Source organism: Mastigoproctus giganteus, chromosome 11, assembly GCF_048544385.1.
Source record: "Mastigoproctus giganteus isolate SK-2022 chromosome 11, ASM4854438v1, whole genome shotgun sequence".
NCBI classification, from domain to species: domain Eukaryota; kingdom Metazoa; phylum Arthropoda; class Arachnida; order Uropygi; family Thelyphonidae; genus Mastigoproctus; species Mastigoproctus giganteus.
The window spans coordinates 12,089,743-12,233,921 of record NC_143585.1 but is presented as its reverse complement, the minus strand read 5'-3'; the positions used below and the strand labels follow the sequence as shown (position 1 = coordinate 12,233,921).

At 39.5% G+C, this 144,179-nt stretch overlaps 1 protein-coding gene across 1 annotated transcript; it reads left to right on the top strand.

Moving 5' to 3' along the window:
- Positions 1-83,090: 83,090 nt before the first annotated feature.
- On the top strand, positions 83,091-121,423 carry LOC150077719 (flavin-containing monooxygenase 5-like). The gene is made up of 2 exons (XM_090385450.1): positions 83,091-83,761; positions 120,149-121,423. The coding sequence occupies exons 1-2, from the start codon at positions 83,135-83,137 to the stop codon at positions 121,127-121,129; spliced, it is 1,608 nt and encodes a 535-aa protein (XP_090241576.1). The 5' UTR covers positions 83,091-83,134; the 3' UTR covers positions 121,130-121,423.
- Positions 121,424-144,179: the final 22,756 nt, after the last annotated feature.

The window sequence follows — 144,179 nt, the reverse complement described above, 5'->3', positions numbered from 1 at the left end:
ATTGTTTAAGATTGCAGAGTATCTGGGTATCACATTATCAGTTCCATCGGCTAGTAAATTAATATTAAAATCTCCTACTAGTATGGTCTTATCTGTTTGTATGTCGTCCCATTGCAAAATAATGTTTTCTAATTCTATTGGGAAGCTGTTTATTGAATCTGATGGTGGCCTGTAAAAAGCACAAATCATGAATGTGTTTTCTGGGTCTTCTCCTAATAATTTGACACAGCAGTTTTCACAAGACTGAGTTAAGTGGTAAACCTGTATTGCCCTAAAGCATGTTCTATAGTATATTATTATTCCTCCACCCCTTCTCAATTCTCTCAATATATAGACCTTATCATAACCTTGTATGTTATAACTGGAAATTTCCTCACTTTTTATGTTAACCCCCGTTAAAACTATACAAGAGATAAATTCTTTCATTGGATTTATATATTGCAAGAAGTTAAACCAATTTTTTCTTAGTGACCTGATATTTAGAGCTACCATAAAGAATTGTTTTTTATCAATTATAAGAGCTTGAATATTTTGATTATTTATAAAATGTAAAGGTGAATTGTAAATCTGTGATTCCTCAAAAAGCATACCTGATGTCTTAATATTACTTTAAATCTAGATTTCTGGAAATTTCAATTATTCACAATAAAAGAGTCTATTTTATAAACTGCAAATCCTTTGAACTCTGAATTCTAATGGCTCTTGAAGATTCATTCTTCTTCACATAAATTTTGCCATGTTTTAGCCATAAAAATTTGTAACTGTGAGTTCTTGTTAGTTGTTTTGTTTCCCAAAACAATTGCTTGAGGTGGGCTGTTAAGTGGTCATTTATGTAGATTGGGCTATTGCTATTGTTCTGATATATGTCCTTTGCTGTTAGTCGGATCTCCTTTGCCTTTCTCATCCATTTTTCCTTTGCCACATGGTTTGAAAACTTCACAATTAGTGTTGGCTTGTCTTTTGTTTTCTTACTGTTTGGTATGTAATAGTGTTCTATTTCTTTGTTGTTCTGTAGTTTCAATGCAAGTCCTAGCTGCTGTATAACAAGCTCTAGATCTTGGCCTGTTAATCCAGTTAATCCTACAATTTCTACGTTATTCGCTAACAACTGCTGCTCTATCGAGTCTATCCTTATGTTAAACAAGTTGGAATTTTCCTCGTTTTGCTTGAATGAGGCTTCCAGCTCTGCAATTCTTTTGCCGATTGCTGTGTTGGAGTCCTGTAGTTTCCTTATGCATTTTTGTATTCTGTCAAAGGAATCTGAGACAAATGAGATCGATTTCTTTATATCTTCTACTTCTGTCTTCAGGTCTTCCATTTGCTTCTTTATTGGTACTATGTCTTTTAGTAAATCCAGCAAATGGAATTTAATGGATAGCTTTCTCAGCACGTCTTCCATATTAAGGGTGTTCGCCTGCTTTTGTGTAGCTTCTAAGTCTTCGTTCACTTCTTTTGGTGAATGCAGCAAGTCGTGAAATTCTTCTGCCGAGTAGGAAATTTCACTTCTTTCTTCCCTCTCTTCTTTCCTGCACAATATACACCTCGCACAATATTAATAATAATAATAATAATAATATATGTATTTCAATCATTTAATGAATGTTTTCATTATTAAAAGTAGGAAAAAATTCTGTTATATTTTCATTACTTCATATACTTGCTACTAGATGGTAGCACAATAGAATGTATTTTGCATTCGTAAATTTGTGAAGTTAATATTATAAACTTTTAAAAATTGAAGAAATTTATACAAAACGCTAATTTTATTGATTAATTGGAATTTATAAATCTTTGTTATCTGATAACTTTTATTTATTTATTTATATATTAAATTTATATATTAAAGGTACACATAATAAAGGTATGCAGCTTTAAATTATATTTTTGTTACTATTTAATTCCATTATTGGACACCAGATGGTAGCATTTTCTTTCAATTTATTGCCTGATAAATATTTCACTTCAAGATATTTCTTGAACAAATAATGTGCTTTTTTTTAAATATGTACATTTATTATTATTATATATTTTTTCCTCTTTTGAAAGTCAGTTTCGCTGTCTTGGTTGCGTGCAGCAATCCGAGCAACCATTGCCTTGGAATAACTAAATAAGTCAAAAGTTATTTTCACGTAATAAAATAATTTAAATAAATTTAATAATTTACTAATTAATTTCCTTATTAATAAATTTTCAGTCTTTACATTAATCTGGTTTAAATAATTGGGTTATGGGAATAATTCGCCTCCTTTCTTTACAAAAGATAATTCAAGTAATAATTATTACATACAGCGAATTGGAACAACCAAATTCAAATAGGCGCCATATAAAGTATCTTATATAGCGCCTATAATTTCTATAATTACGCCTAATAGGGCCTATAATTCCTACAATAAGCAGAAAGTCTGTGTCATAGCCGCAATCCAAATGATGGAGGGTATATGTGATGAAATGATGTGTACTTGCAAGTAATGGCATCGTGTAAATAATCATTTGCATTCCAATGTTCGATTTTTCCCATCTTCAGTCTGTCTGCATGTATATATATAACACGTACACTATCAGTGAATGAATATTGATAACATTTGATATAGAACACTGCCATTAAAATAAAATATCATGTATCCCGGATGTTTCTAAGCTACACTTACAAAATTATCGGGGTAGTTGTACCAAAACAAATAAAAAAGTTAATACGAATTCTGCACGCTTAAAGTGTTATGGCTGTTTAAATTTTAAAAGAAACCAATGGAGTTTTAACGGCAAAAATAATAAACATAATAAAAATATATATAATAAAAGAATAAGCGTACGTATCTGGTATTAATAAGCATTTTAGTACATATGTATCTGTTTATTTTTTATTATTTCTGCTACTTTTACCATTTAAAACCCCATATTAATTTTTTTTTTTTTTTAATCAAACAGCCACATCTCCGTAACCGTTTATAATTGGATGCTTATTTACAAGAACTTTTTTTTTCTTGGTAGACAGAAGTACCTCTGTAATTTTTTGTTCCGAACAATAAACTTTTGTAAATTCAGTATATATGTTCATTTTGGCAGGATGCTATGGTCTGATGGGACATCATAACTTTTATCCGAAACCGGAAAACGTTCAGATACATAGTGGTGTTTGCTTACAGCTTGCTATGACTACAACTTGTGTTGATAATGAGATTTATGTAAACGATTTCAGAATGATGTTCGTAATATGAATGGAAACAAAATAGCACACAAATCATCTCTTGAACAGCTGTCAAATTGCATATGATTTAAAGCTCTGTTTATTCCCTTGTGGTTAGCACAGTGGCTAACATCACTGCTCATGCAAAACGCTTGGAAGAAGGATCTAAATTGGATTTCCGCCTCAATGGAAGGTTTCTAACCTCTCAGAAGAGACCAAACGAACGAATGAAGTATACGTGCAATTTACGGGTATGATATGCTGACACGTTGTGACCTTGCGTGCCTTAGAGTTTATTCTAAATAACCGGTCTCAGTTTGTTTGGGGAAGAGGCGCAGATGTTAATGGGGGAGGCTGAGTTTTCTGTCACGCTTCTGAGATTTACTCTTACAGAGATCCTGGAGATTTTCTTTTTAAGCTTAGAAGTGAAAAAATAATATGTTATTTCGGAACTACAGTTACATAACACAGTTGCATAACAACTTTTTTGTTATATAATGTTTTCCACCCCAACCTGCCAATGAAAAACGTTTGAAAGCTGATCGAGGTGGGATCTGCTGCCGAGTAAGGGAACTGAAATGAGTAGATGGCAGCACTTGAAAGGTATATTCGGATTTCTCTTTTATTAGAACGGTAAAGGATGCTCCACCTGTGTGCATAATTAGGTGTTTCCCCCTGTGACATCATCTTTATTCGTTCTCTCGAACTATTCTGGGATACCATTTTGGCACTCAGAGAAACTGAAATGCTCTCTTCAACCCTTTCTTTATTTATATAACGGATACTTACGTAGTCAGGGATGCGTTGTCTTTCTTCTACTGCTAACGCTGCATTTTTACACGGTCTACATTAGGGATGCCAATTTAGAGAACTGTCGGCATAAGCGCTTCTTACAATGGACAACTGTTAGGTTTCTCAGGCAATCTATTTAATTCTTCTTCTCCCCCCCCCCCCCATTTCCATTAGAAACAAAATTGTTGCTGGGCTGACGGGAATCAAAATAAGTAAAAGCAAACAAATTCTAAGGAAAGTCATTGAATAGAGATGGGAAAATTCCAGTGGTGTGCATAACTCTAAATTATCATATGGTAAGGCAAAGCTATGCTTAGACTTAATTTATGTTTTCAGATTAAACAAATCATATATGAATAGTATCGTTCCTTAATATTTCTGGTCTGTTGCCACCCGAAGAATTAAAAGGCAAAAGTCCTTTTTTTGGAAAAAAAAAAAAACTTTCCTTCTAACGACTTGCAATACACAGCTGGGCATGCGCGCCAGTGAGTGCCGGCACGGTTGTGTTATGCCTTCTGATTATTGGTCTCCCTTTCACACAGTTGGTTTAGAAAGAGGTTCCCAATTTTTTATTAGCATTGGCATTAGTAGTGCACCCTTTTTTTGGCAAGGGCCAATACGGATAAAATGTTGAGGGTCGCAGGCTGGAAGAACAGTTCCTTACTTAATTGGGCAATTTTTAAAATACAATATATATATATATATATATATATATATATATATAGTATACATGGAGCAATATGGCCTTAGTCACTGTGCTCCTAAAACCTTACTACAACAACAAGTCATACAACTGATAGCTGGCTACAACGCCGCTATCAGTTGTATGACTTTTGTGACACTAGTCACATGATCATGCTAAATGAGTTAGCCAGAAAACACCTGCGAAGATAAAAGGAAACAAACAGGTTACTAAAAATAAGATTTATGTACAAGGCTTGAATTTTAATTTAGTTTGGTGTTTAACAACATCTTTCAGTAGAATGTTCACTCATTGGGCACGTTTTTGCCGATGACAGCAGATTTTGAAGAATCCTTCTGCAATTAGAGTGAACGGATAATCAAACATACAGGTGTGCTGATGTAAGTTGTCAGATGGTATGATCATAAGTTCCTTGGTATGCGTTAAACACTGTACCTTTCATAATTGTGGCCATGCCACAATAAAATAAATGTTCATAAATAATTAATAAGGAAACTTTTGGCTGTGAGACAAAAAAAAAGAAACACTATTATTAAGGTCACCCAAGACTGAACTTGTAAGCTGATGTGTATTATGTTCATAAATTGCGTATGTTCTATGGTCGATTTGCCCTTTTTACTGGACAAAAACACCCCGTTTCTCTGGGGGGGGGGGACCCTTGCTATCCAGCCCAAAGCCGACTAACTCAGCCATGGAATGCAAAAATGCACAAAAAGTTCCTCGCGTCGTTAACGGGATTCGAACCCTGCCTTTTCCCACTCGGAGTAGAAAGGACTGGCTTTGAGGAAAAATAGATAATTCCGGAATGTTATGGTGCGTCTATCATTGATATTGTAAGACACAAAGTCTTACAAATTAAATTAAATGTCTATATAATTAATGATAGAATGCTAGATAGAGTGATATTGTAAACCTTACAAGAAAACACTTAAAAGTCACAAATATTGTTTAAGATAGTGGGTCTCACGCTAATGGAATTTAATTAAGTGGAGTCTATAGTTAATGTAAAAGCAAATATACCGTGGAAATAAACATTAGAAAGAGTTTTGAATCAGTGCCCACACCTGAAACAGCAAGCGAAGATAGCAAGACGGAACAGTGGGGGGGGGTCAACTGATAGAATGCAAGGGACGGATTGCTCCAGAGATGACAATAGGGTACCAGCGGGGGGCGTTCTTGTTTACTGCAAACAGAGCGGCGTGGCGAGACGAATCAAGTAAATGGACGCAGGTGCTTTCTGGATGATACTGAGCTCCGAAATTTCGATCACCTTCCAGAATATTCGAGAGTTCTCTAGAAACGGAAGTCCTCTCTACACCGGAAGGGGCTCGACCATCGTGTCATGGGTCATAGGCAAATGAGAATGGAGACGATGATGGTCAGATAGAAATGATTGGTCGAGGAAAGGAGGGGCGTTACGAAATTTTGGGAAATAAAGGGGGAAGAGCGCACGCAAACAAGAGTGATAAAGTTTTTTTCGGGAATGCTAAAGTTTTTTGGAGGGCGAGAAAGGTGTTTTTGGAGAGATAGGCTCAGGAAACAGTCCCCAGAAGCGATCCACCAGTAGAACCAGTTATGGTGAGTTGACTAAGTTCTGATAGCTTTAATAAAGTGTAGATAAGTTACAGAAAGGGGAACTTTCTCGAGATGGAACATAGAAGTCCGAGAGCGTCCACCGAGAGATATATTTGAAAGGAGGACAGCGAGATAATGCTTACGGAAGAACACCATACCGTCCTGTAGAAATAAAGTGATGGGAAGCGACTCCTACTGAATGATCCGGCACAGCAAGGAAGGATATGGTACCAGGAATGATCGGCAAAGCGAATAGTGTCCCTGGCAGAAGTAAGCAGTCCGGAATCGGAGAAGAGCGTTTCCAAACCAATGGTGGACCCGATGCAGAGCGGAAAGTCACAGGCCAAACATTGTATTAGCGGTAGGATTCAAATCCCCAGAAGTAAGTGATTAAACAACGTATATACCCCTACGTAATTGCAAAGGACTGCAGGGAAGATTATATAAATATTAAGTGAGATTTAGGGAAACATACAGTTAACTCAGTGCATGTTGTATAGATAAGCAAAGAAATATTGTAGAATTAGTTTAACGAAGGATTGATTATAGTTATGGTTTATTTGCTAATTAATTAATGGAAGGAAGTTAATAATTTTGGACGGGTTAACCTATAAAGCAGGTACAGTGGTATGTTACTTATATAATATTACTGAAGTAGAGAAATTAGTCGCTAAATGCTGAAGTTTACCTGAGAGGATGAAGAAATAAATAATCCAATGTATATTTCATTAACATGTGATTTTAATGTGTTAGGGTGAGAATAGAATAGAATAGTTTGTAAAGTGGACATTAAATTCTAGAAGAAGAATTGTATCAACCATGAAGAAGAATGTAGGATTGTGCTAGATATGTAGGGAAAAAAAAATAAATAAAAAATGTCAATTGTAATTAAGAAAGAGTTAAGTTAAACTGATTGTACGAGATGTTAGTGGGCCAAGAGTAAGAAGAAGATGATGGATGGGAGAGCCTAATGACCAGGAACGTAATCCATGCCATGTACCTATATATGAAGTGAATAATGTGTAATGATTTGTTTTATCCTTTTATTTGTAAGTATATATAATAAACTAATTGTATTTCACTTAATGCAAATAGTGTTTGGCCATTTCTGAACGCACAGCAAAATCCAAAGGAGGAGTGAACTAATATAGGAACTCCCTCAGAACCGGAATTCTTCTGTGAGATAACAAGTCAGATGCAAAGTGGGGACTTTTAAGAATATAAATAATAATAAATACTATAGTAATAATATAAAAAATAATAATAATAAATATATATAAAAAGCCACCCCCACAATATGAATAATTTCAGCAGGATAATTACGTGGGGTTGATGTGTTTAGCCACCGAAAGATCAAGTATTCAATGCTAAGAAAATGAGTTGAGCGTAGATGCAGAAGGCCAAACTACAGGCGATTAGAAGGTAGCTGGAGGGAGATATATCTCAGGACATGAAGTTAGGAGGCTTGAATGATAAATACCATTAAGTTCTTGCTTTGCTTTCCAGAAGTCTGAAAGAAATTTTTTTCTCGGTGTTTGCGAAGTGATGCGAACTGAGTACGTTAGGAAAAACTCAAATTGTACATTAGAAATAAAAGTTCAAAAATACACCAAGTTCATTATATTTCATTTAAAAAAATTGATTATTGTTCAGAGTAATGTTTTTAACCATTCCTTCAGTCAGTAGTCTTTTCTGACAGTATAGGGTGTTGCCACTTGTTATTCGTTTAGGAGCATTTACTATTTAGACTATACAGGGTGTCTCAAAAATACACGGCATAACTTCCGGAATGAGTTCCTCGTATGTAGACAATAAAAATATTTTATATCAACATAGTTCCGGAAATGCTTGGTTTCCGAGTTTTGAAGGTCTGTCTATGACACTTAACTGCTCACGTCACCTTATAGTAATTGTTCAAAATGTCCACCTTCTGCCTTAATACAAGCCTCACATCGACGTCTCATGGACTCGTGAAGACGATGCCAAATTCCTAGCATGTTTCGTATTGTCTCACAACCTGCCACAATTCGATTGCGGAGAGTTTCCACATCAGCTGCCGGAGTCGAATACACCAATGACTTTAAATGGCCCCACAAGAAGAAATCTAGCGGGTTTAAATCATGGCATGCACAACATCCAAAATCTCCTCCTCTACTTCAGGAGTCGTAGATCTTGGTCGTCCTCTGTTGGCAGCACGAGGTGTAAAGGTCCCATGTTCACAAAGGCGGCGATGGATACCTTCAAACGTTTTCCTGTCTGGACATCTGGACATATAGGAGAAAAATACTCAGTGGGGTGGCCAAGGCTACTACTATTATAATCTGAGTCGTGAGCAATGTGTTCTTAACCCAAACCAACTATGTATATATTTATGCACTTCAATGTATATCATTATGGTATGTATTTTGAAATGAATGGTTGTACACTCACTTAGTGTTCTATATATGTAATGCATATAGTAGTATATATATAAATCAAGTCATTTTCCTGTACTGTACTTTATTTCACCTATTTATTTATTAAATGTATTTTTGTCTTTTTGGGCAATAATGTCTCTCTAGTACACTTTGTTAATCCCTGACCACTGTGCTGTGTCGAGCTGTTGCAACTACTATTGTGTAAATTATCATTCTATGCGTTGCAATAAAGATTCTTCTTATTATTATTTACAACTCAGGCGAAGGTTGCACTTTTTTTTTTCTCTTAGAAATTCGTTTTTTTTTTTTTTTTTTTTTTTTGTGCACAAAAATTGCAAACCGACCGAAGAATGAATGAATTACAGATAGCACATACTGACACATATCGCCCATTAATTTTAACATCATATATCTTGTGTCTCATAATTGATCTTTACATTCTGATAATTTGATGCGACCTCATTCGTGTCAATTCTGAAGAAAATATAATCATTATATTATGAAATACTTATATCAACTTCGAAAATATCAACAAAGTATTGGAAGTAAGCCAGAGTAGAACTTTCCCCTACATAAATAAAATAATTGTTTTTTGATCATAATTTGTCAAGACTGGTAAATTAGGTTTTCGGAAGTTATCATTTGAAAATTTAGAAATCAGCTTCCTGTTTAGGGATTTCAGCTATTAAATCAGTTTTTAACTCAGTCTTGTCCTATTATTTAATAAGCTATTAAAACATTAGGCAGTTATGTCATAACTACCTGTATGTCTTTTAAGGTATAGAAATGGGTGGGATCCTTCCAGTATCTTGTTTTCGTAAGCTGGAACTACCACACAGCATCAATTCGGAGGTTGGTGAAAATACGGAGCTTGTTTGTGGTGGAAAAGTCTGTCTAGACAATTATATAAATTATCTATATACAGGGAACCAGCTGACCCAAATTCCTGCACTGTTTCCTTATGTTCCACAGCAAAATACGATGGCTGTGATTTTGAGGGCACGTTCTTCAGGCGATAAGCTGATTGCTGGTTCTGTACAGACATAATCTGCATTTGACTTTAAAATTAATTTAAAACTTTCATCCAGCGGGACTCCAGTAATTAGTCTCTTTTATTACTCCCTTTTCATGTGCTTAAATATTGAATTAAACAACAGGTTCCTCTTATGCAGTATATGAAATTTAATTACTACGGTTCTACCGAAAATTAATTTAACAGAAGACTCGAACTATCAATGTTGTGAAGACCTAAGTAGTTGCACAATTTTCTTTGGACTTCCCCCATATAATAATGACGTCACGAAAATACCTTCTGGTTGAAAGGTGATTCATGTGTTATTAGCATTTCCTGAAAATACGTTCAGCCTTCAGGTACTTCTAATTGCAGCCTACATAGTAACTGAAAAAATATTCGCGCAAAGCTCCTTATGTATTTTCCGACTAGCGGAAAATTGTTAACAGCAACGGGTGGTCGGCCGTCACCATAACCATTAGATTATGTAGTGCTTTTAATTGCACGGCACTATTCAGTTTTCTTGAGGAACCCCTTCCAGCAGAGACGGACCTGTTCCGTATGTTTACTTCCGTGGCGATTTATAAATGTTATTCTGATAATTTGATGTGACCTCATTCGTGTCAATTCTGAAGAAAATATAATCATTATATTATGAAATACTTAGATTCGGTCATCTCCTTTGGTCAACACACGCCAGAAAATGTTCGCCGATGACCTAAATTCATCCTCTTTTTGATTCAATGGGCAGCTGTAAGTTTGCTTAGGCATTTTGGATTGAGCTTACAAAAATATAACGTCCATCAACATATTTAATGTTATTGTTCTAGCTTTCTCGTATGTGTCCAGAGGGTTTCAGTTCTTATTTGGACGTTATGTCGCAGAAAACGGTGGTTTAAAGAAAATTGGGTCCCTCCCGCACAAATTTGTATTCCTCAAAAACTGTCATTGTGAAGCATTGCCTTTGCGATTGACAGGAGGCTGCCTGAAACCCACAAATATCGCGGAGATGAAGAGAAACTTTGAGAATGAATGCAGAATCTGAAATTCTCTCTTAAGAATTTGACGATTCAAAGTGTATCCGTTTTAAGAGATAAGTTCGTTCTTAAAATATGCATACTTGTATCGCTGTTAATGTCACTTAATTTGAATAATAAACGAATTAATATTAAATTGTATCTTTTCCTGATTGCATTATTTTAATTTTAATGGGCTTTGAAAACATCCTGTATGTTGTATATACGGTGGTGCTCAAAAAATTGAATGAATTGAATGCAGAGGGACATTCTGCGCATGAAATGGCTAAAAGGATTGACGGTAATCAGTCAACAGTGGCACTTTTATTACGAAAATTATCAGAAACTGATAGTCTAAACAGAAAGAAAGGAGGCGGACGTCCAAGAATATTTTCTGCAATGCGGGACAGATTTCTGGTCCATCTGTGTGTCCTAAACAGAAGATTCTCATCGACAGATGTCAAAACAACATAGGAGGAGGATACAGCAGTAAAAGGAAAGTACTTGCTGACGAGGCCACTAGAGACGGTCGTGTTCCAAGCCGCTAAGTGGATTTTTCTTATTTATTGATTTGAAATTATTGTTTTTCTAAAACTTTTGATTTACATTTAGTAGTATAACATTATTTTGTGATTTTCTGATTAACTTGGTGTATTTATTCTTTACTCGGCCTTGTAATTGCATAAAAGTATCGGTAAAGGTTTCCACGTGTTTCAACTCCGTTACCGTTCGTAATTTTCCCGCCATTGTGATACGATAGTTGTATGCCGTGCTAGATAGCGTTAGTTGAACTTCGTTAGCAGTTGAATTGTACGTTTAAATAAATACATATAACGACTTAGATTACAAACGTAATATAATTAATTATATTTAACATAATTAATAACATAACATAATTAATTAATAAATTAATAGAATCATGACTCAGACCAGAGCAGCAAAGCAAAAGGCTCAAGCTAATGGAAGCGCTGTGGCTCAGAGCAGAACTGAGGGGTGCAGTTGTCCTCTGACTCACAGCCTTATAAAATGCACTATTTGCTTGATGTTTGCAGAGCAATCGGGTACGGGACATGATACTGCCAAGGGGGATGTCTTTGTGTGTGCGCGATGCAAGGAGTGTATCGATATCAGGCAACAACTCGGCGTTCTTATGGGCCTATATGAGAGCTTGAAGGACAGGGTGGATGCCCTCGAAAAACTAAATTGAGGGGCCCATCAAGCTCTCAGCTGCCCACATCAACGCCAGAGCTTGCACTTGGGCATCGCGTGACACAGAGACAGCCCCCAAGGTAGAATGCGCTGGTCCAGAAGGAACTAGTAGTTGTTGGTCACTCTATTGTCAGGGAAACGGGGAATATGCTTTGTAAAAAAGATAGGTGGAACAGGACCAGGGTATGTCTGCCAGGGGCAAAGGTTGATGACGTTGTAGAGCGAATATCATCTTTTAAGGGCACAAAAGGTGATATAGTTGTACACGTTGGCACTAATAATATTAAGAGTAGGAGACCGGCAGAATTACTTAACAAGTACAGGTCACTGTTGAACAAAAGCGGAGAATTAGGGTTGAATTTGAAAGTGTCTGCAATTCTGCCCAGACACGATAGGAGGGAGTATATGATGAGAGCCTTGTCGATCAATTCGGCCCTGGAAAGATTGTGCAAGGCTCAAGGGGTAGAATTTTTTTCAGCCTGGACTGTACTTGTTAACAGGAGAGATTGCTTCTACAGGGATGGGATACACTTAAATAGAAAGGGTGCAAGAATATTTGCTGATGCAATCGAGGCAGTGTTAGGTGGGTCGGAAAACTGCTAGCTTGGGGGGAGACAAAGACCAATAGATTGACAGTAGCCACTGGCAGAGGTGAAAGAGATTCTTGCACTACTTCTATTAGAATGAGCAGAAGCCTGAAAAACAAGATGCATGGTATTCAGAGACTGCTGGGAGCCATTGCGGTACAAGTAAACACATGGGTTGTGTTAGGGTAGCTAAGAATAGAAACAGGTGCAGGTATACTTGCGTGTACACCAATGCTAGGAGTTTAGTAAATAAATTTAATGAATTTGAGGTATTGCTTAAAACATCAAAGGCAGATATTGTTGGGATATCAGAGACGTGGTGTCACACAGATATAAGGGATGCAGAACTGCAATTTGGGGAGTACAACGTCTACAGAAAGGATAGACAGGATAGGAAGGGGGGGGAGGGGTTATGCTATTAGTTAGGAAACACATAAAAACCAAGGAAGTGAAGCCAGTCGACATCGCAGGACAGTGCAGTGTTGAGTCAGTTTGGTGTGACATAAGCATTGGGAGATCAAAATTGAGAGTAGGAGTGTGCTATAGGCCTAATGACTCTGATGAGTATAATAAGGAACTGTACAGGGAAATAGAGTGGGCCAGTAAATCAGAGAGTCCTATAATGGGAGATTTTAATTTCCCAGATATTGACTGGAATTTGGGGGCTGGTTACTCAAACACTATCAGGGCTTTTGTGGATTTATTGGATGATTGTTTTCTACATCAGCATGTTCGGGAGGCAACTAGAGGGAGTAATACTCTTGATTTGATTATCAGCAGTGATTCTTCATGCATTAAGAATCTGCAGATAAATGAACCACTAGGTGGCAGTGATCACAGTGTGCTGAAGTGGGATTTACTCAAAGAGGTAACTACCATTAGGGGTAAAGGGAAGGGTTATTGCTTCCGTAAAGGCGACTACGATGGACTGAGACAGTATTTAAATTCTATACAGTAGGACCAACTGATGATGTTACCAACAGCAAATTCAAAATGGGAAGCATTCAAAGAACTTATCTTGGAAGCTACTATGCTTTACATACCAACTAAGAAATATTGTTCAAGGTTTAGGCCAAAATGGATGTCAGATGAACTAATGAGGCATATGGCAGAGAAGAAAAATGCATGGGATACTTACAAATTAACACATGACACAGAAGCCTATGATAGATACAAGTTGATATGCAACCAAGTTACAAAGGAGGTTAGGCAGGCGAAGGCAGATTATGAGAAATCCTTGGCAAGGGATTCAAAGAAAAACAGCAAAGAGTTCTTTACTTATGTAAACTCTAGAAGGAAGGGGATGAATCAGATTGGTCCATTTGATATTGATGGGTCAACTGTTGATGATCCTGCTCAGGTAGCTAACAAACTAAATGAATATTTTGCATCGACATTCACACATGAGGAGTTATTCAGCAAGGGGAATGCCAGAGGTGTATTCAACTCTAGCAGTAAGCTACAGAATCTTGAAATAACTGGGAGTAAAGTGGAGGAGAAACTGTTGAAGATAAACACAAGAAAGGCACCCGGGGTGGATGGGATCTATCCAGTTATATTAAAGGAGGCAGCAAAGGAAGTAAGCAAACCCTTAGCCATAATTATGAGAGCTTCCTTGGACTCAGGGGAGGTACCCATAGACTGGAAATGTGCAAATGTGACCCCAATTCACAAAGGAGGATCAAAGGCTGACACAAGTAATTATAGACCTGTGAGCTTAACTTATGTTCCAGGAAAATTAATGGAGGCACTGGTTAAAGAAGCACTGCAGGATCATTTAGACAAGACTTCAGTTATAGCTCAGACACAGCATGGTTTTGTTAAGGGGAAGTCTTGCCTGACCAACTTGATTGGATACTATGATGCAGTCACAAAAGAACTGGATGCAGGGAATAACTTTGATATTATATACTTGGATCTTAAAAAGGCTTTTGATACTGTTGCACATGGAAGACTGCTACACAAATTGGAGCAGTGTGACATTGGAGGCAAATTGCTGCTATGGATAAAGGGGTGGTTGAGGGGGAGAAGACAGAGAGTGGTAATCAATGGACACTGCTCATCGTGGACTAATGTTATTAGTGGAGTCCCTCAGGGCTCAATGTTGGGTCCATTATTGTTTTCTGTATTTATAAATGATATTGATGATGGTATATCAAGCTTAATGTCCAAGTTTGCAGATGATACAAAGGTTGGCAGGGTTGTCAAGGACACTACTGACACTATGCTGCTGCAACAGGATCTGGAAAGGTTGAGCAGATGGGCTGAGAGGTGGTACTACATATGGGAAACAGCAACCCCAGAGCAACGTATCAACTCTGTGGTACTACACTGACAGTGGTAGAGAATGAAAGGGACTTGTGGGTGATTGTGCAAGCAGATATGAAGTTCTCTGAGCAGTGCAGACGGGCTGCAAGAGTAGCTCATGGAGTATTGTCAATGATATACAGGAATTTTTCCAGCAGGGATAAGGAGGTGATTATTCCATTGTATAAGGCAATGGTCAGGCCACACCTAGAGTACTGTATACAGGTCTGGAGGCCTCATTTCAAGAAGGATGTAGAGCTGCTGGAACGAGTACAGAGAAGGACAACAAGATTAGTGATTGGAACAAAGGGGTGCTCTTACGAAGAAAGGCTTAAGTTTTGCAAATTACAGTGTCTGGAGACTAGGCACCAGCGAGGTGATCTGATAGAGGTGTATAAAGCCTTGAATGGTTTAAGCATGCTCAATGCTGATGGGATTCTTCCTCTAGCTCAGAAAAATCACCTGAGAGGGCATAAATTCAAATTGAGGAAAGACAGATGTAGGATAGACGTGCGGAAATTTTCCTTTAGCCAGCGGGTGGTTGGTTGGTGGAACAGACTGCCATCCCTTGTGGTGGAGGTTGATAGCCTAAATAAGTTTAAGGCTCAGCTGGACAGGTATTTTGAACGAACAGAGGGGTGAAGTGGAAGTGGGTTTTTTTTTTTTTTTCTTTTTTTTTTTGGCTGATGCTGCATAAGCTTGCTTTCTTGCATCAAATGCCTCTACTAATGCTAATGCTAATGCTAATACTTCTACAGTACACAGACGCCTTTTCTCATCGGGGTTAGTAGCCAGCAGACTGTTAGAAGCAGAAGCGAAGAAAATTTTCATCCTGAAGCTAGCTTCGTCAAAACAAGGAGTGGAGGTGGAGCCCCATATTATTGAAAAAAAAAGTTTTTGTTTTCTTTTTAATGAAAATCAAAAATTTTTTTTCAATAATTAACAAATTATTAGGCAACTGATATTTCTAGCATTCGACGTTATAAATGATTTATTGGAAAAATATCCAACATCTTCAGTAACAAGAACATTAAGCTCATTTTTTCCCCATAATCTCTTCCGTATTGGAGCGAAAACGTAAGATTACTTCTTGTTGAATTGACGGAACATTCAAAGAAACTTAAGGAAGTAATAGAGCACTAGAACATTTACTATGAATAACCTAATTATTGAATTTTAGTCCAATAATTAATCTTATATTAACTAATAGCGCAAGGTAATAAATAATAACACTAGTTTACAAATTTAAGTTTGTTCACTGGGGTTTGAATTTCAATAGGTCCTACTGCCGAAATATGTTGCTGTGATTTCAAATATGTCTTAGATTTTTTTCTATCACATCCAGATACATCACAATTTAAGAAATAAACAAGTTTTTTTTTATTATGAAAGTATATACTTTTTTGTATTTGGTAATGACAAATTGATACGATTACATTTTCATATATCAAAAAATACATAAATACTTAAGTATTAATCAGTATTAATCAAAATTCTGAAACTTTCATTAATCAAACCTCCGTCTCTTTGGCTTGTTTGAAAAGAACGTTTAATATTTTTTTTTCTTTTATGTACAGTGCCAGGTTTCTCTCTTTTTAAACACCAGCAGTAGTCGGCCATCATGCTTCTGTTCCACCTTCCCTGGCACCTCTGCTCCATTTCCTTTATGGCCTGATGGAATCTCTCCTCTTGTTCTTCGCTCATTTGTGCAAGATTTTCGGGAAAAAATCAAGATGGGCATGCAAAAAGTGAATTTTGATGCTCATATTGCAACCTAAATTGCGAAGCTTTTTCGAGCATATTTTGAACAAGTTTCTCATAATCCTGTGATTTATGATTTCCTAGAAAGTTTTCCATTACACTTTTAAAAGCAATCCAGGCTTCCCTTTCAACGTCAGTCATAGTAGGTAGTTTCAAACTGACCGTCTAAAACCAATTTTCTAATTTGGGGACCAATGAAGATACCCTCTTTAAGTTTTGCGTCAGGTAAATCGGGAAATTTACTGCAAAGGTACTTAAAGAAGTTGCCATCCTTATTCAATGCTTTAACAAATTAATTCATTATGCCTAACTTTATATTTTTATTTTTATTTTATTAATAGCAAGATACACAACAGGTAACCATTAACAGTGTATCTGAGATCAGATCAATAAACATAATAACAATAATATGAAATCCAACAGGACGATAAACATTGATATAGATTCAAACAATAAAAGCATATGTACAAAAGAGGATTGCATTAAGTTAAGTTACCGGTAAAACAAGTAATAATTAATCCGTTAGAGAATAGAAAAATAATATAACAAATAATAAGCTACAATAATTAGATGTGAGCTAGTCACTTTGCAGTTTAAGAGAAGAGGCAACCTTGTGGATGGAGTTCATCAGTGATTGGGAGTTGTCAAAGAAGTCAATGAGAGAGTCATTTGCTGATTTGCTGATTCTGTTCAGTGGACTGAACTTCATAAAGTCCGTGTTGGAAGTCAAGGCGAAACGGTGTAAGGTTCCTGACTTGTCTACAGGGAGCATTGAAGTTTATTTTACTCAGGATATCAGATGCTTCATAAATTCCAGTGATTACTTTGGCTAGAAGGGCGATGTCAGCAGTAATTCTTCTAGTGCACAGAGGCCTCAGATGAAAGTAATCACACAGCGATTCATAATACACTGAGTGATAGAATAGAGGATTGCGGTACGTAAGGTAACGGACAAAATTTTTTTGGACTGCTTCAATTTTGTTAGTTAAAGTCTTTGTGTGAGGATTCCAGATGGGTGAACTGAATTCAAGGATTGGCAGAACAATAGTTTTATAAAGGATAACTGCATATCTGTAGTTTTTGAACTTGTATGTGTTCCGTTTGATGAATCCCAGTGTTTTGAATGCTTTGCTGGTGATTTTAAGGACGTGGGCATCGAATTTAGCACTGCTGGAAAAGAGAGTCCCCAAGTCGTTAACTTGGGGACTCTCTTTTCCTTTCGATGATCACAGAGTTAAAAGTGTACTCTGTATTCATTAGTTGTGGAGATCTGCAAGATGAGAAAGAGATTACTTTGAATTTCGAGGGGTTAGCAGACAAGCCATTCAGAGATAGCCACAGAGAGAATTTATTGAGAGCACATTGAAGCTGTTGAGAATCGGTAATCTCCTTCACTGCTGAGTAGATCTTAAGATTATCTGCATAGAGAGCAACTTGAACATTGGAGGTGTAGATGAAAGAAGGAAGATCATTTACGAAAACAATGAAGAGAAGAGGACCTAAGGGAAGGCCTTTTGGTACTCCGCTTAGTGGTATAAAACAGTCTGAGTTCACTTGATCGATGCACATCCTTTTTCCTGTGTTCTCATTTGTCTCCTCTCCTCTTCCGTGGGCGGGTCTTCTTTACTCTTTGTGTCCCCACTTCCGTGGACCTTGAACATACGAGAACAATCCAGAAGGAGAGGCGGAAGTTCCGATCAACTGAGAAGCGTCACAGCTCCTCCCGTGACCTCACGCGCGCACACCTGGTGACGTCGCCCACCTCTAATAACGTTTCACCGTGACATTTATAAGAGGGTCAGCTTAAGCACTCTTGGCCCTTACTATGGTGCATCTGCCTCTGTCTAAATGGGGGATTTGTCATGGTATATTACTTTCACTGACTCGTCAAAGAACTTCCATACAAACAAGCTACAACTACACAAGGAGTGACTGGAAGGTATTTTTGAATTCCAGTGCTACTTAACTCATGTTGTTTTTACCAGAAAACCACTATTCGTATTACAGTTAAATTCTCATAATATTTAACCATTTTTATTAATTAATGTAAGGACGGGTCCTTACATAGCATTCCTCTTCCCCTAAAAAAATTTATATTCCATATATAAATTTTTTTCTTTTCTGTCCTCAGACAGATATGACCTTATCCCAGATCCACTTTATCGACAGCCAATCTCCTCTAATTGCCTTTCTATATTTTCTAATTACACTTATATACCAGACATTACTTAAACTTATATTAAGCTTCATTAACTACTCCCATCCCATATTTTCGTCGAATACTGCTCCTAGATACATTTGCTGCATCCTGTTTATTTCCTTCAGTTTGTGTGCCTTCTCCTCACTGGAAACTTCAATTCTGTAATTTCCCAATCCTTCGATTCCTTCAATTTCTGTTGCTCCATTTAATTTGCGATCCTTCTCATTACAGCCATTCTCTCCCCCTTCATGTGTTTTCTCTCCCGAATGTAAACCGACCCTTTCTCTCGTTTCCAAAATTCCTACGTGTAACACCCTCCCCTTCTCTTGGCACCTTCCCTCATTATTCCAATTTGTTTTGGTGTTCTTATTTAATTCCCATTTGTTTTGTGTAACCAGAACTTTATTATCTGTGCTTGCCTTACACCCTTCTAATTCCTTCCCACTAGCTTCCTTTGGATTTTCCCCTTTCTCTGGCTCATACTGGGCTCTGCCGCCTGCCTTTCACCTCCTGTCTACCTTTGGACTCGCCTGGGCATTACTGCCGAAGGTAATGCGGCCATTTCTCACATCTATTTTGGCTCTTAATTTCCTTAGTAGGTCCGTGCCTAGTATTGCGTCGTGTCGACGACTGTTTATTCTGTTTGCCACAAAATATGAATGGGCCACCAAGTTATCACACCCCTGTATTCTTACCTTGTCTCTGAAGATATAATCGGTGTGAATTTCTTCAGCACCTACCCCCTCCACAAGAAAATCGCGGCATCATCTTATATCTCCCTTATTCGGCCTTTTGCAGTATCTAATGAGGTAGTCCCACATTAAAATAGACCTCGAGGCTCCTGTGTCCACCAGAAACTTACCTGGTACTCCTCCTAAGCTGCCTCTCACATATAATAGGTCGTTTCTACTGCCATTAGCACTTACCGCACCTAAAGATATGGCCTTTCCTTTGGTGGTGTTTAAGTGTAATGATGGCCTCCCGCAGCGGGCATGTCTAAAAGATCCATGTCTCTTGACTACGGCATTGTTAATGCGCTCTCGTTCATTCCGATACCCCCTTGTTTTGCGCAATGCCTTCCCTCCCTGTGCTTGTCCATGTTTCTGGGGTTTTTTACGTGTGGGTACCTGTCTCGTTCCCAATACTCTTCCCTTTCCCAGCTTTCTTTAGCACCCTGTTTCACTTTGCAGTAGCGGGTCGAATGGTCTTAGTTCTGGCACTTATAACACCATTTTCGACCGCCATCCTTGTCTCCCCCCTCGTTTGTTCGTGAAACTGTACCCAATCTTTGTTTCACTTCTGTTTGTTGCTGATTCTCTAGCATCATTGCTTAAAGAGAGCCTTTCCATCATCCACTCCATCTTTCTTTCGATGCTATTTAAATGTTTAGCTAACCCTTCGATTTCGCTTCCCCATTCCCTTGATTCCTTTCCTGTTTCAGGCTGCTTTCTGTCGGTCATTGCGTTTATTTCCCTTGCCCCCATATTTCTGCTAAAGTTCTCGAGCCTTTCTTCCTCTAATGAGTGTGTGTACGCTTCTGTTAATGTTTCTGGATTTTTTCTTAGTACTTCTTTTTTAAAATTGTGCCTGAGCCCTGTGATGAACTGCCCAGTTAGTATTTTTTCGAATGCCTGTTTCTCCGATTCCGATGTTTCTGTGTTTAGTTTTAAATTTAGGAGGCGCTGGTGGAATTCGCTTACTGTTTCGCGAGTGCTTTGCGTGTATCCTCCCAATTTTCCTACGCTTGTTAACAAATCATTCTTTTTCCCAAATAATTTTCTTAATGTCTCAGTGAATCTGTGGAGCGTTACTATTTCTTCTGCCACTGTAGCCTGCCTGTATTTTTCTAATGCCTGTCCTTCTAGTTTAAATTCCCCTATAGTCATGACATCCATATCGCTTAACTCTTCCTTATCCTTAATTAGCTTTAACTTATTAATAAATTTTTCCACTCTTTCACCTGATTCCCCTTAAATGGTTTCAAATACTTGCTGTAATTGATTTGTCCTGACCCCTTTGCTACCCCGCTTACCATTCTCACCTCTGGTTTTTCTTGGCCTTCATGTTCGTCACTGTGGCCCCCACAATTTTCGCAGTCCTCGCCGCGTTTCCTACCCTTTCTTGGCATTTTTATTTTATATCTATTAATCTCTAGCTATCAACTTTAACTAATTAATATGTCTGCCGATTAATCTTTCTACAATTCTTTAACTATATTAGATAATCTAATTCAATTTACCATTAACATTTACCTGCTTGATCAATAATCAATTAGTAAAATTTCAACACCCAATAATTATAAAACTTATTAAGTTTTACTTATCTATCCTTGAAGTTTCCCTGTCCGGTCTCACTAATTAATTCAATTGTACATAAATAATAATTTCCAGTTCAACGCTAAATCAATACTTGTCTCTAAAATCCACCGTTATTTACCTGTTCCATCTAAAATTCATTCAACAATAATCAACTCAGTAATACATATATAATTCTAACTTACGCTTTCTGGCTTGCCAGCTGAATTTTTTCTATCAGTTTCAGCAACTGGATTGCATGTATATATACATGTATATATATTTTCCTGTCTTTCTGAACTCAGCCTTCCGTTGTGCAGAATTATCCTGGCTGGCTCGCCAATTGTGGGGGTTGGTAAATGTGTTTATTGTGGGGGCTGTGGGTATTATTGTTTTTCTTGGTTGCCCTAATTTTCTTTATATTTTAATTATTATAATTTATCCCCTTTTTTATATGTATATCCCCATAGTCCAATCCTCCCACTTAGCATCTGACTTGTTTGTTCTCAGAAGATTACCAGACCCAAAGGGGACCCCAATTATTTTAGGTATTTTTCTACCGGATTGGCTGAGTTTCGGAATGACAGACTCCAACACATGAATGTAAAATAAAACAATGTTTATTAACATATCATACAGAAAATAGCAATAGCAGTTATTCAAACTATATTTGGCTGGTGACTTGTTATTTCATTAACCTTTACATGTGTAAATATCTTGTTCAAACTCAATTGTTTCATCATCAGATATTCTACTCTAATACACATTATTATTCATTATGTCATGGTGTCTCTTCATGTTCTTTACAGGGACTTCAATAGGTCAAGTCATACACTTTACATAGATTCTTCCCACTCTTCTTCTGAACAGTGTATAATAGACCAACAACTACCAGCCAATGAACTGGCTCACAAAAACCTTCAGAGTTCGTGTCTCAATTTGTAAGAAAATTGCATTTATTCAATCAGACACCCTTTCTGCAATCAGGTCAACAGGAAATATTAATCAATTCAATTTAACATTACCCTTCAGAACAGTTAATCCTCTATACCTTTATATATAACTTATTAATTAGCCCCTACTCAATTCAGAAATACTCTCCACAAATCAACTCATAATAAATTGAAATTTCAACCTTCAATTTCATACATATTATAAAAACCTTTCCCAACCTTAAACAATTCTCAGTTATCTATTATACCCTCTCCTTCCAGCAAGCATTTATATGAGGAGCTTCACTCCAAATTATAGGCTGCGTCCGTCTTAAATACATTACCCCTTTATTCATATATTCATTATTTAAATATACACATTTTTCTCCTAAAGGCCTCTCCTTAATAAATTAAGTACACCTATTTCGGTAAACTCTCTAGCACTTACGTGTTTGGCCTGGAACTTCCCTCTCTGCTCGGCTTCCTTTCATATCGGTCATTCAGGTACTGGAATGCGGGGGTGCTCATTTGGGGATCTCGGTGATTATGGTGTTTCCCTACCGGGTACTGCACGGCTGGAATCAATCAGTGTCGCATACTCTTTAACGGTCAGCATTTCTTCTTCCTTGGATAGAGGGGTTTTCGAGTAGGTCAATGGTTCGACCAATCATTCGACTGGCTTTGCCTATATAATTCTCAGGGTGTGATTCTTCCTTCTTCCTCACTACGGCTTCCATGTTTACAGGTGAACATTCCTACGGGCTGTCGGGATATGCAGAATTTCTATCACTGCTTCCATCTATCTCAGGTCTGCAGCTATCACCCAAATTAGACTACTGTTCTGTTTAGTATCGTTCTCCAACTCCTTCAATTCATTCTCCAGACCGCTCCGTGAACTTCTTCAGCCTCCTCCGAAAACCTCTTCCAAATGCCACGAAAACCTTTTCAGAATCTCCCTCTCAAAATTCCCTCTATTTTCTTCCTGGCCAATAGGAGATCTGCACATCCTTTTTCCTGTGTTCTCATTTGTCTCCTCTCCTCTTCCGTGGGCGGGTCTTCTTTACTTTTTGTGTCCCCACTTCCGTGGACCTCGAACATACGAGAACAATCCAGAAGGAGAGGCGGAAGTTCCGATCAACTGAGAAGCGTCACAGCTCCTCCCGTGACCTCACGCGCGCACACCTGGTGACGTCGCCCACCTCTAATAGCGTTTCACCGTGACATTTATAAGAGGGTCAGCTTAAGCACTCTTGGCCCTTACTATGGTGCATCTGCCTCTGTCTTAATGGGGGATTTGTCATGGTATATTACTTTCACTGACTCGTCAAAGAACTTCCATACAAACAAGCTACAACTACACAAGGAGTGACTGGAAGGTATTTTTGAATTCCAGTGCTACTTAACTCATGTTGTTTTTACCAGAAAACCACTATTCGTATTACAGTTAAATTCTCATAATATTTAACCATTTTTATTAATTAATGTAAGGACGGGTCCTTACATACCCCAATTCACAAATGAGGATCAAAGGCTGACACAAGTAATTATAAACCTGTGAGTTTAACTTCTGTTCCAGGAAAATTAATGGAGGCACTGGTTAAAGAAATACTGCAGGATCATCTAGACAAGACTTCAGTTGTAGCTCGGACACAGCATGGTTTTGTTAAGTGAAAGTCTTGCCTGACCAATTTGATTGGATACTATGATGCAGTCACAAAAGAACTGGATGCAGGGAATAACTTTGATATTATATACTTGGATCTTAGAAAGGCTTTTGATACTGTTGCACATGGAAGACTGCTGCACAAATTGGAGCAGTATGGCATTGGAGGCAAATTGCTGCTATGGATAAAGGGATGGTTGAGTGGGAGAAGACAGAGAGTGGTAATCAATGGACATTGCTCATCGTGGACTAATGTTATTAGTGGAGTCCCTCAGGGTTTAGTGTTGGGTGCATTATTTTTTTCTGTATTTATAAATGATATTGATGATGGGATATTAAGCTTAATGTCCAAGTTTGCAGACGATACAAAGGTTCGCAGGGTTGTTAAGGACACTACTGACGCTATGCTTCTGCAACAGGAACTGGAAAAGTTGAGCAGATGGGCTGAGAGGTGGCAAATGAAGTTTAACATTGACAAATGTAAAGTACTACATATGGGAAACAGCAACCCCAGAGCAACGTATCAACTCTGTGGTACTACACTGACAGTGGTATAGAATGAAAAGGACCTGGTGGTAATTGTGCAGGCAGATATGAAGTTCTCTGAACAGTGCAGACGGGCTGCAACAGTAGCTCATGGTGTCTTATCAATGATATACAGGAATTTTTGTAGCAGAGATAGGGAGGTGATTATTCCCTTGTATAAGGCAATGGTGAGGCCACACCTTGAGTATTCTATACAGGTCTGGAAGCCTCATTTCAAGAAGGATGTAGAGCTGCTGGAACGAGTACGGAGAATGGCAACAAGATTAGTGAATGGAACAAAGGGTTGCTCTTACGAATAAAGGCCTAAGTTTTGCAAATTACAGTGTCTGGAGACTAGGCACCGGCGAGGTGATCTGATAGAGTGGTCTGAGCATGCTCAATGCCACGCTCAATGGCGATGGGATTCTTCCTCTTGCTCAGAATAATCACATCAGAGGGCATAGATTCAAATTGAGGAAAGACAGATGTAGGATAGACGTGCGGAAATTTGCCTTTAGCCAGCGGGTAGTTGGTTGGTAAAACAGACTTCCATCCATTGTTGTGGAAGTAGATAGCCTAAATAAATTTAAGGCTCAGCCGGACAGGTATTTCGAACGAATGGAGGGGTGGGTGAAATGGAAGTGTTTTTTTCTTTTTTTTTTTTTTTTTTTTTGTGGCTGATGCTGCATAAGCTCGCTTTCTTGCATCATATGCCTCTGCTAATGCTAATGCTAATTTAACCATAGCACTATATAATATCACATTGAATGAGGAAAAAATCGGACACGTCCTCTGACGACCACAAGCTACTTGGTATTTTAATTGCGGAAATCCTGTTATACCTGTGGAATTATTTCATTATGCGATTTAACTGTATGATTTTCCTGTACAGAATACATTCCAGGCGATGACCTTGGTATGCTCCATAAGCTGTCTGCCGTAGTGAGCCTCTTATGAATTCTGCTAAAAATACACACGAAGTCTCTACTGAGATTTTTGCACTTTAAGACCATTTGTAAGTTTGAAAAATTTACAAATGGTTGTAAAGTGCATTTGAAGGCTCAAACTTGTCCATGATTATAATCGTAACTTGCATGTTATCTCTCTATACATAAAAAAAATTTCCTCCTAGTGATATTTATTCGAGCCAATGGGAGAAGACATGGGCATGTGTATATGTAATGGGCGGCACATAGAACATCTGTTCGACTCCACCTCGTATCTCTGTGAAGAACAGTATCACTACAAATGGGCCAGATGAGTGTGATGTAGGTTTGTGTGTGTGTTCTGTTGTTGTATTTGGCAGCTTGGCTACCCAGAAGCATCAGTCACCTGGACTGATGATTCTGGGTATTCTGCCATACCACGGGAAGGTGGGCCAGTCCAGCAAAATACAGTACATACTGTCTCAAAAGAGACACTGATCCACCTAATGTTGCCAGAAGGTGGGCTAGGATTCTCTGGGGGCACATTGCAGAGGGGGTTATGAAAAAAATAATAATAAAATGAAAAATAAAAATAAATAAAGAATAAAAAAAAATAAAAAAGATTAAATAAATAATAAATACTAAAATAAAAATGAATAAAAAATAATAAGTAATAAAATATAATAATAAATAAATAAAAGGAAAAGAAAAATAATAAAATAAGAAAAGAAAGATAAAAAAAAATAATACAATAGATAGATAAAAAAAACTAGTGATACTGATTAAGAAAAAAAGAGTAATTAATAAAAATAAATAGACAATAAATTTCAATAAGGCCATATCTAAATGGCAAATTAAGCAGAAAAAAAAATAAATAATAAAATCAATTATTTGATGCCTTTAATTGATATATTGATATCAATTAAATATTGATATCAATATATCAAATCTTGATAATAAAATCAATATTTGATGCCTTTAAAAAAAAGCACACTGCACCGGATTAACTAACTCCAGGCAGAACCCGACGAAAAAAAAAAGCAAAAATAAAAATACTAAATAAAATAAATAATAATAAGGAAAAAAGTTTTTCACTGTGGACTTTCATTTTGCTGCATGAGTGTTTCTAACGTGTCTCACTTCAGCATGGGTTCGCCTTCTACGCTCGAAGACCTGTGCAACATAAGTCTGCAGCACTGAGAGATTTTCTGGTGTTTGGAGAGGGAGGTCCGGTTGATGCTCAGTGATGTTTGGTACTACCTGTGTAAGAGTTCTTATTTCTTCATACAGCGGATTCAATGGGAGAAGAGGACGAGGCAATTACGTCACTACAAATTCAATTAATTATTGACAACTGCCTTCATAACGTTCAGGCGCCTCCGTAGCCAGGTGAGAAGGAGCAGCAGTGCGTAGCACACGCTTCTTGATTAGACCGGGGTTCGACCCCGTCACCACCAAATACGGAGGACGCGGAAAGGTCAGGGAATGACCACCGGGTATTCCCGGAGCAATATGGCCTTAGTTGCTAATGCTCCTAAGAAAATACCAAATAACAATTCATAAAGTTCATCAACCTCGTGCACGTGCTTCACTATCTAACATTTGATGTTCAGTTGTAACGTTTTTTGTATATTTGTATAGTTTGTAAATATTTTAAATATTTGTTTACTTTGTAAATATAAATATTTTAGTCCTGCTCTTTCGGATGAAACAATATTCCTCATGAGTTATAGGAACATGAAGCAAAAGGCCTTTTCCTAAATGACCTATGTGAACGCAGTGGCCTGAGGGTTACTCTAATGGCTAATGTCAGCATCCCACACCATGCGCCGACCGGGCTAGCCGAGTGGGTAAAGTACCTGCCCGGCAACCCAAAGGTCGCGGGTTCGATTCCCGCCTCGGGCTTGGATCAAAGTACTGCAAAAACCTTGGGAGGTGCAATATGGCCACAGAAGCCGATGCGCCAACAACTACCAAATCAAAAAAAAAAAAAAAAAAAAAAACCCACACCATGCCAGCTAGGAAGAGCTACAGTATGGTGTTTCCTTGGATAACCATGAGGCCCCTGAGGGTCTGCATAGCCATCAGTCTGTCTGGTGAAGAGGCTAAGATAGAACATGCAATTAATAATAACTTTCATTCACTCAACATTCACACAATTTTACTTTTTATAGTTTTTTTCTTACACTTTCTATTTTCTTTTATATATTAGATTAGATATCGAACAGTGCGTTTCGACAGGTGTGTCTTTTACGTAGAAAAGATTTGACTTACTCCGTCATTCCTCTACATATTACGTAGAAAAGCATGCGCGGGGGTTGGTGAGCAAAACCAGTAGGGGTCGGAGCCTCCTAGTACTATATTAATGTATTTATATTTGTGTCTTTATTTTATATTTGAAATTAATAATATAAATAAAACGAATTTATCAATATCAATAAGATCACTGTTTTCTATATCTGTAAGTGGTTGTGACCAGTTATCCAGTCTGTCAGTACTATCATCCATCTGTTCTTTACAAAATTTTGTTGGTGGCTACTCCTTACAAGATATCGCTGCTAATTGACAGTCTTGTAACTTTTAGCAGGCTGATACCTTCTCATTTATCAGGTAAAGGTGTAGGAGGAAAACAATATTCGAAATCCTTTTGTAACAAATTAGTGTTCGTGTTAAACTTGACTTCATTCATCGCATAAAGATAACCCTCACTTGGTTGGGGAAAAGTTCAAGGCAACGTGTCCGTTATAGAATATATTACAATTCAGGACAGCTTTCCTCATAATGCACAGCAGGATTCATTCATTGCCTTAACTGTGAATATATTTTCTCGTTGACGCAAGCTACCATTATTAGCGTTTCTTTATGTATAGAAAATTTATTATTTTCGCAGTTGCTATGGGTTTATTTGAGATTCATCCTTTTGTCCTCTAGCGGACTTCCTCAATACTGATAAATAATAATTATATAAATAAATATACGAGGCCTTGTCAGAAAAGTAATGAGATTAATTTTATAACAAGCTAGTTACTGGAAACAAGTGATGCGCAACATGTAGCGTGGTCCATCCCCTAACCCCATTGTGTTTCAACTCGTTACACGCAGTACATCTGACGCTAGTTTAGTTACAGTAATCGCGTGTTTGTTAAGTGTATTGCAATTATGGAACAGCGAAGTATTGAACAACGATATGCGATCAAGTTTTGTGTGAAACTGAAAGAAAGTACAACTGATATATACAAAAAACTGAGAACGGCATTTGGAGAGGATTGCATTGGGCATCTTGTCCAGTTTTTTTGTATAATCTAACTAAAAGCTACTTTGAAGACCGGTCTGTTATTGTTCTCACAGGCTCCAACTCAATCATTAGGCCTATCAGTAGTGGTTTTCCACAAGGTTCAGTGTTGGATATACTCGTCTGGAGCCTTGTTCTGGATGAGTGGCTCCTTAGGACTTTTCATAACATCTTTAAACTGGCATACACCGATGATCTCACGCTGCTTGTAAAAGGATCTTCTCGTTCCTCAATTGCATCTGATGCAAATGACTGATTTATCTCAATGTCGTACCATCAACAAGTCGTCTACTTCGTCCACCAAGACTACAATGATGATGCTAAAGGGATGGCTTGATTCTTCCTGGCCTGTGGTAGTTAAACTCAAATAAGTCATTTTCTTTGGCAGCACTTTCATAAATTTCTTGGTATGATCATTGACTCCAAACTCAAATTTATAAAACATTCGGTGTAGCTTCGTGAAAAAATCAAAAATTATACCATGCTGATCCGAAATTGTAAACAATCTTGAGGTTTCAAACGCCGCTCTCCGCATCTAATGTATAAAGTTGTATTCATCCCCATTTGTACCTATAGCGCTGGCGCCTGGTTTTGGCATGCCTGTAAAGTCAGTGTGCAGAATATACTATCTTCCATCCAGAGGTCTATGCTTATGGCGATGTGTCTGCTCTGAAGAACTGTATCAACCCCAGCCCTGCAGATCCTTAAGGATTTTGCCCTTTGATTTACTGCTTATTTTCGAGTGGTATTAGTTTTTATATAAGACATAGGACTCCTATTGAATTTTACAGTTAACAGTGTCACTGATACCAACGTTGAAGTTCACGTCATCGGAAGTTTTTGATTCGGCGGTGGCAATATATCTGCAATAATTCTTCTAAAGGACTAGTAACTTACAAATTCATCCAAATGTTCTTTTTTGCATCTGTGGAAATTCTCGCTACTTTAACCCAAACTTACATACTTTATTTCTCATTTCTGGGCATGGGTCGCTAAACGCCAAACTGGCTGAATTCCATCTTATAGCTTCACCTCTGTGTATTTGTGGCGATATTGAAATTTGAGTATGCCCTTTTTCACTGTCACCTGTATGTGGATTTACGGCTGCCTGTGACACACATTTTGCCTTCGCTTGCCCTTGGTCAGAAAGAAACTCTGCTAAGCTCCAAGGAGAACTTCTTACTTCTTCGGGACTTTGCTACCAAGGCCTTCCTTCGCCGAAAACAATTGCATGCATCTAGACAACCACCTACTGGCCACTGCTGATGCTTTAATCCAACTACAACCGGATTCCTACTCATGGATTTTCAAGGAATTTCACCAACCGTAGTTCGCAGATAATGATGATGCTGACACGGATATTATCCACCTAGTCTCCTCTTTCCCCCTTTCACTCTCCCTAATTCCCCCTTCTTTTATTTATTCTTAGCCATGTACTTGAGGTGGGATTTTGCTAGTGACTGGGTTGGGGCACCTGGGCACGAGGCCTCCATACGCTGGTCACGCACTCCACCAATGGATTTTTTTTTTTTACTGGCTCCTTTATTTTATTTTATTTAACTTTTTCTCTTTTTTGAGGTTCTGCCTGGGTTTAGGCCCGCTGGGTATGAAATAATTGATACCCACGGTCTTGTATTCCAGCAGTGGAAACGAGACTTATTTTTTTTAAATTTTTATCAAATTTTTAAATTAAATAATGAATTTATTTAATAATAATATTATTATTTTTTTGAATGATTCCAAAGGCTCTTTGGCCATTCAGTGCGGGATTTTTAGGGCCCACAACGATTCACGCTTAGTTGTGGTCCATCTTCTCGTGGTGTAGACGGACACTGGGCAAGCATCATTCACAAAATTTTAAGTGAAGATTTGACCATGCGAAAATGGTTCCGCCGGTTTTTTTGAGCGATGGACAAAAATAAAACCGCATGAACATGTGTCTTGTTGCTAGAAATCGATCCAGACATGTTGAAACGAGTCGTTACTAGTGACGAAAGCTGGTTTTTTCAGTACGAATCAGAAACCACACCGCAAAGTGAGGAGTGGCATATGAAGACATCTCCACGTCCGAAGAAATCTCCAATCACCAAATGAAAAATGAAAACGATGATTGGTTGTTTTTGATTATCGAAGCCTTATTCACAAAGAGTTCTGCCCCAGGGACAAACAATGAACCAAAATTACTACAGAGAAATTCTCGAGCGGTTACGGAAAAGAATCCTTCGTGTGCAACCAGAGATCAGTCAAAATTGGATCCTCCACCACTACAACGCTCCATTCCATTCTACCTTCTCCATTACGGAATTTCTGGCACAGAAGAGCATTCCGGTCCTCTCGCAACCGCCGGAGTCACGAACTCCACGTGATTACTTGTTCCCAAAACTGAAAAAGAAACTAGAAGGAAATCATTAGGAGTCGATAGAGACAATTCAAAAGGCCCACACTGTAAAGGAGCTGACAGAAAGACTACCAGTCTTACTTTAACTACTGGAATTCCATTGGAGACGTTGTTCCGAGGAAAGTTATTTCGATGATGACCTTTGTTATTCTGCATAAAATTCAAAATACAAATATTTAATCTCTTTATGAGTTTGTTTGCCACGTGACTTAAAAAGCTCCTGTGATTGGTGCTTTCCTGACTTGTTGATTTCAGTTGGTATTTGGGTCACCCGAAAACCACGGAAACAAAATTCTTTTTTTTTTTTTTTAAATCAAGCAGCTTAAGCCCCTTTTCCGGGTAAGCAGTGGATTAGTGGGAAGCCATTCACCTGATGTGCCATGTGACCTAAATATTATTTCACACTAGAGGCAGATTCCGTATTTACAGTGAATATTTCCTGTTAAGTAGAAAGTACTTTACATTTTATTTTAATTAATTTTAACCACATTCCTCACCGGTGAACTGAAAATTAATTCCATGAAAGAGGTTAATATTGAGTTTCATTGATAAATTTAAAAATTATCTTAATTGAAAAGTATACTAATTGCTATAATTTAAAAGGTTTATTTTTAGAGATTGTGAATTATCAGAATTCTGCTATCATGTTTTCTTTAATCTTTCATCCCAAAATTTTAAACTCCCGACTGAGGATCTAGTGAGAAAAGAAAATGACCTTGACTGTAAACGAGCATCTTTCCGTGGATTGCACTGTAAACACAGAAAGAAGTGCGCCCTCGATAGGTGAATCAGAGAAAATCAGTCGAAAAGATTCCTTAATATCTTTGAAGGTGTTAAAAATGCAAAAGAAAAGATGAAATGATAATAATTGAGCGGCAGATAAGTCCTCACGGCTAGCACAATGCATAGAAGCACTGTCCTCCTCACAGCTGGTAGAAAAAACCCGGGTTCAAATCCTATCAATGACATCAGGAATTTTTATGAGCATATTTTTCACAATGTTGATAGCAAGGTTTTCCTCCCACTAGAAACTCGTGTTTTTCGTTCAGCAAACAGGCAAATCGACTACAGAACACACGCAGTTTATGGGCATAAAAATTGTACTTGGGGGAATATGGTCTAGAATGCCTAAAATCCCACAATGGGCATATACTTCCTTATTTGTTCCACAGCATGAAAACACACAGTGGGGCATTTGGAAAACGAGACTGATGCTAGAAAAAACTAATAATCCCATATACGAGTAAACCAAACTTGATTTATTCAAAGTAATTTCCTCCCTAATAGAAAATAATGTGCATATAATAGCATACAGAATCAGGCTCCTCACACAGAACAATAGTAGGCAGTGTTCTACAAATAAAAAAAAAAAAAAACTGTACATTAGCTTACAGATGAAACATGTCCTTAACGAAGGCACAAAGAGCAGATCTCGATTTTCATCCAAAGTATTGTCGCCTTGTGCTTTCTCAATAAAAAAAAAAAGATTTGTAACATGAGGAATTCTCACAATGTTCTTTCGTGTCTTTGCAATACAACGTTAATGATGTGAAACTTCAAATCAATGCTTGGTTGGGTTAATTCTTCTCATAACCACTTAAGTAAGATAACTAAAATAAGCCAAGCTCCGAAAAAGGATGTTATTGTGTACCTCCTTTTATCGAATATGCTGTTTACTTTAGTAGCGGCTTTTAGCAATACCACTCATGCAATGGACAGACAGTTTAACAGAAAAATGCTGTCGAAGAAATGCAGATCTGTGAATCTTCTTCTTCTGGCGATGATGGGTCATAATGGGTCTCATGGTGGATCTTAGCCTTCTCGAAGGTTTTCACTAATACGCCCTCCCAAAACTCAGCGTTCTCCAACTTCTTATTCTCTTGGTCTTTAAGTCCTTTTCTACGTTATCAATCCATCTTTTTCGTGGTTTTCCTCTCATTCTCCTCCATTTAGGTTTCCATTTCATTATGCTCTTAGTTGTTCTGTTATCATCCGTTCTCATAACATGTCCTAATAGGCAAGTCTTTGGCTATTCACAAATCTGACGATGTCCGCATCCTGAATAAGATGGTCAAGTTCGTGGTTCAGTCTAATCCTGCAGGATCTATCAACATCTTGTACAGGCCAAAGACTTTTTGTAAAATCTCTGATCTGTGATGGATATAAAAAATAAATAATTTCTTGTCTAAATCCTTTCCTTTAACCAAGAAAAAAACACAAGACAAGTCAGTCCTGGAAGCAATATTGCTTAAGTATTCCTTACGATACAAACTTCCATAAAAAGAGCAATTTGCCAATACAAATGTCTTTTCCGTGGCTGTTTACAGTTCTGATGGCAGGAAGTGTGTTTTGTATCCCATAAATTTTGCATTCTCATATTCAAACACATCACATGACCAAATGAACACGAGGGACTGCACTCGAAGCAAGTCTATTTTTATATGAATATGAATAATTGCTGCACTTATACACCGATGAGCCAAAACATTATGTCCACCTACAGGTAACACCCGGCCGGGTGTTACCTGCAATATATAGTACTCTGGCGGGTCCTGCCACCTACTTTCCTGGGATTTCAGTGGCTAGGACCTAAAAAAAAAAAAAAATGCTCTCGCGGTTAGTCATTAGCGTTTGTTAGGATAATTTAGAAGAAGCTTACGAGGGGCTGTACGCTGAAATAATATTTTCTGTATGCCTAAATGCGTCCGGCAAGAAATTTTGATGTAGTTAAATTTGGACGCGTACGGCTGAAAACGCTGTAAAAGTGAACAGTAAAACAGGGTGGGGAGGCTGAAGACTGGAGGGAAGAAAAAAAAGTAGGGGCTGATAGAGAGGATAGCCCCACGTTTGCAGTGGAGCAGGCCCGTGTTCCACCAGAAAGAAGAGATTTGGGGAAGGGGAGAAGTGGGGAAAAGCCCCCTCTCCCCACGGGAAGGGAATGAAGCACCGTTCAAGAGAGAAACAGTGTATGATGAGTCGTTTGACCACCTTGAATGTCCTTTAGTGGTGCCCAACAAGGCGAGATGAGGTTCTTCTGGTCTTCTGTGGTGTCTCCGACCGAGTTGAGTCACAGTTACTGTCACATTGGAGGACACTGATATGTCCTGCCTCCAGTCTTTATTGGTGTGTTTTCTTTGCCTGTGGTAAGAAAGTCTCTTGCATGTTTTGGTACAGTCATATCATAGCAGTTTGTTGTCGCTTAAAAGGACCATGTAGGTTGTATAAAATTCGTTGTCACTAAGGTGGCTCAACCAGATCCTGCTTGCTTCACAGGTTGGGGTGCCCAACAAGGCGAGATCATGTTCTTCTGGTCTTCTGTGGTGTCTCTGACCGAGTTGAGTTACAGTTACTGACACAGTGGAGGACACCGATATGTACTACTTCCAGTCTTTATTGGTTGGTTTTCTCTGTCTTTGAAAAGAAAATCTCTTCCATGTTTTGGTCCAATCATATAGCAGTTGTTGTCGCTTAGAAGGTCAACCTTAACACACCCGGCTGCCTCTCAATTTGGGAATCTATTCCTGTTATCATTCGCTTAGGAGGTCAAGAGGGAGACCAACTGCCTGATCTTTATCAATGGGTTTATTTTGAAAGTCGTATACTAATCTCATCCCTGTTTTGAACCATGTAGGTTGTACAAGATTTGTTGTCACTAAGGTGGACCAACCAGATCCTGGTTACCTCACAGATTGGGGGTCCATTTCAGTGATCCAGTGAGGTGTGTAGTTTTTCCTGGGTCAGTTCTTGATTCTGTGCGAAGTATCCGGAGTATATTTTGGACATTATTTCTGTTGTTCCTTAGAGAGGGATTTGTCTGATTTTAGGCAAGTCTTAGTTACGTTTCCATTACTCTGGGCCATTGAGGGATGGCCGTTGTCTCGTGATTGATATTATCCTATTCGTGGATTTGTGAACTTTTGGGATACCTCCACTTAAGGGGAGGGTAGGGTCCGTTGTCTTATGAACAGTTTTTAGTCAAAAAGTGTGAATGCTTTGTAGGTCTTTTTCCTCTTGCAGAACGATGTTCTCCTGGTTTCGAAGAACCGAGTGAAACTTGGTGTATAGTTAACATCCGAGGTCTTCGTAGTGGTCACACTCGTAGACCAGGTGCTCACAGGACTCTCCTCTCCGCAGGAGCACCGCGGAGTAGCTGAGATTCGAAGTCATATAGTCTCATTCTAAATGAGCCATGTCTAGTCAATAGGTAGGTGGTTTGGATTACGCGGGGAGCGTGTAAACTTGTTCGACTTCCCCTTTAAAACTCTTAGTAATGGAGCCTTTGTTAGCGAGGTTCCAGTGATTTTGCGATAGTGATTTCACGTGTTGTACAATTCGTATGTTCTCCACGGTTTTGGAGTTTGTTGGGTCTGTGGTGATTTTTATATGGGAGACTATTTTTCCTTTGGAACGTTGGTACAGCAACCCCCAGCGCGTAGGTGGTAGACATCAAAGTGACCGGCACATGGATGACTGGACACAGGGTATACCAGCAGAACATTGCCCAAAACATGACACCGCTATCACCGGATTGTTTTCGTCCCACGGTGCATCCAAGCGCCATCACTTCCCCAGGTAAACGATGCACACCTACCCGCCCGGCTGTACACATGGTGAAACAGGAAACGTTATTCATCGGACCAGACGACCTTCTTCCAATCACTCAAGGTCCAGTTTCGATGCTCGCGTGCCCATTGTAGGCGCTGTCGCCGGTGAAACGTGGTTAGCATAGGCACTCGGAGAGGCCTGCGGCTACGCAGCCCCATTTTCAGCAGGGTTTGATGTACTGTGTATTGCGACACATTACTCCCGTCGCCAGCATTCCAATTACCGGCGAGTTGCGCCACAGTCGCCTTTCTGTTGCCACGTACCATCCGGGAAAGCCTTTGCACACCTCGATGAGCCGTGGTCGTCCAACACCTCGCCGGCGGTTCGTGAGTTTCCCCTCTTCGGACCACTTTCGGTAAGTACTAACCACGGCTGACCACGAGCATCACACTAGCCGTGCCGTTTCGGATATGCTCTGACCCAGTCGTCTGGCCATTACAATTTGGCCTTTGTCAAACTCGCTTAAGTCCGCTGCCTTTCCCATCTGAGGAACAAGAGTAACGCCGATTAACGGAGCCGAGTGTCAGGTGTTTTCTATACCGTGTCACGACCCGCGCACGCGCCGTAGTTCAACTGCGGTTGCTTCAATTTACATAACGACTCGCTGCCTATAATGTTTTGGCTCATCGGTGTATATTGGTAATATTTTCGAACATTTTATAATAAAAATGCAAGTCCGAACGAACACGATTTTATGAATCGTGTTAAAGAAGCTCTTCGACATGAAGAGCTTTCTTGAAACTCTTCATGTCAACTAAGAGACTCGGACAATCGGACTATTTATTATTAGATTTGTAGAAAAAAAAATAATTTTGCAAAATTACATGTATTAGATGAGTAAAAAATAAACAAAATGCTCGTAAAATTATAAAAGTATATAATCATTATGATGGTGGTGAGGCTGTTCATTAATAAATGAATACGAAATTTTATTGTGTAATAACAGGGTTTGTGGGGTAGGGGGAGAGTTCTATTCACCGTGTGTTTAACCGTTGCGAGTATCGTAACGGTTGAACGCATATTGAGTTCAAGTTCAAAATAGCAAAAAAAGGTCAAAGGGATCAAAGTTTGGAGAAGTACACGAATTATAAATAGAATTTTCCTGTTTACAGCTTACAGTGACTATTATCGACTATCACTTTTAAAAATTAATTATCAGTCATATTTATCTTATCACGGTATTGTTTGAAAAGAGGGCGATATGTGCTTTGCCATTACTCGAAGTTAAATTGAGGATTTGTTTTTAACAGAGGTTGGTTTCAAGGTTTTACTCAATCCAGTCTTCAGGCCTGCAAACAGATATGGACTGCTGGAATTGACCAAAACAAATTCTCACGTGGTGTAGTAGTATTAAGTTGCCAGTGGAGAAAACTAAGTGTCAGGAGCTGTATTGGCAGACATTGTTTCCATCTGATAAGGAAACAATAACGCTCATTATTTGTACCCAGCTAGTAGGTGAGCAGAATTCCGTGAAGATTGATTTGAGAACCAAAGGGAGAGAGAGAGAGAGAGAGAGAGAGAGAGAGAGAAATTGTGATTATATATTTTGCTTGACTTGCAGCCCGTTCCTCAAATTATTTTTATTGAGGAGTTTGATTATTATTTCTGAAATAATTGAGGAGCTTTGAGTTAAATTAATAACTTGGGTTTAAAGGAGAAAAACAAACAGCCTATAAACATTCTTCCTTCTTGATGGGATTTGTACCACTCGCTCCTTTTTTATGTAGTGTCAAAGGTAAAGACTTTAACTGTAACTGCTACATGTGGCTGAGTGGTCAAATTAAAGCACAGAATTATTTAAATACATAGATATGTTGTACTACGTGGGTTTAGCCATTTTATTGTCATTTGGAAATCACCTTTGATGTGGACAATAATGTGTGTGTCAAGGTTGAAGCATACATACACCAAACAAGGCGATCTGTTGCAATCATTCAATATTTTATGACCTTCGTCCAAGTTAAAGAGATAAATTTAATCGTAACCTTAAGCTTTGGCACCTATCATAATACTCGACAAACAAGGAAGAAGATAGTGTGTTCAGCAGCAAAATCATCTCGTGAAATTGCCGTGTTTGCGGTATAGTCATATCAGCCGGTTGGTTATTATATGTTTGTGGAGAAAGTGAATGATGCAGTGACTTTTTCCTTCAAGTAATTTATTCTGCTTGCCGAGTGCTTTGAAATAGCAGTACGACTGTAATATCCAGCTATTCAGTGTTATTAGGCGCATTAACATCTGCGTAAAGCGCCTATTGTCTTCACCATGTCCGTCCGTCTGTTCATCCGCACTAAGAATACAACTCCTAGTGGTTATATTTTCGTAAAATTTTATATTTGATTCATTTAGAAAGATTTGTCGAACCTTCCCAAAATAATGACCTGATTTCTATTGCTCCGATTTTAATAAAAATTTTGGGAAGGCTCTCTCTCTCTCTCTTTCTCTCCAATGATAAGCTAATCTAACATTGCTAGATAAAATAAGTCGAAGTAGTCATATAGCGTATGTACGATGTGTGCAGGAAAGTTCTATAAAATAATGAGTCGACTGGTGTCCAAATCAGTTGCCAATCGAGAATGAACAAGATCACACTGACTTCAGAGGTATTAATGGCAATAAGCGATAGACGTGGGAGGAGTGGAGGCAAATCATATGGCGCGATGAGTCCATTTGTGCTCTTCAGCATCGACGGAATAGTGTACTTATGGAATAAACCAAGCGAGACGCTGGAACCAACTTGTTATGCACTGACAAAAAAAAAAAAAAAAAGAAAGAAAACCACAGAACACATGCAATTTACAGACAGTATACACAGAACAATATGGCCTTAGTCGCTAATGCTCCTAAAAACACGACAACAACAACAACAACAACATCCAGCGGTGTGGGAAGACAATCATTATAACCACCTTGCTCTCCCCGAAGACAGCGTCGACAGTACAACGTGTTGGAGGAGATGTAATGGTTAATGGCATGTTTTCGTGGTATACTCTCAATCTGATCCCACTGGAAGGCACATTGGACGCAGGTACACCCAGCAATGTTGCATATTTATTTCTACGAACACCGTTACCTTTAAAATGACAATGCAACTAACCACCGCTACAAATTTCTGAAAGAATTTCAGAAAGATTACGAGCATCTGCCCTAAATTGCTTCAATGATCCTAGGGATTTTTATGGAGCTTTTTCATGAACGTGTCTGATTTAATCGGTCTTACTGGAAGCTTGCACGCTGTTTCTCCTGGAAATTCGGATTTTTCAACAAAACAATACGCGCAGTTACAGACACAGTATACTAATCACTCATAGCTTTAGTTTCTTTGGCGCTTAACACACATCTAATTCGGATCTTCGTCCCACTGAGCATCTGTAGAATGAACTGGAAAGGTATGTTCCACATCACAATCATATTGCCACGTCACTCCAGGAATTCATAACTGTTTTATTACGTGAATGGACCAGTATTCCTCGTCTCACTGTTCAACACCTTGTTGACTTTCTGCTACTAGCCAGAACAGTTAGTCCGGCCAACAGCAGTGGAAAGCGCTGTTATCTTATGGTTCTAATAAAATGACAGGCAGTGTAGGCTCAACTGAAATTCAATTGAAATTTACTTTTCATTGAAATGGAAATTGCTGTGAAAAGATGAAATTGGACGAAAAATCCGAGTTTCTTGGAGTCTCCGAGTAAGCCATTATTATGTTTCTCTTTCGAGATACCCAGAGATACCCATGAATCTATGGCTAGAGGGTGTGGTTACGTTATATCAAAATTTAAAACTTATTTACAAAATACTTATTTAGAAAATTTGAAAAACATATAAATATTAAATTATTATTATTAATTATATTTGAATCTGCCGATACTTATTCTTCTTAGGATTTATTCCGTTATTACAACGATTCTCCTCAACCTAATATCAAAAAGTCATTATTTTATTTTTTTATTCCATTTTCTTCTATCTTCCCAATCTCCGCCCACCAGTCCTCTTTTATTCAAAGCTTCTCTAAAATCCTCCATCCACGTCCTTCTCGATCTTCCTCTCTTGTCCTTCTCCATGGCATGCATTCCATGGTTCCTCTGGGCAATCTGTTGTCCTCCATTCTCTTCACATGGCCAAACCGCTCCAAGTAGCCTAGTGGTCAGGCGCGCGGGTGCATAAGTACACGTGCCTTGAGTGACCGGGGTTCAAGCCCGTGACTGCTGAATACGGTGCTGTTTCTTGTATTCTGTCTATCTAGTGAACTCCTCTGATCATTTGGTCGTCCCGGAGTATAAACAGAAAATTTATTTATTTTCTCCTCTTTTATCAATGATGGGTTTTTGGACATTCATTGTATTCCTTATTCCTGCCGGTACACATTACTAAAGATTTCTTTCCTGTATGTTTTGCCTGTACTGTATATAGTTTCTCTGGGGTCGATGATCAAATTATTAAAAAACACTTAGCAGTATTTGTTAGGAAAAATGCCCCCCAGAGTGTCCAACTGTGTCATGCTTCACTTGAGTTTTAGTTCTTCCCCCCTTTTTTTTTTCTGTCGCGTCACCCGAAGGTGAGTGATATCAAACTTTCCACTTTAGGCTCATTCAGTCTGTTTGTTAATAACTGAGCCAGAGTTAAAATGTTTCTTGTAATGATGATTTACATCCAAAGTTTGATATCTGGGTTAGCATACAGGAACGCTCTTGAGGTGGTAAACGGTTTCCCGGCAATTCTATTTAGCCGTCTGAGGAACCAGTATTCAACGCCTAGGAAAGCCCTGTTGCTACTCTCAGGGGTCGATGGCCATATAACTTGATGCATGCAATGGAAATGGTGTAACACATTTAAGAATGTATTGAATCATTATGTGACCGCTTCTGAGGCTGATGTGCTCTTATATATTCAACGTGAGGTATGAAGGGAAGAATTAATTCTTCATACCACTTAAGTCGACATGTGAGGGAACTTTTTGTACCATTCACAAAAATTATGTTGTTTTTTCTTTTTTCCGTTGGTGAAGACCATTTATACATTTTTACTTCCATTTAGTTTCAAACCAATGTAATCTAAGTATTCTTCAAGAATTCTTATTATATTATTTTCCTGAACATTACACTGAAATGCAGTTTCTTGCTCTTTAGAGGTAACAAACACTTTTATACTTTTGTTAAGTTGTTCTTTTATTTCCATTTCGCTGTCTCCTCATTTTTTCGTTGTTCTATGGTACATCACCATACCAAATTTTGTCCCGCTTCATCTCAAGCTGCACGATTTACATCACGTTTTCTACGTGATGTAAATTGTGATGTGTTCTGTTAATTTTGTCGAGCAGTGTGGAGTGTATTATGTAAAGTTTGTGTCCACTAAGCCTCACTCACAAGACCACTTATAATTACTCTTCACTTTAAATTTATCTGCCAAATGAATTTCATTTTGCTAATATTAAGCAGAAACTGTAAGCTGGCCGCTTAATTTGTAAATTCAATTTATTTCTAATCTTTGCTTCCCGAAATAAGAATGAATATATTTTGAGTCTACAAGAAGACAAGAAAGAAGACATATACACTACGAAATACAACGTGATGTCTTTCGCAAAATAATGAGACCAGCTCTCAAAACTTTTTGTCTTTTTGTCATGTGATTGGATAATGCAGGAAGCTTTTCAGAGAGATTCTTTATCGCAGATACAATTATTCAGAAATAGTTTTCCAAGTTTTGTACAGGATGAGCAACTTTTGGGAAGACCCATAGCATCTACTAGAGAAGGAACCAGATAATTTACACAAATATTATTAAGGTCTGTCCAGAATCTGTTAATATGATTCATACAAAGTTGAACATTACAGATGGAGCTTATCGCCCTGTGCGGATCTCTCGTAGATTACGTAGAGACCGACTGAAGAAATCAAAGGATCCTCGAGTATTCTCAAAAGGTCCTTAAAGCAAGCTTAAAATCGGTTTTTGAAAATTCAGCTCGGTACTGATGTAATGCAGGTGTACTGATGTAATGCAGCCTGAAACTGTCTTCTGGGGTGACCAAAACACGAGTTTTTAGAAGGTGAAATTGTTCTCGAAGTTCCTGTCCATGTAAATATCTTTTTTTTTTTCACTGTGTGTAAAAAAATAAACATAATAAACTTCGCTTCTGATTGTAACTTCCTCAATCAAATAATAAGCAAAGTATATAAATGTTCCTTCTGTCTCTAGGATTTTAGGATTTTCCATAAAGATTGCTTACAGGCGCTCGCACAACTTTACATTTTTTTGCATCTTTAGAGGAAGCAGTACTTTCTTTCACTTTCACTTTCCCTTGTCCTAAATCGCATATGCCGGAAGAGTGCAGTTCGTTCCGAATTATGTCCACTTTTTCCTGTCTAGTCGTCCCGATAACAAGCAACGCACGAACAAGGAAACACCGGCTATTCTAAACGCAAAGTAACTTTCCTCTAGATGCTTCAGCTGATGCAAGCTCATTTTGGGCATCGTAAAGGACAAACTGAATCCGGGACACTAGACAGAGATGTATAAATGAGAGCGAATGTGTGAGCGCATGCGTCTATTTCCTTCTTTCCTGTGTGTGACCGGACAAGAAAGTTTCCACTCGTTTCTAGGTTGTCCTTCCTGGTAAACAAAAAGAAAGAATATTGAATTTAATCATCAGTCTATAGTGAAAGCGTATTAAATGTATATTAAGTGCATTTAATTAAAATAATACAATGAACAGGATGGAAATCCCGTTTACAAAGTGCAAAACAGCGTGTAGATAATAATATATTTCATAAATGCACACTGAATTATTTAAAATAAGGCTCACTAAGAAACAAAAAATAAAGGAGTATTTTACAGATATGAATCTAAATAAATGAGATTTGTTCACTCTATGGGAAATTAGAAAAGGTTTGCCTTCATAAAATGCCATAAAATATGCAAATTATAAGTCTATACCATCATTATCACATAATGATGGTAATTTTAAAATTAATTTTCACCAAAAATAGAGAAGAGATTTAGATCATAATGTGATAATTGAAATACGATTATAGATATAACATAAAAAAAAAGATTTATTTTGGGCCTAAATAAATATTTTTGAGCTGCGATAAAATATTGGACATGTAGTGAAAGGTCAGGGTTATATTCATCCAGTAAGAATTAAGGGGCTGTTTCATTCATAATTGGTTCTCAACGTGTTTCTGAAAAAGCTTAGATTACGAGTTATTCTTGTGGAACGTTTAGATTTATATCGCCTAATAAAGTAGTATTTAAACAAAGCCTGTTTATAACTTTGCACACTAGTTTTAATCCTTGAGTTTGCTTTCTAATGAACAAAGTTGTTGTTACTAAGGCCTAATTGCTCCCTTTATATTGTTTGTAAATTGTATGCGTTCTGATGTCGATTTTCTGTTTGCTGGACGAAAAACCCGAGTTTCAGGGAGAAAAACCATGCTATACTCGCCTGAGACCAGCTAACTCAGACACTTTGTGAAAAAGACCAATAAAATTCTTCAGGCTATCGACGGGACTCGCACTCGGGTCTTTTCCAACCCAGTGTGGGGAAAACAGCGATGCTACCAAAGAGGGCAATGAACAAAGATTTCATTTTATACTTTGATAAACACAATACGTGTGTAACACATGCTACTGTAGTAGAGCTGAATTCAATCATAACCGAGCAAATACTTTACTATTCGAATCTATATCTATCTAATTTATCTGTTAAGCTATGGGAATTGATTATCCAAATTAGATTAGCATGTTCCCAATGAGTGGTGTAAACAGTGTTTTAATGAGATTGGAACTGTTGAGGGGAAAGGACAATTACGAGCAAAGTTTATTCGTAGGTCAGTAACTGAGTTATGCCTAGGTATAATGCGGTTTTCCGTATGGGATAATCATATATATATATATATATATATATATTTTTTTTTTTTTTGGGGGGGGGGGGGCTGTCTTCTCTGAAAGTGACTGAAATGTAAGATTCTGACTGTCTTACATTTTTCGATATTTACGAAAATATTATTCGTAGAGTGGCAAAAAGTAGACAAGACCATCTGTAACTGTATATAGTCAGATTTTATATCGCTACATAATATAATTACTTTACTCTTTCACGAAAGAGAAGGACCAATTAGTTTATATAAACGTTGAAAAATAGTTGCCCTAGAGATCAGCTCTCCAGCACTCCAGTATTAAATTTATTTTGTCTGAAGGTGTAACACCTTCAGACAAATTAAATTTAATACTGTAGTGCTGGAGAGTTATTAAAATGATTTAACGCATTTTAATAACTTATAAATTAAAGCATAATAATAAATTTAAATAATAAATTAAAGCATTTTAATAACAGAACAGGCAAGATAACATAACCACTTCCTCATGGCAAAGAAGAAAAACAGCATATTCAGCAGGAACGGAAGCCATAATGAAAGTGTATAAAATCCGATCCTGAAGATCGTATAATTTTTTTTTTTTTTTTATGTAAACTCCAAACACGAGAGGTGTTGGAACCTATAGTACTCAGTACCGTGCTTGGATTGGAGGTTGAGAAGACGAAAGAAGATATTTGTTGACGTTGGACTTGAACTTCTGTAGACTAATTTTCAGGAAATACGTATGAAGGAAGGTTGTTCCAGAAAATGGCCGTTGAATGAATAAACGAGGAGCGTGAAAAGTTGGTTCTGTGAGTTTGAAGTTGGACAGTAAATGGATGTTGGCTGATGGCGGCACGTGTTCGACTGTTTTGAAAGAGAGAGCGGGAATTATAGAAGCGAATTCAGAAGAACAGTGCCCATGGAAATATCTGTAGAAGAGGCATGCAGCAGAAACAGTACGTCTATGAGACAGCAAGTGGAGAGACTCTGTTAGAGAGGAGTCATTAATTAATCTAACTGCCCTCTTCTGAATGGAATAAAGAAGCCTGAGAGAGGTTTTTGGGGCATCTCCCCAGATGTGGAAACCATATGCTGAGTTTTAGAAGGATTGAAATCAACTAAGTTGTCTTTGTCCCACTGGAGAATTACCTCAAGATCGGCATTTAAGGAATTGGTAGCAGATTTTCGAGAAGTTGAAGCTGATTGAGCAGGGTCAGGTTTCTCAAAATGGAAAGTGGAATGCAATGTGCTATCATCAACAAAACTATGGATAGGATTTCCGGTCAATGGAAGAAGGTCATTAATATACAAGAGGAAAAGAGTGAGGAAAGAACTGAAGCTTGGGGGATACCAGCATTAGCGGAGAAGTCAGAAGACAGAGAGCCATCTATCATCACCCTCAGTGAGCAATCATAGAGAAAACTGGATAACCAATAAGCTGATTTTAATAATAATAATAATAATAATTACAAAAAACAGATGGCAAACCATAAGATGGAAGCTTGTTTAGAAGACCTTTATGCCAAACACGATCGAAATATACAGCAATATGTAATTTTACTTCCAGCGATAAGGCTGTTCCAATAACGTTCTGATATTTTCTGATGAAATCATACACTAGACTTCCTTCATTGCTCGACTCGTTTCATGACTGGGTTTGAATGCCACCGATCACGTAAGGAACTTTTTTCTTTCTTACTTATACAGGGTGTTTCAGTTAAACGTTTCAGAACTTCTAAGAGGGGTAGGGTACATCCTGACGACTCGAAATCATATAGCAATGTGGGGTCGGAAATGCTTTCCTGAAGCGGTGTTGTACACAGAAGCACCATAAAAAGAAAAGAGACCGTAAGTGAGAAATCGTTTTAATAATACATGAAAAGAAGCAAAAGGTACATGGATTAGAGTAAGTGTTCGAAGTTTCTTCTACCTCGTATTGCTTTCGCACAGTGGTACCTTGGAAAATGTGCTACAAATCCCCTTTTTCCTGCTGAAGTGTTGTTTTCCGATGAGGCATCCTTCACAAGGGAAGGAATTTTCAACACGCATAACGACCATATCTGGGCGGTCGAGAACCCGCATGCAATACGACGTCGTGCAGCACAGATTCGATTTTCGGTCAATGTATGGGCCGGTATTATGGGAGATCACCTCATCGGACCTTACCTGTTACCGTGTCGTGTAACCGGACCTATTTGCTTGATCTTTCTGCAGCAAGTATTGCCACAACTTTTGAGAGATGAACAGATTTCTGCATCGACGCAACAGACAATGTGGTTCCAACACGATGGAGCCCTGCCCATTATAGCGGAGATGTTCATAACTACCTGGATGTCACATTTGGTCAACAGTGGATCGGACGTGGTGGTCCCGTGCGTTGGCCTGCTCGGTCACCCGACCTATCATGTCTTGATTTTTATTTCTGGGGTCATATGAAATCGCTAGTTTATGACACCCCTGTTGACAATGCTGAGGAGCTGGTTGCAAGAATCGCAGTAGCTGCCGAAGAAATTCGAAATTCGCCTGGAGTATTCCAGAATGTTCGGATGTCCATGCGTCGGAGATGTGAGGCGTGCATTGTAGCCCGTGGAAGAAACTTCGAACACTTACTTTAATCCATGTACCTTTTGCTTCTTTTCATGTATTATTAAAACGATTTCTCACTTACGGTCTCTTTTCTTTATGGTGCTTCTGTGTACAATACCGCTTCAGGAAAGCATTTCCGACCCCACATTGCTATATGATTTCGAGTTGTCAGGATGTACCCTACCCCTCTTAGAAGTTCTGAAACGTTTAACTGAAACACCCTGTATACTAGAACCTCATAAATCTGGCATTCTCGGGAGCACAGCACGTAACAGAATTTTCAGAATTCAAGTTTTAGTGTAAAATAATTCAGGAAAGCATACTTATAGTGCATCAATCAAAAATAAAATAAAAACAACCCACCTTACCTGTACATCCCTTTTAATAATGCATCTAATCGTTCCTTAAATTTATTCAAATTGTTCACTTCCACAACACCAAATGAAAATGCGTTCCAACATTCGATTACCATCTGGCTGAAAGCAACTTTCCCTCATCTATTCTGCAACCATCTTTTTAAAGTTTAAATTTATGCTTTCTGTGTGTCGTCCGAGCAAGAGTTAGGAGGACAACCGCATTTAATTTGCTCAATACATTTAAGGTCATAAGCACTTCAGTTGGTTTCCTCGCAGGTGTCCAATTTCCAGACGCTGCAATTTGCAGCAATGAAATTTCGTAAAATCAGCCTTTTGTGCCTCTTACTAATCTTTTTATTGCTCTTTTCTGCACCCGTACAACTGCTCCACATCCTTGCTAAAATGAGGCTTCCAGAACTGGAAATGAGGCTAAAATGAGGCTTCCTGATTTCAAGAACTCTTGATTCGGTCTAGCCGAATCAAGAGTTCTTGAAATGCGTGCACTTTTTTTTTTTTTAGAGTTCAAGAAATCAAGAGTTCTTGAAATGCGTGCACATTTTTTTTTTTATATATAACCACGCCATATTTTTGAAGGTTATTCATAGAGCCTAAGTATTACGGGATAATTTGTTATTTTTGTTAGATAATACACTAGTTGTTATCCCTGTAATGTTTACAGAATGATAGTCGCTAGCATTAATTAAGCCAAAATGTTAACCCATACTGCTGAATTGTTCCAATGGGCAAGGTACTTGCCTAAGAAATAAAGTTCAGATTTTAAATGCTGCCTCCGGTATGGGTTTTCCAATTGAACGTTAAAAATGAGAACTTCTTGTCGTCCAAAATGCTAAAATCTTATCTTATCTAATTCACGTATTTGAACTCCTTTTAAAATATTTAAATGAGGTTTAAAAAAAAAAGAAAGAAGAAAGGAAAAAAGAGAAGATATCAGATATTCGGGGAGAGCCAGTATCGCAGTGTGCAGTTAGATATCACAGAATAGTCGGCAATGGTAGTCAGTTATCACGTGAGATAATTCATCTTCCGCTTGCCACGTGGCCTGAATCACTCGTGTGATAGCACTACTAGATAAAATATATCGCAACTTACCTGCTCATATTTGTGAGTAACATTGACCTTTGGGTGTCCTTCAAACAAAAACGTGCACACGATGACACCCGCAGCTTATGCAAGACGCCAATCAAGGACAGCAGCTTGAATATCCAAGCAGGTTGGTGGCGTGGCTCCTTTTATTATTTTGAAAGAATAGTTTCTTCTTCTATTATTATTAAAATGTCTTTTTTCATAAAAATTACCTCAATGCAGTCATTAGAAAGTCTTTTTTGCAGTTTGTTATCATCAATGTCTTCACACGTTCAACTTACACGTAAGGAATATTTGTGGAAGTCATGTCGTACAAAGTGTAGCAATTAAGCAATTATTTATATTTCTGATTAACATATAAGTTATACAGTTATGATACCTTTAGATACTGGATACACCGTGCATAGCCGGTGCTATCATTAGGCAAACTAGGCAGTCGTCCAGGGGGAAGACCTCAGCCTATACTTCCCTTGGAGTTTTGGGAGCGCTGACTTCATGATTTGCCTAGGGCGCCAGTCGCTGGCGGCTAATCTAGCGCCGCCCCTGGATACACGTACCTACTTGTCATAACTAGCCTATTGAAAGTATTCCAAAAGATGATAATAGGAGGGAAACGTGCATGGGCATGACTGCTTGTGCTGAATTCATATATCTGGAAAAATAAGCAATCAATTACTGATGTTTGTTATTGCTTTGCTTCTTAGTAAGTTTTTGAAACAGATTCCTGTATGCATTATAGATTTATCACTACGTAGGACCCTTCAATTACGTTGTGTCCATATAATCTACAATAAATTACAATCTACAAAATCAATAAATACAGAATCGATAAATTACTATTTACAGAAATTAAAGTTAATATCAATAAGTATCTTTGGTCTTCTCGATACATCATTCTAGGCTGTAGATTTTTTTGGAAGCGGGGTGTAAGGGGCCAATGATATGAGGAATACAGTGAGTTTTGGCGGAAAACATTTGAGTTAGAATTCCTTGTTTCTAATGCCTGTTGCTGATGCCCACATTTTTGAATATGTCACGGACTATGGCATACTCCACGATTATTTTTTGCTAATAGAAAATTGTGGAAAAGTTAATTTTATGCACAATGGGCTGTACGTACAGCTTGTATACTCTTAGAGGGAATGATTTGTCAGAATTTCAGTGCTGCGAGCAGAGTCTCTTCTTACCGCATCATTGGTAGGTCAAGGTCAATAATTCGCGTCTGCCTACTTTTGGGATTTCTTCGGTCAATGTCTCAGGGCCATTACAGTTCACCTTCGTTTTACTCGGTGCAGATAAGCTTGCGTGTCACAGAGGATACGCAGAAAGTGCCATTTCATCATTTCTGCTATGGAGTTGTTTAGCAACGACTATGCACTTCAGTGTACGCTCTGTTATTCCAATTTTTTGCTGGCTACAGCCCACTTATATGGACCCGAAAAACCTTGCCAATAAAATTTTAAAAATCTTGGAAATGGGAACTGTGCAGAGAGAAATAGTCAACCTAAGGACTCTGTAAGTGACGAAACATCAATATATGCCTTCAAACGTTGACCTTGCATGACTCACAGAATACAGTTGGTGAAGAAGTTGTGTAGAGACTGCAACTTCCACGAATCCAATTGTAACTGCCGTAAAGCAACTCTGATGAATTTCTCTTCAAGAAAGAACTCAAATGAATTCAATGAAACTCTTGATTTGATCAGACAAATGATGTGTTACCGAGTCAATGGCAGATAATTCCAAAGATAGTACTTAGCTCTCGGAATCAGAAATATATTAATTTTCTATTAATAAGAATGCTTTTACTAATCTCGAATTATGAAGAATTCTTACAGTGATATAGCCTTTCAAAGTCATCGCGGGGAGCACAGTGGTTACAATCACATTCTTCACTACACTGGGTAGAAAAGGCCTGGGTTCTAATCCCGTCAACAATGGGTGAGGAACTTTTATGGGTTTTTTTTCATTCTGTGGCTAAGTTACTCGGCGGTGTCACCTGACACCGAGTACCTTGGGTTTTTCCCCCTCCCAAAAGCTTAGGTTTATCATTCAGAAAAAGAAGCAGACAACCAAAGAACACAAGTAGATGGCCATATTTTTGCTGAGGTTACCCTAATATGACATGTTTTTCATTCTTTTATTTTTCTTTTTTTTTGGACTGTGACAGTCTTTGAGCTCTACAGGTGCTGAAAGACTACGTCACAATCCTGCATAAGAAAAATAAGGAGATTAAGAAACAGAGTTAAAACTGCTGAGATCCCATTATAAAACCGTATGCAAGAGGGGCAGGTTACACACCCTTTACAGAATCAAGGTGAGCACTTGCTCAATCAAGTTTCCCACATCGTATAACAACAGAAACAAATGTATCCTTGGAACAGTCATCTCTACTGAGGCAGCTTTATTTATTCGAAAGTGCATGATTAGGCAACTCGGAGTGCAGACTTTCACAATATGAGATGTTATAATAACGATGCCGTTTATTGCGTTCCTTGTGAATTTACTGCGTGTTAAAATGATGCTCTTGCAATATCCAATACGTGTTAGTGTTAATTAATTAATTTTAAAAAAAAATATTGCGCATAGGAAACAGGCGCTGTTAATTGTGTACTGATTGTGCAAATTATTCATATCATATCTTGACACCTTTTACACCATTAAAGCACGCCAAAGAAGCACCACATTCTGATTCCAAATTTCAATCTGATGAAAAGAATAAGCCAAAGTATTTTTATGAACACTAAGTAGTCGCGCGTGGTCTATGTTGATCTATGAAGGATTGGACATATTATTAGTCCAACCTTTCAATGCTTCAGGGGTCATTATTGAATTTGTGGAATATCTCCCACGAACGATTGGATAATTATTATTCTTTCCAGTAATTGTTCAATCGTTAAGTTTTGTCTGCGTATAGCGGTCCAACTTTTTGAACATATTTTAATTATATACAGTGTTGTTTAGTATCCCTTCAGTTTATTGTTGGATAGGATTAGAGAAAATTAAACAAAATGACACCCTTTTTGATCCTCGAAGACAGCAGACATACATTTCCAGTTGAGGGAAAATTGACTTGAATTTCTTGAGCCTGGAAAAGACGTGTGGCCGCAATTAATTTATGCCCATTTTGTTTATAGGTTGCCTTCGCGGTAGTACAGTGGTTATAGTCACAGCCCATCAAAACCGGATGGAAGAGGCCGGGTTGGAATCCCATCAGCGACACGAGGAATTTTTATGGACTTCTTTTACTCCGTGGCTGAGTTAGGCGGTCTCAGGCAAGGACAGAAAGATTTTTCTTCCAGAAACTCGGCTTTTTAGTGGAGCAAAACAGGAAAACTGACCAGACAACACACACTATTAATGGACAGAATATACAGTAGTGCTCAAAACATTGCATCACCTAATTTGTTAGGTTGTTTTGCTAATTTTATGAAGTAGTACTTACTGTTTCGGCCCTATAACATGGAGGAAAGTCGTACTGAAAAATGCAATTGGCAGCATTCCCATGTTGATATCTGATTGTGGGAAGTAATTTTGTCTCAAGAATGTCCTTGTACATTGCAGTATTCACTATACCTTCACAAATTCGAGAGGACCAACTCCTCTATGTGAAATATAGCTCCATATGGCTTATGGGGGTGTATTTCACTGGGGAGACTATACAGTTAGAATAATATTCTTCTCCTCTTCATGAGAAAAGGCGTCTACGTACTGTAGCAGTATTTACCTTTACTCCTGTATCGTCCTCCTGTGTTTTGAGATCTGTCGACAAGGATCTGCCATTTCGGACACACAGACGTACCAGAAATCTGCCCTGCAATGCAGAAGATATTGCTGGACGCCCACTTCTTTTTCTTTCTGTTTAGATTATCAGTTTCTGATAATTTTAATAATAAACGTGCCAGTCCTTTTAGCTATATCATGTGTAGAATGTGTCCATCATGTGTCTCTCAGCATTCAACCCACACTTTTCCTACGTGGTGTTAATTGTGTAAACTTAACCATTACAATATAAAAAATTACTGGGCTCGTGGCATATGCACTGCATTTATACTACCGCTAGGGTGGTGCAAACATGTTGGGCGCGTGATATCAACTGAGTGAGTTTTCTAGAGATGGATGATGTTATAAAGTAATAATATTACAAAACATATATGGTATATTGCCAAATTTCTGATGCAATTTTTTGAGCACCACTGTACATGGGTAGACTAGGTAGTCCTCGGGTAACCCTAATATGACTTTTTTTTTGTTCGTAGAAAATATTCCCTGCCGTCTCGTTGCAGGGACTTAATCCAATCAAAGGATCTCCACAGTTTTTTTTTTTTTTTTTTACTGCTGATTCCACCAGTCTGGACCACTGATGGTACACAATTGCTGGCATCTGCTAGTTTTGCACTACTCCAGTGGTTGCGGGGTTACCGCCATCTCTGGGCAGTCAATTAAAGTAAAGGCTCGGCTTCTCGTGCCAGGGACGGGCATTCGGAAGCAGCTTGCAATGTAATTGGAAAGAGGTCAAACAACACAACAATATAATTTACACAAACAACATATTGGCCTATTTTACAGAGTTTGTATCACGACGGAGTGGAATTCCTCGTGCCGCCCTACATTACAAACGCATACATGTTAGAAAAGCGGAGAAGACCAGATAACTTCAAGGTCTATCGCAATTGGTGCTAGACCTTGAAGAATATACAGTATATGGATTAATTCATTTCAAATTCTGCAGATTGGTGAGGTATTGCTTTATGACTCACTTAGCAGTAAAAAGTCTTGGCTTTAGCGTGTAGGAAATGGTTTTGGAATGTTAGCTGTTCGTCCCACTTAAGGTCTAAATCTTTAAGAGAACTGACTTTGTCCATCTGTCCTTATACTTTAGCCTTAATACAGTTTTTGGTTCTTCTATTGAGGTCTTGTGCAGATTTGTCTTGGTTTAAAGTAAACCCAATAGCTGTAGATAGCTTTCAAGTCTCTTCTGTTTGGTTGCTTAGATTGAAATTTAGTACTGTGAGATATTTTTAGGAATTGTGCATCTCAGTACAGTGGTACTGAGATGCAACCTCAGTACCACTGTACTGATATTGAGGTCAATTCTAAGTACATTATTGCATATGTGGCAAAACCATAAATTCCTTCACCAAGATGAACAGATTGTCATAACTCACACTTACACATTAATATACAGTTGGTTTAAGTGACTTTTCAGAACACAATTTCAGTGGAAGTTGATATTTCTGAACTAGAAGGGTACTTTTTATTGCAAGTAATAAAACAAACGTCTAGAAAAGTATTACCTTAAAATTGTTAGCCACCTAGAAAATTAAGACTTTAGTTAATTCCAGGAAGTCTAATGCTTTCTAGCAATTTAAATTCTTAATATTAAGAACTTTATTTTCTTAGGTGACATTTACGCTTGATAAAGGAAAATTCAGAGCGTTTTTCCTGGATACTAACATGTAATAAAATAAGAAGGAAGATTCTGGTAAGTTATTGCGTGATTTCCGTACACGTTACTTTAACCTTCACGATGTAACATTTTCGGCAATGAATGAGGAGTTTGAGACAGACATATAGACAGAGACAATTGGTGTGTGTTTAGACAGCACAATAGAAGCCTACGAAATATTTCCTTCAGAGTCAGAGGGAAAAATTTTATTTTCTCTGTGGCGCGTGTTAGTCGGTTTGGATTGCCTGGTTTATATACGCTGATATTAAAAAGTTAAGTAACAAAAAAAATAATAAATAAAAATGCCAATTTATTATTTTAAAGAAAATCAAAGTAGAATCAAATATTCGCCACTTATGAAACAAAATCTCTGTCTGCCTCTACAAACTAGGTCGTGCATATATCACAGCATGCGCATTGCCCATCCGATTACTAGATGAAAACTACTCGCTATCAGAACCTCTGCATGTTGCGTTTATTGTTCAAACTATCCAGATTGACGAAAATTACACAATGATACCTTTTGGATGATTCTCTGAAGTGACAGTGAGAACGGAGGCAGGAAAAGTCAAGTAAGTCCTGCGGCTGGATGCAACTTGCAACATTGTAAGCAGACTGTGGAACCAGTTAAAAACACACCAACCGTTTATAGCTGACCTGTACAAGGCCGCAAGATGACTGCTAGTGATCCAGTCTACATTGTGTCATGCAGATTTCACAACAACACGACAACTTGCATCAGAATGTTCTGAATCTTTAGCAGAATTTGTAACCAGGCAAACTAGGTAGAGGATGCTTCGTGAGAAGCCTTAAGCACAGAGCTGTATCTCAGGAGGGAGGATGGAACGGATGCAACACTCCGGAATCCCCTTTTGAAAAGGTACCCAAATCCAAAGAAAGGAGGATCCCTCAGTCCCGGAATGGAGAAATGGGGAGCCTGAACATTAATTCATGGACTCAGACCTTCATAACTCTAGGACCGGCCCCTTTTATAGATGTGGATCAGCTGTCAATGTGACTGTGACCCATGAACATAAAAAAAAAAAAAAAAAAAAACACTCTTGAATTGGTGTGTACAGCACGATAACTCGACTCAGAAGAAATGTGCCATGGTGCTCGTCACTGATGTGTCTCGACTCATCAGTGAAGATCAAAACCTTCGACCTTCAGCGATGAGTCTTCGTTCTGGTTATCGACGGATTCCCATTTGGAAGGAACAACGAACTATATTCCATCCTGCTGTTATTATGGACATATTTGGGAGAGATTGTTTAATGGTGTGAGGTGGAATCAACGTCAATGACAGCGTAAGTCTACATGTGTTCTTGCGAGGAACTCTCAAGGCTGTAAAATGTCAGAATGAGATCCTCGATCTTTATATTATCCTTTTGCAGGAGAATTTGTTCCAAACTTCTTAGATGCGGGGGTGGTTTCCTCACTGAGCTTACATTAACCCTTATGTAAGTATGGCAATTGCTACCTGCAGCAGTAATTAACAGTCTGCGTTTACCAGGAACCGATTTCATGCTCACCTTACTAACTGCAAGATCTAATCTCCTATTAAGGTATGTTTTCATGGATTATTCGCAAGCCATTTTCGGCTGTTCGTGAAGTCATTTGCATAATTTAGTAATTTCAAATCGCAATTTTTCTAGTTTTTGTACAGTATTAGAGAAATACAACTATGCCTAGTAGCCTTAGTTGATTTGACACATAACCCAAACACTCACAGACGGATGGACATACAATGGATATTTCTATTTACATCAAGTGACGTATATAAAAATATCACATTACTAATCAGCAGGGCATGTAAGATAGCCCATAACTGGCACATCACCTATTCACTTGGGTGACATGCTACAACCATCTCCTCAGACAAAAAGCGGGAAAACAATAGACCCAATCAACGGTATTCAACTGCCCAGCATCTGACCTCGGCATCGTCTATATTTAAACGACACAGTTGTAGCAGAACTAAACGCAAGACAAATCTTTAACCACCCAACTTTTTGTTCTGCGAGGCGAATAACAACATGCTGAGTTATGAATGAGATTCCTGTTCATCAGTTAACAAGCATATTGCTGACAGTTCTAGCGCTCCTTATTATGGTTCAAATATGACCTTATCAAAACCACTTGACATGGTATCTACAATGCACCTCCCTCACTCAACCGGTTCTGAGCAACTCGAGCGTATGTCTCTTTCGTCTCGTTACAGTTTTTTCACCAGTGAAGGATGACAGTCCCAAAAGAGATAGCCAGAATATAATTAGAAATTTAATTACAATTAGAATTATACACACTTGAATTAGTTTGCTGAAATGTCCTTAATGTTTGCGAACCTATTTCCTTTGGTTTAAACATATTATTTAAAAAAAAAATGGATGATAAGTGTGTCGACCTCGATAAAAAACTGTTATACATGTAATGGGGTTTTCCTCAGTAACTGCGAAGAGTAAAGTGAAGTAAAGCGAAGAAATTAGATATAGTTCATAGCAGATCTTCTCAAGTCAGGCTGATTTAATCTCATGCTGAGCAATAATATTCACTTGTTAACACAAGTTTAGCAAATTGTAAACCCTCGTGGGTAGCACAGTTGGTATGATCATTGTGCTCTCCACATCGGGTGAAAACGACCTGACTTCGAGTACCGTCGATGACGTGAGGAATTTTTATGGGCATTTTTCGCAACGTGGCTAAGTCAGTCGGCCTCAGGCAAGGGTAGCATGGTTTTTTCTCCCGGAAACTCGGTTTTTCATCCAGAAAACAGAAAATCGACCACAGAACACGCGCATTTTACAGACAGTATATACGGAGCAATATGACCTTAGTCGCTGATACTCTTAAAACCCTACTACCACGACAACTAAAACTGCTACGCTGTTCATAATAATGATAAGAAAAATATATCTTTTATTCTTATATTTTTATGCAAGACATGCGAGTGCACGACTTTAAATATTAATGGTATTTAAAAGAGAATATTTTTAAGCTTACAAATTTCAAAAAAAATTGAACAAAACTAAAATCATTTTTATTTATGAAATTCTTCTCTTGTTTACGATTTCACTCTCCCTTCTCAAAAACCGATATCATTTCTAAGTCCCACCTTTAGTGGCCGCGTATTTTGGCCGCGTATTCGGCCAAAATATAATGTTCCATTATATTTTGGCCGAATTATATTTATATTTTGACAGAATCTTTCAGTTTGTTAATCATTAAAAGCATTAAGTTATGGGAAAAATAGTTATCCCTCATGGGTAGGGAAATTGGGTAGAAAAGACAGAGTTCAAATCCTGTCCATGAAAATTTTATGGGAAATTTTATGGGCTTTTTTCACAACGGACACTGAGTTATTCGGTGTCAGTCGAAGGTTGCATAGTTTGTTTTCTCCTGTAAACTCGGCCTTTTCTTTTAGTAAACAAACAATAATCGATCTCAGAATACACGCAACTTCAGAAAATATACTGAAGCTGTTGTTCTTGTTATAGAAGGGTGTTAGGAGTATCAGCAACTAAGGCCATACTGCTCCCTGTATACCGTCTGTAAATTGCGTGTATTCTGTTGTCGATTTTCTGTTTTCTGAACAAAAAAATAAATAAGATCTTTATTGTACAGTTCACCGGTACACGCAGGTACCACGACCATACAATACCCTTCACGGCACCATGCCAGGGGTTAAAACCCGAGTTTACAAGAAAAAAAACCATGCTACCCTCGCCGGAGACCGACTAACTCAGCCACTTTATGAAAAAGGCCCATAAAAATTTCTCACGTCATCGTCGGGACGCGAACTCAGGTCTTTGCCACCCGATGGCGTTTCTACGCAACTGTGCCACCCACGAGGGCTATACTGAAGCGTCGTAGCCTTAATTTCTCTGGTATTTAGAGCACACACACACACACACACACACAGTAGACCTAATAAAGGGAAATAGATGCCCTGGACCGGACCTTCTGGAACCCGAAATTATCAAAAAAAAAAAAAAAAAACGGTAGAGAACGCGCCAAACTTACTATTAAACCTATATAACCTCTGTCTCAGAGAAGGTACCTTCCCGACTTCCTGGAAGATGGCAAACGTTAAACTCATCCTAAAGAATCCAACAAAGCTATCACACCTTCCGGACTCCTACCGGCCCATTGCACTTTTGACAGTTATCAGTAAGCTATTTGAACGACTACTCTACACACGGATCCAACATTACTATGATGGCCTGGCCTCAGCAAACCAATTCGGCTTCAGATGGGGAACCTCCGCCGTGGACGCCTTAACTCACCTCCTGACCAAGGTAAACAGATGTAATACAAAGTACGTACTTCCTAGTGATAGCCGTGGACTTCGCTGGGGAGTTCGACTCACTTTGGTCGCCGAGCGTCCTGGCGAGGGTGCTCGAAGCCAACATGCCGGAAAACCTCAATAACACCATCAAAAGTTACCTAAGCAACAGAACCATCAAAGTCACGCCCCCTATGGCACACTCCCCAGGCATATCCATCGGAGCTGCTCTCAAGGTTCGGTCCTTGGCCCACTACTGTGGAATATTATCTTGGAAACCTTTCTTAACATCGATCTCCATGAAGTACAATCTCAGGCATTTGCGGACGATCTCATTCTGACGTTACAGGAAAACTCAAGAGCCGCGTTAGAGGTCCTCGCAAATCGGGCCCTGACCATTCTCCAAGAATGGGCAAACCGAAATAAACTCAAAATATCCCCCACAAAAACAAACTCCATCCTACTAAAGGGACACCTTGATCTTAGGCGGCCTCCGCAAATAAAAATTGGGCAGGAAACAATCAAATTCTCCAACCAACTGAAATATCTAGGCGTGATATTGGACCAAAACCTGTCATTTCAGGACCATCTGAAATATCTCCGTAAAAAAATAAGACGCTACGCAGCCATGGTTGCCAGAGTCACGCGTAAAGAATGGGGCTTGAAAAAGCGAGTCCTCAAATTGTTCTACAAAACTATCTTCACTCCGATCGTCACCTACTCATCCGGCGCATGGTTTCAAAAAACTACAACAGCAGTAAACAGACGTATCACAGACCAAATTCACAGATCCATCCTCCTAACCATAATTCGCGCTTGCAGCACGGTGAGCACCCATGCCCTGCAAGTGCTCGCCGGCACTCTCCCGCTGGACTTAGAAATCATAGAACGCGGCCTACTGTACTACCTATGACTTGACCCACACAATGAATGCAACAGGATGCAACCACTCTTGTAGTATGTGTGGAAGGGGTGGTGGGTTAAACTACATGCTGATATGTGTTATGCATGCAAAGTACAAGTACAAAGTACAAAGTATGTTGAGGGTCAAACGGCACCAGGAATTTCTCCCATCTCCGCGAGTGTTCGCTGTATCGAGGGACAGTACTCTGTCAAGACCAAAGATTTAAAAGTGTGTGGATCATGTGTTGTGTAGTATGTTGTGCCCATTGTTCTTCTGGCCTATTGGCCGTCGAGCCCCTGATGAGACCCGACGTTGTCCGTACTATGCCAACGAGGAGGCTGGCCAGGTGTACCTTGAAATTTATTATACTCTGGCAGGTCCCGCCGCCTAATTTCCTGGGATTTCAGCGGCTGGGTCCTATAGAAAAAAAAAAAAAGATAGATAATCGCGGTGGTATAATTGCAAAATCGCTATTAAGTTAGTATGTGGGGTTTGTTCCCCGAAATTACCATGGGATTGTACGCTAAAATGACAAGTTCTAGAGGCCTAATGGGGCGGGCAATAATTTTGGTGCTAATTTAAATTTGGATGCGTGGGGCTTTCGCGGTGAATAGTCAAAGAGAAGGGTAGGGAGACTGAAGGCTGGGGGGAAGAAAGAGAAGTAAGGGGCCGATAGGGTAGATGGCCCCTGCAGTCAGTGGGGCATGCCCATGCCCCACCAGAGGGAAAGGGGGATGGCAGGAGGAGGAGAAGACAGCGAGCCATCTCCCCCCCCTGCCAAGGAATAGGAGTGAAAGCAGGCTGGTCAAGGTTGCCAGCCCAGATCGCCATACGGCTAGGTGGCAGCAATGTGCTGCAATCATTTCTCTGAGCCCTTGCATGGTAGTATCTGGGAAGGTTTCCGTGGTTGTGTAGACATTCTGCTGGCCTGCACGGCATGGTTGTTTACTGCAGTGGTTGAGGCTGTGGGAGCGTCCTTCTCCTTGTGAAGAGGTCCTGGGCCAGCTGCGCGAATGCCTTGTATGTGTCAACTTCAGTTATGGCGAGGTCTTCTTGATTACGGAGGTTAAGCTGTGTTCTAGTAATGAACCTGCAATAGAGGTCCTCATATAGTGGGCAACTGTACATTAGGTGCTCCCACGTTTAACGTTCACCACAGAGGCAGAACGGTGTATTACTCAGTCCAAATCCTTGTAGTTTGTCTCTAATGGCCCCGTGTCCCGTCAGCAGGTAGGTGGTGTAGAGTCCTGGTGAGAGCCACGGTGGATAATTCGGGTATACCAGCCGTATGTTGGGTAGAAATTTTCTAGTTATTGCACCTTTGCTGGAGGTCTCCCAGCGGGCCTGCCAAGTTTGTTGGAGGTAAGCGGAGAGACGGCTCCTTTCTACTTTGGGATCATTTGACAGATCTATGGTGTAGTCGAGGCATGTTGCCATTCTGCCTTTGGTCAGTTGATAGAGTAGCCCATGCTTAACAATCTCCAGGTCCAGAGGGAGGGATCCCGTTAGAGCCTGGAGTGCGTGGGTACTTACAGTGTTACATGCTCTCGAGATGGTTAAGAGTATGTGTCGCTGTGTAGTCTCCAATTTTTTCCGGTTCACTGCAGTGGTAGCCTTGCGATACCATATTCCAGAAGCATATGTAATCGCTGGCAGGAAAATAGCTTTATAGTAGAGGCTGAGGGTTTTCCGCCTCAAACCCCATTCCTTGCGTGTGATTCGCGCAAAAAGTGCGGAGTATCCTCTAATTTTCTTCCGTAAGTGCACTATATGTGGTGTAAAGCTCAGGTTTTTGTCTAGTACGACTCCAAGGTGCTTTAATTCGGTGGTAAGCTTGATTGTGTTACCTTGTATCTTGATTTGAGGGGGTCGTCTAGTGTCTAGGGCTCCTTTTAATAATATAGATCTTGTTTTCGAGGATGAGATCTTCAAGTTATTGTTGTTAGCACAGTCCTCTAGAGTTTCTATTGCTCTGTTGGCGGTGTTCTCCAGTTGCGCCCTAGATCCCCCAGGCAGCATCAGAACCACATCATCCGCATAGGCTAGGGGAACGACGTCGCCGAGGTCCAGGTTCAAAAAGCCATCTAGAACCAAGTTCCATAGGAGTGGGCCCAGGATTGAGCCCTGTGGGCATCCTCTGAATACTTCTCTTGTTACTGAACAATATGGTGCTCTGACTGTCACGAACCTATTCGACAGGTAGGATTTGATGGCTTGATACAGATTTGATGGTAGGTTGGCTTTCCGGAGTCGGGCCAGGACGCTTGGCCACCATAAAGTGTCAAACGCCCCAGCAAAGTCTATTGCTATGACCAGAAAGTATTTCTGATCTGAGGTAGTTGCAGCATTTGTAATATTTTCCAGGACATCCAAGGTTGAGCATCCCTTCCTAAATCCATATTGTCGGGGTGACTGCAAGCCGGCTGCAGTGTAGTGGATCCCTATTCTGTTTCTTAATAAGTGCTCAAAGAGCTTGCTCAGGACTGATAACAGTGCTATGGGTCTGTATGACCCCGGAAGGTCCAGTTGTTTGTTGGGACTTTTGGGAATGAGGCACAAGTTTGCAGTTTTCCAGGCCTGGGGGAACAGGCCTTCTTTGAGGCAGTGGTTGTATAGATTAAGAAGCACCTCTGGAATGGTTTCGACGGCTTTCTTGACAATTTCTGGCTCCAAAAGATCAGAACCAGGAGACTTCTTGTTTCTAATCCTCATGGCAGCTGTTTCCAGTTCAAGTTTGGTGAAAGGTTCTTCTGTTGCAGTCGTGTAGTAGGTTTCATTGTCTGCACAGAGGGTTATCTGCTCTGGGGTAGAGGGGGCAAGATGGTCTTGAAACATGGTATCCATGATGTTAATAATTGTTTCCTGCCAGGTCCGGGTATAAGTACCCTGCCGTGTCCTCGTCGCTGGTATGGTCTCACCCCTGGGGAGTTTGTTTGTGGTTACTCTGTATACCACACCCCAGGGGTTATCATTCCCAGTGGTAGAAACAAGGTGTTCCCAACTGCGCATCTTACGCTGGCGAATGGTTACCGTGTATAGGTTCCTTGCATCTCGGAAGTTCTGTCTCAGTGCCTCCACTTCCGCTGCCGGCTGGGAGCGCCTTGCCCGCTGGAAGAGTTTCCTTCTCCTGTGCACCTCCTGCCTAAGCCTCTGTAGCTCTGGAGACCACCAGGGTACAGCCCCCGGGGTTGGGTTTTTCTTTTTGATAGAGGTGTTGGCAGCTTCAGTGATGAGACCAGCGACCGTCATCTGATGCTGATCCGGGCTGAGTCCAATGATGTTCAACGATTGGGCTGCTGTGGTCAGTGTGGCTTGGAAGAGTGGCCAATCCGCCTTCTCTATGGCATATCTTGGCTGTGCCTGCCTCACTGCTTGGTGTCGACTAAGGGAGCGCTGGAGCTCAAACGTGATGGCCCTGTGGTCCGACGTGGCCCAGCTTTCTTGGACGGTCCACGATGTTAGGTGGCCAGCGAGGGATCTGGTAGCCAGAGAGACATCGATTGTGGCCTCCCCCATCGAACTAGAGAACGTTGCCAGATTGTTTGGCCGGTTGAGGACTGTGTACGGACTATATGCTAAGTAGTCTTCAAGTTGTTGCCCGTTCTGTACTCCACGTCTATCCATGGTCTCGCTGAACCACGCTGGGGACCTGCAATTCCCATCCGCTCCCACGACAATTTTACTGTTTGGGAAGTCTGTCTGGAGGCTCCTCAGATATCTGGTTACTGGTAGTATATCTTCACCTGGGTGACAGTATAGCGATACCGCATAAAATTCACCCAGGGGCGTGATAATATGGGCACATGCAGCCCAGGATGTGCAGTAGTTGGTTAGTTTTGTTGCCGTTATATTTGGATTCCGAATCAATATGCAGGCCCAGGGTGTTTCTCTGTTATCCTGCACTATCTTATAGGCCAGGGGGTAACCCCTGACCTCCTTGCGATATGCATATGGCTCCTGGATGAGGAATATGTCGAGATTTGCCTCGTTCGCCTTCTTTGTGAGCTGCGCCGCTACTATTTTGGACCGTTGTGCGTTCAGTTGTATGAATTTAACCCTGTTGATGTTATAGGATTTAGGGCGTGTGGCCATAATCTAGTCTCATTTGGAAAGTGCTCTTTGCTTTACAGTACACTGGACATTCGTTATCCCTAACTGAGTGCTCTGCTGGTAGTTTATGGAATTTGCAATTTACACAGGTCGGCGGCTTGTCTTTATTCGGACACGTGTTGAAGTCGTGGCCACGTTCTGCACAGTGGCCACAAGTGGGTTGGGTTTGGGGACATGTATGAGTGGTATGCCCAAACCGGCAACATCTGAAACACTTAGGGACAGCAACGTGTTCCCTAAAGCGGTGACTGCCCCAGTTTATAAACACTCTGTCGGTCTGGCTAAGCGTGACCCAGGCCGCTGGTGACAACTCGACGACCCAGTGATAAGCATTTCCTGTTCTGGCTTTCGTCTTGAACTTGGGAATAATCAAGTTGGCGGGTTCTTCTTCTGGATGTGCGTGCTGGAGGTTTCTGTAATACAGTTCCTCCTGGAGAGCAGTTGGTGTCAGATCATTGTCGAGGTTATATATTCTGATGCTAGGTCCTTTGCGTCTAGGGTGTAGGGCTTCAAGTCCGAGTGTTTGAATCTTCTCATTTTGTAGGATTTTTGTTGCGTCCTCTTTTGTTTGAGTCTCGATGATAATCCCTACGTTTCGGGTCTTCCTTACCGATTTTATTTTGGTATCTCTGAAAGTCGTCTGCCAACTTTGTGACCACTAGATTTTTGACCTGTTCGCTGCTACTGTTTTCGTCTGTGGAGGTCGGGCGCAGTATTACCAAATGTGGTGTTGGCAGGAGGGTCCTGCGTTTCATCGCTGTAGTCGCAGTTGCAGTTGGGTCAGCAGTCGGTCGGGTCCTCAGCGCTTGCGCATACGAGGGAGCGCGCTGTGGCATTTGGTCTGCTCCCACGGATTGGAAGGCCTCCAGTTTCGCTTTAGCTGTTTCGCACTCTAGGTTGGTTTGTAGTAGGACTGTCTCCAGCTTTGTCCAGATGGACACTATTTTTCCTCGAAGTCCAGTAGTTATTCTGTTGCTGGTATCTTTCAGAAGGTTCTCTAACGTTGTTCTGAGGGCGAGGGTCTTTTCCAGTACCGTCCCCTCTGGGAGAGTCGGATCTAGCGACTCGCTATTTTCGCCCTCCTTTACATTGTTGGTATTTTCTGCTTGAGAGCAGAGGATGTTCTGACTTCCTCTTGTTCCTTGCTGGCTTCTTGTCTCTCTGTCACTCTGTTCGACGACCTGTTTTTTATTATTTTTCCGCTTGGGTGCGGAGTTCGTTTCCTCTGTATACTCAAGCTGCACAGTTTCCAATAGAGTACTGCCTGCTGTTTCCTGCGGAGCAGTGTTTATTTGGGCGGTGTTGCTATCAGTTTCTTGTGGCATCTTGAACCAAACTTCGGATTACCGAGCTATTCCAGATAAACGAATGTAATGCGTATCGTTGTGGAAAGTGATTCACAAGATTGCAAATAGCGTTGACTACAAGTTCGTAGCACAAGTCCAAGCCGAGATATGGCGTGTCAAAGTTTCAGCTAACCCCCGCAGGTCACTGAGGAGGGGGGGGGATAACACCAGGGAGCTGGGACTACCTTTAGTAGGTTTTGGGTCAACAAGTACAACGGTGGTGTTATTTCTGTCTATGGTGCATGGTTATCAATCGCGTCTTTAACATTTTAGGTTCCACGTGGGGTGGGTGGTGGGGGAAGCACATTAGAAATTTAGAAATCATTGTTCAGTAGTGGTAGTGAACTTCTTCCGTTCGATGACTACAGGAGAAAGTATGCAGCAGTGGGTGGGAGTGGGGGAGAAACAATCACTAACCCTGTCGCCACCTGACCTTGCCAGGAGCTTAAGTGACGTGTTGCCTAAAGCAGAATATCACTGGGTTCGGCTGCGTTGAATGAACATTAAGCTTGCTGTTGGTTTCGACTGTTAATTAACTGGAATATACGAATGCTTAAAATTTAGATTAAACATATTTTCCTTAGCAGACACTACAGGTTCTAGTTCTCAAAAGCTTTCTGTTAAATTGTGATTCAATATATAACACAGGGGGTCACCCTCCCCAGTCAAGAGTGCAGTTCAACCGCGGTGGCAGGGAAATAAGTGGAATGCCACTCTCTCCAACGCTAGAACAATGCCGCCATGGTGAGCTGACACATTGTTGCCAGCGTTGAATCAAAAACGAGTTGAAATACACTATCTCACCCAATAAAACTGAAAACAAATCTCACCACTGTGATCCACTGATGTAGATAAATCCTTCAGTACACAATTTAATTACCATATTAAACTTAAAACGCATAATCCAGACACATTTTCACGGAGCGATGAACAGCACGTGTGAGTAAGAAGGCGGCCATTTTATCGCGCTGCTGTTATGCATGCAGACTACAGGTACTCAACCAGCCTGGAAATCTCCCCACATACAGTAGCACCCTCTGGGAAAGTACCATCGACATCACCCTGACCACGCCAACTATTTCTGGAAAGTTCAGCAAGTGGAAGGTTAATGAAGCATGGACCACTTCTGACTACAGAGCGATCACCTATTCTCTTGGCCGCTCTGTGGATCGCGTTCCGCCAATACTAAAGGATGTAGTGCGATTCTGCACAAAGAAAGCTGACTGGCCACGCTTTCAAGCCGAACTTGTAAGAAGACTTCATGAAGATTCTTCGTAACTGAATCACATCACCTCTGAGGACTGTGCAGTTTCCCTCTCCAAGACCATCAAAGAGGCCTGTGCTATGGCAATCCCCAAGAGAAGGCCCTTCAAAAACGCAGTCCCTTGGTGGAATGCTGAACTACAAGATATGAGGAAGAGAGTTCACCAAGCTCGTAAAACTTTTCAGAGAGCCCGTGCTCACCTACCACCCTTGGAGGTCGAAGCCGCAAAAGACAGTTGCCGATTCTTAAGGAACAGTTACACTACCATGATTAGACGCTGCAAAAAAGCCTCATGGCAGAATTTGGTCTCGATCACAGGAAATGATAACCCCTGGGGAGTTGTCTATCGAATCGTTGTGAACAAACTCCCTAGAGGTGAAGTCCTCAGTACAACTGTAAAGCCTGATGGGTCTTCCACCTTCACGTGGGAGGACTCTGTCCACAACATGCTAAATGCCCTCTTTCCAACAGATGATGCACAGCTAACTGAAGAGCAACTACAGATTGTTACCGCTAACGATTCTTACACAACAGAAAATACTGAAGAACCTTTTACAAATGACGATTTAAAAGCTGCACTGGACAAAACTAAAGGAAATAAAACTCCTGGCAATGACCTCCTCGAGGTGGATGTTATCAAGAAATTTGCAACCTACTTCCCTAACACCACGCTCGCCACTTTTAACAGATGCCTAATGGAAGGCCTCTTTCCTGCTATCTGGAAGGAGGCATGCCTTAAACTCATCTTGAAGAACCCAGACAAACCACCTGAAGAGCCAAAATCTTACAGGCCAATTGCTCTCTTGCCAGTCCTCGGAAAACTTCTGGAAAGGCTTCTACTCAGCAGGTTGTCAAAATGCTACTCTAAAGAAAACCATATTTCTCCACTTCAGTACGGTTTCAAAGCTGGTTGCAGCACTGAAGATGCTCTTCTTAAACTAATATGTACTGCTTCAAGCACTCAAGGCAAGTATGCGCTAGCCATCACAGTTGACTTTGCTGGAGCGTTTGATCGGCTGTGGTGGCCAAGTATTCTCAGAAGACTCCGACAAGCCAAAGCACCACTCAACCATTATAGCTGTGTCAAGGAGTACCTGAGACACCGCACTGTCCATGTTAGTACCAGGGACAAGTCTGTGTCACTAGCCAGGTCTCCCGAGGCTGTCCACAGGGCTTGGTCCTGGGGCCTTTCTTTTGGTCCATCGTTCTGGACGAGTTCCTTGGGATGGACTTGGGGATGACTCAACCCCTTGCTTTTGCTGACGATTTGGTTTTGGTGGTGCATGGTGACACAAGAGCTGATCTAGAAGAGCGAGCAAATTGCGCACTAACTAAGCTCCAGGATTGGGTAGCAATTCACCGACTAAAGATTTCGGGAGAGAAAACCAAATCTGTATTGCTCAAGGGAACGCACCAACTACGAAGACCACCGGTTATCAAAATTGACAACACCTCCATAAGATTATACCCAGAAATCAAATATTTAGGAATCGTCTTAGATATGAAGCTAAATTTCCATCCTCACTTCAAATATATGTCACAGAAAATAAAAAAAATACTCTGCCATGATCATCCGTATAAGCCGTGCAGACTGGGGCCTTAAGCGCCGGGCTCTGGCCCTCATCTATAATGCCATATTTGTCCCAATAGCTTGCTATGGAGCCTCAGTATGGTGTACTAGGGCCTCCCTCGACCGAAATCGCCGTAAACTAGACTCCATACAGCGTTTTATGCTCCTTGCCGTAACAAGGGCGTGCCGTACAGTAAGCACTCCAGCTCTACAGGTTCTAGCTGGATGTATACCACTACACCTAGAGGTAATAAGAAGAGGATTGTATCAACGATTGAAGAAGAGTATTCCCACCGAAATAGCAGGCATCACTCTTAACCTTGATAACAACCCCAAACAGGAAAGGAGGAGAATCTCTGAAATTATGTACAGGACCTGGCAAGAGACATGGGCACCACCAACAAAGGACTGATAACCAAAAAGTTCATTCCCTCTGTGAACCTCATCAGTCCATAGCCTCCTCCCTGGTACTCACCAGGCCTCCATACTACATTTCTCTTGACAGGCCACGGACCCTTCAAAGGGAAGCTAACATCCCTAGGCATTGTGTCACTGCGGGGCTGAAGAAACGTGGGATCACGTGATGTATGATTGCCATGAATATGACCAGTTCCGGCTAAGGTTTGCCACTAAAATGCAAGAAAATCCCCGGCATTGTGAGCATCTGATTATGATGGACGAGCAGCGCTACGCCGCCTTTACAGAGTTTGCGCAGTCTGTCTTCACTGCTAGACGGGTTCGGCACCCAAACACCACCCATTGAAGATCAAAGTAAGAAACTTCCTGGATATGACAGTCCTCTCAGGAGAAGGGAAAAAAAAAAAAAACCCTCCTTCGTCCCAGGAGTGACAGAACCCACCAGCACAGCTCAGATGCGCTGCCATTAAGACTCCCTAACCACGCACCCTTGCGTGGTCCTTTGTCTCCACTCCCCGGTGGGAGGGGGAGTTCATCCCTGGTGTCCTCCCCCTCGCCACCCCTCTTTTTCACACTGGTGGGGCATGGGCCTGCTCCACTGACTTGGGGTCACCTTCCCTATGGACCCCATATCTCTATCTTTTCCCCCCAGTTTTCAGTCTCCCTCCCCTTCTCTAACTTACAACTAGCGTCCGAATCAACTCCAAATTGCCTGAGTCCTACACCCAAAAACTTACCAACATCAAATCGCCCAACTAGTACTCTCTTTGTTTTGGCTGACCCCTATCTATAGCGGTTTTTTTTTTTTTTTTAGGTCCTTGCCACTGAAATCTCAGGAAATTAGGTGGCAGGACCTGCCAGAATAAATAACTATAATAGTGGTGTACCTGGTCTGCCTCCACGGGGTGGAGTGGGGCAACGTTGGGTCCCATTAGGGGCCCAGCGGCTAAATGACCAGATGAACAACGGTACACGACACTACACAAATACAAAATCCATATACTTTTAAACCTCTGGCATTGACAGTGTTCTGTTTCACACCCACAATGTATAGCACGCGGAGATGGGGGGAACCCCTGGTGCCGTTTGACACTAAACACACTCTACACTCTACACTCTGTACTACCTAGACAAAGGTACTCCACAGACTTTTCTGGGGTTCACTATTGACCTAATCAGCAACAGAAATGTGGAAAAGAAGAGGATACAAACTCACCTGCAGCAGGCATGGCAGGAAAGGTGGAGCAACTCTCAAAAGGGAGAGATCACAAAAGAGTTTCTACCCAATATTGAACAAAACTACCCAACCTCACCCAACTGGTTCTTCCCAGGTCTAAAAGTAACGTACCTCTTAACTGGACACTGAGCGATTAATGCCAAACTGTCTCTACTTGGGATCCAGGTTGATCCAACTTGCACTTGCGGGGGGCTGGAGAGCTGGCAGCACCTCATGTATGACTGCAGGCTCTATGAAGACCTATGTGGTGTTTTACTCACCAGAATCCACTACTTACCACAGGGACAAGAACATCACCTCCTAGACACGAAGAAGGAATATCAAGCCTTCTCGGATTACGCACAGGCACTGTTCGCGAGGAGGAGAAACCAAATGGCTGCAGCCCACAACTCACTACCATTATAACCAAAGAACATCTGTTCTTCAGCTCGCTTGGACTGGGACACAAGAAATGACCCACCCCCAATAATTAGAAAACTCAGGAAACAAACTATACCAAAATAGACTAACATGGACGGGACCCATGTCCCATGAAAGACAAATGGAGATGACTACCAAACTTAGATACCCCACCAGCTGCGTCTATGTGAACAAGACACACTCCTGAGAACTGGAAGGCTTAGGAAATAAACCACACTAAGGTAAAGGACTAACATGGACGGGACCCAGGTCCCAAGGATGACAACTCGGACATGACACCAGATTGGACACCACCAACAGGGTCATTGTATAGTTTTCCTGCAGTCACTTGTTGGCAATCGCACCGGGCTCCCTTGCCTGGTGCCTTTCCACCCCCTCCCCCTGCGCCAGTGGCATAAGCCTGCCTCACTGACTTCTGGGGTTGCCTACTCTATCATACCCATATTTCTGCCTTAACCCCGCCAGCCTTCAGTCTCCAAGCCACTCTATCTTTATGCTAGCGAATGCCCCACACGCAAAAACTTAATTATGTCAAAATTCCCGTTCGCCCATTCTTTCGGCCTTCATTATGCAAGCATTATCCCCCTCACCTAACGATCATTAAACCGACGATGGTGGATATATGTATCGCATATATATGGATCTGTCTGTAGGTACGTGCATATAAGAGAGCGCGTGCGTTTTTTTTTTTTTTTTTTTTTTTTAGGTCCTAGCCTCTGAAATCTCAGGAAATTAGGTGGCAGGACCTGCCAGAGTGAAACTAAAACTACTGGGTTCCTGGTCTGCCTCCACGGGGTGAAGGTGGGGCAACGTTGGGCCTCAGCAGGGGTCCAGCGGCTAAACGACCAGATGAACAACGGTACATGACACTACATATATGCAATATCCATACACTTTTAAACCGCTGACATTTCCAGCAAACTGGTACACCCGCAATGAAAGCAGCACGGAGACAGGGGAAACCCATTGTGCCGTCTGACACTAAATACACCTTACACACACACACACACACACACACACACACACACACACACACACACACACACACACACACACACACACACACACACACACACACACACACACACACACACACACACACACTCACACACAGGATATTGGATACATGAATTTCAAGAAAGCTTTGACACTCTTGCGCATGAAAGACTACTGTACAAATTGGAGCAGAATGGTATTAAGGATAAGTTTCTACACTGGATAAAAGAGTAATTGAGTGGGAGACGGCAGGGAGGGTAATAAATGGACACTGCACCATGTGGACTAATGTTATTAGTGGACTCCCACAGGGTTCGGTGCTGGGCCCATTGTCGTTTTGTGTATTTATCAATGATATCGATGAAGGTATATCAAGTTTAATGTCCAAGTTTGGAGATGATACAAAGGTTGACAGGGTGGTTAATGACACTAAAGACAGTATGCTACTGCAACAAGATCTAGAAAAGTTAGGCAGATGGGCTGAGAAGTGGCAACTGAAGGTTAACCTTGACAAATGCAAAGTACTGCGTATGGGAAGCAGTAACCGAAGAGAAATGTACGAATGTGGCACTGCACTCAGGGAGGTGGAGAATGAAAAAGGCCTGTGGGTAATTGTGCAGTCAGATGTGAAGTTCTCTGAGCAGTGCAGACGGACCTCCAGAGCTGGTCATGGAGTTTTGTCAATGATATATAGGCATTTTGCTAGCAGAGACAAGGAGGTGATTATCCCTTTCTTTAAGACAATGGTCAGGCCCCACCTTGAGTACTGTGTACAGGTCTGGAGGTCTCATTTTAGGAAGGATGTAGTGCTGCTAGAACGAGTACAGAGAAGGGCAACATGATTGTTGAGATGAACAAAGGGGTGCGCTTACGAAGAAAAGCTTAAGTTCTACAAGTTGCAGCATCTGGAGACTAGGCACCTGCGAAGTGATCTGATTGAGGTGTATAATGCCTTGAATGGTTTGAGTAGGCTCAATACTGACGGGATATTTCCGCTTGCTCAGATTAAGAACCTGAGGGGGCATAAATTGAAATTGAGGAAGGCAGATGTAGAATAGATGTGCGAAAGTTTGCCTTTAGCCAGCGGTTAGTTGATTGCTGAAACAGACGTCCATCTGTTGTGGGAGTTGGCAGCTTAAATAAATTTAAGGCTGAACGAGACAAACATTTGGAGTGACCGGATGGGCAAAATGGGAAGTTTTTTTTTTTTTTTTTTTTTTTTTGGCTGATGCTCTATAAGCTTGCTTTCTTGCATCAAATGCCTCAACTAATGCCAGTGCTAATTTCATAAGCCACTTTCAAAAAAAGCTTTTTTTTTGTAATTTTCAGAAAGTATGTAGGAAGGGAGGTTGTTCCAGAAAACGAAGTTTAACAGATAAATAAGGAAGAAGAAAAGTTGGCTCTGTGAGTTTGAAGTTGAACAGTGAAGTGATGTTGACTGGTTGCGGAATGTGTTCGGACTGCTTTAGAAGAGAGAGCGGGAATTACAGAAGCCAATTCCGAAGAACACTGCCCAATGGAAGTGTCTATAGAAAAGGTATGAAGCAGAAACAGAACGTCTGTTTCTGCTTCATACGCAGAAATTGGACAGACTCTGTTAAAGATGAATCATTAAGTAACGTAACTGCTGTCTTTTGAATGGAATTTACACTTCTCGAAAAAATTAACAGAACAAACTGTTTTTCATTAATATTTTGTTGGGAGTGCTGTCGCCGAAGGCGAAAATTTCATATAACAGAAATCTTGTCATGGAAGTACAGATTATCCAATAGAAATCGATTTACCCCATTAAAGTGCAGCACATTATGCAAATTACTCATGCCTATAAAACGGGAATGAACTGCGACCACATCAGTTCATTCCCGTTTCTTGGCTTGCTCACATAGAACGTCAGTTCAGCTCCGCCTCGTATCGCTCTGAAGAGAAGAATCAACTGTAAAGGACTAGAAATGTGTTGCTGGAGGTTTGTATGTATTGAGTGCATGTTCTGTTGTTCTGTTCTGGCCTCTTGGCCACCGAGAAGCATCAGTCACCTGGACAGATGATTCTGGGTACTCGTCCACACCACGAGTGTGGACGAGTACCCAGAAAGAAGGTAGCTAGTCCCAGTAAAACACTTACTGTCTCAAGAGAGACTCTGATCCACCTAGTGTTGCTAGAAGGTTAGCCAGATTCTCTGGGGGGCCCATTCCAGAGGGAGGAGGAGAATAAAAAAAAAAAAAACTCCCTTATAAGGTAAAACAGAATATCACCAGTGGATTATTATTATTAAATCAGTTTATTGGCCCAATAAAAATGGTCTGAACCCCTTACACGGCCAGGCCATTCAGCCAGGAGGGCGATCCGTAATATAATTATTTACATTCTATATGAACAAACAAGTTTATATATTAAATATGAAAAATATAAATAAGTTTTTACAGTCAGTGGATGTAACAAGATCAACTTTATAAATAACAGCCATCAATATGAAATATTTACAAATTTTAGTAGCCGATTTAACTGTAAACAAATTAACAAATTTAGGTACAGCTTTTCCGGTGGGAGTAATGTTATAGTTCAATCTACTTGCAAGTTTCCTGTAGTTTTTCTGATCTGTATACTTTTGAGTCACAGAACGTGTCTACATCAATCGCTAGTCTGTCGATGAGCTGGATAGTGTTTCCGGGGAACATAGTACTTAGGCAACATAGATTATCTAGCCCTGCTTGAACAGGAAACCAAGGGTCCGCCTGGCAGCGTCCTGCTGTTCTGGGAGTCCTAACGATGTCGATGTTTCCAAGGCATCACGTCTAAATTCGAGTAGATCACCGATCTAAAGATGGTATGCTCTTTCCATATTATTTTATTAAGCCATTTAAGGATCCAATACTCTAGCCCAAGGAATTTGATGAAGTGGATTTTAGGAGCTGAGGACCAGATGGTGGAGGAATATAATGGAATTAGGATGATAAGCTGAGGATCATGTATTCCTGTGAGCTCTTGGAGTAGCAGCTACATTGCTGCATAGGTCTTTGTTTTGGTGACGCTTAGATGCTGCTGAAATGTGAGGTCCTCATCCCACGTTACGCCTAGGCCCTTACGTGAAGTGACTTTTGCTACAGGTTCCCCTGTAGATTTGTATATTGTTATTTGTATACAGATTTGTATATTGTTCTTAACCTTTTGTTTGTAAAGGTTATCTGAGCTGATTTAGCATGATTAAGTTCTAGATTGATTGAATCTAGATACATTTCTAGTTGTATTTTTTGATTGGCCAGTTGATTGATGGTAGCTGCTTAAATAGGATTAGATCGGCCCTGACGGAATCCATACTGGCGATTATTGATCAGATGGAAGATTTCTAGATAGTTTAAGAGTTAATTGATTTCACCATTACTTCAGAAAGAGTAGAAGGCAATGGGATGAAAATTGGATTGGAAGAGTTTGTCACTCTTTTAAGGAACTAGTTGGATATGAGCAAAATTCCAAGCAGAAGTGAAAATACCTTTGAAATTAGAAAGTGAAAACAGGCGACAGAGACTAGGGGTAACTTCAGGAGCACAGGTTTTGATTGTTTGTGAGGAAAAAGATCATGTTTGCTGCGAAGTTAGGATTGTCTGGTATTCTGGCAAGTAAATGAGCAATCTGTGCGAGGTCATTAGTAATTGCAAATGACTCAGCATCTTGACCAGCTGGGTACGTGTGACTAGAAAATGGAAACCAACTGGAGTTGTGAACATTAAAATCACCAAGGAAAATTAACTGACTGTTAGGGAAGTTGGACTGGATTACGTTATGAATTCTCTGATTTGTCCTGTTTCAGTCTACAGACAGATTGCAGACGTTATTTCATCTATTTTTTTTTATTATTATATTAGGCCACCCGAATATTTAAATTCGAATTAAATTTAATTAAATTTAAATTCGAACCCAGGCCTTTTCCAATACCATTGCGCTACCCACGCAGACACGTTATTTCATCTGGAGACAACGAGGAATGCGGTACCATCTCTGGACACTTACGATAGAGGCAGTGTCTCTCGTGTGTGGCGGAATAATGATCGACCGCCACGCCACTCTTCATGATTTTCATAGGAGTCCTGTAAAAGCGCAGAGGTACAGAGAACAGATCCTCGAACCCTATGTGCAACTTTTTAGGGGTGTAGTTTGCCAAGATTTTCTTTTCGTGCACGACAGCGTCACTGCACATAGAGCTCAAGTGGTGGAGAAACATCTGGAAACTGCAGATATCCAACAACTGCCGTGGCCAGCACGATCATCAGACTTAAAGTCGATCGAACATGTGTGGGATGCCCTTGGGCATCGCATTGCACGCCGACAGCCAACTCCTCGGGCACTTGGTGAGCCCGAGGAGACTAAGGTCTGCGCTAGTGGAAGAATAGGGTTTGTTGCCACAGAATCTTATAGACAGCCTTATATCGAGCATGGTTCCCAGCTGTCAGGGCTGCTTAGCCGTTGTAGGGATCTTATGAGCATTTTGTATCGACTTCTGTAGCGTAACCTTTTTTGGTAATTCTTATACAACCTCTATAAATGTCCTAACTTTCTCGTTGTCTCCTCATTTCATAGTTATTCTATGGTACGCCACCATACCAAATTTTGTTCCGCTTCATTGCAAGCTGCACTAGTTACGCCACGTCTTCTATGTGTTCCAGTCAATTTTTCAATCAGTGCAGTAACGAGATAGGGCGATAACCCTGAGGGCCATTCACCTTTCTCCTAGGAAGGTTACTGAAAATGGTGAGGGTCTGCACAAGGGGATAACGGAAAATGAGATATGGCTTCATCATTTCGACCCAGAGAGTAAGCACAAAGCTCTGTTTGAAAGTTTACGTCATCACCAACACCGAAAAAAAGCAAAAGTTATGGCTTCTGCAAGCAAGGTTATGGTTATCTCTTTTTTTGACATTCAAGAAATGGTTTACCAGTATGTTGAGCGTCGTCATACGACTATTACGGGCCCTTACTAAAGAATCGTACTGCACGCACACTTTGTGGGATCATATTAGTCACAGACAACCACAACCGCACGCTGATGGGTGAATGCTGCATCAAGACAATGCGAGACCTCACATTGCTCATACTGTCATCGAGTACTTAGCCAGCATTAATTCAAATGTGTTCCACATCTGTCCTACGGTCGTGATCATCCACCCTGCGATTCTTTTTGATTTCCAAAGTTAAAGAAGGAGCCGCGAGGAAAATGTTTCCAGTGGTGTGAAGAAGTTGTGCATCGAAAGCGATTCTCAAGCACATGTTAAAAAATGGCTTCCACCATGTTTTTGAAGAATGGCAGAAACGTTGGAGTAAGTGCATTTCATCAATTGAGGACTACTTTAAAAAGACCCATCAAAACATAGATGATTGATAAAGATATGTTGTGAAAAAAATTATGATCATTCTTTATTGAATAGCCCTCCTATTTTGGCTTAATTTTGAAATAACTCTTCTTTTCACACCTCTTTCTTATTACTAAAAGCTCATCGTTGATTGTGCTTTTATATCATAAATTGTAGAAGGGTTGAAAACATTACCCTTCATAAGCACATTAAAACTTTAAGGTTTTTGCGCTGAACTTATTAATGTTTAATTAATTTACAGTTGTTTTTCTACTTGGAAAGTATATTGTACAATCGACCTTTTTTAATATACGACTATTATTTTTCAAAATATCATTTTAAAAATAATACTTCTCAAATAACAGAAAGAAGACATGCAGTTCAAGCGAGCTGGAAATAGCAAAAATGTATATAATTTATGAGTATATTTTAACTCATAAAATGTATGTTTAACTTGCCAATAAGACCAAAAACAAAAAGACCAAACATGAGGCTTGACGCGTTAAAAACGATAGCGGTAATTCCTTAGTGAAAGATCTAGACGCAGACAAAACAGATAGACTGAATGGAACGTGATGCAGTGAAGGTAGAAGTCAGCTTCAAAAACTGCGATTGAAAATTACTTCCACTTCTTTTACATTTTCCATGAAGTTCTTTATAATGGAGTACAGCAACTTTGGATTTTTTAGGTCGTACCACATCTAAATTAGCTTTTTCATTCACCCTTGTGCCTAAGTAATACCAATACATGCATCTAAATTGGCTTTTTCATTCACCCTTGTGCCTAAGTAATACCAATACATGCTAATACATAATTTGTGCCATTCACGTTATGTAAATCGAGTTCACTCTAACCGAAACAGTCGATTCGCCAAGAATCTCTGAAACAACAACTACGTAATAAATTTAAAGTTTTAAATTTGTACTATTACATATTCAATAGGTTTTGCTGCTTAGAGCCCGTGGGCAGAGCTGACAACCGGAAGATTTCCTGATGTAATTGTGGGCCAGCTCGTCCCTGATTAAGCATGGACCGGTTCCGGTTCATCTTTTCATAGGTAGACGGGTTTAGTACACTTATTTTTAATGTCCTCCAGAATAGATGTCTTTTCCTGATTACGCTTTTTCAAACAACTGTATTGCGGAAGATTCCCTTTATTCACCAGAAGTATGAGCAGAAAAACAAACCGAGAGTGGCCAACGGTTCGGAACGCTTTCATTCGCAATTTAGCAGTTGTTTACATCCTAATGTGCACCACGTTCGCAATATATTTATGGATATCCAGAAATAAACAGTCTAAGGGAAACTATCAAGAATATTTTGAGGAAGAACGCCAAAGATCGAATTAATCTGCTTCCAAAACGGTGAATACATTAAAGAATATTCTTGTAATTTGTGAAAATAATCGCGTCGCTTCCAGTGGATTAAATTATAAGATTAGAAAATATTATACAATGATATGATGCGCTTGTTTTATATTTACATTCTTTTATATAATATTTCAGTTATTCATATAATTTTAGATGTTGTATTGTTGTCGTATTTGGGTTTTTTTGGCACAAGGGCCTCTTGGGCCATATTGTTCCTGTTCAATATTTGCTTATCACAAATTTCTCATGTTATTGTGATCATAGGCTATTATAAAGATTTATCTGTTTCAAATAACTAAACAGTTCCTCCAAATTTGCGTCATTGCCAAGAATCTGCAATAAGGTTATCGGTTCCTTCAAGTGAGATAGGGAGGTAAAGTTTGATTTTCTGGTAGTTGAAAGGTGGGGACATTCAACGAGAATATGATTTATTGTTAACTGCGACTGCAAAAGAAACATTGAGGAGGGTTTTCTCCCATAAGCAAATACAGCTGAGTTGGATGTGAATGACCGATGCGGAGCCTTGCTAGAATTACTTCTTGTCGCCTGCTTTTCCTGGTACTAGATGTCCACAGTTTTGGCTCTTTTTTTATCTGCAGCAGTTTATTATTTATTTGAGCTTTCCAGAGGTCAGATATGGAAAGAGCTCTTTCCATATCTGGAAAAAGGTCAGACCATAGAATACACAACAGCCGCTTTATACGGCTGTTGTGTATTCTATCTAGAACTAGTTTTATTGCAAATAATTCTGCAGTATACATACTGCATTCCGTAGGAAGAGACGCAGCAACTCAGAAGGGTGGAAGAAACTGCTGCAGCACCAACGGCTGCATCTGTTTTGGAGCCATCAGTATAGATAGGTGCTTTATCTGAGTTTTCCAACGAATGAGTTTTATGGAGCTGTTGATAGTTGATATTTGCCAGAGAGGATTTTCCCCATCTTAAAAAGAAATTGTCGCAGAGAGGTGAGAATTCAGTCCAGGGAGTTTCAGGAGTAGCAAGGTCTTGGAATATGTTGTGAAATTTAATATCCCAACTGATTGAGTTCTTGCAGTCGAATCCCTGCAGGGCGGTTTTCATTAGGCTTATTGTGATATAATTCAGCATATCGAGGATCAGACAGGTACTGCTAGCTGGGGTGGAATGGCATGCTTTTAATTTTTGCTGCATAATTACACAATAAGGATTTTCTCCTGAGATGCAAAGGGGGTTTATTTGCCTCAATATACAGGCTGTGGACCGGAGATGTTCTGAAGGCTCCCACAGCTATCCTAAGAGCACTATGCTGTATCGTGTTCAGACGTAACAGTGAACTTTTCCTACCAGAGTCATAGACAGGTGATCCATAATCTAATCGTGATCTTATTAAAGCTCTATAGAGATGAAGGAGAGAGCTTCTGTCAGCACCCCAGGACTTAGCAGAGACTGCTCTTAGGATGTTCAGTTTTTTAAGACATGTAGTTCGAAGGAAAGCAATATGGGAAGCAAAATTAAGTTTATTTTCTAAATATAACCCCAACAGACGAAAATTGTTGGTGACAGGAATCAGGCTGTTTTTTAAAAATGTTTCCGGATCCGGGTGAAGTTTGCGCTTTTTACAAAAATGAATTGCACTAGATTTCTTTTCTGATAGGGAATAGCCATTCCGCAATGCCCATGATTCTATTTTAGCGATGGAAATTTGAAGTTGTCTTTCAATGATGTTCATGGTTTGGGATTGACAAGAAACAATGAGGTCATCAGCGAACATATACGATTCTACTGTAGTCGGTACATCCTGCGTCATGTTTGTAATTCATATTGAAAATAACGTCGGACTAAGAATGGACCCCTGAGGAACACCCTCCTCTTGTTCAAATGATTTGGATGAACTGATCATGTATCTAACCTGAAATGTTCTGTGGCTTAGGAAGTTTTGTATAAAGTGGGGTAAATGACCTCTCAAGCCAAAAGAATGAAGATCTTGAAGTACACCATATCGCCAAGTGTTATCAAAGGCTTTCTCAATATCGAGATCGATCACGACCAGATGTTGTCCCCTTATGAAGGCATTTCGGATGTTTGCTTCTGCTTTTATCATTATATCTAACGTGGACCGGTTCTTTCGAAACCCGTACTGATTGTTATTTATCAAGTTGTTAGTTTCCAGGAACCACGTTAGCCGCCTGTGAACCATTTTTTCCAGAACTTTGCCTAAACAGCTGGTCAGAGAAATTGGCCTGTAATTATGTGGAAAGCTGCGATCCTTTCCTGGCTTTGGAAAGGCTAATATAATTGAGTGACGCCAGGAGTTTGGGTAAGTATTTTCTAGAAATATTCGATTGTAATATTTTAACAATGCCCTTTTTGTTCTGTTGTTTAGTCGGCTTATCATGACGTAGTAGATCCCATCTGGACCAGCAGCATTAACAGAACTATTTACATTAAGTTCTGTTAATGTAAATGGCTGGTTGTACGGGTGTGAAACTCTAGTGGAGAAATTGATCTTATGCTGCTCTGATGACTTTTTAATTTGCTGAAAGATTGGGTTGTAGGTGGATACGCCTGATATACTGGCAAATGATTCGGCTAAGGCATTTGCAATTTCTGCCGGAGAGGACAACTCCTTTCCTTTCCAGTTTAATATTGAAGCCGGTTACTGGACATATTTGCCATCAAGTGTTTGTATTTTCTTCCAGATGAGTCTGATATCTGTGTCCTTGTTTATACTAGAGGAAAAGCTAATCCATGCTTCTTTTTTTGCTTTCCTTCTTATTTGGCGGAACTTGGCTTTCATTCTTTTAAAACTAATTAGGTTACTGTTACTATGAGGAATGCTGGTATCTCCTCTTGAGGTTGTGGGGAATTTGCGGAACAAATTCCAAGCCCTATTTTTTTCCTGTTTAGCGTATGTACAATCCGGATTCCATCAGTAATTATTGCGTTTGCGTTTCCCAGGCAAGGACTTTGGTATTGTAGAGTTGACAGCTTGTAATATTTGATTTGTTATATGTTGTGTGACATAATCTATGGGCTGGAGTTGAATTATTTCATCATCTAACTGAACATTTGAAGCGTATTCATTCCAGTGTGCCCTACGAAATTTCCATTTGGAGCGATCCGGCAAAGGGGAGTTTACCCGTGTTTGCAGCTTGCAGAGAATTGGTAAATGATCACTATTTAGTGGATTTTCAAGAATAGACCACTCCGTATTAGTGCATATGGAGGAGAGCAGATTGAAAGGTCTATGGCACTCATGGATCCTGTAGAAAAATGAATATAGGTAGACTCACCAGTGTTCAAAAGGGTAAGTTGACACACATCGAGAAGAGTTTCTATTAGTTTACCTCTTTTGTCGATTGTTGGAGATCCCCACAGCGAATGATGAGCATTGAAGTCTCCGAGCAAATAGAAAGGAGGTGGTAGCTGGTCTATTAGATTTTCTAGGTTTTCTGAGGAGAATGAGGAATTTGGGGGAATATATATAGATGAGTAAAGGATAGCAAAAGCTTAAAAAGCGGTACTCACCTTGAATTAATCTGCGATGGCTTACTTAGGCATCGTGGTTAATATTTAGGTTGAATTGTTAAAATGAATAAAATTAAAAGGGAGGAAGTAGGAGGTAGTCTTAATTTTATTCAATTTAACAATTCAACCTAAATATTAACCACGATGCCTAAGTAAGCCATCGCAGATTAATTCAAGGTGAGTACCGCTTTTTAAGCTTTTGCTATCCTTTACTAGTCTATTAACACGGTACTTGAAGATCTCTAAAAATTTCGTATATATAGATGCTATTGTAATAATCATGCCAATTTCTGCGCGCATTGCCACTACCTCAAAAGGAGTCTGAAGAGCAACAAGTTTAGATGGATTATTATTTCTAACAAGAACCGCCACACCTCCACGGGCCGGCGTGTCGATACTCCTATCTCTTCTGAACATGGTATGATTTTTAATGGTAGGACACACTTGTGGATTTAAATAGGTTTCTTGTAGGGATATACATGCTGGTTCATAGCGGTTGATGAGATCATGCAAATCGTCTTTTGCATTACGAAAGCCTCTACAATTCCACTGAAGAATTCTTCCCATTATGCGTTCTTGTTAGTTGTTTTTGTTTCAGACTGTTTTTTGGTTGTAGCTTGTTTATACCTCTCTATTTTTACTTTGTCTTTCTTAGGAAAGAAAAGACGTGTCGTGTCCATCTCATCAGTTGCGTGAAGTTCTAAGATTCTATCATTTGAGTTATTCTGCTGATCAATATCCATTTCCGTTGAAATCCGTGGATGCACCATTGGGGTTTCTGTAGCTTTTGGTTTCATTGTTGACGCATCGGCTGGAATGGAGATTGGAGTATTGCTGGCTTGTTCAGTTGTTTGTTGTGAAGGACACTGTTTGGGTGAAGTGAGTATGGATCGTGCCCAATTCACGATAAAAAGGCCGCCGTAGCCTAGTAGTCAGGCGCGCGGGTGCATAAGTACACGTGCCTTGAGTGACCGCGGTTCAAGCCCGTGACTACTGAATACGGTGCTGTTTCTTGTATTCTGTCTATCTTGTGAACTCCTCTGATCATTTGGTCGTCCCGGAGTATAAACAGAAAATTTATTTATTATGTATTATGAGGAACTGTAACATCTGTTTGGATACTTACTGATTGGACCTGTTTAGCAGCTGTGGCATACGTATGCTTTGGCTCCATTTTGATTATTTCTCTTCTCGCCTCTGAATAAGTGACTTTGTTCTCCACTTTATATTTCTGTATTTTTTTCCTTGCTTCCATAGTTCGCATATTTTGGAGAAAGCTGGGTGATTACCTTTACAATTTGGGCAATGAGGAGTGGTAGTATTGCAATCGGATTGGTTGTACTCCTTTGATCCGCAGTTAGGACATATTGCCTCACCTCTACATGCAGTCTGAGAGTGTCCATATTTTTGGCACTTATAGCACCTGATTGGGTTTGGGATGTAGGGTCGGACACGGCAATGGAGATAGCCTGCTTTGACAGATGTTGGTAAGATGGGAGAGCTAAAAGTGAGGATTATGCTCCTTGTTGGAACGAAAGTACCATCTTTATGAGTCATTATTCTCCTGGCTTGAATGACTCTTTGTTCTCGTAGCTCTTTGACTATTTCCTCCTCTGATACGGTTAATAAGTCCCATTCTGCAATTACTCCCTTAGAGGAATTTAGGGTGGCATGGGGCAAGTGACCTTTATTGGATGTCCGCCGAAAGTTGTCAGATTTAATAACTTTGCAGAATGCTGGGATTTCATGGTCTCTGCCAGAAGATCCCCAGACTGGAGTCGCCTTACTGATTTTGGTGAACCTGCAACAGCCTCTAAGCATTTTTGCACAAGGAATGGGGACAATTTACTCAAAGGCTGGTCTGATGTAGAGTGCAGTATGAGGAATGCTGGTATCTCCTCTTGAGGATTTGATTTCAACCTCTTGGGTTGGGAAAAGTCATCATCAGTGTGTTTTGTCGCTAGTTTTGAGCTCGGAGGCTCTAAAGGTGGAAACGTATTGTTATCCATCTTTGCTCCTTTCAGCCCTGGGAGAGTGGATTTCTTCTCCCAGGTTACCGGCCCGGCCACGGGGAGGCAGGAGCAGTGCCGCTAGAGTGACCAAGCGGTATAAAAGTTAGTATATTAGTTTAAATGGAAAAAAAAAGAAAGGTGATTTGCCTTTCTGAAACTTAGTTACAGATCGTAAGACTAAGTTTACTATTATTTAATGAAAACTTTTTATAAATGAACAAAAACTGCAGCTTCGAGAAAAACGCTCTAGAAATCATTGAGAATCGCTTGATCAATATAACGCTTGGCACCCGGGGCCTATAATTTTAGATATGTCTTTAGGGATTTAAATTATATACTGTGTACAATTGTTTGCATTTCTACACTAAATGGCCACTTTTTAGGTACACATACCCATTACAGGAAATGGAGGCACTTTAATGAAGGTGTGAGCAAATAAGTGGGGATGCTGTATGTGAGCAGTTCAGTAAGGGAATGGGGAAGACAAGAGGTTTAAATGACTTTGAACGTGACATGGTAGACATGCCAATATGAGTATTTCTGAAACTGCCTTCGTTGAGTTTGTACAAAGGTATGTGCTTCGGGTGCATCAAGATTTGTAACCAAATAATACCCAACCAACGTGGTCGAACCGACTCGTTGGTGAAAAAGCCATGGAAAGTGAAAAGACTTTGAATTTATTAGACGATATTAAGACTACCTGAGAATTACCACATCTACCAGTGTGTATTATGTCTCTATAAGTTTACGTTCACTGAACTTAGCCTTTTCACTTTAATTTCAACCGTATAATATTTATTACTCTTCTTCCATTTATACACCTCTTCTTCTATACACCTCTTCGCATGCGACACCACGTTCATGATCTTGATTACCAGCATTGGTATTAATACAGTTGTAAATGTGAACATTCTACTAAATTTATTTTTTCTATAATGCAGCTAATAATTAAGCAAATCTTATGTAAAGTCTAGAAAGAAAGTTGATGAAGGAAAATAATGAAAGGAATCAATACTATATATAACCACCATTATGTAATCAAAATTATATAATTATGATGATAGTTGCATATCATAATTACATATGTGATAATAATTGCATTAATCAAATCATTATTATTTTTATATTCTTCAGAAACATTCCAAAATAAGCTCTGGATTTTAGATGTACTCTTCAATAATTCCAAGAAGATTCGAATGGTCTGAATCGCATGTTTTGTTTTGGTTATAGAATTTGCGCAGCTGTTCTGACTTAGAAAAACGATTCATCAGAAAGAGCGCCGCTCACCACATATCCAAAACCCCGAGCACATGCGCTGTACTGGGGTTAAAACTGAATAAAATAATATCCATTCGCGTGAGTGCTAGCGTTTTATGAGCTGTACTTTCCTGCAAGCTCCCGCCACTATACCGCAAAGTCCCAAAGTGCACGAGATCACTATTTTTCTCGTGCGTGGCGCTTACGTCGCAATGACCCCGTTGCCTTGGCAACACTAATCCGAACTGTAAGTGGTCGGGAGCTGCCGATAGTCACATCTGCGAGCGGCCAACGCGCGGTCTTATAAATCGAAGAATAATAGCGAAACGCCGCATTTGGAGCTCGTGAACATGACCAAGCGCGTAGCGGTGATCGGCGGAGGGTCGAGTGGATTGACGGCCATCAAGGCCTGTCTGGAAGAAGATCTGCAACCGGTGTGCTACGAATGGACCAGCAAACCTGGAGGACTGTGGAGATACCGGGAGGATGACACGGAAGGACTGGCATCTGTGATGAGATCGACCATCATCAACAGCAGTAAGGAGATGAGCGCTTTCAGCGATTACCCACCCCCTAAGGAATTCCCCAACTACATGCATAACAGCAAAATGATTCGCTACATCGAGATGTACGCCTGTCAGTTTGGGTTGCTGCAGTACGTCAAGTATCGCCACGAAGTCATAAAAGTTGTCCCTGCACTCGATTTCGATCTCACTGGGCGATGGGTGGTCACCGTGAGGGATATCGAGCAGAATGCGCTGCTCGAGGAGATCTTTGACGGTGTTATGATATGCACGGGTCATCACGTGTTCCCCCTAGTTCCCACATTTCCCGATCAGGAAAAGTTCCAGGGACGGATCTTGCACACTCATAGCTACAAGAAGCCAGACGAATTCTCAGACAAGGTTGTTGCTGTTGTAGGGGTTGGAAACTCCGGAGGAGACGTCGCCGTTGAACTTAGCAACATTTCCAAACAGGTAAGACGTTATTATTATTCATTCTTTTCAAAAGCAAGTACGCCACATCCAATACAGTAAATTAATGTAAAACCAAAGGGGATTGCAACGTGTCTTTTTAACTTAAAATATGCGCGGATGGCTTTAGTTTAATATTAGCAGACGCTGCGGAAAAAAACTTATGGATGTTGTTGGATGGTTTCAGTCCAGTCTTGTATAAATCAAAGAAACAGAAGTGGAATGAGTGTAATCCGTATGCCAGTGCTACAACTGGAGGGGAGACAGTAATTTGACCTTATTTGTTTATTGCACAATCTCCGTTGAAAATTTTTTTTTTTTTTTTTTTTTTAATATCAGCCGAAATTGGTTAGGGTAAATCAAAAGTTTGATTTAACAAGAAGGGACAAATTCCTTCGCAGTCAGTAACAGCGTAGAGGTCCGAGCATTTCAAAAGTTTAAAGATCTGTTTTTTCGTATGTTGCTACGTCTGCCCCCCCCCCCCCTCGCATTGCGAGACGCACTCCAGTGGATAATTTCAGGAAGTCCTTTGTACTAGCCAGTCTTGTTCTGAGTCACCTGCCCTAAGAACTTGAGTCACATGTATACAAAGAGAATCTCTTCTTTTTACCTTGCAGAACTATTCGACTTGGTGGATTTCCACATCAAGTTTTATTTTCTTTGTTTATCTTTCCCACTCTTTTCTTCAGATTGCAGATCTCAAATATCGCAATCGAGATACCTTTGGTGGTGCTTACCAAAGGTACCCAGGTTGTTTATATCCATTAGGATACTCTAGACCACGGATCTGCAAATGGTTACTGTCTTTATTTCTTCATTTATTTTTACAGAAATAAAAAAAATAAAAAAAAACACTATCTTTTGAGACCTTGTTTATTACCACTTCATGTGAGGGCAAACGCTGCCTGACCTTACTCTAGAGCTGCATTCATGGGCGCCCCCTAAAGATGCATCGTGCAAGTGCACCACCTTGTGGATTTAGAAGTAATACACAATCTAATATTTTCATTAATTTGTTGAAACGTAAGATGTTGCATGTATTATAAAATTTGGTGAATAAAAAATTTTTTTCCACATACACCACCTTGCAAAATATCCACCCGGCGCCCATGGCTGCATTTCTCAACCTGTGTGTCACAGAAAGATAAAACCTGAAGTGGTCACAAAGTTTTTGAACACGAGAATCGCATTAAAATGTAATAGTGAATTTACTTGTTTTTGGGTAAATCGTGCTTTTAATTTTTGTACGAAAACCGAGAAGCCAAACAGTCTGTCAACCCGTCTTCTAAAATGTTGGATCGCAGACATTTTTTTTTACAGCTTAGATGAATCACGTTAGATGAGAAACGCTACTCTAGAGCTCCCTCATATGATGGACTCTAAACTTGATTATTATTAGATTAGATTAGATCAGATTAACCTGATAGGAACCTGCATTTTGCATCGTTGGTCATCCTACATAAAACAGCATGTTGCATCATATCTAATGATGCAACACGCTGTTTCACAACAATTTTGGCAAGATCCTGCACGTTTATTTGTATTATGTCATTTTCACTCGCAGTTTACATCTGACGCCATGGTTGCTGCATGGTTACGGACTTCAAAAAGCCGCTCTTCGGAATCAGCAGAAATTTCCCCGCTTCTAAAACTGAATGAATAGCTGACATCAGCTTGTGTGTGATTATTCATTTCCGCACTTCCTGCTTCAGTATTAGGAAAATACCCTTGAGCAACACGATGTTAGGTCATCGGCTCGGAACTAGCCACCTACTGCAGCCTAAGGAACGATAAGGACTTGTTCTGCCAAGATTCGTTCACCTTTTCCCCTCTGCGTAACTTTCCGCTTCGGTTCATAATTGTTGTTGGCTGAGTTCATAGTCGAGGGGGTTGCATTCCTGAACTGGGTGGGCATGTTTCTGTTATGTGTATCTCTTAAGTAGTCATTAATGACAGTCCAGACGTTGTCGGTATGGCATAATGCGTAGATTTAAGGCGCCCTGAAGGACAATCGGTTGGTCTTTCCTACATATCCAGACCATTAGAATGGTAAACATAATCATCTTAAAATAAGAGCGTGCAAAGTAATAAAAGCATTGATGCATGTGACTTCGTTTTCGGTTCTAATTGCCGCTGAAAGAAACTGAGCTCAAAGTATAGAAAATTAGATTAAACAAAAGTATGAGCAAATTCAGCTGAGTGCAGATAGTCAAAGGAATGTGAGTACCTGCTAAAGAATTAGCCGCTTATCCAGTGATCGTAGACAGAAATGCATTAATAACAGGCACGGATGGTAGTGAGGGGTTCAATTTTAACGTAATCCAACAGCTTTGCGTTTTTCAGCCAGTGAACACAGTCATACACGATATGCCATATGAACGAGCCGAAAAGGAAATTTTCCAGAAGGCCGTCCCCTTTCCCGATTAATTCAATTTGATTAATTTCAATTCAATTCGTGCTACTCGACTTAAACTGGCTGTTGTGATCAAGAGACAAATCTTTTTCACAATTGCGGAATACTTTAATCTCTATACGAAATTTCAAATACCTAAGCATAAAACTCCCGGAAAAGGAAAAAAAGTTAACACGCAACTTCGCTCCTGTCGGCTTGAATTCGTTATCTATAAGGAAATGATTGGTGGCTAATGTAAACCTAAGAGGCTGTATTGTTGGAACAGCTGTTTGGTTAAATAGCAGTCTACTACTTCTTGCCCCTCCTCCTTTATCTTCAAGGGCAACTTTTATCAACCAATCTTGAGTAGTATATCTTGTAGAATTTATTTTTTTGTTCCCCCTCCCCTTTCTCTTTTTTTGGAAAATCTATTAATAAGACCTCTGCCATGTAGGGGTTATGTTATGCGTGCCCGGTATTAAAAAAAACGAAAACTGGTAGGTATTCAATTAAACGAAAGGGGCAGGAAGTTAACAAATGAAAGAGAAACGCAGCAGTATAAATTGCTGCTTAATTCAGCAAGTCCTTATGAAAAGATGGAAGACGTAGTGAGATAGCAGTTTAACCACAACTTGGCTGGCCAAGAAAATTGACACGTAGGGACCAGCATACCCCGAACAGGGTAGTCACTTAATTCAGAAGATGACCCCACAAACACTAACATCGTATGCAATAAGTGCACGTCCATGGACTTGGGTTTTTTTTAGGCGAGCTACAGCTGACTCAACTTTCAACAGCGCTACATCTGCAATGTCTTTTCCAGAAAGAGTTGAACTACTTTTTGTGCACTAGTTGAGACAGTCTCTAAGCATGATGTTCCTCTCTCATTTGGTTTCTACTGATGGTGAATGAAAAGTTATTTTCATTTAGGTGAATCCGCAATGGAAAAGAATCCGTTTTCCGTTGCACCCTACTGTTCCAATATTTTTGAGAGGATTTGCATATATATTTCTCCAAGACTTGAGGACAACATTCGTGACATCGTTACTTATTGGGATTAATAAGCAATGGTGGCACGAATGTTGACATCATTGCCTATTAATCCCAATTTTTCTCTAAAGTAGTAGTAATAATTTGTCGCTTAATGCACTAATGTTTTTTTTTTTTTTTTATTCTTCTTTGATTTACATTAATTCGAATTTTACCAGCGAATTGACGTGAATCCTTCCTCGTGTAGAGAAATAAATTTGATTAAAGGTGGTGGTTGTTTAGTAGGTCTAGACAAGGTGTAACTGAAGGCTAGATGAAATTGGCTCAAGTGTACTAGAACCGTAGTGACGCCCGTCGGAAGCAAAGTGGTAGTTGAACTTTTCAAGGAGAAGGGGCAATAGTCGTTCAGCCCCTGCTGCATGGAAAAGATAGCAAACTGGAGAACTGAACTGGCCGAGTACTGATCGACATGTTACGATGAAAGCCAGGAAAATTAAGTCTTCTAAATTTAATCGAATTCAATATTAAATTTTGCGTAAGTTGTGGGGAATCGCCCCGGTGAAGTTTGGGAACCTTTTTGGTTCCTTACTTTTTCGAGTATGCAGATTCTAATGTCAATTTCGTGAACTTCTGCATGATAGTAGTCTTGCTTTTGGAAAGAGAATATAAAGTAACACCAGAATTCAGTAAAGTTTTAAATGAATTTGTATTTTATAAATGAACGTTGTATATTTTGTTAAAGTTAAATAAAGATCGAAATGATAAATTTTTTTTTTGTACACATGGATTAGAGGACTACCAAAGGGTTCGCGCCCCAAATTGGGAATATAGTTGAATGTATTCAGTTTTATTAAACATCTTAACTCGAAGATAGAGAATTCATTGGTATCATTTAAAATCAGTGTCACATTGTTTTGAAACCATATAGAGTGGTACCGGCAACACCGGACTATCCATAGCGTGTATGTACAGGCCTGGAAACAACAGTAAAGTCCGACCTTGATAATCGAATTGCCGTGATCACGGTTAAGGTCGACTCGGCCTTCCACTCCTTAGCAGTGTGTTGCAGCAAGAATATCAATGAAGTTTTTTTCCTTTGTTTTTGTCGGATTGAGATAAAAATAAAGTTAATTATATTGGTGTTTCTCCCACTCTGAGAAGAGTTACCTAAGGGTAAAATAACATCCGCCTGATAGTACAAATTAGCTACATCCATCGACTGCATTTTCTAACACTAGAGTATAATTATACCGAACTTGAATTTTGAAAAGAAACTATCCATCCGCACTTGTATCCAACAGACACCATTCTTGGAATAAAGAATTCTACGTCAGATTCTTTTTTTCTTTTCTTTTTTTTTTTTTTTTTTTTTTTTTTTTTTTTTTTTTACTGCTGGAACCATGTCTAGACAGTCATTAATTTTTACAGGATAGGAAATCATCCGTGACAGTCAGAGGTTTCGCTGCTCGTCACTTGTTTGGAGAAGTCTGGGTTCGAATTGCTGCGAAGGAATTACTAAAGCCTCAATTGGAGATATAATTAGCCGTTCTCATGCGGAGTGAGTGCAGTTTTTCTAAGCGAAGTAGTCCAACTATTTTAGCTCGCCCAGCATGCAAATCGGTCCAGACATATACATCTCTATATGGTCTTTGAGACCCAATTACATCCACTATTCTAGTTACGCGCAGAAAGTTATCTTATTTTTATGCTCTCAGAAACGGTCTGTTATGGTAAAATGCAATGTTGATGCAATCCGATTGCAAGATGATGCAACTATTGGTCGGTCATGATAATCATTAATATATTGTATTTATCACGTGTGTACATTATTTAGCCTTCTTTTGAAGTGATTTTAAGCAAACTTCTAAAATCCAAAGCTATCAAAGGTAATTGGCTATTGTCGAGTGTAATGGGTGGTGTCCATGGTTGACCCATCGGAGTAGTTAGGATTACACTGCGTAGTAAGGTGAGATCAGAAGCGAGTTCGCTTAGTATCCTAGGCCTCATGTAGCCGAGTGGTCAGGGGCGAGAGTGCATAGCACGCGTTCCTTGAGTGAACCGGGGTTCAAGCCCGTGACTACTAAATACGATAAATATTTGTATTGACGATTTATTGTAAACTCTACTGACTTGGTTGTCATGCTGGAGTATAAATGGAAAATTTATTTTAGATTTGGGGTAGTGTGAAGCGGGAAAGGCTTTAATAAAAACAACATACTCTTTAAAGCAGAATGCAGGATTTATGCACAGACAGAAGCGCGTGTTGCAACTAGTTTGGAAGCGATAATATTATTGATTACACGGTTATCTGGTAGAATGATTTGCTTCAGAGCTGGCTGGAAAAAAACAGCTGCTTGGAGAAATGATTTTAAAGTCTTCCAAGGTGATTTGGCCACAATATAAAGTTTAGCGTGGAGAGCACGCTTACGAGGTGACAAAAAAATTAACTTTTGTCGTTAGCCATAGAAAGTATTAAATACGTGGAAATGGCTGGAGATTGGCCCAAATTAAGACACAAGAAGGACGCAGCCTCGGGAAAAATCGCGATTACTCACGGTATTAGACCAACAGCAATTATGGAGTCGTTCTGCGACAGAGAACAGGTGGGTCAACAGAAATAAAGCGGGAGATTCTAAACATGTTAATGCTCAAGGAGACAAAAAAGCAGAGTAAATAATGAGGTTGTCAACGTCATCAAAATATCTTTTAAAAATAAACGAATGCTTATTTCATGCGAAATAAAATGTCAGTGACTGCAGACTCATTTAAATAAGAGAAAATCCCCCATTGAGAGGTTTTCATTTGGGTTTTTAAAGGATGAATTTATTACGCAGTGGAAAGGAGTAAATGTATTACAGGGGGAAGGAAATGAACCTCCCTCTATATGTACAGCTACTTTACTGTCGTGCAATTTGTACTGAGTCGTTATTTTACTGCAACGAAGCTTTGTACGGGTTTTTAATCTGCTGAATATCTGCATTTGGGTGAGCTACCAATCATCACAGGCTTTCATTAAAACGGGTATATTTTAAAGATGCCATTGGCCAAAATGTTCTTTATTTTTCCACATAAATGTGGAGAAAAACAAGTCTAATTACTTGCTCCACTGAAAAACTTTATGTTCCAACCACTGTATTTAAGTCGACTTGTTGCATCAGATCCGCGAGTTCGTTGTCGATCTCAGCCTTCTTATTGTTTGGCCTATAAAAGGCCAGTCACGTAGACTTCATTAAACTACCTGGCGCACTGATTATTGCTCAATGTTTACACTTGGACATCATAAAACTACCGGGACTAGGACACTGATTATTGCTGAATGTTTAGTTTTCTTGTTTTAATGTAAGGGAAAAACAAAGTTATAAAAGAAGAATGCTTCTCAAAATTTCATGAAATTTTACCTGACGTTATATAACTGTAGGTCAGTTCTAAGCGAAATTCTTGAAATAATGCTAAAACGGCAGTTCATTCAAACGAAGTTAAAGTTTGTATAAACACAAATCCACTTGGGATGCTGCATAGAATTTAGTCCGGTGCTCTTTGTACAATGCCTTCACCAAACTTCATCGTAAAGCAAGTACAAGTCTAAGTATAGTAACATACCAAAGCAGCAGTTTCCATTTATGGAGAGGTGACCTGTACGGTTATTTGGTGATTTTTCAGAGTGGATCAATGCTATAAGTGAGATTTCCTCAGCGTTTGGTGCGAGGGCCACTCTTATTTTTGAATCGCATTGAAGACAGTACAAACAATAGGATGAAATTTGCAGATATTAAAGTCAAGAAGGGTGATTAACGATGCAAGGTTCAACTTCAGAATGATTTGGACAAGTTTTCCGGGTGGCCGGAGAAATAATAGTTATGTTTGAATGCTACCGAGAGTAACTTGCCTACTAGGATGGGTACAGCCGACTGCATGTTTGAAAGGGAGGCTCCAAAATTGGACGATTTGTCTGCTGACAGTACCAGATGGTGAGTGACTATGAACATGTACATTACTCTTTCGTAGTCTCATCCCTTGGAAACAAGATAGCTCGGTGAGGATCTGAATGACTCATAGGTGGAAGGCACTTAGGGAGGAAACAAACCGATGACGAGGGAATTTTTGACATTGAAATAGGATACCAACAAATTATTGGGGAAAACTAATAGACGGGACTTAGGAAGCTTACGTTTGGTCTGCATGTTATCAACAACTAGTTGGAAAATACCATCCGGTGGTGGTTGAGGGCCGAGAGTCCTGTTAAAATTTAAGGGGCACATGGATTGATATTTTCTGGTGGCAGGAAGAGTAGATAGGATCAGATTCAGGTGTCTCTCCTGTCTTTATTAAACTTTGTGTAGAAAAAAATTGTGGTCGTATTATGGGACATGCTTAGGTGTGTGTGCTAAGAGCTAAAATAACTAAGGTTGTGAGGCGTTAGCGTATTGTCTGTATTTTTCGGTAGGTTTGTTTGCTGGACAAAAAATCGAAGTTTGCATGAGGAAAAAAGGAATATTTGCCTGATACTGATTAAATCTCAAATTGTGAAAAATGAGAGGAGAAAAAACAAACCAAACGTAAAATCCTGGCGTCATTGAAAAGATTCGAACTCGAGCTTTTTCTACCAGGCGTGGAAGAACTGTAATCATCTTTTAATCACTGTGCTACTTGTTGAGCTCTTGGAGACCTCGAAATGAGGGTTCGCTACCTGTGTGGAAACACGAATTTACCTGTAATTCGCTGAGCAACTGATGGAAATATTATTTAATTTGAACACGCTCCTAAAAACGACTCATTTCAGTCTTTCTCTCTGCTCCTACTAATGATCTCAGATATGTACACTAATTGGCCAGTTTATTCGCGGATTTCTTGATCACTTGTCAGTGACTGTATGAATCATACAAACCGTGATGCTGTGAATCTTATTTGTTCCAGTTGAGAAAATTAATATTGAGAGAAAAAGGACACGAGAGAAGTTTTTTTTTTTTTTAACCCAGATCCCGTTTCTTAGGATTTGAGACTTCTTTTCAGTCCGGGGCCAGAGAGCATTGCACCGTTATATCCCACTCCTTAAAGATCGGCCCTGTTGGCGTTTTGTAAATGATTCATCGACTTTATACATAACCTTCCATGCAATGCACTCACAGTACTTCGTACTGTAGATTCTATTTTCGTGTTTGGAGTTGTAGAGGAACCAAATGAAAATAGAACATGTCAATTGGATTTTGCCAAGATCAGTTATCAATGGTAGTAAATATTCTTTGAGACACCATTTCCCCCCCCCCCTTTCACATGATCTCTCACGAGTGAGATAACAAAACAGTGCCACACCCAGACTGGACGATCAACTCTTTTGGTTGCAGTCATGCGACTCGAGTCAGCTTTTCTCTTTTATGCAGTTTAATACGAGAAAAGTACCCATGACTAACCATGCATATCGTCTTGCACAACCACAATTAACTCGAAACAGAAAATTTTCGTAGAATCATCTTGTTTTTAAGTTTGAAGAATCCCGATCAGTTTGTCTCATATGACCTTGAACGATAAATACGATGAAGTCTTTCTACATCGCATGCAAAACCCCAGGCATAAAATAACTGGGAAAAGCCCAGGAAATCTATAGTTTTTGTTATTTATTGAAACCAGTATGTACGTGGCGCCTTATTGAAGTGTTACTTGTTCTAAAAGGGTTGAGTAAATTAATGCGGACTACCGTGCCAAAATGTTGACTATTGCGTTAAAGTTTCATTTAACAAGCTTATCTAAGTTGCAAGAACAATTGGACTGATACTTCTTAAAAAGAGGTAAACTTATTCAAATTTTTACAAAAACTTATTTTCCAGTACTCTCCTCTTAAATTTATGTATAAACTCGCGTGTATACAGGGAGAGATATGTCAGAAGTATCTCTATGTTGTTCGACAACCTTCGCTAGCCATCGTCAGACACGAAGTAAAGAAAAGTTATAGGGACAAATATAAACTGTTAAGCCAAATACATTATCACCAATTCTGGCTTAAAGGAAACGTGTCGCTAGGTGCATGGTCAGAATAGAACACGAGTAAACGACGACACCTATTAAATTTCGAACAGCTAGAACCGAAATCATGAACAATGCAATTTATGCTCACGCCCGCTACTTACTCTACCAATCAATGTTAGTGATAAATAGCATACACACGCCCGCTGTTTACGCTACCGAATCAACGTTTGGAAGAGATTAGGCCAATAGCCTAATTAGCCATTTGATTGTAGCCATTTGCTGAATAGTATAATTGCAACAATACAAGTATTTGTATTGTTACAATAATACTATCATGTTGGATCATGTTACTCTGTCATGCTTTGTCGCAAATTACATATGCAGCGCTAACGAGATCTGCAAGAAAAGACAGTATCCACGCAGAATATGTGGATACTGTGATGAAACAAACTGACTTGGCTCAGGATCTCACCGAATACAAGCGTGAGATGGTAACGCTGCACATTCCATGACAGATGAAATATGTCAAGATCTACGACGACAATGAAGAGCTCATACTAGATCGTCAATTGTATGAATTCAAAACGGTTGAAATATGTAAGACGATGTGTCAAGACAACGACGACGTTGACTCTGACGAAGCATGCGATAATGACCTGCATAGCCTTGTAACGCGACTGCGAGAAGACCCCTTTCGAAACTTTTACAACCATCCAAACAGCGAGATGAATGATCTCAAGCTCGCCACGCTCAACTGACTCAGCGCAATTCCAAAGAAAGTCGAAAACTTGATGACAGAGTTCTTCTGCAACTTAATAAGAAACAAAAGATTCTACTCATACATGAAATTTGGAGTATGTTATCTCTCAGTCGCGAACCGATTGAAATATTCTTGATCGGCCCAGCTGGTTACAGAAAAACGTTTGATTCGCCTCTTGATGGAAATATACAACCGCTTCAGTAATACAGACTGGTACTGTAACCTCTACATTATATGCGCTTCAACTGGTAAGGCGCATGTAATGTAGTGTTCTTGGATGTGCTCAGAGTTTGCATAAACAAGCTACCCTCAAACTTCTCTGGTTGCCAAAAGGTTACGGGTGGCAATGGTAAGCCCAAAGCCACGTAAATGATATTCCCCGAATCATAAACGTTTTTCCGCAACCAGCTGGTTTTTAGCATTAGTAGAGCACGTGATGCAAGAAAGCAAGCTTATATAGCATCAGACAAAAAAAAAAAAAAAAAACACCCTTTCCATTTCACTGATCCATTCATTCCAGCAATCAACTACCCGCTGGCTAAAGGCAAACTTCTGCACATCTATTCTACATCTGTCTTTCCTCAGTTTGAATATATGCCAATCAGGTTTGTAATATGAGCAAGAGGAAGAATCCCATCAATAGTGAGCCTGCTGAATCCATTCTAGGCCTTATACACCTCAATCAGATCGCCTTGCTGGTGCCTAGTCTCCAGCTACTGCAATTTGCAGAACTGAAGCCTTTCTTCATAAGAGCACCCCTTTGTTCCCTTCGCCAGTCTTGTTACCCTTCTCTGTACTCGTACTAGCAACTCTACATCCTTCCTAAAATGAGGCTTCCAGTCCTGTATGCAGTACTCAAAGTGTGGCCTGACCATTGCCTTATACAAGGGGATAATCACCTCCTTATCCCTGCTCGCCAAATTCTTTTATATCATTGAGAACACCCCCCCATGACCTTACTCTGGCAACCTGTTTGCGCTGCTTAGGAAACTTCATATCTGATTACACAATTACCCCCAGATCTTTTTCATTCTCCATTACCCTGAGTGTAACACCGCATAATTGTTACATTTCTCTGGAGTTACTGCTACCCATATGCAGTGCTCTGCATTTGTCAATGTTAAACTTCAGTTGCCACTTCTCAGCCCATCTATCCAACTTTTCTAGATTCTGTTGCAGCAGCATACTGTCATTACTCTTATTAACCACCCTGCCAACCTTTGTATCATCTGCAAACTTTGACATTAAACTGGATATAAGTTCATCAATATCATTGATAAATATACAAAACAACAATGGGCCCAACATCGAACCCTGAAGTACACCACTAATAACATTAGTCCACGTAGAGCAGTACCCACTGAACTATCATTTTATCCATTGTACCAACTTGCCCTTAATGCCATATTGCTGCAATTTGTACAGTAGTCTTTCATGTGCAACAGCATGAAAAGCATTCCTGAAATCCAAGTATCAAAATTATTTTTTGCATCCAGTTCCTTTGTAACCACATCATAGTATCCAATCATCTTGGTTAGACAAGACTTCCCCTTGACAAACCCAGGCTGTGTCTGAATTATTACTATTGTCTTGTCTCGATGACCCTGCAATGCTTCTTTAACCAGACTCCATTTTTTCCCTGGAAACAGAAGTCAAACTAACAGGTCTGTAATTACTCGTGTCACCCTTCGATCCCCCTTTGTGAATTGGGGATACATTTGCACATCTCCAGTCCGTGGGAACCTCCCCTGAGTCCAAAGATGCTCTCATAATTATGACTAAGGGTTACTTCCTTTGCTGCTCCTTTAATATAACTGGATAGATCCCATCCATCCCAGGTGCCTTTCTTATGTTTGACTTTTTTGTGTGTTTCTTATGTAATTTTACATCGTATTTCGTTTTATGCAGTTTTATAAACGATAACCAGGGAAAAAGCAGTACCTTTCTTCTCCCAGGGCATGGTCTTAATCTTTCTCATTTAGTTAATTTTTTCACTTTTATTTCCTCTGGAATTTCAAAGATAATACGGATTTAAGCGGTGAGTACTGGGAAATAAACTTTTTTGCTAAAAATTTTAATAAATTAACAAACAATACTTTAAGCCTTAGCTATAACATACAAAAAAGAGGTAAATGAAATGAGACAAGATCTTACGAATTTCCTTTTAAAGAATGTTTTGGTTCGTGATTTTGTTTATGCTACAAAATTTTGTAGCATAAACAAACATTTTGTCATACTTTTTTTTTTTTTTTTGCAACGTTTCTCCTTACCTTGCGGGTATCACAGTAGACATGATCACCATCCTCCCATTACTGGATAGAAAATGCCAGTGTTCGAATTACGGCTATGACCCGAGGAATTTTTATGGGCTTTTTGATAATGTGGTTAGGTCAGTCGGTCTCTGGCGAGGATTGCATAGTTTTCTTCAAAACTCGGGTTTGTGTCCTGCAAACAGGTATTTAACATAAATACATTCTATTTACTTTAATTTATAGGCAACCATTGGTGTCCTAGTTCCGATAGGTGGCACGCGTACTGTTTTATTTATTTATTTTTATTTTAACAGTCATTCTAAGGATTGCACTCCTTAGCAAAGAATGCCATGAACTGTTCGTTCTAACATTCGAAAATGCAGTGTGAGGAATACGTGCTGAGTTATAAAAAGTTAATACGCGTTATATTAGGTGTAATAGAGATAGGCACATATAAGAAAATTATGCGTAATAATATTATAATACTGTAGCATGGAATGTGAGTGTTCTTTGAGAAAAAAAAAATCTAAATGCTATAGAATATAACAGATTATCTTACATGGTCGGTGCCAATAAGCACAGATCGATTAAATGGGTTAATCGATCTATGCTTATTGGCACGAACCGAAATGGATTAATTTTTAGTTAAATAAATGGATTAGTTAAATGGAGTGTGGCATTAATACCAGAGACAAGGAAATATGCTCCAATAGTCGGCAATGTTGTGATGGCGTGGCAACAGTTTTGTTAAAAATTTCAGGAGGCTTTCGCAACATTTTACAGCCAAAGATAGGCTACATCGACAACAGGACGATATGGGGTTCATGGAACAGTCTCAATACTCCAGACCTTCGTATCTCGCCAGAATTTCATGATTTAGCTTTCATTCGTGATAAATTTTTACAAACCAATATAATTTGTACAGTAGGTTGCTGTAAGTAGTGCGTACTCCCTTAAAAGGTGAATATGTGGATTTTTGTTGTCAGCTAACAGACCATGATACCATGACATCACAGTTGAAGTCTTCTTTTAATAATTCACCTAGTTGCTCAGGTCAGGAGACAAACAAGTTAATATTAATAGTGGCAGTGACGCAAGAAAGAAAGCTTACACAGTATCAGCCAAAAAAGCCATAAATTCTTCCTTGAATTAAAATATCCACTTCCACAACAACGGATGGAAGATTATTCTAGCAATCAACCATCTGTTGGCTGAAGGCAAACTTTCATAGATGTACTCTGTAACTATCCTTCCTCAATTTGAATTGATGCCCCCCTCCATGTACGTATCCTGAGAAAATTGAAATTTATCATCAGCATTGCGTTTGCTCAATCTATTCAAAGCCTCAGTAATATGGCCTCGCAGGTGTTCAGTCATCAGACGCTGCAATTTGCAGAACTGAAGCCTTTTTTGGTTAGATCATCCCTTTGTTCCCCTTCGCCAATCGCGTTGCTCTTCTCTGTACTAGTACAAGCAGCTGGTAAATCGAAATCAGGGTGATCAACAAGTCTCGGGCGACTTTGACCTTTTGAATCTAAGTAAATTGAAGCTAGCGTTCACTTCAGTTATTGGGCATTTGACCGGAGGGAAGGTTAGGTTGACGGTAAGAGAATGAGCTTTATTAAGACTTGCAGACTCTTTAACACTTGAAGATGCTTATATTTGATCAAAATCAAACATAAGCACACCCAAGTCAAGAGAGTATACTATCAAATTTTATCGAAGACAGGTCCCAGAACGTAGAGTTGACTGTCAGATGGATCTTGTAATCAGTGTGTTGCTGTATGGCTTAATATTTGGCTGGTTTTTACTTCTTAAATCGCGACTTGGACTAGAACTTAGTTCATTGTATTTGAATTATGTGAGGAAAGGCTGGTATTTTGCAAGAGCAGGCTGGATGCAGATGATTTTTTTTTTTTTTTTTTTTTTTTTTTTTCGGGGCAGTATTGATATAGTCGAATGTGACCCATACCATGTTTGTCTACGTTAAGCCAACAGACAAGTTGGCAATTTTTCTTACTAATTTTTTATTATTCAAGAACTAGAATTCCACTTAGATGGATTTTTCTTCATTGTGGTATAGTAATAGAAGAGGGAAAGTTGACGTTAACAAATTGTAGTGCATAGTGATAGGACACGGCAGAAATTTCGTTGGGTTTCATCTGCTACTTCATATCTTTAGGATGGTACAGCAAGCCCAGTCTCTAGCAAAGTGGGTTAAAAACTTACCCGTTTTTAACCTACCTTTAAAAAAAAATACGTACTATTGTTATGCAAAAGCCATTAATCTTTCATATTAAATCCTTGTGGAAGAGTTTGCTGGAGCGAAGGTTGTTTACAACACACATGTAAAAAATACACTTTCCTGAAGTGGCCAGATCTGAATTGCATGTTTTGGAGAGCAGATACGTCACTTAATCTCAATAGGAACCGTGCTAAATGCAGTGTCAACTATTATATACAATGTATTTTTGATAAAATTGGCGCAAAAATTTGTTTTAGGTCTGCCTGCCAAAGTAATCGTTCTATGGTTTTCTGCTCCATCGGAGTCACAATTTTTCAATAATTCATGTGAAAATCTTATACGAATTTTTAATTATATAAATGTTTAACTTTAACGTTCAACTATATTCTTGAATTTCATTCATCGAACGGAAATTTAAATGATAAGAGAGGCTGAAAGTTGGCAAAGCCTATGAATGGTGAAATGCCATTAAGATATTAAACTCTGCACCCAGTGCTGACTCGCCTTCTGTTATTAGTAAACGTCCTGATTGCGCTACTTATGATCTTACGTAGATGTAATTGGTTAATCCATATCTGAGTGTAGCGAATGCATCCTTTTTATGTATTGCTCGTCAAACACTATTTTCTTCTTTCTTGACACTGCTTTTCTCTCTCAATTCTTTTTTTCTTTCTAGTTGCAAGACTTCCACAAGTAGTGTCCTTCTGACTCTTGTTTTATTTCTTTTTTCTTTCCTTGAACCATTTCTTACTTAGCAGCTTTTTAAATTCCCGAACTGACTTCAAGGTTTTATATAGCCTGCAAGTCTGCTCTAATACTTTTCTCACTATCGATATAAACTTGATAAAATGCTCTAACACCTGCTTTGGCTGTTTTTTATTTCTGTCTAACTTTCCTCATTGTTGTAAATGATATTTGCCCCTTTCATTATGAGCGTTATTAATTTACGTTACAAGCTACGTTCTACATATGATTTAATTAGTCTTTGCTTAACGAAGACATATCTGTAACAAATATGATCGTGAGTAGAATTTTCGCGCTATATTTTGGAATCTCTGAGAATATCCGTCAACCAAGTTTTTTTATTTATTTTCGTTTGACTAAACCCGACGTTGAGTTTAGAATTCAACAATTTCGCATCTGTCCGGTAACTCTTATTTCCCTATTTCAGCTGTAAGTAGAACCTTAACCCACATTTGCAGTAATGGGCTGCTTCCTCAAACAGCTACCGTTACAAGTAGTCGGCATAAGGACCTTGGAATTTTGACTCGAAGCTAAAATTCAATGATCACATTTTCATTACCTTCGATGAAGAGCAAAGCAGCAGTTAAGTCACAGACTGTGTAGTAACCACCGGAAAAGTAGTACTCGCTTTGTCTTAAAAGCCAAATCAACAACCAGCCCAAGTACTAGAAGGAACGGGTGTTGACAATTACAATACTATTTTAACATTGGATGGAACCTGCTACAAACACTTCGTATACTAAAACAAAGAAATTATTGTTGGTCATTGGGAACTTCAAGTTTATTTCAACGGGTGTCTTGCAAATTACGGAAATTGCAAGTTCTCTTGCAAGAAATTTGTGTACACTTTTCCAACTGCTCAGAGAGGTTAAATGTGTAAAGGTAGAAACCTTAATTTCTTGCCTAAAGCCCAGTGAGGGGATCTGGCACGAGTCTACTCTTCACTCTCGCTCAGACATGCTCGTTACGCTTCGTACGAAAAGATTCTTCGCAACAAATATTCTTTACTCATTTAATACCTTGAAAATTGACATCGAAATGCTTTATGAAGATCCTATACTGAGGAATGCTTTCTCGTTTGTGAAGAAACCCTCCCAATAACATCCTTTAAATGACAGTTCTATGCACGCAACTGCATTGGGATTATGCACGATCTCGATAGTAAACCATACTTTAAAAATAAAGCGAAAACTGAACTGTTTCAGGTTTTGCCTGAATTTAAAGGTTGCTCACGAGTACCTACACTGGTGCACTCTACTTGTAGCCTGTCTTTGAATAGGCGTTTTTTAAATATTTGTCGGAGTCAACCGGTATGTGTCACATTCAAATTAAATTTGCTTTTAAATCACAGCTTTTACAGCTGAAAATATATAGCGTACTTCAGTATCTGCAGGTATAAATAAATAAGCCTTTTATAAGTATTTCGGCCAGTGGAGTCCACTTATATTACAATGTAACCTTAGATGTACTGTATATGGTAACTTAAACCTTTTCTTTGTAACTAGAACACTTCTACCCTGCGATTGGCCCGGAGCTTCTCTTAATTGATTAATATACACATGTGATCTAAAATTCAGTCAAGGCAATAATAATAAATCGAAATTAAAAAAAAAATAATAGAATACATTTTAAAGGCAATGTTTCTTTTTATTTACTCTTCATTTTTCGATAGAAAAGAGTCTGGACTTTACCGTTAGCACACTGGCTAGAATTCTGAGACTTATGTCTTCAATAATTTGACAGCCTTTATTATATTTAGTTTCCGCACGTGCCTTCACAACAACACTATCGACGAATGGAAATATCATACCTCAAGGACAACCTTCAGCTACCCAGAATAATCACGATTAACCAGTTTAAGGGCTCGAATTCAAAGGAAAATTATTTTCCTATTGTTTTACAAGGTGCGCGTTCTCGAAAATGCAGAGTAGTAAAAAAGATAAAATGATAAAGTTAGAACTATTTTCAGTATACCAGTCGAATGTGAAAATTCTTGCCTCTGCAAAGGATTATCTCCTCGTATAAAGACAATTTTAGTATTAACACGGATCTTAATTTCCCTAAGTGTCCTAAGACTACTGGATATGGTAGAAGAATCTGTTCAATTAGTTACTTAAAGTAAGCTTTATAAACTATAGGAGATAATGATTCTTAGAGAATTAACTGTTCCTCTAAAGAACATAGAGATACTACTACCAATATCAACGAGGATGTGTAAGAGAGATCAAGGTGAATAACTCTTTTGCATAATCATTAGTAATAACCGTTTCGTTAGGGAACGAGAGAAATAAGATAGTTCATCTTCTCCCTTTCCCTCCGATTAACTTTTCCATATTTAGACGGAAAAGAATAACGTTTTTTTGTTTTTTTTTCTGCAGGAATTAAATTTGATAAATAAGGCAAGCGATAATTGATGAGATTACGCAGCGTAATCTCATCAGTTATCAATATATCCTCGGCGTTGTTCAACTTAGCCGGCCCAAAATGAAGCTGACGAGTTTAGACGATGAAATCCAATGCTTGTCATCTCCTGGCATGTACTGCCGTGGAGTGAATTTGCTGTACCAAATGTACGCAGTACTTTATTATTGTGGCAGGAGAAAGATTATTTAGCATGTCTGCGCATAATCAGGACGCAATCTGCTTCTTGGCGGAAAACAAGATTACGATTACAACACAGATGTCACGTTCCATATCCATGTTACCGTGTTATGAAACAGTGAAGTACTTGTAAATCAACTGTAGGGTTTCGGCATCATAAGGTCTTAAACGTGTACACGAAGAATACTGGATCATCGATGTCAGAGACAATCTTCCGTTAGCAATCTTCTGAAACCTGTTCCGTCTGTCAAGTTCTACCATAAGGTCTTGCGTTAAGTGATCAGCTAAATGCTGTAAGAGGGGAAACTGGTTGAGCTAATTTCTTTTGTCTGGCACAATCCATTAGACGCCTGGCTAATCAACTGTTAATTTTTCGACATAAATAGCTACATTTTAGATTGGGAAAAGCGTGGTAACTATCAGTCTCTATGCTACATGAAGCCACGTTTCGCCAGTGAAAAATATACACTGGCATCATCAAGATGCATGTAAATTTTTTTCGAAACAATTAGTCTATCCTCTTTATGATTCGTCGAATACCTGCGAATCAAAAGAAAGGTAGAAGTATTGTTTCGAAAAATTGTGCATTACGTACACTGCGGAAGTACTATGGAAATGGACCTGTCAGTATCAGCATAACGCCCCATCTCATACAGCGAGAATCGTACAAGATTGGTTGGGGGACAATGACATCGAATTGTTGGAAGCTTCAACCCCATTCAGCACCTATGGGACGAATTGGAGACCCGGATTAGTACGCGGCCAAAATAACCTCTTTCAAAACCAGCTGTGGAAGTGTAGTTTTGCAAGGGGAACTGAGGCCAATTCCGGTCGACATCTACAGGGAGATGGTTTAAAGCATGCCAGGAGTTTCAGGCTGTCATAGTACGGCTAAAGGTGATCCTACTGTGTTATTAGGTTCTTAAACTAAGTCCTTTTTAGAGCTTTCTGTATGTGTCTGAATATTTTTGGTTATTTAGTCTACATCATAGGTAGAGATGTATTGTGGTGATCCGTTTATTTTATTTTTTATATTTATTTTTTAAAGGCTGTATATGATAATTGTTCTACCATCCCTGGCTGGCTCGTTCAGCCACTTATAATTCATTTTCTTTAAAATAATTGCTGACTTCCACCCTACTGAAGTCACGGGCGGACACAAACCGCAACTCTGACTGCAATTTTCAGAAAATTCCAAATTTTAGAGTGTGTAACGCAGTGAGATAGCAGATCATGAAAAGAACAAAATTTACATAAATAACAAATTTTTAATGAGTCTTATATAAACAAAAAAAAAAAAATACACACACATACAAATTCCAAATTTATTTATGTGTAGGAACTACGATACAAGAAAATTCACCATCTCTCACACACATCAAATATTCCTGATATGTATGCATTATTTACGTTGGTTAACACACCCCTTTCCTTTTTCTTTATTGGTAAACTCTCGCACACAACTATTAAATTCCAACCATTGCTTAGGAAAAGGTGCTTTTCTTCCTTTACAGGTTTACACATATCACTTGTCTCTCTCTCTCTCTTACCAATGTCTGTCAAATCAATTACTGTATTCTTTTCGCCTTACGTCAGTAGTGTTTACTACAACCTGTATACCTGGTTTATTCTCGACAGGATCGGATTTGGCAAATCTGTAGATTCCTACATGATTCAACTTCAGAAATATAGCATGCCGTTACGTTGCTAGACACGCCGATCAACCGACGACTGGATTCTTTCCACAACACGTGCGTACCTGGCTCATTCTGGATGGGCGGGATCTAAACACATCTGTACATTCCTACATGAAATTTTTTCAAAAATACAGGTCTTCAATTACGTTGCTAGATACGCCGGCCAACTCCACTTTAACTTTAGAATACATGTTACTCACTCTCCGCACTCCCAAAAATAAATAAAACGCTTTCAATCCGCACGTACTCACTACTCATTTTCCGTCCCTCTTTTCCTCCATCTGAGATCTCTCACACTTCTATTTCCAAACTCCAACTCTAATTCTCCACCTCATTACCCCTTTTTTTCTCTTTCATCACCTTGTTTCCACGATTTTCGAACTCTAAGTTTTCAACTTAAACTCGAACCCGCAACTCGCCCTCTCACTCAAAAACTTTCTGAACCTTTTTTCTTCAGAAGTTGGAACGCCTCCCACAGGATTCTCAACCAATTCCAACACTATATTTAGTTTCTCGCTCTTTCCTATTTGCTAAAAAAAAACTTAGCATAATTGTCTCCCTCGTGCAACAAACTAATCTCTCTTGTAATTTTCTTGTTTTCCTGTTTATTTTACACTCCAGCATTATAACCCTTTCGTGTAGGCCGAGAGCCTCAAATTAGTTATTTTCATGCTTACACTTTTTTTGCTAAATGTCGCCACAGTGGCGCGGTCTTTTTTCAATTCAAATGCCGGACTGTCCTGCCAACTTCTTGTTTTTGTCAAGCTGCTGCTTAGATCAAAGGTGCTTCATAATTTGGTCCTATTGTCTTGCCCCGAGGGTACTCTTAGTAATACCTTTCTTGTTTGTTTGCAAATTGCCTCGCCTTTCCCAATACCAGCCACTGTTTTGGTTTACTCTCAGTTCACCACTTTGTATTATTTATTACTTCTTGTCTCCATTTAACTGCTATTTACTTAACACATATATAACCTCCCTATTTCTAAATGCAGTATTTGTAAGAGTGTACTCTTACAATATCCATATAATCACCAGATTCCAGGTGCTTAATGTACAGAACTTATAAATTTTCTGTTTATATTCCAAGACAGCCACATAAGGTGAGAAGAGTTTTCCAAGAAAGACTACAAGCATATTACCATATTTGTGGTCTAACGTGTATTCGAATATGTGGCAACGTTATACATCCACTGACCACTCGGTTGCGTTCCTACCTCAGTAGAACGGGGGTTAGCTGAACACACCAAGGGATCGTGTTAGCTGAAGGAACGTCGGGCTCCATGGGATAATGCTGTTTTTCTCAATTGGAAACGCTTTTGCACCTTGAAACCATCTAAAGGTGCTTTTCCAGTACTATTTTATTATTAAAAATATATATATATATATATATACATATATATGAATCTTGTACTGCCCTTCAGACAGTATAAGCAATTTTTAGCCAATGGCTTCTTAGTCCTTGATAATCTAAAAGTCTGAAATTCTTGAGTTGCTTATTGCACATGACTTTCACTGTAGTTGGTTTTGTCTTGTTTTATTTACTCTTTTGTTTTTATTATTTCGGTTTTCTAATGTGTAATTTTCTGTTATGTTTTAATGATAAATTTTCCAAACCGGCCTCCGCTGTCTGGTTAGAAGGGGCAGATAAGAAATGAAATAAAGTATGGCGATAAAAAGTAGCGCATTTTAGTAACTTAAGTTCAGTATTAAATGAGATTATTTTTGATTCCTTCATGAGCAGCAAACAAAAGTATCCTCGCTGTTAAGAGAACTCTGCATCATGATAACAAGATATTGGTACCCAGCAGAGATTTGGATGCTGACAAAAGTTTTACTGCTTTCGTATTTTATAATTATTTCGATTTGTGCTTTGAGAGGCCAGCCTTAAATTAGGGTCGTCGCTATTAATGCACTACATAAACCGGTTTGGGTGGGGCACCTTCCTTTTTGTGAAGTATGTGCCAGCTTACGAAACCGCTGAATTAAAAAAAAATAATAATCATAGAAAAACTCGTAAGCCAATTCTGCAACGCACTGATTTAGGTCAATTGTTCAATCGCTTAGAATTTCCCACTAAAAGGGGGGAAAAAATCCAGTTTTCTGAATTACCTTAGTTATGAATTTTTCATCTGTTGTGAAGTCAACCGGAGGTGGTTTCACTGACTAGTGCAGGCGTTTCTCTTTTTCCGTGCCCCATCACCAATTCCATCAATGCTTAAATGGCAGAGTGAGGATATCGTAGCATACAGTTTACAGATACGTTATATTGAGTCCTCATGGCTTTTGTTGCCTCGGTACTTATTGAATGCAACCCATCGAAGAATACTTTAAATTGTTTTCCTTGACAATATAGTGGTGTTTTTTTTTTTTTTTTGCACTTCTCACTCGTTTGGAGAAGGCGGGGTTCAATTCCCGTCGATGAATGCAGAAACTTCTTAAGACCTTTACAATTGGGCCTAGTTGGACAATCTCAGCCGCAGAGTTTTCTCCTCTAGTTATTCCAGGTTTTTGCAACAAAACATGCAAATCATCATAGAGCAATATGGTCTAAGTCACTGATGTTAGTTATAAGTACTTAATCATTAATGAAGTAACTAACAACCTTGTTCCATGCTCCTGATCCAAATTACCCACACTGGTTCTCTAAGGAACTAAAATCCCTACTGGCAAAAAAAAACGAAAAATGCATAGTAGGTTTATGACAAATAAGGAAATATGCCTTTACAATAAATATTCTTCTTTAAGAAGACAGGTTAAAATGACATTAAAACAGGACTACAACAAATACTTGCGCTTTGTCCAAAGAAGAGTCTTCGAGGCAAAACATATGAAGCCTATATTCAGCTATTTCAAAGCAAAAAATCAAAATGCGGCTGTAAACACGCTAGATATTCCCAGTGATTTGTCATCTTTGTCTGAGGCAGACTACCTTGCTAGCAGCTCTGAAGAAATTTACAAAACAGATACAGCAGATGACGTGATGGAAGGTAACGAAAATTTTCCTCTCAACTACATTGATACACTAACAGCGTTTGAAATCAACCGAGCAGAATTGTTGAGCACAATCCACAGTATGAAAAAAGACCTCAACACGAGGCCCGGACGGTATCCCTACTGTCTTATGGAAAAAATGTGGAACCACACTTGTAAAGCCATTACTTCACTTAATAAAATTGGTATTTGAGAGTGGAATCTATCCAGCTCAATTGAAAAAGGCCTTTGTTACCCCTCTTTACAAAAAAAAGAACACCCATCCTCACCCAACAATTACAGACCAGTTTGTCAATTGAATACACTCTCAAAAGTAATTGAATCCATTGTAATGAAGCAGCTATTTAACTTTATGAAACTTAATTTGTCAGATTACTCTCACGGATTTATCAAGGGTCGTTCCACCTGCATAGATATGATTTCGTTTGTCTCGAATATATCCCAGGCGCTTGACGAAGGAAAAAAAGTCTACTCCATCTTCCTTGATTTAAGCAAAGCCTTCGACAAGGTTAGTCCATCATAGATTAATCAACAAACTGCATCACTATGGTCTCAAAACAGGCACTAAACTGGATTGAAAACTACTTGGAAGGTAGAGAAATGTCCGTGACATTTAAAGCTAAAACCTCATATCCTTTCAAGCCTGAAATTGGTGTCCCACAGGGTTCATCCTTAGGCCCGCTATTATTTCTCATCTAGAACAACGACCTGCCAAGCACCCTTGGAGACTACCAAATCAAAATCAACATATTTGCAGACGACATAAAAATCTATAAAGCAATTCGCAGTACCAATGACTGAATCATCCTAAACGAAGCTCTTCAGCGAGTTATTCAATGGCTGAAGGAGAACAAAATGGCAGTGAATGAAAACAAGTGTGAGCTGATGAGCTTTGCTAATGCACACAAGAAAAACAAACTTAATTTTTCTTATTGTATCAACAACAAGGCAATCAAAAAAGTCAGTACAGCCAAAAATTCAGGTATCTTTATTAAAGAATCATTTTCCTTTGTCCATGTCTCTAACATTGTGAAGGCAGCTAGCAAAAAACTAGGTTTCCTGAAAAGAATTAACCGAGACTTCAATCAGTTAGCACTTTTCATCTTTCTCTACAGAATCCATGTTAGGCCAGCCCTAGAATTTGCCTCACAGGTATGGTTCCTACATGTTGCTTACCAAAAATTAGAAATTGAAAATATTCAAAAAAGAGCAATCCAGTACGTTTGCTTTAAAAGTGGCCTTGAATACAATGAGCAATCCTACCAGGAGTGGTGTGTATTCTTTGGACGCGAAACCCTGGAAAAAAGAATATTGCTAGGGGGATATGCGGTGGTCATTCCCTGACCTTTCCGCATCCTCCGTATTTGGCGGTCACGGGCTCGAACACCGGGTCTAATCAAGAAGCTTGTACTACGCACTGCTGCTCCTGGCTACAGAGGCGCCTCGCTCTAGTTGTTGGGATTTTAGTATATCAGCAACTTAGGCCATATTGTGCCGTATATAATATAATGTCTGTAAATTGAGTGTGTTGGTATGCTGGACGAAAATGGTTTTCAGGAGGAAAACCATGGTACACTCGCCTGAGACCGACAAACTCGGATACTTTGTGAAAAAGGCCTTTAAATTCTTTGCATCATTGATGTGATTCGAACTCTAGTCTTCTCCACCCTGTGTGGAGAGGATGGTGCTACCCACGAGGGTTTCGCTCAAGTCTTGAGAGAAAGCAGTTGCTGTTATGGAAAGAAGACTTATAACTTCATCATTGAAAGCAGAGGATGATGGTTTAATTAAACCTAAAAGTTTGGAAATCTGAGGATTGATGAAAATTCGCATCGATAAACGGTAATTAATCCTTTAACAGCGTTAATGGATTCAATAAGAGAATTTGTTTTCCTTTTTAAACAGACATAGAGATAAATTATTTGTCTTTTTAAAGGAGGAAGGCTATTCAAGTACAATATATTATCAAGGTTTACTAACTTACAAACTAAAAAACGAATCCCTCTATTGAGGTCGCAAAATGGCAAATGATGCAAGGAAGCAAGCTTAAACAATCGGCTGAAAACAAAAACTGCAGACTTCTGTTCATCCAGTCTAATCCTTAAATTTATTCAAGCTGCCCACTTCAACCACACTAGGTGGGAGTTTGTTCCAACAATCAATTGCTATCTGACTGCAAAAAATAAAATAAATAAATAAAAACTTTGCATATCTATCGTGCAACCTCGTTTTCCCAATTTAAATTAGGAAATGAGGTTGTAGAAAACTGTTCCCTTGTGTCTGTATTCAGAAAGAGTAAGGAGATGCCATCAGCATTTAGTTTACGCAATGAATTTATAAACTAAAATTCATTTGAGTATATTTGCTGCCAAAGAAGATATTAGAGTTTTGTTCAAGATTAATTCTTTGAATGCATTTTTTTTAATACCTTAACTGCCAGATGTAGTCGCCTATTACACCATTTTCCGCATTCTCTCTTCCTCCTAAAAATCCTTTGACATTCAAACATGCAAGCGCTTGACACAATATTTTCCCCATAAACTTGACGTAGCATTTCAACTTCCAGGTGTTTTCTTTAGCTTTGTTAAAAATGTATGGCTAATTTGTTGTTCGATTCTTTGCCTGTCATTTTTCTGGCAAACTGCAAAAACACGAGGTAATGAAAACGTGTTTCGCTGCAAAGCGAATGTGCGTGTTGGAATGTGATTTGGCCGACAACTAAGAAAATGTTTGCGGTCAACTTCTGTGCCTTTTTGTCTCACAGGTGACTGTTGGTGTGTTAGTAGCTGCGCGCACAGTCTCGTTATTTAATAGCTACACTCTGTAAGTCACTCTGATAGTTAATGAGCTATTTGCTAACCAATCTCAAAAGGCATAGACTCCTGGCTACAGCGTTGCCATCCTTCCAAAGGTGGTCGCCCCACCACTGCAGAAATTATTTCCAAGGTTTTTTTCTGGTCGCCTATTATCATTCTGAAATTTATTTGTGTGCCATGAAATTTAATGCCACCTAAAATCTTGTGCTTGACCTGCTTTGAATCTATGAAGCATCAGCAAACAAGGGCTCTGATGCTCAACTCGTAATCATGGTGATCTGAACACACACACACACACACACACACACACACACACACACACACACACACAACATTGAGCAATATGTACAGTTCTTCATAGATTTCAGACTCCTTGTTTAGTTCAGTAAGGCTTTGGACTATGGCCAGTGGCTTAGCGAACTAATCGCCTCCAATCTGTAATGTCATTATGCAAACGGAAAATGAGAAGAAATCTTTCATATGTGAAGATTTGACAGGAAGAGGTTTATGTTGTATACTTGGATGTTCACTGAAGCACAAATACTTCGCTATTCGCTGAATCCTTGTATTCAAGGAAAATTGATAATAAGCTGTTCAGAAGTAAATAGTTTTCCAGGAGAACGAAGCACAATTATCATTTCTAATACGAAAAACCTGCTTCAGAGGTGATCTTATCAGTTCTTGAACGTTAATAATTTCAAACCCCTGCGTTTTTCACTTAGACCTTCACAAAGATTAATTGCATGTGATACAAGTTACCCAATTTTTTTTACTTAATTGACAGCAGTCATTAAGATATTGGGATACCATAATTTCTTGTAGCAAAGAGGAAAAACATGTGAAAAATGCATTCCCTCTTGTTCGATACATTAAAACGCATAAACAAATTAGCTCGTCATTACGGTCGGAACTCAAATCCTTTCGAAAATTGGAATACTCATTGAATATTGTGGAAGTCAGTCAATTACCATTTTGTCCACTGTAACTGAGATGAAAGCAGTAATCTTCTCAGGATTGAGCAAGCGCTTTACGTTTTTCAAATTGTCGACAGTTCTCGATTTGTACAATATCATTTTTCAAAATTATCCCAGAAATTATCGATCGAAGTCAAATCCAGGGAATTATGGGGACCGATATGTTGGTGCTTATATTCGATGTTCTTCGAATTATCCCCGTACAAACCTTTCATAACGTGACCGAGTTAGTCGGTCTCAGGCGAGAGTAGATGATTTTTTCCTCTCGGAACAAAACTGGTTTTTCGTCCAGCAAATCGAACACAGAACACACGTAATTTACCGACATTATGTACGGCGCAATATGGCCTAAGTTACTGATGCGCCAAAAACCCTACAACAACCACATGTTTATGAATTCGCAGATATAACCTCTTTATTAACATCACGGGTTTCAAACTCGACAGAAAGTGTCCTCACATTCTCTACCCTCTCCAGTTTGCCTAAACAAGAGAACTGTACCGCCCGGGAAAATATAACGAACGGGTATTTGGACGGGTACTGGGAAGCTACCTTCCTGGTGATCGCTGCGTCCTGGTAGCTAAGTGGTCAGAAATAACTAAACAACACGCATTGCGCGAACATAGCACTACAACATTTCTACACAGGATGGTACGAGGGGTATCAAAAAGTTCGTACCCTTACCTAGAAATAAAAGCTCTAGAAAGGTGAAACTTCACAGGAACTTTAATTCTTTTCTGTGTACTCTCCATGCATAGTAACACATTTCTCCCATCTATGTATCAGCTGTTTAATGCCTTGATCAAAGAAGCCGCACTTTATGCCGGAAACTACAATTCCACTGAAACTACGAAGCTAAGATTGACTTCCTGAGACGAATAAAAGCGGCCTCCACGCAATGATTTCTTCATCTCTCGAAACAAGAAGTCTGACGGTGCTAGGTCAGGGGAATAAGGTGGGTTCACCCTAAAAATTCTCAACATCTGTATTACACAAATCCAACATTTGGCGAGAACATTACATACGACACTGCTTCTACAAAGGCGTCAGCAATCTTGGAACTCATCGTGCAGAGACTTTTAGACATGTGTAGATGGTCAAGTCAAATGCTGTGGGTAGACCGATAACTAATTCCCGCTGCATTTGCGATGAAATGAATTGTCACACGTCTGTCACTCAGCACCAGCCGCTCAACCTTTGCAACCGTCTCACTGTCTGTGTACGACCGCACTGGAATTCCCGTTTCTACTTTTTTACAGTGTCATGGGATGGGCAATTCTGCCCATACGCAGCTTTCATTTCTTCGTCAATTTCCTGAGTTTTCTTGCCATGCAAATGCAGGAACTTGATCACTGCTCGATACTCCACTTTGTCAATCATAGCGTCCTTCCTCAGATTCCGGGCTCCACCTCTGGTGTATGATCACCTACGGGAATGAAGTTTCACGTGTTAGTTAATGAACGTGTCGACAACTTATATTAAAAACGGCATCTTCCTACTGATGTTTTATCTAGGTCAGGGTACAAACGTTTTGATACCCCCTCGTATATCATCACAGAGAACCATAGCGGAGTTGAACTACCATCTAAGTTACATAAGACACAACAAGTCCACATCAGGGGTTTGTCTGTTTATAGACAAGCTCATCTGCGTACATTAATGAATTGTTCCTTTCAAACTGGGCAGAAAGTGTCCCCACATTCTCTATCCTCTCCAGTTCGCCTAAACAAGAGAACTGTACCGTCCGGAAAAATAAAACTAAGTTTTTAAATTTTTGTTAAAAGTGGTGTATCGTGATTATAAACAGAAAGAAATGTGACATTATGAATTATAATAACTGGCTGAAAATTTCTGCAATAAGAGTAACTAATGGGTAAACTGCTAACAGTTGTGTACATCGTTGGAAGTTTAACTTAAATTCCTAGGGCAAAGCTCGATAAGAAATCATCTGTTAGAATTACAAAGAAGGATGTGAAAAGCACTGGTGTTTGTGTACCAATATTATATGTACTTAATAAATTTTTAAATTGGAATTACCGTTTAAATCGATTATCGCTGGTACATAATTTGTTCCGGGATCAAGTGGATTATGCTTCTAAAAGAGTATAGATTAAGAAAATATTGAATCAGTGAGATGCTACAAAATGATTGAAAAGCAACTAAGGTTGGAAGTATGTTGGAGACCACACGAGTATTAAGAGTAAAAGTACGATTTTGAGAAATGTATTGTTTCATTTTTGTGCAATGCTAATATCAAATCACCTTATCTGTAACAAGATAAGATGATTTTGGACTACCATTACCTAAAATACTTGTAACCAACAAACTTACAGAAAGTTTATAATGAAAAAATGATTTAGAAGTAATCGTGCAACCCGACATAAAGTTCTCCCAACAGTGTGTTGACTTTGATTATGTCCAGTAATGAAAGTATTACAATAAACTAATTAATACCTCTTAGTGACGTCCAGCCTGTATACTTTGCTAGTTTCGTCATTACCTACCTATATCATCAAACCCAGTCGCTTCACGTGGTGTCATTCATCTTTTTCAGTATGCAGCAGTTAGTGCTTGAGATACGCCTCTTTTTCTTTTTTTTTTTTTTTTTTACATATAACTGCGTAGTGTTTTGTGGAAGGCCACCGGTGGTTTCCCACAGCTGCGCCATGGTACTTTGAAGTACAGAATCTCTGTAAAAGCCAGAGAAAGTGTAATGTCTGGTTTGTGTCAGAGTAGCGTTACGTTCTGTTGTTATTCTCTGGCTGCTTGGCTGCAGGCCAAGTCACCACCATCACTGGAGGTGAACCAGGCTGCCCATAATACTCTGGCAAATTTAAGTACAGTATTTATTCTAAGTACTGTTCTTTGATTTGAATTTGATTTGCAATGAGCTTGTGCTTTCAAGATTTGTAGTGTGTTTCCTTAGCCAAAGTAGCTGGAATTGTCCCAAGAAGTTTTCCTTGGTAGCCTGCAAGCTTATCGCTTTGAAACCCCTTGAATAATCTCGAATTTTTTTTTTTTTTTTTTTTTTTTTACAGTTTAAAGAAATAACATTCTGAAACACATTTCTGATTTTATATTTCCCTCAAAATAATGTGGATATCAGTAACGCTGCTCCTAGAAGTGGAGAAATTTCACGACTGTCTTGCATTTTGATCAAAACACACGTCTCCTACATGAGGCGTTATGTGCAGATCGTCTGAAACCTTTTCACGATAAAGATCACTATTCAAACAAAGGGAGCCATGCAAAACTTGGTTGTATTGGTTCGAGTGGTGTAAAAAGATCGAGAACACACAAGACCATCATTTGTGTGTTGATCTTCACAAGCGAAACGGTTTTGTGGCGCACGGCTGAAAATCTGTCGCTAAAACTTCCTTGTTGCGGATAACTGGCCTTGGCCTACCTATCCGGTCGTTAACCTTCCTCTTCGAAAAGACTTCGAAAGACTTCGCTAGGTGTTCTTACTTGCGCACTATCAAGAGCAATAGCAGAAATCGCTAGTAGAGAATTTTTTTTGCATGGTTAGCGTACCGGAGAATTGATAAATGTATGGAAAAGGCATCATTAACTGTAGAATAACGTCGGGCATCAAATTATGAAATGTTTGGGCATCAAATTATGAAAAGGGCTTATAAAGGCTTTGATAATTGAGGGCTTCGCTCAATTATCGAGTACGAGATAGACGTTTCGGCTGGACTGTTTGTTTGTTTGTTATTTGGTTTTTAGGAGCATTAGCAACTAAGGCCATATTGCTCCGGGATATGCGGTGGTTATTCCCTGATCTTTCCGCATTCTCCGTATTTGGTGGTGACGGGCTCGAACCCCGGTCTAATCAAGAAGCGTGTGCTATGCACTGCTGCTCCTTCCCACCTGGCTACGGAGGCGCCGCATTCGGCTGGACTGTATCACCGACCATGATGACCACTGATTCTTGTGGACTAATGTCATGAAGTGTTGTTCTGCAAAACTTTACTCATCCTTAACTGTTTCTAATATTTATTAATGGTATTGGTGTAAGTATGTCAAGTTCAATGTCTCAGTTTTCTAATGATACAAAGGTGGGCAGCGATTTATGACAAAAGTCAGGCTATTCTACTTCAGGAGGCTCTACAGTTGGTTGGAAAATGGTAATGAGGTTTACCAGTGATAAATGCATGTTGTTGCATTTGGATTTCAATAATCCTGGAAAGCATACCATTTAAGTGGTGCCAAACTCAAGGTATTGGAGTATGGAAAAGATGTAGGGGTAATTGTATAGCTCCAAAATGGAGTTGTGTAAGCAGTGCAGCACATGAGTTTCTGTCAATGATCCACAAAAACGTTTCCGTGTACAGAGGTGATTAACCAGTTGTATAAGGCAATGGTCAGGCCAAGTCTTGAGTACTGCTTACAGGATCTGGATGCCTCCTTCTAGAAAGGACATTGTTGAAAAGAGAAAGGTGCAGAAGAGCAGCAAAATTAGTCGAGGATACATTTTCTTACTAGGAAAGACAAGGCTCTGTAAATTGCAAACTAGACATCTGCGTAGCAGTCTATTGCAGTTCATAAGGCTTTAAGAGACTTAAGTAAACCAAGTATGTGTTTAACTTGTTTTTTCTCCTGTTTTTATGTTTCTTTGAAACAGAACTGTTTATTGGATTAATTCCTAGGGCACTTCGAAAGCCTTAGAAAGTACTTTGGTTATGAGAGGTCTCAGATTCTCTCAGCTATATCACGTTCTCTCTTATCGCTGCAGGGACTCTCTCCTTTTACGAGTTAAGACCTTCGGCTGTAATACAGTCGAGATTGGAGGAACTTGCTGTCAACAATGAGAGTAGCTAAACTTTATATACGTATTTGCAAATGAAAATTTTCAGCGAATTTATGTATAACCAGTATGATAAATATAATCGGAAATCGTGACTTGTGGGCCTTACCCCTTTACTTTACCCAAGCCCCGGGGGGGACGCAAATTTATTCTTTCTATTATTGCGACGTAAAAAGGAATAACGATTTACTATCACAAGGTTATTTGTTATTTGGAGTCCTTATACTATGAAGACATTTACAATAATAATCGAAATAAAACTGAAAATATACTATTGGTTGCGTGTATTTCACTCACCTGTACCTGAAACAGTAATTTTAAAAAACGCATATGCATAAAACTAATTGTCTTCACGTCCATCCGTATGTAATAATTGAACCGTCAGTAGATAGACCGTCATCAAGTATTGTATTCGGGTCTTTTAGAAAGATTTATCAAGCGATTCCAAGTTTCATTAAAGTTAGACAAATAAAAATGCAAAAATTCATACATTTTCATATGCTATCTACATCATATGTTATATATATATCTTATATTGTAGCGGAAACACTGCATGTTATGTTTGCCCCCCCCCTTTCGCCGATTGTAGAAATGAATGGGCAATATGCTGGATGCATAGAAATGCTCCCGATTTAAGCAGTGCGCATATGAAAATTGGTTGCTTTTAAAGAGCTTGTTTTTTGTTATCAGTTTACTAAATTCATAAATTATTACTGTTCTCGCCATGAAACTTTAGATTTCTACTTTTCTAAATAGAGAAAGTGCCCTCCAGAATACCCAGTTTAATAATATATAGTTATATAATAACGTATATAACGGAACTTAAACTAAATAAATCAGGGTTGACCCTTTCGGATAAGTTCATAAGGTCACGATAAGTCAATGTGTCGTTTGTGTTAAAATTGTGCCCCAAAGTTATGCAGAGTAGTAAACTCTGTAAAATATACTTGCATCCTTTCATATTGAACACCTGCATCCATTCCTGGCCCAAAATCAAACAATTGGCATATGCAGAAGACTTGATTTTAAATCACCTCGAACGACCAAAAGACATCCTTACAACGCAACAATGAAGCAAACTCAAATCGCCGAGTTGAAAGAATACCTTAATTGAATGGGGCTCCGACTAAATGAACACAATTTTTTTTTTTTTTTTTTTTTTTTTTTTTCTTGCTTTACCAGCAAGATAATAAAGAACCACATCAATACGTGTGAATGGCAGCGTGGTCAAAAGATGCCAGACACATATTGATCTTGTTCTGAAATGGGACGAAAACCTAAACTTCACACCGCGTTTCGGACATGTAAAGAACAAAATTTACGTAACACTATGGACCTCCAGACAGGAACTGGTAGGTATCAGGAACCCTGACCTTCTTAAACAATATATTTTAAGATGCGTCATCCCCATCCCTCTCTACGCATCTCAGATTTGGTCTTCTGCCCCAGATGCTACCATCGAGGCTTTCCTGGGTTTAGAGTACTGGATGTTGAGATGGTTAAACAGGATCACTACGCATCCATTTACCATCTCAAGGGCATATTTTATATGCCAACTTGGATATCACACCTTGGTCTCATACATTTATTGTTGGATAATTGTAGAAGCAAAACTAGACACCCAATTATAAAAAAGTTGGCAAACCAAAATATTGAAGCTTACGAGCATTCTCGTATTTAGCAGATCTTCATTTTTAAATACGATCAGAAGCCTTGAAATATCAAGAGCAATGCTTTAACTTAACTAAACTTTACATTGAATTTACTTTACAATGGGTAAAATAAGCCAAGATATTATCAGTGGACCCACACTGACAAAATCCAATCTGGCGATCATTGATCAGATGGAAGGTTTGTACACAGTTTAGGAGTTGGTTGGTTAATGGATTTATCCATTACTTTAGAAGTAAATGCAATGGGACGATAAATTGGATGTGAACGGGCTAAGAGCAAATTTTCTGCTCTTAGCCCGTTCGAAATCATCTACTTTGGCCTCGTTAATAACTAATTTTATAATTTTAGGCAGAAAACCTGGAGATTTGGATGCAAGACAATTGCGATATGCAACATTCTTACCTTGAACAACCTTAGCACATTAATTGGAAAACCATGGTTTAGATAAATTATGAGATTTTAAGGATATGTGGAAAAAAGGATTCCATCCCTTCAAATAAAATTTAACTGACACTATCAGAGCAAATGTTGACATCAGAAGATTTGAAACAGTAATCCAACCAAAGAAAAGAAGAAAAAATGTCTCGCAGATCATCCCAATTTGCATTTCTTTTTATGCCAAACAAGAAGAGACCATTGCAAAAGTTATGATCTAGAGGACCTCGGCTGTGTACTTGGAAGGGCTGTTTGTGAGAAAATGATCAAGTGTTGGCTGTGTGGTCAGGACTGTCTGATATTTTAATAGTTATATGAACAATCTGTGCGGACTGAATTATTCTCGGAGGACATAGTGTTTTTGTAACGCAGTGCCAGTGACCTCCCACAAAACCGCACTTAGTGGCATTGTGAAGATGCAAGACTGCAAAGCCGAGTGTGAGTTGTGTTGGGTGTTAGTATGTTTGTGTTGTTCATCTGGTTACTTTGTTACTGCGAGAAGCAATCACCAAGGAAGATACCGTCCACGGCACGAGGAGCCGGGCCAGGAGAGAAGAGGAACATAAAGGAGGCTGGCTCTGCTCTGGCCAAGAGGGGATCAGGCGGCGGAGTTGTTCCCAGCGGAGGAATTGAGCAAGACCCAAACCACTATACTGTCACGGAGGACAGATGCCACGCTGTGTCCGCGTGCTCACGAGTTATCGACCATATAATTTGAGCAGCTGTTGGATATCTTATGATTTTTTGTTCTGGAAACTTTTGAGGATTTGTTGCACTTATTTTTGAGAAACAACTCACTCATTTTATTTGTCACTGTCGATAATGGGACAAAATTGCCATCATTACGATGATTTGGAATTTATCATTTATTTTTGGTATTAGAGCTATCAAATTTTATAACAAGTAATTAAATTATTCAAGTTAGACTAAAGAATACAAATATACTTGTGCTTGTAATTTTGGCGAGAAAAACTGGGATATACGTTGAGTTCCTGAGGAAATTGGAAATATTATTACTAATTTTGGAATGTAAATTGTTATAGTCAAATGTAATTAATTATTTTTTTGCTACTTTGGAAGTACAGTTTAATTATTAAAAGTTGGTATTTTTGGATATATCATACAATTATTTAGATTTAGGAGGTAACTAATGGATCTGAGGGGTGGGGAGAGAAGGTGCCACAATCTCAGAGGTAAGGAGGCTTGGTGTATTTTGATATGCTAAATTAAATATTAAAGATCAATTAAGGATACAGGCTACAGTGTCGTCTCTTGATAAAGATTGAGGCAGGATTGTCAATTAATCCAAAAATGCGGTTGTTTCAACTTCTGACGTAGGTACAAATGCAAAATTACTTGATAATGAGGATATTGGTGATGAGTCATCTTTATATAATGAGACTTATGAAGTGCGGAAAGATATATATTCAGCGCTTCCTCTCAATTGAAACAAATAGAGTTACTAAAACATCTGGAAACATAATTATGTACAAGTGGTACAACCTTGAGACTGTAGCAATTGCTCATTCTCATTGAGAATGAAAAGCTAAAAGCAATTAACGAAGAAATTAATGTGTGATAATTTGTTGGATAACGTTGCTCAATCATTCTCAATAAAGCCTTCAATTGGAATGGAACAATATTTGGGTACAGCAGTTGAAGCGCATAATATAGCAGATATTGCACTGGTTATGAGAGTCGGCTTGGATAACTTGGTGTTTAGGAATCCGTCCTTGATTTTAATGTTAAACAAATTGGCACGCTCCAGCCTCATTAAGAATAGTGTAATAAATGTGTCCTCCTAACAAATAAGCACAAACTCTTTTCACCATGTTTGACGAGACTTGACATAATGCTTGGTATCGTTTAAATTTTATTCGATATTAAACTTTAATTCTTCCAAATAAAATTCCACCCAGCAATTGTGGACTTTCAATTGAATCCATGAACCCATTTATAAAAATAAAAAATCCGGAATTAACGTATTAATTAAAATTTAATCCATTTGTTTTAGATAATACATAAATATATATTCTAGGTAGTGAAATAAAAAGAGGGACTTGAATGACACCTTAAGTAAAATATTCTTTTAGTTGAATATCTCCCCCCCCCCCGAGCTGATAGACGTTCCATTGAATTCTGTAACTTGCACCTGAACGTTTCTTTGGAATCGAGACCTGTTTGTCTCACGCCCGTTTCATAACTACAACCTGTTTTACGTGCCTCAGGTATCCACATCACGTTAGACGTAAACTAACGTGAGGTGGATCACGTCAACCCCGCAATGCAGGTCGCATTTATCGACTTGACCGGTAGCTATTTTTAAACATAACTTGAATAATGGGTGATCAAAGATGCAGAGACAGCTCTAAGCAGAACTTAAATTGCTTTTAATTAAAATATGTACATAATAAACTCAAATGATTGTAAATTTACTAATTATACAATATACTCGGAACATTTTAACTATTTATTTCAGTTTATGTAAAATTGCGGTAAATAATTAAAATGAAAAGATCCATTGATCAGGCTTAATATTGAGGCGTTTTAAACGTTTGAGATTACGAGAAACTGCGATATATTTTAAATATGTGTAGCTCAAGCGTTTTTATTTATGTATATTAAAAATGTCTTTTTGAAAGACTATTTCTGGATGAAAGAAGATGACCTATACCAATTGGCTTCAAAATAGATAAATGGACACATTCACAGGCGAATATTCAATACGACTGTTGAATGCATGCCTTCAGAGTTATTAATTCTGCATCCGGGTTATTAGCATTCTTTTCATTGCACGTCATATAGGTACTGAGATCTTGCACTTCATGCGCTAAATCACGCATTTTTTTTCTTCAAAATATGCTTAATGAGCAGTCAAGCGTTTCCTGTCATTTGTGGTTCGCATGCCTAATGAGATTTTTTAATCACCGACAAATTATTTTTTTTGTATTTTGTAAAGAGAATAAAATCGGTTTAAACTTAGTCAATTTGATTGATTTGAATGACTGTGACAATCGTATTGCTAATGAAATCTTCCTTTATTTTCAGGTATACTTGAGCACCAGGCGTGGTTGCTGGATTATTCACAGAGTTGGACCTAATGGACGTCCTTTCGATGCTAACTATATACGTCGCACCTGGAACTTTATGTTCAATACGCTTCCTTACGAAGTCAAATGCTACTTCGCAGAGAGGGCGATGAACGAGCGTTTCGACCACGAAACCTACAAACTGAAGCCGGCACATCGTATTTTTGGTCAGCATCCCATGGTGAACGATGCCCTGCCCAATCGCATTATCAGCGGAACGGTTCTGGTTAAAAGCAATATCGAACGCTTCACCCGCAAGGGCGTAATCTTTGAAGGGGAAACTCACGAAACGGAACTCGATGCAGTAATTCTAGCCACTGGATATGAGGTTAAGTTTCCATTCCTTAGCAAGGATATTGTTTCCGTAGAAGATAACAAGATAGACGTCTACAAATATGTTTTTCCACCCCACCTAAAACATCATACCATCGCCTTTATAGGTCTGGCCCAGCCTGTTGGTGCTCTTTTTCCAATTTCTGAAATCCAGAGTAGATGGTTTGCGCTTTTGCTGAACGGAAAAACCACCTTGCCATCAGAGGCCGACATGATGAAGGACATCAAGAGAAACGAATACCAAATGAGGAAGAGGTATTTCTCAGGGCCACGGAATACCCTCCAGTTAGACTGGATTAACTACATGGATAGTGTGGCCGCTCACTTTGGAGTAAAACCAAATACGGTCAAAATGTTCCTTCAGGATCCTCAGCTCTGGTGGAGGTGCGTGTTTGGTCCTTGTGTTCCCTATCAGTATCGCCTTGAAGGTCCCCATAAATGGGACGGAGCTAGAGATGCAATTCTTACATATGACGAAAGAGTTCATGGGGCACTGAACACAAGATTTATCCGTCCAAAAACGCAAGACCAAATCGGCATAGGAAAGTTCCTTCTAGGATGCATAATGATTATTTTCTTAGCCTTTATACTTGCCGTGATATTCTAGACAACGTCAGCTGCTCTAATCCACATAAAATTCTTTTGAATTGATAATCACAAGAAGTAATATTACTTCGGAGGTCCGAAGAGTTCATTGCGCCAATGGACACTGCATAGAGAAGAAGACAAATACATGTGGCCAATGTGGAATTGTATCGGATGAGCGTGTGTTGCTGCCATAACGAGGAACTTCAGATGTCACTTAATAGAGCTATTTCTTCCCAGATATATATTATTTTTGTGGTCCTAACAAAATTTCAATACATTCTTGTGCGAATATAATAAAGTTCAAACGTGAGTGTATACCAAAAATCTGTTAGACATTTTATAATCACGTTGTAAATAAATATAAAAGTTGTTTCATATTAACTTTCAAAGCAGTTGTAGTTATTTTTATATCAATAAAAATGTTATTTTTGTTATTATTCAGCTTTTGGACTAACATCATTAAGTCATTACATAACATTTTCCCATTTATGAATCAAATGCGTTTAAATTCTACAAATTTCAGTTTCTTTCTATAACGACTAAATCCGCTGGTTGATGCTGTTAGGACTGACTAGTAATCCGGGGTACCCCTCATGCCCAAGTGTGAACCAACTAAGCAGGTGTTGAGGTTCGCACTACACAATTCTGATCCTCTGTCACCAAGCAATACTAGTTGATAGGCTACTCTATTTTCTTTAAACATTGCAATATCACCAGTTTGCTTAAGGAGGCTTGGAGTGGAGAAAACCATCTTTGGCAACGATCCGGCATGGGTCATGTCATGTGGTTTACACTGATCTGTTCAGAGCATTTGATTCAATAGACCATTATTTATTAACTAAAAAAATTAGTCAAATGGGATTACTAATCCTCTGTTAGACTGTATCTCAACGATCTTATCAATTAAAATATTTGGGACAACCATTCAGATGTGTCAAATTTTTACAAGTATTCCGCAAGGATCATCTTTGGAGCCATTATTAATTAACATGTGTGTTAACGATCAGACACTAATCCCATTTGCCGAAGAAGTTAAAATTCTTCTTTACGCTGATGATACAAAATTTTATATTACCACTAAAAACATCCAATAGAGTTATAGCCTTCAATCTGCTCTCACTAAATTTTTATCAAATGGACAGACGTAAACTTTAAAAACAATATACATAAATATTATGCCATTACATTCAGTGATGATCCTAGGAAAAAGTTGACATCTTACGATTATTCCATCATCAGCAAATGATATCTAGAGTTATCATCGTGAAGAACTTGGGAATTGCCTTCTCGAACAACTTCTGTTTCACAAAACATGGCAATAATATCATCCCTCAAACTTATAAGAAAATAAGATCCTTCTGGACGACCAGAGGGATCCAATTTTGTAGAGTCGCCTTTGGTGTTCGTAGGCTCTAAGTACTCTTTATTTAGAGGCTTCACTACATTATATCAAACACATTAAAATGATCTTAAGCATTAAATCTAATTCGAAAGCATTCCTATAAATTTGGATTTTGAAGTTATTCTCGCAACACTTATTCCATAACTTATTTTCAGCAGGAACTCTCTTGTTCGTGATTTTGCTAAAAGGAAAAATGCGAAGAAAGAATTTATCTTGGAAATCTGTGTTTAAAAATTAGTTTGTAAAATTTTATTGTCGAAATAAAATCGTCGAATTCTTTTTGAATTATTTTTTTTCAGTCTGTTTTTTATTAGGAAATAGGCAATGTGTAATGGAAAACACGTCCTTGCTGGGCTGTTGCCAAAACTATGGCCCATCTTCTCTCCACCCATGTCTCTCCTACTGTTGTATCCTGATAGTTCATTGTATTCCCATTAAAAGATAAAGCCGTCACCAGCAACTCTTATAATGGTGATGGTGGCAAACTTTCCACAAGAAGTACATTCCATTCAGTTCCGTCCCTGTTCTTCTGACAGGAAGCCAGAAGAATCTCAATCTTCATGGCAAGAAATCTTCAGGTCCTATTGGAATTTCTCTTGTAATCTGTGTTCCAGAGTTTGATCCTTTTGTGTTTCCTTTTGAAGAAATTTTTATTGTTGCATTGCAATTATCACATCTTTCCAAAGTAATAAAAATTTTAAAAGAAACATAAGGAAGCTTGTTTCTTTTCATGGAAAAATTTGAAACTTAAATCAGTCTACAATAATAAACTGATTTAAGATGGCCGAAGTAGCACTTGCACCAGAAACCACCACCATAACAACAAAAAGTAATATTCTTGATACTAACAATATTAAGACTATATCTGAAGATTTACTTATCGGGTACAGGGCAATGTTCAGATATACTTGCTCATCGTATACTCTCTCCTAACATATCTGGCTTTTTTTTCCAGATATGTTACGAGGGAGAATATCATGAGAGCTTTGTCAGTCAGTTTGGTACAAGGCTGACGAGATATTTTTCAAGGCATGGTCCATGCTATTTAATAGGCATCTGTTTTTGTATGAGATAGCTAGATGAAGTGTAAGAATAGATGTAAGAATAAATTTTAAAAAAATTGACACTAGCAACTCGTCCACATCTTAGACAATTGTGGCCATTTCAATTCTAACATCATAAACAGACTTGTAAAACTCTAAATATTGTCCAGGTCTTGGTAAAAATCTTATCCAATTTTATCTTCAAACTTGATTGATCTGTTTTCTAAAAACAACGTATAATAATAGTTGATATGCAAAATATAATAAAAACACCAATAAATCATGTCTATCCGTTATGTTCGTACATACGATGCATACATTATACTTTGTATGTACTAACATAACACAAAGAACTAAATTCCAAATAAGGCACCCGTCAAGCCAAAACAATAAAACATAAGCGCAGTAATTCCTCAGTATTAATTACAACCACGTGCTAAATCCAACGTAGATCTTCAAAGCAGTTACAAGAGTTATGATTTCAAATATAATCAAGAAAACATTTACCAGTTTCTGTGTAAATAAAGAACTTATATAACATCAAAAACAAAATCCACCGACATGTTCAAGCCATTCTAAAAACCTTTATTACTCTTAATTTCTAATAGACAAAAGCGTCCTGTTTAATGCTCTTCGTTTAAATACCTTATTCGCAAACTCCTGTAAAGAATTGTTTGTTCTGGATGAGTCTTGATTCATGGCCTGGGGCAACATTCCTAATATTATGCATTAATATTCCTCTAAGGTCTGTGTAGAGAATACAATTGAAAAGAACCTGGCTCCAAGTCTCTGGAAAACCGCATTAACATAAATCCGTGTCAGACAATCTAAACTGAAAAAGTTTAGCATTCATTGACCCGTGTCCCGTAAGAATATTAGATAAATATAACCCCATAAAGAACCATCTCTGGTTAATTTTATCAGTTAGAACCGTCACTGCAGGGATAAATATTTTAGTAACTAAAACTGTAGCGGTTGCATCCCATTTGGTTTGCCAAGCGTGTCTCAATTCATTATAGCATCTCATCTTTTCTTTTTTTTTAATATCAGCTTCAGTGTTGATAGTAATTCCAAAGATTTCTGCTGGCATCCGTTTCCGAATGCAATAACGTAACCCCGTAAAAGCCACCAAGTCGAGAGGCATGGTTCCCGCAAGAACCTGTAATGCTGATACTGTTCTACAAACTCTCAACATAATCAAAAACATAGTTCTCTGAATAGAAATTAGTTTAGCTTTAAACCTGACACTCTACGAAACCATGCTCCAGAAGCATATGCGACTATAGGGATGAATACCGCCTTATAGTATAACATCATGGTTTTCCTGGATAGCCCCCGATCAGTCCGTGATATCCGAGCCATTGCACAAGTGAACTCCTTAACTTTAGCAGCTACATGCTGTACATGTAATGAAAATTTAACTTATCATCAATCATTACTCCTAAATATTTTATTTCTGCAACCATTTAGATCTGCTTATTGTTAATTTTAATTTGTGGTGGTCGCCTAATGCCCAGCTTAGAGCCGCATTAGATAACCATAAATTTGCACGTAGGCCTTCGAGGTATTACGATTGTGACTGCAAGATGACGTAATAGACAGTTACCACTTCCAGCGCGGAATGATAATAGGGTGCCACTTACGCAATCGGTCCGTACGTGACATTTCAATGCGCTGAAGATCCCTTGTTCGACAATTGTTGATATGATCTGCAAATGGAAGCGAGCGGACTGGTGTTGAAACCGTCACTAAATTACTCGGAAAACCTCCGAAGCTGACGGAACGTGACGAGAGAGCTCTGAAGAAATCGTCCGCTGAGAACGCTGTTTGCCGTTATCGCAGTGCGCACATTCAATTTCATTTGAAGTACCAGAGGAACAACTACCAGGGCCGAAGTTCATATGTGGCTTATTCTTAACATCTGCCAAACCGAAGCAGTTCTATTAAAATAAAATAACAATAAAATAGACGCGCATAATTAAACATTGGAGCAACCTCTTAATCCAGGCAAAATCAGATTCTGGAACATAACCCACCTATTCCAATGAACTTGGATACCATCCCTGCCCCTGAGAGGTGTATTTCTGCTACCGAGCATTCAAATGCTCTCTCTAATTTTAGCTGAGAAATCATTAAAATATGAAAACAATCACCTATTAGTAAACAGGACCTAGATCTGGTTCCTCAAAGACATTCCAACTAATCTCTCTAAATGAAATCTCAAATCTAAATAAATATGACTTTCTAACATGACATGACATGACAAGACGTCTCCTCCTGATGACATGTACATAAGCTGCTTTCCGACAAATCCAGCTGAAAAAGTATTAACGCAGGACCATGACCAGATACCAAAAATTTGGCATGCAATCCAAATTATTGCCACATTATTATTATTATTATTCACAATGTCTGTCTTCGGTAAGAAGGCATAAATTTGTATTCCTTTAATGCATAGGTTCCACCTATCTCGCCATAATGAGTACAATTCGATTAATAACCTCTTCCTCTCATTCTTTACATCTAGCTTAGTATATACCCGGTGTACATCAGCACAAGTTACAGTACCCATGAGTATTGTAATTTTGTTGTGTACAGTACCAAAGTGTCAAGAGTGCCAATAAATCAGCTGGGTTTCCCAACAATCACCTGACGTGTTTCAGTCGAAACAGTACGACAGGCTCTGATTATACCCAGAAGAGAAAAACGTTGTCGCAACGCACACAGGCCCTTAGTGAGACCATTAGGACACATGTCAGCACCATTACTGTATTCAGGACGTTGCATAATATGGATTACTTCGTTTATGTCCAAAAGCCACTAATGCCAATACAAAAACCACTAATCCGTCCAAAAACCACTAATGCCAGACGCCGTCTAGATTGTCGTAAGGTCAGCTGTTTTTGGACCGTAGACCATGGAAAGCTGTTTCGGAGTGACGAGTCACGGTTCATGATCTACCCTTCTGTGGATTGTGTCTCAATGTGGCGAATTCCCGGAGAAAGCTACCTGCGGGACTGTTTTATCTCGACAGTGAAGTTTGGTGGAAGCAGTATAACGTTCTGTGGCTGGTTTTCATGTTTTGACCAGGGATTGATTTTTTTTGGACAAAACCACGAATACTGAGGCCTACCTAAACGTCCTGGACAATAATGCGCTATCTACGCTGTGGCAGCTAGTGGAGGGCCCAGACCTGTATCAGCAGAACAACACTCCATACTCTTAGTATTGTGACGTTAGGAATATGAACATCGAAAATTCGGGCTGACATGAAAGCTCTGACCTCATTCCTGTAGAGAACCTCTGGGATGAATTGGATTGTCAGGTCCGTGTGAAGGAAGACTGCCCAAAAATCAAAGCTCAGCTATCGCCGCTTTGAAGGATGAATGGGGAAAAATATCGAAGGTTTTCCCTTAAATAAAGATTATTTTTAGATATTCAGCTCTCCATATAACAATGTTAGGGTGGTGTATATAGGCTTAACCAATACTTCTAATTGATTTAAATAAATAAATAAATAAATTTTCTGTTTATACTCCGGGACGACCAAACGGTCAGAGGAGTTCACAAGATAGACAGAATACAAGAAACAGCATCGTATTCAGCAGTCACGGGCTTGAACCCCGGTCACTCAAGGCACGTGTACTAGAAGTATTGGTTACGTCACCAAATGCATACATTATAGCAATATAAGAAACACACTACCACTCAGGAATGCAGGATCCAACATTTGAATCTGATGTGTACACAGCGAACATAACGGTGGGGAGAGAGCACTGAGAAATCAAAAATGATAGTAGGAGTACTCCTTGGATTCAGGAAAGATTCATGTAGGTTGGAGATGTGAAAATTTCCCCCAAGTTCACAAAGAAGAGAGGAAGAGAGGGATCAAAGGATGAAGTGGATAATTACAGACTTGTAAGCTTGGGAAAATAATGGAGTGACTGCTTAAAGTTGTAATGCAGGACTGTCTAGACAGAAATGCAGTTATACTGAAGTCAGAGCATGTGTTAATGGGATCTGTTGGGCCAATCTGATTGGATACTGTGACACATTAACAAAGGAGATAGATGCAAAAAATAATTTTTATGTCATATATTTGGATTTCAGGAAGGCATTTGATACTGTTGCACATAAAGACTGCTGCACAAACTGAAGCAATGTGACATTAACGGCAAGTTACTGCTGTAGATAAAGGGATAGTTTAGTTGGAGAAGACAGAGAGTGGTTATCAATAGGCACTCCTCTTCGTGGACAAATGTTATTAGTGGAGTCCCCAAATGTTCAGTTCTGTGCCGATTGTTGTGATATTGATAAAGACATATCAAGCTTAATGTCTAAGGTTGCAGATGATACAACAGTTATTAGAGTGGTTAATAACAGTAATCAGAGTATGCTACTGCAACAAGATTCAGAAAAAAATAGGCAGATGGGCTGAAAAGTGGCAATTGAAGTTCAATATTTATAAATTAAAGGTACTGCATACGGCCAGCAGCGATCCCAGGAATAACCAAATAGGCGGTATACCACAACTAATGGTGGAGTATGATGAAGATCTGGGAATAATTGTACAAGTGAAAGGACTTGTACAGTCAGTTGTCTGAGCACTGTAGGCAGGCTGCTAGAACAGATCATGGGTCCTGCCAGTGATGCAGGTGTTTTGCCATTAGGGACAAAGAGTGGACTTTCCCTGTGTATAAGGCAGTGGTTTTCAAACTTTTTTGGCTGACGTCACCCTAAAATTTTTCCCTGTAATTCGCGGCGTCCGTTTCAACATGATCATAATTTGGCGAGAGTGACGTATTTTTCAAATCTAAACGAACCTTTGCCGCAGTCGAACCACGTCCCTCAGCTTGAACTATTATAATTCTATTCAGTTTATTTTGCAGTATAACGCTGGTTAACCGAACTACCAGTTATCGGAAATGAAGAGCCATGTAGATGAATTCCACGAAGTTTTTCACTCAACTCAATCAACTTGAAGTGGAAATTCAATCACACTCTTCTTTCCATCCACTGTTAAAATAAATTTAAACAATTATTTGGCGCACTATGGCCATAGTTGCCGATGCGCCTAATAAATCCCGAAACAAGCAAACAAAACAATTATTGAACCTATCAAAATATAAATGTTCAGAAAGATTGCGGCTTCCCTACGAAACATGCGCGGCAACCAATTTGTGAATCACTGATATATCCAGTTCTAAAGTTGCCTCTTGATTACTATATACACTCTTTTTTGAAAAGATGTGGAACTATCTGAACGCGTGCAGAGAGGAGCGACAACACCAGTCGAGGACACAAAAGGGTATTCTTACCAAGAAATACTTTAGTTCTGCAAACTGCAACGTCTGGTACACTCTGCTGTTGTTGTTGTTGTATTATGATTTTAGGAACATCAGTGATTAAGGCTGTATTGCTCCGTTTATAATATGTCTGTTAATTGCATGTGTTCTGTGATCGATTTTCTGTTTGCTGGTCAACAAACCGGAGTTTCCAGCGGGGGGGGGGGACCATGCTACCCTCGCTGAGACTAACTCAGCCACATTGCGAAAAAGGCCTACACAAATTCTTCATGTCATCGACGGGACTCGGGTCTTTTTCACCCGGTGTGGGGAGGACGGCGATTCTACTAACTGTGCTATCCACGAGGGTGGAACACCCTTCAGCCAAGCACCTACGAGGAGATTGGAGTGTTTAAAGCTTTAAATGGATTGAGTACACTAATGGTGGTGGTGGCGGCTTCCTTATTCTTTCTCAGATGACGTACAAATAGGGCATAAATTTTAATTGAAAAAGGATGACTGTTGGATAGATCTTGAAAATTTGGTTTTAGTCAAAGAGGAATTGATTGGTCGAACAAACTCAATCTGGTGCTGTGGAAGAATGAAGAATGGTGCACTGAATAAATTTAATTTTTTTACTTCTAATACTAATACTAATATTGCTTCCAACGCATCGAAACAACTTTATTTATTTATTTTTTTTTATCTTGGCGTTCGTTTTCTTTTAAACAGCTACTAGCCCTGTACAATTTAACAAACGAATCCTCGTACCCTGGCCTGTTTTTTTTTTCTTCTAAATCTGGAGTGGCGTCCCTAAAACCAAACTTAATGACTTAAGACTATTCATAAAAAGGAAATTAATGGACTATTGCTAACGAACTCGCCATTCTGAATGACACAGATATTCACTTTCTGTTGGATGCTTTTTGTACAGATTTTTCCATGGCCATTGTTCTTCTGAACTGATTAATTGCACCTCTCTTCCACATCTGTGCCTCAATTACTCAGCCCCCGTTCCCAGTTCAACTTCAGACTAGCCGAACTAAGTTTTCTCTTCCTAATTTATCCCTTCTACTTTTGTGCTTTGGAACAGCACGAGGAAGTTAGTTCCGTGAGCTTTTGCAGAAAAATTTGCAGAAATTAATTCCAATATCAAAATATCCGCTGTCTTCTCAATCTTCCATCTGCAGACGGTATTGTAGTAAAGATAACTTCCATAGATTGATCAAGGTCATTCACTATCTATTCCGCGATGCATCTTTGTCGTGATGCACCTCTTTTCTTAAACAAACTGAAGGGCTAAGAAACGTCATGTGGTAACGAATGGGCCTGGAGTACTGGGGTCCATAACGTGCCTCACTCAGCTCGTTGTATTGTATTTAATTTTGTCAGTTGACAAAGGGACACGCGTCCCGAAATCTACTGATTTTTGTTAATATATTTGTATAAACTGGTTTATAACCAACTTACGTGTATATTAAACGCCATGTGTTTCTTAGACCCTCAGATTCCATACCACGAATTATGTGGGCGAGAGGTATACCAAATAAGAGAGAAGACAGTAGGTAACGAGTGACTGTAGGTTCTAACGTCTTTCGTTTTGGGGTCACCATAAAAAATGCAAAAGTGGAATAAAAAAATAAGTTTAAACTGCTATATTGTAAGAATAGATAAGCAATTTCCTCTTTGTAAAATGAGCGAGGATTTTTGATTCGTTACTTTATTTGCTGTGCTCAACGCAATGTAAAAAAATTTCCAAACAGTTTCACCCACCATTGACTAAACATCTGTATTAATTTTTCAGGTGATGTCATAGACTGCTTCTGTTCCATTGATCTTTGCAGGTGAATGACACCTCAGGCGTTTAGTCACGTGCCATTACACGACAGGCCACATCTGTAATTGCGTACCTTTTCTAGAGGGAATTTCACAACATAACCTCATAAATATCTTACGAAATGTCTTGAATGATTTCGTCAGAAGTGGGGTAAATTCGCTTAAATATCGCAGGGGAAAACAGGTTTTTTCGTGTAGCTGGAGCTTCATGGCGAACTTAAATGCACGCCCGTCACTGCCACAGCACTGGACGTGGCCTCTCGCCTCGTAGTAACATTTTTAATTCACCACAGCTGCCGTGGAGTACAACGGCGTGTGGAACGAAACTCGGGCACCTCATAACGAAACTGGGCAATATCACACGAACCTCAACGAGGACAAGAAAGGGTAATTTTACGAGGTCACTGCCTGGCGTCCTACATTCTAATGGGTTTATCGAAACTTTGGGGTCACCAGAATGCAGTCAACCCTTTCTTTTGGTCTGCGTGGTACAACTCTGCACAAAGGGAAGTAGGAAATGGCTCGTTCGTCGCAACGGAAATCCTGATAAAGTTTGTTATTCTCCCTCCCTCCCTCGCTCCCTTTTCCTCCCATCTTGGTTTATTGTTTGGAAAAGAGCACGCAGACTAATTCTTGAAGGATTTATTATTGTATATGCTTAATGACAATGATATAAACATGAATTGGAATAAAGAATTTACAATTTCAGCTTTGGAGCTGCGAGAATGTAAATTGTGGCAAAGGGAATTTTCTCAAAGTAAATCTCTCCCTTTCCAGGGAGAGATTTTCTTAAAAGGAAATCCAGGGATTTCCTTTTAAGAAAATGTTTAATCACCTTTCCGGTGATTAAACTCTTCCTCCATTATTTAGTTTTCTGAACTGTAAACAAGAAGTCAAATGCATATGGCATTAACGAGATCCTATGTTCTCATTGCAAATGCAGTGTACAACTACATTTTGTGTTCTAATAATTTCAACATCGTACGTTCAAGGTTGTTGTGGGTTGTGGCAGGGCTTTAGATTCATCAACCACTTGATCATATTGCGCCGTATATATGTTTGTAACTTGCATGCGTTCTATGGTCGATTTTCTGTTTGCTGGACAAAACATCCATGCTAGTTCTTCTTATGGAGAGGCTGTCGCAAGCACTCTGTGAGTTTGAAACGTTTTTTCACCAGACGGATAAGGTGTACTTGTTTGGAGATTTCAATACTCAACACTAGGCATTGAGGAGTCAACCGCTACAATTAAGCTGCTATATGACATTATGTCTGAACTGGATCTCAAGCAGTATAACAATACTTGTTACTAGAGGCAAGGCGATGCTGGATCTCATTTTTGCATCCAAGCAGATCCTTATTTTAGAAGCAATTTCATTTCTGCCGTCTGATCACAAGGCTTTAAGCTGTCAAATCAACATATCACAGAAGAGTAGATGCACTACTCCTGTCCCAGCCAAACTGAACTTGAGGAGAGCAGACTGGCAATTATTAGGGCGTGAACTTGATTGCATTGATTGGTTCTCCTTCCCACGGATTAATGACCTTGACGCAGTCACCAATCATCTTATTAGCACAATCTCCTCTATCATTCAAGAGTTCGTACTTCTTAGTAAAAATTACAGGAATAGATTCCCTCATTGGATCACGACAGACATAATTGCGATTATACGAGCCAAAGAACAGTGCAGAAAACACTTTAGGACGACACACGATGAAGCATATATGACACTGTTCAAGGAACATAGAAGCAACATTAAAAGGATGATCAGAAATCAGTACGCTCGTTATATTCATTCAATTCAACGTAGTTTCACAGTAAATGGAGACCTGAAGCCATTTTGGAACATGCTAAAGACGTCTAATAACTGCTCAACAGGCACCAGGATCATTGATTCCGATGGCAAGCCTATAACCTGTGACAAAACTAGAGCAGATCTTTTTTCGACCTTTTTCTCCTCCTTTTCCGAGAAAACTGCACCTACTACTGCTTAAACTTATCAATATCAAGCCATTAAGGATGATACACTGAATAATCTTTCGATAGACACAGACGATATCATTCAAGCGCTTCAGAAACTAACAAAAGATTTTTCAGCAGGCTCAGATAAGATTCCACTTATCTTGTGGAAGAAATGCTTTCCACAACTTAAATATATAATATTGCATATATTCAATGTTTCCGTTAAGACTGGTATCTACCCCACTCACTTGAAAACTGTTAAGGTTATTCCTATCCCAAAGAGAAGTGCAAACCACTCACTAGAGAATTACCCTTCCATCTGCCTTATTAGCATTAGCATTAGCATTAGTAGAGGCATTTGATGCAAGAAAGCAAGCTTATGCAGCATCAGCCAAAAAAAAAAAAAAAAAAACTCACTTCCACTTCACCCCTCTGTTCGTTCAAAATACCTGTCCAGCTGAGCCTTAAACTTATTTAGGCTATCAACCTCCACCACAAGGGATGGAAGTCTGTTCCACCAACCAACCACCCGCTGGCTAAAGGCAAATTTCCGCACGTCAATCCTACATCTGTCTTTCCTCAATTTGAATTTATGCCCTCTCAGGTGATTTTTCTGAGCTAGAGGAAGAATCCCATCAGCATTGAGCATGCTTAAACCATTCAAGGCTTTATACACCTCTATCAGATCACCTCGCTGGTGCCTAGTCTCCAGACACTGTAATTTGCAAAACTTAAGCCTTTCTTCGTAAGAGCACCCCTTTGTTCCATTCACTAATCTTGTTGCCCTTCTCTGTACTCGTTCCAGCAGCTCTACATCCTTCTTGAAATGACGCCTCCAGACCTGTATACAGTACTCTAGGTGTGGCCTGACCATCGCCTTATACAATGGAATAATCACCTCCTTATCCCTGCTGGAAAAATTCCTGTATATCATTGACAATACTCCATGAGCTACTCTTGCAGCCCGTCTGCACTGCTCAGAGAACTTCATATCTGCCTGCACAACCACCCCAAGTCCCTTTCATTCTCTACCACTGTCAGTGTAGTACCACAGAGTTGATACGTTGCTCTGGGGTTCCTGTTTCCCATGTGTAGTACTTTACATTTGTCAATGTTAAACTTCATTTCCACCTCTCAGCCCATCTGCTCAACCTTTCCAGATCCTGTTGCAGCAGCATAGTGTCAGTAGTGTCCTTGACAACCCTGCCAACCTTTGTATCGTCTGCAAACTTGGACATTAAGCCCGATATACCATCATCAATATCATTTATAAATACAGAAAACAATAATGGACCCAACACTGAGCCCTGAGGGACTCCACTAATAACATCAGTCCACGATGAGCAGTGTCCATTGATTACCACTCTCAGTCTTCTCCCCCTCAACCACCCCTTTATCCATAGCAGCAATTTGCCTCCAATGTCACACTGCTCCAATTTGTGTAGCAGTCTTCCATGTGCAACAGTATCAAAAGCCTTTCTAAGATCCAAGTATATAATATCAAAGTTATTCCCTGCATCCAGTTCTTTTGTGACTGCATCATAGTATCCAATCAAGTTGGTCAGGCAAGACTTCCCCTTAACAAAACCATGCTGTGTCTGAGCTATAACTGAAGTCTTGTCTAAATGATCCTGCAGTGCTTCTTTAACCAGTGCCTCCATTAATTTTCCTGGAACAGAAGTTAAGCTCACAGGTCTATAATTACTTGTGTCAGCCTTTGATCCTCCTTTGTGAATTGGGGTCACATTTGCACATTTCCAGTCTATGGGTACCTCCCCTGAGTCCAAGGAAGCTCTCATAATTATGGCTAAGGGTTTGCTTACTTCCTTTGCTGCCTCCTTTAATATAACTAGATAGAGCCCATCCACCCCGGGTGCCTTTCTTGTGTTTATCTTCAACAGCTTCTCCTCCACTTTACTCCCAGTTATTTCAAGATTCTGTAGCTTACTGCTAGAGTTGAATACACCTCTGGCATTCCCCTCGCTGAATAACTCCTCATGTGTGAATGTCGATGCAAAATATTCATTTAGTTTGTTAGCTACCTGAGCAGGATCATCAACACTTGACCCATCAATATCAAGTGGACCAATCTGATTCATCCCCTTCCTTCTAGAGTTTACATAAGTAAAGAACTCTTTGCTGTTTTTCTTTGCATCCCTTGCCAAGGATTTCTCGTAATCTGCCTTCGCCTGCCTAACCTCCTTTGTAACTTGGTTGCATATCAACTTGTATCTATCATAGGCTTCTGTGTCATGTGTTAATTTGTATGTATCCCATGCATTTTTCTTCTCTGCCATATGCCTCATTAGTTCATCTGACATCCATTTTGGCCTAAACCTTGAACAATATTTCTTAGTTGGTATGTAAAGCCTAGTAGCTTCCAAGATAAGTTCTTTGAATGCTTCCCATTTTGAATTTGCTGTTGGTAACATCATCAGTTGGTCCCACTGTATAGAATTTAAATACTGTCTCAGTCCATCGTAGTCGCCTTTACGGAAGCAATAACCCTTCCCTTTACCCCTAATGGTAGTTACCTCTTTGAGTAAATCCCACTTCAGCACACTGTGATCACTGCCACCTAGTGGTTCATTATCTGCAGATTCTTAATGCATGAAGAATCACTGCTGATAATCAAATCAAGAGTATTACTCCCTCTAGTTGCCTCCCGAACATGCTGATGTAGAAAACAATCATCCAATAAATCCACAAAAGCCCTACTAGTGTGTGAGTGACCAGCCCCCAAATTCTAGTCAATATCTGGGAAATTAAAATCTCCCATTATAAGACACTCTGATTTACTGGCCCACTCTATGAACTCGCTGGCAAAAATTCTGGACACTGTCATTCACCACCGATTAATGGAATATTTTCATCACTTCATCTGCGACTGCCAACGTCGCTTCACCAGGGGCCGATCAACTATCACTAATCTTCTCACTATCTGGCAATAGTTTCTAGACACCGTCGATCGCGGAGGACAGGTTGATGTGATTTACACAGACCTTACTAAGGCTTTTGACAGTGTCCCGCACAATCAACTTGCTCAAAAACTAAGCCACTATGGAACACTTGACCCTTTACTATCCTGGTTGATGAGTTATATTTCATATCGAAAACATAGGGTGATTATCGGACAGGAAGTCTCAAGGGAATTTTTTCCATCGAGAGGAGGATACCACAGGGATCATCTCTTGGGCCTCTTTTATTCACCATCTTTATCAACGATCTACCGCAATTTGTTGAGAGAGGTGGTATTAAGATACTAATTTGCCGATGATGTGAAACTATTTTCACATATCAGCAGTCAAGATGATGCAGTTAACCTTCAGGCTGCTCTCAACTCTTTTGCTGATTAGGTTGCTTTGAATGGTTTGGAGGTTAATACTAGGAAATGCAGCTCTATTTCCTTTGCAGCTTCAAGGAAAACTAAGGCTTTAGTTAATCGATATTACATCAAGGAGATGCCGATTTCCAGAGTTGATGAAGTTAAATATCTAGTAGTTACTTTTACCGCTGCATGTGGTTTGATAAACATGTTAGAAATATATTAAACAAAGCGAAAAAAACAAATTGGCTTCATTAAACGGCAGACGTATAGATTTCAAGATCCTCAGTTCTCTGTGTTCGTATTCAAAAAAACTGTACACCCTATACTCGAGTTTGCTTCTCTTATATGGAACCCACACCATGCATACTTGATACAGCAAATAAAATCGCTCCAGATGAAATTTATCCACTATCTTTCCAGACGTAACCCCATGTTATACCACAGAATCTTCTACCGGAATCTCTGTTCTTACTTCAAGCTTCAATCTCTGGAAACTCGGCGAACTGTTCTTTATTTAAAACTGTTCTACCACATCTTCGCTGGTTCAACCTACCTGCCGAATCTTCTGTGCCATACTGACCTTCACGCTCCACCGGTGGCTACTAGACAGAAGACTACATTCCACATCGGTAATTCTAGATTAGAGATATCCAGGAACTCCTTCTTCGAAATAACATTGGCACTCATGAACAAGTTTGACTTGGATATGACTGTGAACAAGAAACGGTTTCACAGAACTATTTGGAGTATGTTGACTGATTGACGGATGAGTTCTGGACTAAAGATGTCCTCATTAATTCGTGTGTGTATGTGTGTGTGATGACGTCTCCTGCAGCAACCTGATTTCTGCGAGTTTTCATGGCGCTGGACTTGACGTCATGAATATCTTTTTTATTTTCGTGAATTGGACTTTTCCCGTTTGAATTAACTTTCATTGTACAAAGTGTATTAGTCTACCATTTATTTTTAATGATTTGTACAACCTTTGCTCTGTTATACACTTTAACTGGACGAATGCCTGTTGTGTATATTATATGTTAAAAATAAAAATAGTGACCGACTAACTCAACAACGTTGTGAAAAAAAACACATACAAATTCTTCGCGTCATTGACGGGATTCCAACTGAAGTCTTTTTCCACTCGATGTGAAGAGGATGGCGATTCTGCAAACTGTGCTACGTGCTAGGGCTACTTTCAAGGTCAGCGGGGATTTCAGTAGCATATTTAATTAGCCTTATGGTGCCGAAGATAGTCACGAGTTGAAGACATTTCCTAGTAGACAGGAAATAGTTCCTAGGCTTTTTCAGAAGTAAGCCATTTGCTGGTGGAAGCGAATTATTTTCATTGTCTGTAGTTCACGTGTTATTAAAACACAGTAGTTACAAACATTACACACAATACGTCCATATGCGTTGTACATCCCCCCTCCGACAGGTTCGAATCCCGTCAATGAAACGAGCAATGTTTAAGGCCTTTTTTCATAAAGTGGCTGAGTCAGTTGGTCTCAAGCGAGTGTTGCATAGTTTGTCTCCCGGAAACTTTGATTTTGCGTGGAGCAAACAGGCAAATAAACCACAGAATACAAGAAAGTTACTGACACTATAGTCTTAGTTGCCTTGGCATTAACACACACTACCTCCGATACTAGAGAAGCCCTCCACTTAATAAATGAAGAGCTGAAATGAATATTAAAAAAGAGAAGTTTGAATTATATACAGTAAAAGTATGTTTTTATGGGTTAAAATGTAGTTAATTTGTTGTAAGAGCTGAAAAACCCGAAATAGCTGAGAGGGAAACTCCCTCCATCTGAGGTCGAGTTACAATTATAAAGGTCTCTAAAGAATTCGACCACAACCTCAAGGGAAAACCCACTATATAATTACGGAGTACTTTTGATATGCTTAATCTTTGTGATCAAGGAGTGTTTGCTGATCTGTGGAATTAACTGCAGATAACGTTCCTCTAGAGATACAGTCCATGCTATGGTCTCAGGTTACATTTCATAAATTACAGGGCATTGCACATGCCAAGAACAAAGTTTCAATACAGTATTCAAATCTACTATTAGATATTCGTGCTGTTCCCCAGATTGAAGATGTGCCAATTCCAGCTAAACCTCAAAATACTTCTAGCACAGACGCTGGTTCTCAGGCTCCCTCAAGTAAGCATAATGAATTTCAAGGATCCGCTGAATTTAAACCACGCCAAAGAAGGCGGCAATTTACACAAGCTGAATGTACGATCCGGAGCGGAACTTGGATCTGCTGAAGACTTCATAACGATTCTTAGGCTCTGGTTGAATGAAAAGAATCTGTATATAGGCATTTGAAACTGCATTTGCTCGGTATAGGTACAGAAAACAAAAATTCACTCCCTTCTACTGCAAGAAGGATCTGTTGTTTTCGGTGCCATAGTCTACTAGGTGTTATGCATGATCCACTGGAATGGAGAATTTTCGTTGAAAAATCGAGAACAGCTTAAAGGGATTTCTGTTATACAACGGAAACATCCGTACACTTAATGGAACTAACGAACATTCTGAAATTCTTGCCCTAAAAGGTTGAATATCGTGATCATGAGTGACTAGTTTGTGATGATTTCAAATGCTAACTATACTTCTTGGGTAAAACAAGAAAAATTCTTACTAGAAACAAAATTCGTTTGTTCCTTCTACGAATGAGATAACAGGGCTGATAATTGGATTAGAAAGACTTGGCCAAAAGTGACAAATTTCACACATGGGAACAAAAATTCCATCAGTGAACCACTTGTCTGTCCAAGTAAAGTGCTTCTGTTACTGATACTTAAGAAACTGGGTCCAATAAAACAGTTTATAGTTAAATGGCTAAACTTCACGCGGGTGTTTCCGACAGACCATAAATCAGAAAGCTCTTGCAAGATGATTATTTCGACCTTTATGTGTCAGAAAGAAGTAGAAAGTTGGTTAGCATTCAAGAGCGTTGGGAAACAATTTTTATGGACTTATAAATTAAAGGACTACGAGGAGATTTTCAACAATGCGCTTACTAGTTTAAAAAAATTGGTTGTAAGATCGGTGTGAAGATTCATTTTCTGCTCAACCACCTTAAATACTTTCCACAGCACTTTGGTGCACAGAGTTATCAGTAAAACTCTCTCATGAATGTTTCGAAATAAATATATACACACTGAACTCGCTTTCCATTGCAACCTTTTACCTCGTAGGCCACCTTTTGTCCGTAATACAGCCGTACACAGCATGGGCTTTGCAAGGTGTTCCAGTGTCCTGTGGTATCCATGTGTTACACAATGTGTCTAGTCATGTCCGCAGATTTCCAGGTGGATGGTCGCAGCTTAGAATGTCTTTTCGAAACATGCTAAACAGGGTTCAGATCGGCTCAGTTGGGTGGCCAGCTAATGTCGGGCGTACACTGAAAGGACAGAATTCATGGGATACCTGGTTCCTGGGCAAAGCAACGCTGTCACCCCTCTCGCTAGTGGAAGAACCGTCTAGGTACGCTGCATCACTGCATTCACCTAGACGGTAATTCGATGTCAGTAGGGATAAGCTTCGTGAGTTAACCAGCTTTGAAATAGGGATGATAGTGGGTGCCAGACCCATGGATCACTCTGTCATGGAGGTGGTACAGAAATTGCACTGTCTTCGTTCGACAGTATCAAGAGTGAATCGGGAATACGCCATTTCCAGAATAGCATCTCATCCTGGACAGCGCTGTGGGAGGAGAAAGGTGGTGGATGAACGTGGCCCTCGACTTCTGTCTCGCATTGTTTCAGCCAACCGAAGAGCGACAGTGACACAAATCACCGCCGACTTCAACGAGGCAGGTGCCAGAAACGTCTCCACCAAACCAAGATCATCAGGCGATCATTAGCCGCAATAGGTTATGGGAGTAGCCAACCCACCAGAGACCCATTGCTAACACCACGACACAGGATTTTACGCCTCAAATGGGCGAAAGAACATCGACACTGGACCTTGGATGGTTGGAGACGGGTCTCCTGGTTCGATGAGTCCCATTTCCAGTTATTTCGAGCGGACGGGAGGGTGCGTATCTGGCGGAAATCGCACTAAGCTGTGCACCCGTCATGTCAACAAGGAACTGGTCAGGCAGGTGGACGGTCGGTAATGGACTAGGGCGTGTTGAATTGGCACAGGTTGGGACCTCTGGTACGTCTAGACGCATCTCTGAACGGTCCGGGTTACGTGTCCATCCTTGCAGACCATCTGCATCCCTTCATGGTCATCATGCTCCCACAGGGCAATGGACTCTTCTGGCAGGACAATGCGCCTTCCCCACAGAGCTGTGGTGACTAGAACATGGTTTGAAGAGCATTCCGCCGATTTTACCACCATGGAATGGTCTCCCTGTTCACGGGACATTAACCTTGTGGAGCATCTTTGGGATGCTGTGGAAAGGTCCGTTCGAGCTTTGGATCCTGCACCTAGGAATGCGACGGAATTATGGACAGCGGTGCAGCAAGCATGGATTGAAATAAAGCTGTGGAACGCTTTCGTGAACTAGTGGATGCCTCAATGCCTCGTCGTGTGACTGCCTTTATACGGGCGAAAGGTGGGCCTACCCGTTACTAGGTAGGTGTCCCATGATTTTTGTCCACTCGGTGTACAGTCCATGCCTTTTTATTAACTGTTTCACTATAGGCACATTCTCTGACACCTGGCAAAAGGCCAACCTCAAATTATTCTTAAAATGATGAAGAATTCATTGTCATCATGTTCCTGAAACCAGTTATCAACCTGTCAGGTCATGTAGCTGCCGGATAGACATCAGAGTTTTCTGAATATACTGTCGTCATGAAGGGGTACTATCAAAGATAGAATGGTAGGCAGTTCCATTGAGCCATTGATTAACGGCTACCAGAGACCCAGGGCAGGTCATGAAAACAGTCCCAGACCATAATCCCACTGCCTCTAGCCTGCCGAACACCAACAGTGCATCCAGGTGCCATGGCCTTGTGTTGCTTTCTCCAAATGCGGATAAACCCATCAGCATAATATAATTTGAAACGGGATTCACCAAATCAGTTGACGGATGTCGACTGGTCTAGCAGAATGCAAGAGTTACATGAAACAGGGCATATGCGAGAGCAAAAGCTGTTCTTTGTCCTCTTTGTTGAATATACATTACAAAAAAAAAAAAAAAAAAAAAAAAAAAAATTAAAAGGTCCAGTATACTCTTGTAACAATAGATGTATGACTGAAGTGTGTTGTGTAGTTATCCGGTTGATAGCGTTCCACTTCCCCCAAACATGACTATAGTTGGCGGATGCACCCAAACTGGTTGTTTCCACACTGCCGGTGCTGAACTCACCTCCGCTGTTCGCCTTCAACAGGTCTAGCTAATGTGGGATTATGTCGTACCGACATCCTGATAGCGACATTTCCTACCACATAGGACACACTGACCCAATAACTTGGTTCCCCTCAACACCCAGGACATTACACATTCGTCACCTCCCATCCCAGCTCTTCCCCCGGTAGTTGGGTTCCTCCACAGGGATGTCCCTCCATGCCCTCAACTTCTATATTCTTGGTGGAAGTCTCCTATCAACTACCTTCTTCGCCTTCTCCTGTATTTCTTAACTACACTATCACCCAGCACTCTCTTCCAACAAAAACTTATGATTTTTTTTTATTTTTTAAGAGGCCCTCCCTGGCAAGTTCAGGCGACTCTAAGGTTCGCTCCAGCCAAAGATCTTACATTCTACTTTTGGTCCACCTCCTCGCGGTTGTGAACGGGCAACAAGGGGGCTTTGGTTTTCCAAGGGCTAAGTGACCAGATGAACAACAGACCAACACAACACTAAGCAGACCGTACAGCAACGCAGTCATACCTCTGGCCTTGGCAGAGTTTGTTTTGCGGCACCAAATACACAACGGGGAAATTCTCGGAGTCCTGTAATACACTATACTCTCCAAATGTTGATCTTGCTTGTGCGTACGTTGATCTTGATATTGATCTTGATATTGATCCGGATATTGATCTTGCTGTTCGTACGTTGCCCTGGGTGGATAGCTGGGCTGCAGTGCTGCGCCATTACTGTGTTACGAGACGAGACACATGACGCTCACCATGGGCATTGACTACACTTGGTAGTCCCATGTGAGATCTTTGGCTGGTTGTTCGGCCGCTGTTCAGCCAGACAAGGTAGACCATTGACACTACAGAACAGGAGAATACTAACCACGTTGACTGTTGTCAATATACTGATATCTGCACATCTTGTTGCCACAATCATTCGCGCTGACCCATTCTTTTCTCGCAGAGAGATACTTAAAACTAAACTGATCGTCACGTGTGCGAACGGCAATTGTTTCTGACTTTGAACCTTCACCAGCATCACAGTTGTTGTTGTTGTTGTTGTTTTTGGTTTTTAGGAGCATTAGCAACTAAGGCCATATTGCTCCGGGATATGCGGTGGTCATTCCCCGACCTTTCCACATCATCCGTATTTGGTGGTGACGGGCTCGAACCCCGGTCTAATCAAGAAGCGTGTGCTACGCACTGCTGCTCCTTCCCATCTGGCTACGGAGGCGCTCCAGCATCACAGACCAGTCTGTTTCTACACAACGGGCTGTTGCTAATGAAAAGCCAAATCAGTGTGTATGTTGTTGTATGTACTATATTTTTTATCGTTGCAAATATCGACGTGATAGAGCACAATCAATTACAGATTTGGAATCGGTACCTGAAAATTGCCCAAATTTTCTTATTTGCATTTAAAAAGCGGAATATTTTAACAAACAAAATTGTTATTAATTCACTAACTCTGTCAACACACAAGCACATTGGTTAAAAATTACAAACTGAAAATACAAAATGCGAAATAATAATTTATAATCAATTTAGTCACGAAGTCAGAGTCAAGATAATACATTATTTTCCAATAATAATAATAAAATTCTTTATTCACAAAATTGTAGGCCCTCGTGGGTAGCACAAGTTGGTAGAATCGCCGTCCCCTCCACACCGGCTGGAAAAGACTTGAGTTGGACTCCCGTCAATAACGTGAGGAATTCTTTTTTCACAACATGGCTCAGTTAGTCGGTCTCAGTCGAGGGTAGCATGGTTTACCTCCTGGAAATTCGGCTTTTTCATCCAGCAAACAGAAAATCGACCCTAGAACACACGCAATTTACAGACAATATATACGGAGCAAAATGGCCTTAGTTTAGTCTTTGATGCTACTAAAATTTTACCGTACCCTCCAAGAATTTATTTAATTCTCTCTTTAATTTATTCAAAGCATCCATTTTCACAACATCAGATGGCATTCTGTTCCAACAATCAATCACCCGCTGGCTGAAAGCAACTTGCGCACATCTATCCTGCCTTCCTCAACTTGAATTTACGCCCTTCATGTGTGCAGTCTCAGCAAGTGGAACAATGCCATTAACTTTCAGATTACTGGAACCAGCAAGGCTTTAAACACCTCAATCAGTCATGATCATCATGACACCTAAACCATCATAACCATCATGATCATCATGACACCTAAACCATCATAACCATGATCATGATAATGGTTATGGATAAATTTTTTGTTCTTGCCTGTGAACAGTTATTAATGTTCCTGTACGATGACAAATCGTATGCATTCTAAGTAGCAATAGTGTATTAATATACAGGATATCCGAAAAGAGTGGAACCAATGGTAAAATGTTTTCCAATGAACCAATGTTTTCCTTTACAGGTGAAACACGGCATTAATACTGGATGAAAGGGTGGAGATAGTTCTTCTTAGTGGTCGTAGTTCTTCTTAGTGGTGGACGAGTTTAATGCTAGGGGATTTCTGAAGGCACATGTGTATGCTGTAAAAATCCAAGATCTTCACCATCTTATGGAGAGAATTACCAACGCTTGTGCTGCTGCTGTCGATCCCAATATGCTGGGGAGAATCCAAACAAACATGGCACACCGGCTAAGAAAATGCGTGGAGAGTCAGGGTGGACACGTAGAACACATATTGTAAATGAGAGTTAGCATATGTAGTGTAAATCCCATGGTTCCAGACTTTTCGGACACCCTGTAGAACTCTTAAACATATGCCGTTCAATTACGTTTGTCACGTTGTTTACAACTACTTGAGAAATTTTTCACCAGGGGGCACCACGAATCAGAAATATTAATAATCTCTGTAAACGTAGGCTTTAAGTCTTAAAGAAACATATCAATAGATATAACAGCATTA

Bases quoted from the DNA above. Each gene is read 5' to 3' on its own strand.
- LOC150077719 (XM_090385450.1), top strand. From the start codon at position 83,135: ATGACCAAGCGCGTAGCGGTGATCGGCGGAGGGTCGAGTGGATTGACG. The intron at 83,762-120,148 runs GTAAGACGTTAT...CTTTATTTTCAG, and splicing joins TTAGCAACATTTCCAAACAG to GTATACTTGAGCACCAGGCG.